Raw genomic sequence first — 116,832 nt, forward strand, 5'->3', positions numbered from 1 at the left:
TTTGAGGTTCCAAAAGCCCATGCCATTCCCAGTTAGCTTTCTTTGCCTCGCATATGTGGATAAGGACAGAAATGCTCAGCTACTGCTCCAGTGCCCTGCCTGCCTGCGGCCATGCTCCCTGCCATGATTATTATGGACCCATCCTCTGAAACCATAAGCCCCAATAAATTCTTTCTTCTAGAAGCTGCCTTGGTAATGGTGTCTTACCACAACAATAAAAAAGGAACTAAGACACCATCCGTGATGGTTTTGGATAAGAGAAAGGCAGCATGTTTACACAATGGATGACACTTGACATAAAAAGAGTGAAATCTTGCCATTTGCAACATGGATGAACCTGAAATTAAGGTTAGGTGCAGTAAGCTAGGCACTGAGTAACCAATATCACATGATCTCATTCAGATATAAATGCTGACAAGATTATCTCCTACCGGTCAAGAGCACACTAGCTATTCCAAGGAGTTGAATTGAGCTTAAGAAAGCTATTGTGCAGTACAGTGACACTAATTAATTCTATATTATATACTTGTAAATGCTCAGGGAGTAGTTTTTCCAGAAAATATGAGAATATATATTTCAAAAACACTTTGAACATGCTAAACGCATGAAATTTTACATGTCATTTACAAATACTTTAAAGAATATTTGAGGAAGCTTAAGTTACAGGGTCTGATTCTGAAGTTTGTATGTGGTTTTTGTCATACTTAAACAATGAGATAACGAGGGTAAAAATGGAAAAAAAAATGTATTTGTCCAAGGTCACAAAGGTTGATATTAGACAATGTCCAGTTATTTTCTGTTTTGATTATCTATAAAGTTTAATTGCACTGCCAAAAGTTCGACATGCCCCTTTAACTAGAGAAATTTTGCACAGTAGGTAGCCAGATATTAACATGATGTCCTAACTTTCTTTGTGTTTGGCTGTAGGTTCAACACTACTTTAGCTATAATGTCCATAGCTGCCTACTTCTACTGTCTGTAATTCTCTGTGTCTCGCTGAATTGGTACTGTAGAACAACTGACTGATTTTATATAAAAGCATGATAAAACAGCCAGTTGCAAGGTGTGATTTCAAGAAGCACACAAAAACCAATTGGTTCTTTCTGAACGCCCCATATACCTACTTTATTTTGATCCTTATTGCCATGCTGGAATGGAACTCAAACCCTCCGACATGCTATGAAATGCTTTAGCAGTAAGTTACCTGCCAGTTCTTGGTTATTTTGAGACAGGATCTCACTGTGGTACCCAGGTGCTGTCAAATACTTGGTCTCCTCTCTCGGTTTCCAGAATGCTTGGGATTACAGGCTTGTGCCAGCGCACCTAGCATTTAGCACCCGTTTTCTAACATTTTCACCCCTTGAGTATTTACACTAAAAAGAGCTGATAAAAATCCAAATGTTCTTTTTGAAGGATGACACAAAATACAGGTGGGAGACGTTTTCTGCTAGCAGCAGAAGGCTGGGGATGGAGGGCAGGAAGGGACCCAGTTGAGTGAAAGAAAGAGAAACCTAAGCAGATAGACAGCCCTCCTCCTAGAGTTAGAGGGCTATAAAGAAAGAGGGCATTGGCTCTTTTTCTGTTTCTTCACCAGAAGGATGCAAATGGCCTCCTCAAGAGCCAGAGTAGAAGACAATCGCCATCAAGGATGAAGTATGAAAGGGGGAAGGTAATGAAAACAGTGCAGTGTGGTCATTAGTCCGGTGCTGGGTTCCAGCTTGATCAGAAACTGCCTGTCTTTGGGCGGTCAGTCGCTTCACCTTCCTGGCTTCACTTTCCATCTCCTCAAGGAAGAGTCACCCAGAGGACAAGTTTCTGCCCTTACACATGGCATGTCCCCCGGCAGTGTCACTAGATCTAGATAAAAATATAACAGAAAAAAAAAATTCTAACTCCCAGTGTTTGGTTGGGGTTTATTAGAGATGCCATGTTAGTCCTTGGGTAACCACGTCCAGTGCTAACAAACCCAGAGTCTTTATCACTGAGGCTATTGTGGTGTCAGCCACCACAGGCCCTCAGAGCTCTTGTTGACCTAACGGCTCTGTTTCCAAAGAATATGATGGAAAAACCATCTTTGCTCTGATGCTTGGGGTAGCAGGTGGTTGTGGTTTCAAAACAGGCCTTCATCTGCAGCCTCTTCCTTGCTCGAGCTCCTGTTGAAGTCATATCAGTCTCTCAGATGATAAAAATCCTGAATCTTAGCGCTAGTGGTAAGCTTTGCCCCTTAACTCAATGCCAAAAATATCTCTAATCTTTCTGGTCCCAAGCTTCAAAGCTTACTCACCAAAGAGACTCAGCTGTACTCCCCTCATATGGAAGAAAAGGCTGTTATAACCCGTTTCCCTTTTCTTCACTCTGATACATAGTCAAAGGTTTCTCTAAATTCCCTTCAAATGCTAGTTAGTTGTTTGTTTGTTTCTTTCTTTCTTTCTTTTTTTTTTTTTTTGTTTTTGTTTTTGTTTTTGTTTCTGGTAAGCAGCAGGGAAATTTCTATCGGAAACTTTTTTTTTCATATGACAGTCCTAAGATGCCAAAACCATGAATTGGGCCTTTAGTGTATCATGTATCACAGGTTGCCTTGAGCTTAGGTTACAAGACCCCAAGGTGGAATGGTAATCTCTAGGTCTCTCATACGTGGAGCACCCTAATTCACTTACTAATTCCCAGCCTATTGTCCATTATCTCCATTGCCCAGGACTCCATTATCTCAGCCAAAACTGTGCCCCTGTAATTCTCTCAGACAAACATGAGCCAGCCAATCTCATCCCGAGAGCGTCACATACCCAAGGGTCCTCAGTTAGCATATACCACTTAGTAGAAGCCACAGGGATCTTCGTGCCAACCTGTAGTAACACTAATTACAATAGCCACCACTCTATGCAAGGACACAAGAGGACTCCTAGCTAATATGCTAATGTGTAGAAGATGCCAGATGGATCCAAATTGTACTAGCAAAATTTGTGACACCAGAATGGAAATGAGTATCTTCCAAACCCTCCCTTCTGGGAACCACGCATTTTAAATCAAATACAGTGGTAGGAACACAGGCTGTCTAGAACACTTTGGACCTGCTCTGACTACATTCCCAATAGCAAGCAGTGAGTCTCATCTGAGAATTAACCCACACAGAAACCCACAGCTAAACCAGAGTCTCCAGCCTTTGGGAAAGATGCCTGGATCAGAGCCATTCAGAAGAAGAGAAGTGTTCTATGAACAAAAGAAAGAGCAGGATGGATGGTGGACATCTGCTTTAAACTAACATTGTCCCCCTGAAGGCATTTAGGTGTTAGATTCAGCCACTGTCCTATTGAGTAGCTCACACTTCCTCCATGGATCTAGGAAAAGTGAACTATGGCATCTGCCTGGGAATTCAATCAAGTTGTCCCAGCTCTGCCAGCCTCTGTTCCTGAGTCTCACACAAGTCAAGTCCTTTCAGAAGACAATCTCGAAGTTACACCTTCCCCTCTCCTCCTCACTGCCAATGCTCTAAGCTCAGCGGTTTATCCTCTTCTTAGGGAGTGCGGACAGAAGCATCAGCTGCCAGGACAATGACTACAACCTCTTCGTCATGCTGGATGGAGACTTACTGGTCGGAGTGTGCTGTGCATCATAAAGTCTAGATTGCTGATAAAAGGACATGCCATCCTCTTGGCATGTATCCCGTAGGTCAAAACACCTTCTGCAGCCATGTTCAGCAATGTGAAATGAGGATGTGTATTCCATGTCTCTTTTATGAGAAACTCAAATATCCAATAATGGACTTCGTCTGAGGAGTCAGTCCCCAGGAAATCCCCAAGGAACACTGATGCAGAGAACGATGAAGAATTAAAAACAGAGGTCTGTTAATGAATTCTAAGTTGAGTATTAAAGCACCGATTGTTTATTATCAAGCAGCTTCTTTGGGTCTGGAATCCACCAGCACCTGAGCTGTTATTGGTTTCGGGTTTCTTATGAGTGTAAAGTCTGGCTGTCAGTCAGCGCTTCAGTCATCTGAAGTTCCATGGCCAGAAGGCGTGTTTGAAACATACTCCCACAGTCCTTGGCGGACTCGTCTTTTCTCCACGTGAGCTTCCAGAGTGCCCTTGCAACTTGGTAACTGGCTTCCCCCAGCATGAGCGATCAGAGAGGGAGAGAGAAAGAGAGGTCAAGAGAGAAGCCCAGAGTCTTAACACTTGACACCAAGAGTGACAAGCCATTGCCTCATTGACATTCTGATGATCATCACATGGATCAACCCTGGTCCACTGTGGGAAGGCACTGCATCAGGGTTCAAAACCCAGGAGGCAGGGACCCCTGGGGGCTTTCTCGAAGGGTGGCTATCATTAACTTTGATTATAAAATATCTTATCTGAATTTAGTCTTCTGTATTGGCTACTGTGCACCTTTCTTTGACCAAGTATCTGACAAGAGCATATTAGCGAACAAAGAGTTAACGGGGCCCACGTTTTGAGAGTTCTCCATCCTAGTGGGGAAGGCACAGGCATTGAGTTGTGGCATCGTATCCACAGTCAGAAGAGAGAGACGGAGGCGGCTGCTCAGCTCATTTTCTACTTTACCTTTTGTTACTCAATCCAAAACCTCAGCCCCTGCAATGATTTAGCCCACGTTTAGGGAAGTTCTTCCCTCCTCAGATCAACCTCCCTCTCCCTGGAAATGCCTTCACACGTGTGGCTAGAGCTGTATCTCCTGGGTGATTCCAAATGCAGACAAGCTGACAGATTAACTCTGCCACCTTCAGTGTGAGACCTGAATCACTCTAACACAGCACAACACCAGCTGCACACAACAATTTGTCAAATTCGGTTGTTTTCTATACCAAAACATTAACCATAAATAAAGGTAGTTTTTCACTTGTGGACATTTTTGCCTATCTGCCTTTCATTGCGTAATTCTTTGTTTTTGGTTTAAGACAGGGTTTCTCTGTATAGCCTTGGCTGTCATGGACTCAAACTCATAGAGAGCTGCCTGCCTCAGCCTCCCCAAGTGCTGGCATTAAAGGTGTGTGCTCCTTAGGGTCCTCCTTGTTGTTTAGCTTCTTTGGGTCTATAGATTTTAGGATGGTTATCCTATATTATATAGCTAATATCTGCTTATAAATGAGTATATACCTTGAGTGTCTTTCTGGTTCTGGGCTATCTCACTCAGGTTGATCTTTTCTAGTTCCATCCATTTGCTGGAAAGATTCAAAACGGGATAGGCACTGGAAGTGGTGGAGGAGAGGAAACAGGACAGGAACCTACTTCAGATATCCTCTGAAAGACTCCACACAACAGGGGATCGAAGCAGCCAAACCTTGGGCAGAGCCATGGGGTGTCTTATAGAAGACAGAGTGGATAGAAGGACCCAGAGGCGACAGGAGCTCCACAAGGAGACCAACAAAGCCAAGAATTCTGGGCTGAGGGGGATCAGCAGAGACTGATGCATCCACCAAGGCCCACGCGTGGAGAGGGCCTAGAGCCCCTGCTCAGATGTAGCCCATAGACAGCTCAGACTCCATATGGGTTCCTGAGTAAGGAGAGCAGGGGTTGTCTCTGACTGAGTTGCCTACTCTTTGATTACTTCCCCTTGGCAGGGTAACCTTGCCAGGCCACAGAGAAAGAAAATGCAGGCAGTCCTGATGAGACTTGATAGGTTAGGGTCAGCTGGTAGGGGAGGAATACTCCCCCTTTCAGTGGACTAGGGGAGGGAGATATAGCGCGAAGAGGCAGGGAGGGTGGGACTTGGAGGAGATGAGGGAAGGGGCTACAATTGGGATATAAAGTGAATAAATTGAGTTCATTCTCTGGTGCATTCCCAGAGAACTTGGGACATTTCTCAGCGAAAAGCCTCCTTCTCACAGCAAAGCATGCACTTTAGGTTCCACTGTAGTCCATCTCTCCTTAGACTCTGAAGTCTCCCGAGCCCAGGTTGATGTAATAGTGACTCAAAAACTGTGTGAAGGAAAATGTGGGAGAGCACGCAGGAGAAGTAAAGAGGGCAGATCTGAACAGGTTCCCAGTGCATTGCTCCCATCCCACCTGCTGGAGAAGGTCCCTCTGTGCTCCGGGTGGGTGGCAGATGCTGTAGAGCTGCTATCTTACTTAATGCTTACGACAGTCTGCTAAGTGAGCCCTATTTGGAAAGGATTTGTTTTTTGAGCTCAGAAACATTAAGTAATTTTCCTCCCAATTAGTAAAGCCAGATTCCACCCTTGACTCTTAAGTGCTACATTATCCGTGCGTGTGTGGTGTGTGCACGGGAGTATGTGTGTGTGTGTGTGTGTGTGTGTGTGTGTGTGTGTGTGTGAGAGAGAGAGAGAGAGAGAGAGAGAGAGAGAGAGAGAGAGAGAGAGAAAGAGAGAGAGAGAGCGAGAGAGAGTGTGTGTGTGTGCCAGTAGTTGGGTGGGAGTGTTTGAGGGGGGTGTTGTATCTCGTGGAGCTGAAGTTACAGGTGGTTGTGCATTTGCCTGGATTGCTTCTGGCATGTGAGTTCAGGGCCTCTGGAAGAACAGCAAATGCTCTTTCTTAGCCACTGAGCCACCTCTCAAGCCCCAAAGCTGTGATCTTTACATCAATCCCCCACTGTTTGGACCCAGTACCTATCAGAACTTGTTCTTTCATCGAGAATCTTGCTGTTCGTCATGAAAGCTGCTCCCCTGGGTACTCCTTGACTGAGTGTTTTCTTTTCCCTTGTGCCCTTTCAGGATTCTACAGCCAGCATGTAGGGGAAAGTTTGAAGCCTCCTGTCATCCAAGACAGTAAATCATGTCTGGAGAAACAGTCAAATTAAAACAGCGTGGAGAAACTCATAGCTCTGCAGGCACACGAAGCCCAGTGGCAAATCCACCTCCCACCTTCTATCACACACAGAAAAGAAGCAAGGACTGTCCGGGCTATCTCTCCAGATATCTGACACTGGAGCAAGGCAGAGAGCCCTGCAGGAGCTGACATTTAAAGGTCATGACTCCTAGGAAAAGTCAGGAGAACGAAAAGAGTGGGGCACATCAAAGTGTTATGGCTTCTTTGAGAGAAAAATGCCTAATAAATTCAAGATAGCATTAGCAGATTTTTGAAAACCGTTATTTATGTTAATTTATTTTTCAAATAGTTAATACATGTGTGTGCCTATTTAAAATATTAAAATATGTGATAATTAATTTAAAAATTAACAATTGAATCATGTAACCGATGCAGGAGGCGGACAGTGCAGTCCTTTCCTTCTTTTACGTTTTTCGACGGCCTCTCCATCTCCTATTCCTAAAATGCCAAAAAAAAAAAAAAAAAAAACGCGGCAGGCGGCCTTTGGTGCCTTTGTGTGTTCATTTATAACCTCAGGGTCTCTGTCTTAGAGAGTGCTCTCTGCTCCTGAATTATTCTTGGGTTTTGGTTGTATTGCCTCTAGCCCTTAGTGCACCTCTAATCCATCTGACATTTAATTTTGGATGTGCTGTAGAGAGACTCTAATTTCATCTCTCGTCAGATGAAGAGGCAGGTTGGGCCGACTCCATCTGTCTGACTGACCCTCCCTCGCCCCTTGCTTGGCCTTTGTGGAACTTGTTGCTTTACCTAATTAATATGCGGCGACAGTTATAATAAAAGATGTTACGCTTTTTTTTTTTAATGTCTTTTTCTCCTCCTCTTCCTCCTCCTTCTTATTTTCGAGATGAGGTCTCCCTCGTGTAGACCAAGCTGGCCTCAAAGCACTGCGCAACAGAGGATTGGTGTGAACTGCCCTTTTGCTGGCTCACCTCTCTAGCACCAGGGTTACGTGTGTGCATCAACACACTTAGCCCTTCCCTTCGTTTTAAACACGATTTTCTAGCTATTCTGGGACACTGTATGATCAAGGATTGTTTTAAACAATTCCCAAGGGTGAAAGCTTCTGATATCCTCTTTAAAGTTTAAGTTTTTACATTAAGTTTTTAGAAAATTTTACTTACAGTTCTAAGCCTATTTATACGTGAGAATAAAGTACAGGTTTATAAGTATTTTCTAATTGTTATTCCTAATAAGAACATGGTATCTTTTCTATTCTCATTTTAGGTATTTTTGTAACAAGAAGAAAAATAACTTTTAGCATATATTTATCTTTTTAGATGCACATAACTTTTTTTCGATTCTAGTATTTTTATTGGACGTTGCTTCTTTTTCATTGGTGAGTATTGAACTCTGGGACCTGTACATGCAAGGCTAACACTCCCTTCCTGATCTACATCCACAGCCTTTCGTTTTTGGACAGGGTCTTGTTATTCCATCCAGGCTGGTCTTGAACTCACTATGTAGCCTCACTGGTCTTGAACTCCTCTACTTCCTAAGTGCTGAAACTTCATGTGTACACACCCATCCTGACTACACGTTGCTTTTCTGTGTGTACAATTACAGACTTGGGAGAATAATTTACTTTATCTCTTTTGTTTTTTCCAAGCCCATACCGATAGCTTTTTGTTTTGCTTTGTTTTTAAGGTGTCATGACACTCGCTGGAATCTCAATGCAAATATTAAGTGGCTGTACAGGCAGTCCTAACTAGATAGACTTCCACAGGCGTGGCTTCGACCAGATTGCATAATCTGGGAAAGAATTCTGCCTCTGTCTAGCATCTCATTTCCCATACATTCTTTACATGCTAAGAACATCCTTGGGGATTTCTCAGGGAACGCTTTCCTAGAGTCTCAAGGGAGTGAGATGAGGAAGAGCAGAGGAGAGGCAGTGCCAGTAGAGATGCAAATGCTTCTCTCCTAGAGATGGGTGGTTCCTTGCAACAGGACCTGGGTGTGAGCCACAGTGAGAGAGCCCAGGCTAGGAACAGGATGGCACTTGGGTCATGTCAAAGTCCCCTTCTGCCACATACCCTCTAGCCTTTACGAGACTGTTTACTTCTTATTGTCCTCTTCATTTCATTCCCAGCTCAACTTCTCAGTTCTCAATCCTGAACATAAAATATTTTCCTTTTCCATCACCCTGAGGAATTTAAAGTCCCACCTCTCTCCCTATTGAAAGCCACCTCCACATACCTTTCTAGGTCTCATTGTTTACAACAGACTGTTGGCAAGTTCCTATGGCAGCAAACATGTTGCTACTAATACCTATACAATAATATTTTGCCACTTAGACATAGCTCTGTGAGATCATCAATCTTTGACTTAGTTTCTTGGCCTGTTGCTATGATGACATATGCTGACAGAAGCAATTAAAGGAAGGACAGATTTCCTTCAGCTCACAGTACAAGAATTAGCCATAACGAGGAAGTCAAGGCAGCAGGAAGTGGAAGCATCTGGCAAAATTATGTCCACGACCAGAATTAAGAGACCAGTGAATGCCTGTGCAGTTTTTTTTTTTTGTTTGTTTGTTTTTTTGTTGTTTTTTTTTTTTTTTTTCTTTAAGCATTCCAGGATCCCAGGCCAGGGAATAGTACCACCCACTGTGAGCATCTCTGTCCACATTAACCTATTCCTCACAGGCATGCCCAGAGGCCAACCTAATCTAGATGATTCCTTACAGATAGGCTCAGAGATTGATCCCTGTGTAATTCTGGATCTTGTCAAGTTAAAACTAGCCATTATATCCTTCATTACAGAATTACATCCTATCGAGACAGCATTCAATTTTTGCACTGCTATGACTGGAGGCTTGACCATCCTTCATTTCTACAGAAAACGGTTCTGTTCACTTTTGGATAGCTAATAGCACCCTTGGTTTCTATGCAGTGGACGTCAAGAGCTTCCTCTTTTCCAGCTGCAACAACCAAGCATGTCCACAAACTTGCTAAGCATTCCTCGTTTTTGTGGGAGGATAGAGGGACAGAATGACCACCACCCTAAACAATATTCTCCGACGCACAACATCTAGAATTCCCTATGTGTCAAGCAGCACATTTGAAAACCACGGCCTATATTCCAAAGCATCTGCCTCTGTCACTTTCAATTTGGAAATCTCTTTAAATTGCTGTATCTTTCCTTTGCTCAGGGACCTTGACATATGGCTTGTTCTTTCTTATTGACAGTTACCCATGTAACTGCTGAAGGATGATGGCTCAGAAATTCTGAAAGTTTATTTTATGTGTGCCACACCATGGCCAGTTCACACCAATGTTGCCTATTTTTAGCTGTAAAAGTGAGATCACTTTTTTTTTTTAGTTTGTTGGCACAGAGTGTCGTGTACTTTGGTTCCTATTGATGAGGAGGATAAAATATTTGCAGCTTTTAGAACTGCAGTCTTCAAGAGGAAATTAGTTTTCCCCTGGGCTGCCTGACCCTGTCGTTTGGCTGATGACATCATAGCAAACACCTTACAAATAAACTCCTAATTTTAGAAACAAATAGGAGCTATAGGTAAGCAATGATTTTCAAGTGGGTTGGTCAAGGGGAAAAACATTCTGCTTTTAAACCTTTTAAACGTCAGCAAGGAAATTCCCATTCTACCCAGTTCCTTGAAGCTGGGCCACTTGCCAAAATGGAAAGTCTGTGTCACTGTTAGTAACTGAGGGACAGAGTTTTGATGAATTTTTAGCCTGTTGAAAATGCCAAGCCATTTTTATATGACGCAAACACAGATTCAATTTAAAACACAAAACCTGAAGAAACACCCTTAAGACTAGAGAAACAAGGATATGTCAACCAGTGTCTTGAAAATACCAATCAGATGACGTGTAACCTAGCAACAGAGACACTGGTAAACGCCACATACTGAGAATGTGAAGTCTCCCTCTGGAGAGGTCTCCATGCGTGTGAGTGTCAAGGCCTGAAAGGGGTCGTATCACTGCTGTTGATTTTTTTGCTAAGAAAAATCAGAGAGGCTTAACCTGTTCTTAGAGGAAGGTCTTGCCAGGACACGTGACTAGGCTACAAGCAGCTGTGACTATGGGAAGTATTCACCCCAAAAGGCTCTTGAAGAGGCTGAGCCATGTAGTCCTTGGCCAGGGACTTATATCTTTCTTTCAGTAAGTATTCTGGGGCCACAGCCCATTGTTTCTGAAAGCTCATGTCTGGCCCACTGCCACTGGTATTGGTAACAAAGCTTGTGGAAAAGAGCAGCTAATAGAGAAAGTCTAGCCCTCAGGTCATGGTTGAGCTTTGCTCATTTAAGATGCCAATGACCTGAGCATAAAAGGCTTACGTGTAAGATGCGTGTGCGTTGTTCATCTGCGGGACCAGAAAACATTCTACTTTTTTAAGACCCAGGAAGGAAATACTTTCAACTTTGAAGGCCACGTGATCTCTTCCACAGCTATTGAACTCTGCCAGTGGGGCACCACTGCAGCTGAAGACAATGTATAAAAGAATAGGTGTGGATATTTCCAAATAAAATATTATTTACAAAATAAATGCTGGACCACATGCAGCTCAAAGCCTACAGTACACTGACTCCTGATCTATTTTTTTTTTTAATGTATCTATGTATTTTGCTCTCAGTTATGTCTGTGTACCACATGTATGAAGTATCTGAGGAGGTCAGAAGAGATCTCTGTAACTGGAGCTACAGACCGTTGTAAGCCCCTCTGTGGGTCCTGGGAGACAAACCCATAGCCTCTGGAAGAACAGTCAGGGTTCCTAACTGCTGAGCTGTTCTCTCCAACCCCTGCTTCTGATCTTGATGGATGACATCACACAGAAATAACCCCTCCTCATCTAAACAGGCTGCTCCTTGCAGCCCCTGGTCTCCTTGGTGGTACGAGTCCTGTTCGCTCCCCTCTTCATGCTGCTTCCTGACCAAGCTATCCCCTTCTCCACCAAGTTCTGCCCATTGCCCCTTCTTAGAATATACAGTTACACCACCAGTCCCCAGCTAGAGGCCTTTAATACATCCCAGTAGCTAAAAAATATAGACACTGAATACAGCTTTTAAATACCTCCACTTGCACTGCCTAGCCTTAGGTCATTATCCAAACCTCAGTCCTGTCCCTGTATCATGGATAGTCCAGCAGCTCCCCTATCAATTCTTCTTCAAAAGCAATCTATCTCCAATAGGGCTGAATTGGAGTTTTTACTTGTCTTTTTTCAAGCCTGGTCTATACCCATGCTTCCCTAACAGAGAGTCAGCAGAGAGGCTAGCGCCCTCATTCTCATGAAAATCCATGTCTTGATGACCATGGTCCGTGCTCCACAGCTGGGCGCTGCTTCTCCCTCAGGTAGTAGTATTGATGAGAATCACCAAGAAACTTCCCACACGTGGACCCACCCAGAGCAATAATCTAGGACCTGCAGCAACAGGCCCTGTGCCTGGCTGTGTTCTAACATCCCCAGGTGATCTTACCACACTGCCAGCATTACACAACCACTCCAACACCCACATGATCTGCACACTGCTCTCGGGATCCACATTCTAGAAGACGATGCCTCTCATCCTTTGTGCTCCCACGGGGGAGCTGGCGATGGGTGGCTGGGCCTTTGGCATTGCAGTAAAACAAGCTTTAGGGCTGGGCATGGGGATGTATGACTTTAACTCCAGGACTAAGAAGGCAGACACGGGAAGACCTTTGTGTGTTAAAGGCTGGGCTACTCTACCCCGAAGTTCCAGGCCAGCCAGAGCTATACAATGAGATCCTGTCTCAAAGAAAGAAAGAAAAGAGAAAGAGAGAGAGAAAGGAAGGAAGGAAGGAAGGAAGGAAGGAAGGAAGGAAGGAAGGAAGGAAGGAAGGAAGGGAAAGAAAAAGAAAAAGAAAAAGGAAAAGAAAAGAGAAAAGAAAAGAAAAGAAAAGAAAAGAAAAAAAAAGAAAAGAAAAGAAAAGAAAAGAAAAGAAAAGAAAAGAAAATTCACTGGCTGAGTTAGCTACTGGTACACCTGAATCAGACTTGAACACAGGACTGCAGGAACTACATCATTCTGAAACCAAAGGCATTGCCACTTTTTCAATGTTTTAATTTGTTCTGAAACCAAAGCCATTGCTACTTCCTCAATGTTTTAATTCATGCTACAGGAAAACTAGGTATCTGAACAGGAATGGGAATAAAAACTTTCTTTGTCCCAAGACAAGTCCATATGCACACTCTCATTGCAAGCGGCAGCTTCTCTGGACTCGTTTCCTACCCGTGGGAAGCGAAACAGAAAATAACATCGGTTTGCATTTCAGCAGACAGACTTTTTCCAATGGGAATAGTCAGACAAGAGAGAGAGAGGAAAAACCCTCCAGGCTGAGGTTTTCTGACTAAAGTTCATGAAACCCCCCAGGTTTTCCAGGGCTGGCTGCGGAACCTCTTACAATTATTTACACATGAGAATGAAGGCATCTTCATGGAGGGGCTGCAGAAAGAAACACCAGGAGAACCTTGCAGCCCTGTGCATCTGTGTGACTCAGATCTCATCTCCAGAACAGCGTGGGCTGATTTTTCAAGCAACGCTTCCATATGCCACAGGCAGGAACTCCCTGGTTCTGGTTTGAATCTCTCTTCTCTCCCGGACAGTAGCTTTGAGACCTAGGAAACATTATTTCACTTTCCTTACCCCTTTTACCTGTCAGATATCCTCTGTAACGTACGAACACAGGATTCCAGAAAGAGCTGTATTTTTCACAGTGCCTGGCACCTTCAGAACACCAAGTCTTGACAGTGGTATTTTATTGGGCCTCCCATATCCCTGAGCGATATGGCAATACTAGCTTTATTGTCACTTGCCAAAGGAACCTGAATTATAGCAATGGGATCAAAATCCTCGCTCCCTCCAGCCGCCTTTCGGGTCTAAGCTATGAGAAGAAGAGCAATTGGTGCTCACCAAGGAATGCTAAAATGATCACTCCGGGTGTGTCTTTGTGGAGGAAAGAGATCAGTCCTGAGGTCGAGCTGGTTTTCTCCAACTCTACGGAAAGGAAAGTTTTCTTTGTGGCAAGGGTTACTTCATTTTTGAGGTCAGGGAAGTATGAACTAAAGGCAAGTGAACCCTCTGGAGGAACTCGGGCTTCCGGTGGCATCTGCACTTGGCAGGCAACAAAAGCTGGGGAAGGGAAGTGTTCCATAGGTTTTAATATGGATGACAAGCTGCCTGCCTCCTCTAGAGAAAATGAGTGTGAAAAGCAAGGCATTCAACCCATGTGCAGGTAGTCCCTGAGCTAAGGGGAGCAGGGGAGGGCAGCTAGCTCTGAACCATGCTTCAGTATAGAACCCTACCCCTGCAGAGTCTGGCCTCTGGGAGCGCGTCTCTGACAAAGGCTGATAAAGACATTACAGTGCAGATAAACCTTGAAATTCCGGCGACGGCCCCAAAGCACGGCTTCCAGAGATGGCGAGTGGGTGGACTTCCAGAGACACAGATTCAGCATTCTAACTTTAGCCTGAACTTTCTGGTGCCTCTCAGCAGTACCAGGAAAAACATTTGGTGTGAAGAAGGCTAAGAATAGCAGCTCAAATCAGAATGTGGAATCAGAGGAGTTTCAATCGGTCTCACTGGGTCACGAGCAGTGGCAGGGCGGGAGCCAGGGCGGAACCACTTGAGGTTTACTCCAGAGCAAGGATGAGGAGAGCCTGCGAGAGTCCCAGGCCTCGGCGCTCACTCCATGCTAGAAATACCTCTGCGTTGTCATTAGGGATATCTGACTTAGAAATATGGAGAAACTGATGCAAGGTCCACCCACCGATCAAACAACAGACCTTGGAAAAGAGCAACAAAGTGCTAAAAAACGGAAACAAAAAATTACCCATCCGAGTCAAGGACTTTAATGGGGAGGGGAGCTTTAAACACAGGAGGGGCTAAGCATTGGGCAGCCGAGGGCTGCTGTCCATCTCAGGTACAAATGAATGAGACTTCTAGTCTTGCAGTGCAGAGGAAGGGATTAGAGCAGATATGAGCAAAGAAGAAAAATGTCCAGGTTTGGGAAAAAAAAACATAAAAACAAAACAAAACAACAAACAAACAAAAAACCCAGTGAGACATGAACTCTCATTATTGAGAGACAATGAGATCCCTGTTAATGCAAAGTGGAGGTAGGGACTGCTTTCAGAACACCTTCAGTTCTTAAAGGTATTAATAGGAATAATTGAACATAATCGGTGGGAGAGAACGTTGTGTGCTTAATGGTTGCTTAGCTTTACGGGATCTAAGAGCATTTGCTATTTTCAGGGTTGGGGCTCAAACCCAGAGCCATCGCGCATTCCCAGCAAGGAATCCATCCAACAGTTTTATCCCCAGCCCCTCTAAGAATGGTTATATAACATACACCATGACTCTCAAGTTGTAGTAGGTTGCGTTTCCTGACTCTATTTGACCAGACCCTATTTCCTCAAATAAACCTGGGTGGAAACTGGTGTTTTCCTGAGAGGAACTGTAGGAGGCTGGGATTGGTGTTCAAATGCAACACACCATTCACGCACTCATCATTGACACGGGTGTCACTTAGGAGCAGTGAGAAATGCCAAATCTCAGCTCAGCCCAACCTACACGTTTCGAACCCACCTCTGCTCAATAGATTCTGGGGATTCTGTGTAGATCAAATCTTTAGACACTTAGTTGTCCTTCAAGCCTTAGGATTCAGTTGCCCAGAGCTTAAAAGAACAACCACAACCCAGAATTAGCTACCTCCTGTCCAACAGACCGCCAAGTGCTCCCTATATCTTGAAACATGAATGTTCTGTTGCTTGCAATCTTTGCTAGTCTAGTTTGCTTGGCTGGGAAGGTCTTCTGCTTCAAGTGACACAGGCTGGGAGCAGTCATCAGGCTCCATTCTGGAGACAGACTGCTAACATTTCAATCATCTGCACCAGTGGATCTCAACCTTCCTGATGCTACAGCCTTTGAAACAGTTCCTCATGTTGTGGTGACCCCCACCATAAAATTATTTTCATTACTACTTCATGACTGTAATTCTACTACTGTTAGAAATTGTAATGTAAATATCTGGGTTCTTCCAATGGTCTTAGGTGACCCAAAGGGTGATGTGGTTATGAGTTGCTCTCTATTTTCCACTGGATGGCCTCGTGGGGTGGGGGAGGTATGACTGAGCAAGAATGGTAGAAAAGAACCTCAAAAAACTGAGGTTGGTGTCCCTAAGAGGATGCAAGTACGAAGGCCCCGAGGAAGATGCATGTTCTATCTACTCAAGGGACAGAAGTAAGGGCACTGTGCTTGGCACATCTTCCATAAAAAGGTAACAGAATGGAGCTGGAGAGCTGGTGAGGTACCCTCGGGGGGGCTTTTTGAGCCACGGTAAGAATATGGCAATACATCCTAAGTGGTGGGAAAGTGCCAGGCAGCTTAAGGCATGGCTTAATTTGCATTTACGTAAAAAGGCTAGCTGTGTGAGAAGCAGACCCAAGGGAGAGGAGAGTAGGACCAGGCAGCAACTTAACAAGCAGAAGCACCCGCTGGGTAGAGGAACATGGCAGCTTGGCCCACAGTGGGGTTCTGAGTTCTAAAGTGCCATGTGGCTACTTCTGTGTGCTCTTGCTGACACATGCCATCAGGAATCCCTGTCATTCCATATAATGAAATTCTCATCTTACTGCCCGACCCTCTCAGACGAGAGCATGGCATGACCTTGGATCTCTAGGGATTTTCTTTGTTGTTTTATTTGAAGTAAAATACATTTTTTTTTCACGAATATCCTTTCTTTTTAACCTAGAAATATGTGACTGTGTGGTATTTCATGTCCCTCCTCCATCTTCCAAGTTTCTGACTCGGAATTCAAACAGCTCAGAGTTAGTCTTCAAGTAGCCTGCCAGGCTTCTGAGACAAAAGAAGAAGGGACTGCTTTATGATTCCTTCCCTTCCCTGGAACTCCATGGGTGCTGGAGCTGTGGCCACAGCTGCTTGGGAGCTATGACTGAATGAAGTACCTGACTTTGTCCTTCTGAGATGTGCTAGTAAGTTACTCCCATGCTCAGCTTCTGGCTCAGCAAGCCACCAGCATATGCACGATTCCGGTTTACATTTCTTTTTCCAACAATGCATGTGTAACAAATTTCTTTTCTGTGCTTTTCTAGCTTCAGGTAAGTTTGGAAAGCAGGAGGCAAAACTTACTTGCCAAACCTATCTCCAACTTGTTTTCCCCAAAAAAACAGGATCATAGTCTCTGCCTCTGAGTTCAGTAAGCGCAACTTTGTATAGTTCTAATGCTTTCAAAATAAACACTGACCTAGTAGCTACTATAAGCTATGCCCATCCCAGATACCCTCAAAAATTCATAATTTTGTAGTGCATGCCTTTAATCTCCACACTGGGGAGACAGAAACAGATGAATTACTGTGAGCCCAAGGCCAGTCTGGTCTACAAAGTAAGCTCCGAGACCAGACAAGGCTACATGGTGTGACCATGTCTCAAACAAAACAAAACAAAACATTTTTTAAATTCATAATTGAATGCAGTTTTAAGTATTATGCACTAACCAATTAAGAGAATAATAAATGACATTTGGTGATTAAATGCTAATTGCTTTCTGTTCTATCGTTTCTATCCTTGTGACAAGTAGCTTGGCTAAACTATATGACAAGGAAAAAGGTCGGGAGAACAGAGCAGCCAGGAAATATAGCTGGTTTCTGTCTCCATTTTTTGAAGCTCTGGGGGTGAGGGTGAGGGTGAGAGGGGAGTAGGTAGTTGGAGCCTCCTCCCTAATGCCCACCGTTCATGTGCTAGAGGGAGAAAAGGAACTCAGTTTTCACCAGGGGCTCATCCATGAAGGAAAGAGATGGCTTTCCCCCATTTTGCTCCAGGGAGCTTAAAGTAACAGGTTTGTTTGTTTGTTTGTTTGTTTGTCTGTTTGTTTGTTTCTGACTGTGTATTAAGAAAGCTGTTCCTTGTGCACAAGGGAATTGGTTAACGGCTCCTGGACTTATAGATGAGGACAGGGAGAGAGAAAAGGAAAATGAGGGAGAAGGGAGAAGGTGAAAGAGGTAAAGACAAAAGAGAGGAAAGGGCCTGAAGGAAACACCAGCAGTCATCAGAGATGTTAAAAAAAAAAAAAAATGAAGAGATGCTGTTGGACTCAGAGTCCCAAACTGGAAATGCAAACTCATTTCTCCATTATTCTCTTAAGACTTGAAGAGACCTGGGACGAATGGAAAGTGGAAGAGGCAGGTCCTGAGTCTTTCCCCACCTTCGCCTTATGACACAGCGATTGTGATTTGAGAAGCCTGACTCGACCTGTAACCAGCTCTCACACAGCACCTCACAGTGTGTGGACTGCAGAAACAGTCCCTGGTACTCACCCCAGCACTGCGGGCCAGAGTGCTGGGCACAAAGTTGTTACAAAGGTTCTTTCAGGTCTCTGAGCAGATTCCAAGCAGCCAAAGTCAAGGACAAGGACAACAGCTTGGTCTGGAGCCCGGCCAAGATCTGCTGTTATTTTCACTGTGGAACTCCTCTTGGCTTCAGAGTTCTTTCTCTGTGGGATTTTCTTCCTAACAGCTGTTGTGTAGGATGCAGGTGGCTGTGGGAGGAGAGGGAGACTTCTAAAAACAAACAAAAGAATGGTTTACAGGCGCTCCGTGCTAATGGCATGGGTACCAATCTAACTAGCAGCAGCCAGCTGAGGAGCTGGGTGGAGGGGGAAGGTGGAGGCAAGAGAAGGAAAAGATAATGAAGAAAAGGGAGCCTTTATAGGAGTTCTGAGAAGAAACCAACAGCGGAGTCTGCAAAGCGCCTGGCATAGAAGTTTTAACCGTGTTTGTAAATCCCCACCTCCACCATCATCATCACCATCATCACCACCACCATCATCATCACCATCATCACCACCACCATCATCATCGTTGTCATCATCATCACCATCATCATCCTATCTCTCCCTCTCTATTTCTAGTCACAAAGGAGAGCTTTAAATATGCAAAATGAGATGAAACAAAAAGGGAAAATACTAAGACAAACGAAAATGAAACACACACACACACACAAAGATTCTGTCAATTATTCTATCGCCCATATGCCCGATTAAAGGAATCCTATTCAAACACTATGGCATACCTCTCTTTATAAACTGTTATTTCAGTATTCGAGAACTGATGGGGCTTAATCTGAAATATGCACCACACCTATGAAGTGGCAATTAGTATGGTAAGCCAAAGGCAAGGCAGAATGAAAGCCCTGCACACCTCCCAGGACAAAGAGAGTTGAGGTCTACAGGGCAGCTGATTGCACTTGGGAGACCTCAGAAGTCCTGACCTTAGTGGCAGAGAGAATGAGAAGTATAGAACAAGTTTAAGGTTGATCTAAGCTACATGAGACCCCAAGCCTCATGTCTGACTTAAAGAAATGGATTTTATCCAAAAGATAACAGCCGTTTGCTGTTCTTTTTAGACATTGCCTTCCCAAGACTGCATGCTATCATGTTCTTTCTAGTAATTTATCTCTTGTAATCACTTCCTTGAAGGACCAGGCCTGTTTTATCATGCGTCTTTCACATTGTGGCTCAGGTGATTTGCACACAGAGGTACCCAGGTCAGAGGACTTTCTGAAGAGAAAGGCTATGCCCATCAGCTTTCCAGGAAGCCACTCAGTGACCTTCACTCAAAGCATTCTTTACTTCAAATCCAGGTTAGCCTTCCCAAGGTAGCTAACAATCTTATCTGTCCTCAAAACAAGGTTCCTCCAGTGTTTACCATTTTATCAAGTCTAGTGCCACTGGCTAATACTCAGGCCCACCTGCATACCTATTGGGGTGATGTCTTTGTACACTGTGTAAAGATTTTCTCTATATTCTTGAAATGCTGATTTCTGTGCCAGTGCAGAGCTGATTCAGGTCAGATTTTGGGATAGCCAGGCCAGTATTAGAATAGCTGAGTATCTGCCCAACTTTAGTTCCTGAAGCTTTTAGTAAATATAAAGGTCTCTGTGTCATTATTTGGGATCTGGGGCAAAAAAAAAAAAAAAAACTAAACAACTTGTATTTCACAGAGGCCAGCCCTGTCACACTCCATTTGCCTATCATCAGCCTCCTCTTTCTACCCTGTTGATGAATATTTATTAGCTCTTGAAGGCTCTACTAACCTGAATAACCCCCCAATAATCAAGCCAGAGATCTATTAATTTATTTAAACAAGCCTTAGCAGAATAATTCAGCAGCTGTGATTTAAATGAATTTTCTAAGCTAGTCTGGCTACTTCTCAGCTTCATTCCCCGAGTTACTTGCCAATAAGTTGTTCAATAAGTCGTTCTTTTGGGGCTGGATCTGCTCCATCAGGCCACATCCCCTTTCTCCGTCTTCTTCCTCCTCTCTCCCTCTCACCTCTCCCAGCCTCATGGTCCCGACCTCAGATGCCCAGCCTGGGAACCAAAGTTCTCGCCACCTCTGTTCTGCCCAGTATTTGGCCGACAGCAACTTTATTTAATCAATCAGAGAATATTAGGGAGCAAAGTTTACACAGCATCATTCGGTGTACTTGAGAATGTACTCACCTGGATTGCAACCAGATCTTGGGGGCCAGCATTTAACATTTTAATACACAGCAGCACCAGACCATCTCCTAACACTACCCTCTACCCACACTGTCTTCTAATCCCCAGACTTGCCATGATCCTTTGGCTCTGTAATATTTTTTTCCTGCTTTTTCAAGTAAGAGCAATAAGAGCCCATCTCACAAGTGTGGACTTTTGGCGAGGAAAGCACCCTCAGTAATTCATTATCCGTATGCCCTACTATGTTAAAGTTTTTAACCACTGAGTCTTTGCTGTAGCTCTTTAAAATCTGGGATCCTAATATTCACCTCACAGACTCATAGGATGACTTAGGATGTTATAAAAGCAGAAAGTAAGGGAGGTGCCAGGAAGTGTTGGTCTCTCTTCTTCAATATTTTTCATTTGTGTACAAATGTAACTTCTGTTTTGCTTTAGGCAGAAGAGTCTTGTATGTCCTAAAATAGAAGGAGATATGGGAGAACACCTGTGCGACAGTGAGAGAGGGACACTCTCTGAGTCAGCTATGTCCACCAGGGAGGCAGATGGGCCCAAGTCCAACATGTCCTAGACAGAAACCTGGAAACTAGAGCATAGGGTCTTTATGGACCTTGTAACTACACCTCCTGTTTCATAGACAAGAAAGTGGGGGCTCTGAGAAGCTTAGACTGGACTCCTTTCTCTTTCTGTTTTTCTTCTTTACCATGACATGAAAACAAGCCCAGTACTCACTTTACCAACCGGAGAAACAGAAATGCTCCATGTCGAGATTTCTAGGCCAAAGAGCTTCTTCAAACATTCAGTCATTTGCCTTTTACCTGAAAGAGACATGCATTTTCTTCATGCAATACTTTCTGAGGCTCCTATGAAGTGTTGGGTTTTTACCTTATCCTTCCTTTAAGAGACAGGCTGCATACCTGTGCCCACTGGAGACCATCTTGATCAGTGTATGATCCATTTTTATGAATGGCAGCAAAGGTGTACCGGGGTTAGGAATATATTTTTTGGCCAAATGCCAGTTACTCACTATCTTCCTTAATTTATATCAATAATTCCCATGAGTTCATCATCACCTTTAATGAGGGGATTGTGGGTGGGACTAGATAAAAGAACAAAGGTCAAATACAGACAGTTTGATCCAGGAAAAAAAAAAAAGTCACACACAAGTAGGAATTGTCTTAAAAGAGAAATGAGTAAGTACCTTCCCAAAAGAAAGCATTTTTATATAGTGGGTCACTAGAGTGCCCTGCAAAGAAGACTTCAAGATGGAGTTAAGGGAGCAAGAGAAGCATTGTTAATGAGAAAAAGAAGAGAAAGTAGGGCTGGGTAAGGAACTCCTCCAGGCCCCAATAAAGGGATGATCCCTCTGAAAAGAAAAGGGAAAGGCAGGTGGCAGGCTGACAAGATGACCTAAAGAATAAAAGTGGTTGCTACCAAGCCTGAGGGCCTGAGTTCAAATCCCAGAACCTACAGAATGGAAGGAGGGAATCAAGTTCCCCAAGTTGTCCTCTGGCCTGCATGTGTGGACTCTCTCTCTCTCTCTCTCTCTCTCTCACACACACACACACACACAACTGTAATCAAAAGGAAGTGTATATGACTGAATAAGTTCAAGTACAGCAAACTGCTCTTTAAAAGAAATGATGGGCAGCTGCCATCAGCTAGAGCTAGATAGGCAGTACACGCCTTCTAGATGGCAGTGAATTGGTGGAAAGTTGTGACTTCAAGAGAGATCTAAGCAACACTACCCTAGAGCAAAAGAACTCTGAAAGAGGGAGATTTACCACGATGACAGACAGTAGAATTTTTGTAGCTGTGTATGAAGTAAAGACAGACTTTAGGACAGCAGAGTAACTGCAGCTTCTATGTTTAATTAATCACTCGTGCATTTGCCAGGAAGACTCTCAGTCACTGACTGTTATGGCTGGACTGGGTTGAGGGTGAATCTGTGGGTCTTGAGGTCTGAGATCCCTGTGAACCAAAATTTTTCACTGTCCACTCTCCCTGCAAGTCCACTTGACTGATCTGCAAGTGAAAAGCATATAACCCAAGCTTTTACAGAGAGTGACGGAGGGTCTGAGAGGGGGAGGAAGAGAATAAATGGGACCTGAGTGTGTGAGCGCAGAGACCCCAATAGTTTTTTCCCCCGACCCAGAAAATCAGCAGCTCTCTCTCTCTCTCTCTCCCTCTCTCTCTCTCTCTCTCTCTCTCTCTCTCTCTCACACACACACACACACACACACACACACACACACACAACTGTAATCAAAAGGAAGTGTATATGACTGGATAAGAATCAGAAAATCAGCAGCTGCTCTTAGTGTTGAAGGGACTAAAATCTGAGCTCAAAGTCTCTAGTGTCCCCAGCCTCAAGTCACCACCACCTGCTGCTACATGATGACATGAATGAGCACTCCACCCTCTGCCTCCATCGCCCACCACAAATAATAGACCCCTTCAGAAGGGCTGCCTCCGAAAAGTTAAATGCCCCCACAGACTAGCCAGGTAGCATGGTCCCTACCGAGCTTTCTCTTCTGAATGTTATCTTCATGTCCCAGGGTTTTCAGAGTTTAATCATCTCAGGAAAGGAAGCTACCGGGGAGTAGAGAAAACATAGCTTTTAGACTTCTAGCTTCTGCAAGACAGAACACATCCACCCTAAGTTGCACAGAATAAATAAAATGAGCCTTTCCACTACCTGCCCTGTGAGGGAACCTCAGAGAAGGCCTTCTCTATCAACTGCAAACTAAGATTTGTAAGTCTAATTTTAAGGCCGTGTTCTAACCTCAGTAGTGAAGAGATTTAAAATGACTTTTGTGGAGATAGTAAAAGAATAGGTTTGGGAGTTTGGTTATCTTCCATGATGGCATTGACTCCCTAGATAGTGTACCTCATTCCAAACACCATGAGGTTATTGAGGTGGCCCTTTAAACATGACTTTTGCGGAATTAGGTGGTTTTGCCACCCGTGTGTAGATCATACCACTAAAGTCACAAGTTCCATGTCTGACTTTGGGTGCTCCTGTGACTGTTGCTTCTCTGTATCTAGGGGAGCTCTGGGAGAGCCCTTACAGCATCGTTGACATTAGTCCATGAAGAGTTTGTTGAGCACCAACTGCAAGCCAAGCCAAGCCCTGTTCACATGTGCAGTAAGCATATGACACGATGGACAAAGAACTGTTTCTGTCTTAGTTTTTCCTTGATATCTCTCTTTCAGTTGATACCCTCCTCTGCCCCTGGATATAAGCCCTGATAGGTGTTGTGCATTTTATACTCACTCCTGAACAGCAGGAGAGTATTGGAGCTGTTTGAAATCAAGACATATTCTCACTCAGCCACAGTGACAGGTCATTGAGGGTGATAATCAAGAGACTGGCATGGACTGGATTCAGCAGGACGGTCTTAGGCTGAGCCCTAGTAGAAGAGGTGTTTGCCTTAGACACTTTTCACTCTTTGTACTCAGAGTCCTACCTAGAAGTCATGGTTTGGGCTCCTAAACCACGTGTCCTTCACTTTCAGGTTGAAAGGGTCTACGGTAGGAGGCAGAGATGGGGCAGGACAGAGCCTAAGTGAAGACTGCTGTCTTGGCCTTCACACATGCTCGATGCTGGTATAGAAGCGCAATTTCCCCCATGTTTTTTATTGCATGCAAAGGCATACAAAATAAAATTTACCATTTTAATAACTTCAAATATAAAGTTTAGTGATTTTAATTCTATTCATAGCAAATAAATTACACCAATATCCATCTCCAGGATTATTCTTACCTTATAAAACAGAAACTCTATATCCATCAAACAGCAACTCCCCACTCTTCTTCTCCCCAGCTACTGGTAGCCACCATTCCTCTTTTGTGGCAAACCACATGGGTCATCTGGTAGAGCCAACTCTCCTGTATTCCCCATTGGCCTGGAAAACACAACGCTCTTCTTGGCTTTATCCCTCGGTACTGGATAATACATCTCTGTACTTTTCTCTGCTCAGTCAAGGACCTTCTCCGTCCCAAGAAGCTCCATTGAATCTCTTTGTACAGTAAGTTCTGCAGATTTACTAACGTTCTTATCACCTGTCATTACACCTCCCCTTCACATCCTCTCCCACGCTCCTTAGGAGCTAAGAAGTATCTCTAGCTCTTTCTTGTTGGTAAATGTTTCCTAATCTTTCACATGCCTCCTTTAGGACTGTTTCTTCTATAAGGCACTGATCCCCCTGCAATGTTCATTACAATTAATTCTCTCCTAAGCACTCCACTGTGACACTTACATACATTTTCTGCTGTATTTTATGATATCATTTTTCCCCCACCCATGCTTCTTACCAACTAGTGTGAAAATTCTTCAAAGACATCACCCAGGTGTTGCTTAAGACATTCCTCTGGTCAAGGACCATCTCAGTTCATAGGAGGATGCCCAGTTCATTCACCATGTGCTCTATGATAGGCACTGAGGACCTTCTGATGAACAAAACATACAACGCTTTTGGTTTCTTGGCACAAGGAGAAGCAGACACACTTGGAGTGTCTCTGGCAAGTCACTGAGGTCCTCGTGTGTGCTGTGCCCTGCGTGAGTACAGCCCCTTAAACCACACAGCGAGACTCTCGGTTACTTAACATGGGGCCGTGAAACATCATCTATCCTTTCCATAGTCTCTAGCATGTTCCCACATAGCTGTTGTAGATGCTCCTGGAGAATAATGACCTGTTCCTTTCCTATGAACTCCTACATTCAGAGACACAATGTACTTAAAAGGAGGCCTCATGAAAGTCCTAAAATTCCAGTGGGGGGAGTATTTCTGGCTCTTAGAGGACATGGCACTCCCCAGAGGGGCCTTTCATCCTTTTAAGCCAACTGAGTATGCACCTAACCCTCAGCACCACCACAGGCTCTATGTATAGAGAAGGGCAAAGATACTGAACACTCATTTTCTCACCTTTCCTTATAGGCAGGAATGGCCCACTGAAACTATAGATTATGAGACTATGGTTTTGTTGCACTTCTGGATGAGAGGAAGGGGGGACAGTTAACAATGCCAACCACACCTAAGCGCTAGAGGCAAGCAATGGATGGGTATGGTCCTTCAAACTCATTGGTGGATAGTGGTCTCCTGCAAGAATGGGGGCCTCAGACACCAGCCCAGAAAGTCTTTCTATCCAAGAGACATTTCTTCTTATATTCTGCATCAAAAAGTGAGATGTTTTCACAGTGGAGTCCCTGCTGAGGTCAGCTGCAGAGACCTCAGAAGCTCTATGTTTAGAAGCTCCACATTTTGAAACTGTGAAGTGCAGCGGCCTAAGACGATCTGATAATGGCAGCTGCTATCAGCATCAGACCCTGGCCCCTGCACACTGCAATTCAGGTGAATCTGCAGCTTCAGCTGTATGGGCTCTAAGATCTGCTTCCTGTAGAAGCGATTTGTTAAACATGTGTGCTTGAGCTCAAGAAGTACAGGGCAGGGAAGAGCTCACAAGGTGAAGGTTTATGGGCCACTGTCTAGACCTCAGGGCGACACCGTGGAGAATCACTGTTCTTAGAGGGATGGGGTGAAGGAAAAGGAACTGAACCCTCAGAGAGTCTGGGTGTGGGTATGTCGGGAGTCCATATCAGATCCATACAGAGGCTGGGGAATGCTGGGAACAAAGGAGCAACCATGCTAGGCTCAGCATGGAGCACATAGAACAAAGTCACAGAACAAGCCTTTCTGTTAAAATCTTTAGTTTCCTGGAAACCTTCCTAAGGCTAAGGTTCAGGTGTCCTCGGTAAACTTTTCTGGTGAAGAGGGTGTCAGTACCACAAAGCTGAGCTGTGAATCAGCTGAGCTACCAACTTCCTGGAGGCTGTCACTCTGCCTAAAGTGGGCTCTGGTCTCACTGAACTAGCCTTTCCAGAGTCTGGACTTGGCCAGCACCCTCCAAAACTTCCTGAAAAACTGAGGCATCAGTTCCTCTTTTCCCTTCTCCCTTCTTTCCTTTATGGCACTGACAGTGGAATCTAGAAATAAACGTAAGATGTCCGGGGCTAAGCAGAGGTTGCCTGGCTTTATCACCAGAGACAGCAGGCAAGCTACTCCACCCATAACAAGGAGAGCATTGCAAAACGTTGGCCATGATGGTTGGAAACAGATCACCCTGCAAAGTAAAATCAGCCAAGCTGACAAACAAATATCTAGGGTTTTCTCTTACTTGAGGAATTCAAAAGGGGACTGAAAGTTAAGCAAGACTATTATGGAGAAAGAAGGAGGGGCGGGAATAAGAGAAGGCAATGGGCCGGGAATGAATATGACCAAAGGAGATTATATGCATGTTGTGACTAGGATCTAAAATGTCCCCCTTCTCCTGCCCAGTTTGGTGTTCTGAAAGAACAGTTTTTAGAAAGGCCTTGCCTTGCAGAAGTTGTTTTCTAGAGGATGACCCCTGACGGTTATACCCATCCCCAGTTCTACCCTAGACTCCTCGCTTCTTGTTCAGTGCCATGAGAAGACCTCCCGCCCCTACTGCCACAGACTAAGCCTCCCACTTTGCAGTCCCAGCTGCAATGGACTGTGACCCTCTCAAGCTGTGAGGCCAAATAAATCCTTCCTACTTTAAGTGGTTTCTGTCAAATATTTTGCCACACTGACCAGAAAAGTAACTAATAGAGAACGTACGTGAAAAAATCATGAGAGCCAGTAATCCGTACACTTAATGTGTACTAATAAAACCAGGCCAAGATGAGGCTGATTCCACAAACACAAATTCATGGCTTCAGCCTGGCTCTGTCCTGCAGGTCCTCCTCCCTTCTGGACTCACTGTTCCTAGTTCCTAGTTTCTATCCCTTCATACCCATCGACACATGCCATGGAGAGTCCCTAGATGGCATCTGGAATGTTCCTCACTTTTCCCTCTCTGTCTTGCGTCTTGTAAAATCCAATGTTGATTTCTAACTGTATTCCAGAAACCCTAACTATAATGTGTCATCTACATGGGTGGTTATAAAATGATTATAAATTTTTTTAATTTTATTTTATTAATTACACTTTATTCACTTTGTATTCCCCCATAAGCCCCTCCCTCTTCCCCTCCTGGTCCCACCCTCCCTCCCCCTTCTTCATACATGCCCCTCCCCAAGCCCACTGATAGGGGAGGTCCTCCTCTCCTTCCTTCTGATCTTAGTCTATCAGATCTCATCAGGAGTGGCTGCATTGTCATCTTCTGTGGCCTGGTAAGGCTGCTCCCCCCTCAGGGGGAGGTGATCAAAGAGCAGGCCAATCAGATTATGTCAGAGGCAGTCCCTCTTCCCATTACTATGTAACCCACTTGGACACTAAACTGCCATGGACTACATCTGTGCAGGGGTTCTAGGTTATCTCCACACCTGGTACTTGGTTTGGAGTATGATTATAAAATTAAAAAAAAAAAACCTCTCTGAGAAACCTACTTTTTAATTTGTTCCTCATCGCATGTTAACTATATAATATAATACTTTTACTATGGCATTATACATTCGTAAAGCATGTTTGGATCATATTCACTCCGTTATCACCCTCTCTTGCCCTCCTGATATCCTGAGGAACTTTGTCAAGTGTCTACCATCACCCTCTGAAGACTGCTGAACTTGAAATTTGGGGCATAAGTCTAGAAGCTCTGCCAGCTGCTGCTGCTGCTGCTGCTGCTGCTGCTTTGTGTTGTTCCCACAGACCTTCTTTTAAGAACCACTGGTCTCTAAAAAGAACTCCCTACCCGATGCATATTGTTGTGTTGTTTATCAGATTATTAGTTTGCTACCTGTGTTTTCCCCACTATTCTATCCTCATACCCCTCAGCAGAGAAAAGGCTTACATGCCTTCACACACACGGTCCCCTGAAGTATCAAGGACACAAAGAACACACAAGAAGTCATCGGTGCTATAGCACTATGTGTGAGAAGGAAGAGAATGGGTGGCAGGAACATATACAGTATTGATATTTTCTTTCTCTTGTTATGATTCTATGAGGAGCAAAGCCTGCATGTAGCTGTAAAGATGTAGTTTGTAAGGGGGGGTGAGTCGGGAAGGAGTAACCTCATGGTACAACCCATAGCCAGGAAGTACAAGGCCTTGTGTTCTGTGGAAACTCTCACGTGAAAGAAGGACTGTTGGGGGTTTGAAGACAGTAGACGCTTAGAAAAGGCAATGAGTAAATCCAAGCTATGGGATCATCGAAAAACCAGCAGAGTCTTTGCTAAGGAGGGTCATAGCTACCACGTTGGGTTGTTCACTGATGCGCAAAGCTGTTCCCCTGAGGGGCATGTCATCATTCCCACGTCAAAGGTGAGAAGAGCGAGTTCTAAAGACCCTGGATTCTTCATTCAAGGTCACAAATGACAGGGTCTGTAGCAGATGCGCTTAACCTCTCTGCTCCCTGAGATCTCTCTTTTCTTTGCCCTTCTCAAGAAGACAGCTTGTAGCACTGCTTTTTCATGTACGTAGCTCTCATCCAGACTAGCACTCCTATCCCTGTAGCTCATCGCAAGACTCTCATCTTTATGGCTTTCAATTAAAATTTGAGAGACTCCAATTAGCAAATGAATAATTTGAGTCAAGCTGTTCATTCAGGATCCACTCAACAATAACCAGGGGACGGGATGTCTCCCAGAACCCTGGTTGCTACATGCAGACCGACAGTGTGTCCATTATACCATGACCTAGCTTACAACCCATGAAGCCAAACTCTGCAGTGGGTAATGTCAGCCCGCTGCTTCCTTCACATGTAGATCCAGGCTAATAACAGCACACCCCCGCATTTCTATTTTGGGTTTTAAAGGAGATAATTTATGTCAAATGCATAGATCAGAGTCTGACACCGGAACTTCTGTGAATGGTGTTAGGATTCTTATGCAAGTTGTACTACAGATCACTTTTCTCCGTCTTACCAGTCTGCTATGCCCTTGGCTCTCAATTGGCTTTGTGGCACTGACCGATCAGAAAGGTGTGCCTTGACATCCGACAAATAATTCTGGAAATGAAACCCTGGGCAGCACAGCTTGCTGCCTTCATTAGACAGGTGGATTCATGAACGTAGTCTGAACTGTTCTGAGCTCTTCCAAAACAGCCCAAAGCAAGACTGATTTTTGCCCTTAGGACATAAATCATTAAAACTAAACCTTATGGAAAGAAATTGTGCTCACAGAAAGGAGGAGCAAGAAGGCCCCGTAAGTCACCCCGCCCCTTGAGCCTCATGTTTTCATAGAGCAAGGAGACACTTCATTAATGACCACAAATAAACCAAACAGGCTGTGCATTTGCATGCTGCTCCTAAGTAATACCACCAAACCAATTTCCACATTTCAAGAAGGTTGTGATGAATCTGAGCATGATTCTTCTAGAATCTACTCAAGCAACGCCTTGTTCAAAATAGGCATTCGAGCTTATGGATTTAATAAAGAATAAATAAGGCTTAAAGAGAGTCAGCACTGCCGGAACCACTGTTCACACAAACAAGGGATTTCTCAGACACTGCACTATGCCATTGTAATAACAACCACTGGACGAGATGGCTTATGCTATGCGAGCCTAATGACCTGAGTTCAGGTTTTCAAAATTCACATGAAGAGATAGATGTGGTGACATACTGTCTTCAGTCCCAGCGCTCCCACTGTGAGATAAGAGGAAGAGACAGGAGAATTTCCCTGGGAGTCAGAGATCGGAGAATTGGTCAGAAGCTCCTAAGGCAGCTAGCATAGAGTGCACAGTGAAGTGGAAGAAACAACGAGACCCCGCCTCAAGCAAGGTGGATGGTGACACCCAACTCCTGAAAATTATCTTTTGACGCAGTAGACACCAACTTGCTATTTCTCACTACAGGCAAACAGGATGTAATACTAAAACCCAGGTCATCTAACTCTTAGGCCCCTTGGTTGCCCCCCTACCTCGGGTCTCCACATAGTGTGTGAAAGAACCAGCAAACAGCAAAAGAAACTGTTTGGGAAACAATTGGTTCTTTCCAAGTATGCTTCTAAGTAAGCTTGGAAGCTGGGCTTCACCGCGTCCTTTATCTTCACTTACGAGGCACATTAGCTTGTCAGAGGCTCTGAGCAAGCCTACGACAAAGAAACCGATGTAATGTAGTCCTCAAAACTTACTTAACCACAAATTCCTAACCTCTTGGACCCCGCCTTTAGGAGGAGGCAGCTGGTGTACACAAATAAAAATTAAAACCATTAAATTAATTAATTAATTAAAAATTAATTTGACCATGATCATTTGGGTCAGTGGTCTTTCTCCTCACGTTTTTGGGATCATCAACAGCAGAGCAGTTTTCCCAGGAGAGGACAGTCCTAGAGCTTACAGACAACTTGTCCCCAGGGTATAGGACTGATCTAGAAACAGAGAAGGTCCAAGTTCTTGAGCAATTATCTCCACACAGGGACCATGTTATACTATAAAGAGTCTCATGAGTAGAAGTGAAGTAATGCTCTCCCTAGGGCCAGAAAGGAGGCAACAACTTTTCCAACTGTCCTGCTCTCCCTAGCCCACATTTCCAAAGAGACTCGTCATTCCTATTTCCCCCAAGGGAAGACCACCGGCTGTCCCGGGGATGAGTGTCGGAGGGAAAAGAGCTCACTCTACTGTTTGGGTCAGCTTTGACCATTTCTCTGGGAAGCCACTGCTGGCTCCTTTATCTCCATCTTGCTCAGAGAAAGAGCAAGCGTGACTTTCTCCACGTGACAGAGTGGAGCCACTCCTTCTTAAGGATTTTAACTTCCAGGGCAGAAGAAAAAAAAAAAAGGCAGCCTTGTGCTCTTGTTTGAACAAGGTAGGATAGATTGCCAACACTAGGCAGAATGTAGCGAGACCTGTTGTCTCACATTCTTCTGTGCCCCTGTGTCTTCAGAGATAAAGGCGCCCCTTTCCTCTGGGATCCAGAGTTGGAAACCAGAGTTGGGGGGAGGGGGAGCTCCTCTGTATTGGGAGTGTGCTTTTGAAGGCTTTGAGGGAGAAAGACAAAGAGAGAACAAGACTGCCTTACTTGCTCAGAAAACCAGAAGATTCATGATGGTCATATTATTCAATAAATCATTCTTTAAGTGGGGCAATTGCAAAATTTAATAACTAATAGTAAAACCTCCTTTTGTTGCTCTGTTCCTGGCTGTAACCCTAAATTTAAACCAGACCCTAAATGTTGCTTACTCTCAAAGGAGGTAGACTTATAAGTAAAGTTTTCAAGTGTTCTTTGCCAGGCCCTACGATCTGATGGATCATCTTTCATGGGTCAATGGAGGTCTCCCAAAGAACTAGGACTACACTGGGTCTAATTAAATGTTCAAAGAAGTCATTTGGGTACAGAAAGCACTTTGTGGTCTAGCTCACTGCCTAACAGTGTAGCTAGACCAAACTTGTAAACAGACAGTGTATAAAGCTCAAAGGAAAAGAGCAAGAAGTAATTTTAATTATGGTTACTCATATTATTTAAGAATTTTTGACTCCTTCAATCCCCACTATCCTCTGCAGTATTATTAACTCCACCCTACAACATAGACCAAAACAGGCTTTCGTGATCAGTGGATGGACACCATTGTCTCTCAGGCAGTGATTTCATCCCAGCCCTTTGTTTTTCATCTCTTCTTATCCTACTTTACAGGAGAAATCAGGGTGGGAGGCAAGGAGTGGAAAGTTGCCCCTTATCTTCCAATGCCTGTCTTTGCACTCTTCCTCAGACAGAGGAAGTGGCAAGTGGCAAGTCTCTTGTCAGTACACACAGAGCAGGAAGAGGATACAAAGGCCAACTGGTTTCCAAATGTGGACCAAAGACCACAGGCATCAGTATCACCTGGGGAGCTGGCAAAAATGCATATTACTAGACTGAAATATAGCTCGTTGATACAGCACTTACCTAGCATGAAGCCCTAAGTTCAAGGCCTAGCACAAGGGTGTGTGTGCAGGGGAGCATCCCATTCCCATTCCTAAAGACTTAAGTCAGCTCGTGGCATGCCTGTACTCCATAGTAGGTAAGTCATTACTCTTCAGTCCAAACATCGAAAAGCAGAATGCATGTAACTTATCTCCCATAGACCTTAAAAACCGCTCAGGATGTGGTCAGGCTGGTCTCCAGAAGCCCAGCCTAGAGGGTGGACTTTTCCCAACCTGCTCCACCCCACCATCTTTCTGGCACAGATAAGGTAGAGAGATGAAACCAGCTTGGGGAAACTGTTTTGCTTTCTGCCATCTGTTTACCATTTCCAAACCATCTGTTTCTTCCCATGAAATATTTGGCCTATTAAGGCCCCATAGGGTGGTGATTAAACGTGTGTTCTAGACCCAGAACACCAGGCATTAAATTCTGATTTCCTACCCTATAACCTGATTAAAACACTTAACTCTTTCTGCACCCCAGTTTTATGTGATATGAATATCCAATGAGACACAGGACATAGCACCCGCAACATGGCTAAAAGCTGTCAGAAACAACACAGTACCCCAAGCACGTTTGTTTGTTTGTTTGTTTGTTTGTTTGTTTGTTTGTTTTGGCTACTTGATTACTTGAAGGTGGTTGTTTTGAGAAACTGCAGACATGGGTGAACCTGAGACATTATCTTAGTGTATGAGACAGTCGCAACTCTGAAGGAAGCCACATTAGAAAGGATTTTTTTCTGCATGCTCCAAGAAGAGAAGCAAACGCCGAATCTCTAGAGATGCAGTAAGAGAAGAAGGCTCCGGTTCTCATCCTACCTGCACAAGTCGCCCCTGCCCTCCTGGCCACCTCCCTTCATCAACCATCTGCCTTTGCCCCACAGGGCGCTCAAGTCTGAAGTGTCCTTGGTATGCTCTCTAAAGACTGACTCATTTCTCTGGATTTTCTTCCAAACACTAGTGATGTATGCATGACAGGGAAATGTCTGTGTATGTTTCTCTTTTTAATCTGTCTTTCCTTACAGAGAATTCCTTTAAAAAGAAGAGAAAGTTATTTTCCCCTCCTACATATTTATTATTATTGCCTTGAAGATTACAAAAATTAATATAAAATATGGCATTTTTGACCAAGGCAGATTAAGAATTCAATAGTAACGTATAGTCAGGATTTGAAGCAAAGGTTGATGTTTAGTAAGTGTTAACTATCTTCTTTTTATTTTTGTTTTATCTACTATAATCTTTTATTTATTTATTTATTATTACAATTTATTCACTTTATATCCAACTGTAGCCCCCTTCCTCATCTCCTCCTAGTCCCACCCTCCTTCCCTCTTATCCCCCTATGCCTCTCCTCTAGTCCACTGACAAGAGAGGTCCTTCTCCCCTTCTATCTGACCCTACCCTATCAGTTCTCATCAGGATGACTGCATCTTCTTTCTCTGTGGCCTGGGAAGGCTGCTCCCCCACCAGAGGGAGGTGATCGAAGAGCCAGACACTGAGTTCATATCAGAGACAGCCCCTGCTCCCCTTACTAGGAACCCACTTGGAAACTGAGTTGCCATGGGCTACATCTGAGCAGGGGGTCTAGGTCCTCTCCATGTATGGTCCTTGACTGGAGTATCTGTCTATAACCACTTCTTAAGATAGAATGAGTGGTGAGCTATTTATTCACCTGACTATCATAGGTGAGACACTGGAGGCAATTAACACAGTCACAGTCCTGGGCCTATTACTCTATTAACTGGTCATGTCAGTCAAGAACGCTCACCACCCTTGAAGTTCTGCCTATGTGAAGGTCATGGAAGACTGAGACTGGCTGGTACATGACTATGTGAGGTGAGGATGTATATGGGGCCAGCCATTCCTTTGTGACTATGAAATATTTCATCCTAAGGAGCTTACTCTCGATTAGTATAGGGAATGAAGGGAACAAATGAAGGTTTTTCTGGGACAAACTGGCAAAGATGAAACAAGAGGAAAGGCATGTGAATCTATTAGCATGCAAAGGGGAGAACAGCAATGGAAAATCACGGTAGTGAAATGACAAACTGGCCCAGGGCCATTCAGAAACTTTGTGCCTCTTTTTCCAGAAAGAGCAGTAAGGGTAGGAAATGTAGACAGGAAGTGTAGGTGATTTTCAGGAAACATTTATGGCTTTGAGAGGTTTAGTTTTTTTGTTGTTGTTTTTGTGTTTTGTTTTGTTTTTTGCTTGAGTGTTTGGTTTGAGCTGCGATTGAACCTAGCACCTTATACATGCTTAAGCACATACTCTACCACTGAACAACATACACTTTCAACCCTCTTTGGGTTCTGACCATATGATATCTGGAAGCTATCTGTTTGGCCAGCAGAGAACAGAACAGTTCGTAAGTAATTATCTGTGGGATTGAATTGAAAGCAACAGCAGGCCACAAAAGTCTGTCTGGGTGTGTGGACAGGAAGCTTCAGTCTTTATTTCTGTGGCAGAAGATTGAGTGACAAATGTTCTCCAAAGGCTTGTAGAAAGCCTCTGCCTGCTCTGATTAAAATAAGGGAAGGTAGGAGAGATATACAATTTGGGACAGGAGCTGCTATCTCTCGGTGTGGAAACTCACTGGTCTTGGGGTGAAGACTCCTGAGTCCCAACTTTAGCATCCAGCAGAATAGAAGGAATGTTTTAATGCTGTTTCCCCAGACAAAAATCAGAGAGTCATCTATTAAACAGGGGCACAGGCCTCACAGAGAAGAAAAAGTTGAGACATCCTCCCCAAACTGATTTAATCTTAGGTACTCTACCCCCAACCTTGCCTCTCAGATTCCCAGTTGAGTGTTTTTGTTGTTTTTGGTAGGAACACCAAGTTAGGTGGGCATGGGAAGGGAGTGACTCTGGGATGAGGCAGGGGAGGAGACGGATGTGATCAGAATACAATGTGAAAACTTTGGGAAGAATTAATAGAAATATATATTTTTTTTAAGAAACAGTATCTACCCACCCCAAAATCTGTTATCTCAATAAAATGCAAGCAGCACTCACCACAAAACTAAGTGTGGTAAAGCATGCCCTAGAAATGAGATTTGCTTTAGATGATTACCTCCTTGCTGTTGAGAAACCCGTGAGGCTTACTATGAGCCCTAGGTGAGAACATCGTTAAAACTGCTGAAGCATGTCATACTGTGCTGTACCTTGAGCACGAACCATTAGACTACCTGGAGGCAATACAGCTCGGTTCTCATCATGGGTCTCCAAGAAGCTGTCTACTTATTAAAAGACAAACATTCAAGCTATGATGCCCTGGGCACTAGAAGCCATGGGGGGGGGGTCTAAGACTGATCTGCTGGCCACTTGGTACCTGCATGAGTTGGAATAAATAATGCAATTCCCTTTGCGGCTGAGTTGCTCATCTGGGACTTGGGGAACAAGATACAGAACTGACCTATCTAGGTTCCAACTTTCCAGAAAAGTCATGACTCAAGAGCTGTATCATGGGAATGCGCAGCTCACAAAGCAGGAAATGCTCAGACATGGCTACATTTGTGCCAAGCAGCCAGCCTACCTCGGCTTTGCTAGGGTCTCGCCTCCTCTCTCTGTGTCTTTCATAACCATCGCAGTTCCTTGTAAACATCAGGTCTCCAAAAGTTAGAGAGAGGGAAGCCTCTTACTCATCAAGACAACCTTCCTCTCCTTCTGGCCCCCATACAGTCATTCTTCCTTTCATCTCTCTCTGACCAGGAGAACCTATGTCACTTGATCACTCTGAACCAGTCCGTGGAAACAGATGACATTATGGACATAAAAGACTATTCCACCCTTACTCTTGATTAAGGACAGGATCACCTGTGCTGAGGACAGGGTGATGAGAGAGAACAACAGTCTCCTTTAAAAAAAAAAAATCAAGACTCTTTACAAGGTGGAATCTGTGCTGGCTGGTATGTAAGCAGTCAGACATGTCTATATCACTAGCTATAATTCTTGCGGTGAACAAATAGGTGAAAATGGCCTATATCACATTGCCTGCACTTGAGAATAAGAGCAGCTTGTATTTTGAGGAGCCATAATATATCAGATACTTTGTATAAATTACATGATTTAATTAATGCTCTATATGGAAGGCACCATTATTATAGCCACTTCACACTTAAGGGCACTGCTCTGGGTCCCAAGTGGGATAAGACACTTGTCTGGGTAGAATCTACAATCAAACTCAGTCTCCCTTAGTTCAAAGCCTTACTCTCGTGTATTTGTTCCCTCAGATTTACTGGGCTGAAATGCAGGTCAGCTGTCTTGTTCCTTCACTAACAACAGGAAATACATACACTTGGGTCTTCAGATGATTAACCCATACAAGAAATAGGAGAATGGCAGGGGGAAACGGGTGGTGACGCCCTTGGTGGCAGGCTGGAAGAAAGAACCCAAGAGATGGGGAAACCTTTTTGCACTGCTCTTTTTGGTCAGCGAGGAAACTTTTCTGTACTTCCAGTCCCCACTCAGCCACTCTTCTAGTCATCTCTTTCTGACCAGAACTGACTGATGGGTTGAGCAAGGAGAAAATGGAATGCTTGCCCCTGGGTGACATGATCTGGGCCTTGTATAGCAGAAACTGGGGAGGAGCTACAACAGTCCATCCCACTACTGAAGTAGCTTATAGTTTCCATATGTCTTGGACACACAAAAGGAAACAACTATGAGCCCTGCCACATGGAGAAAGGACCTCTTCCTTGTTCACCTTTGAGCCTTCAAACGCTGCCTCCTCCAGGAACTCACAGGTCTCTGCTCTGCATCTCAGTGGACCTCACGAGTCAGGTGACCATTGCACCAGAGAAGGCCAATCCCATTTGAAAACCTGGTTGCTTCCCCAGTATCTCCCTCTGTCTCTGACCACTGAACCCCTGTCTACAATGCTATGAACTCCCAAGAGTTTAACCTTCCTGATTGGTTTATCTTGAGTGGAGAATGCTGGTGTTCACACTCAAAGGACTGGGTGCCGATCCTCGGTTTTCACATCCCATCAAAGTTTATGCCCCGCATACAGGTCAGGTTCCTGAAAAAGGCTTCCTAGTCGCAGAACCCTAGCCGACCCTGATGGTCTTTCCCAGGGGAATGTGGCTTGGAAAAGAGGGTCCCTCTTTTATGTTGGGCCTCTTTCAGCAACACCTGCTTCAGCAGGGTGGAAGCATTTTCCAGGACGCACTCTGGGCAGGTTTGAGCAGGGGTACTTTAAACAGAATGGATTCGTCCCCAGCCCGTGCAGGATCTTGACAGGTAACAGGGTCTGCATCTTGTTCGCCATCATTTACTTTGTCTAGACTGGAAATTTCTTCTTAGAGCTCTCTGCCGTCTGTTATTAGGAAGGTTAATGAAACAGAGCCACGCTAGGGAACTATGGGGTGGCCCCGGGGCTGTGATCGCTGCAAGCTCCTCTGAAGCCAGGGCTGAACCTCTGCAGAAAGGTCCACGCGGAAGAGTGCTTGATGCTCACAGAAGTTTAAAACAAAGCAGAAAAGAGTCAGAAAGGCATCTTGCTCGTTGTCTGCACATAGCCGCTGTTCTGAATGCGAATTGGTACGGCTCCTTTGCCCTTCCTCCACTATAGAAAATGAAAAGGAGTAAAAATAAAGTCAAAGCACACCGACTCTCTGTCTGTGGTTTTCATGGTGTCTGACTGTGCCACCAGTTTCTGTGTGACAGTGGCAAGCGTTGTGCCTTCTCTGGATCCTATTTCTCGTCTACACAACTTTAAAGGATCTAGCAGTGGTTGTCAACCTTCCTAATGCTGCGACCCTTTGACACAGTTCCACAGGTTGTGGTGACCCCCAGCCTTAAAGTTATCTTCATTACTACTTCATAACTGCGATTTTGCTACAGTTAGGAACTGTAACGTAAAGATCCAGTATGTGATCCCATGAAAGGGTCGTCAACCCTCAAAGGGGTCTCGGCCCACAGGTTGAGGACCATTAGTGTAGAATCATTTTAGGAGACCAATACCTGGACCCATCTATGAAGGAATCTATAGACTGGGTTAATTGATGTGAAAAGACCCATCGTTACCTGCACTGGGATCTTTGACTAAGAAAATAAGCTGAGGACCAGCATTCATCTCTCTCTCTCTGCTTCCTGACAGTGAATAAGATGTGGCCAGCTGCCTGCAGTTCCTGCCTCCTTCACTCTCCTGCCATAGCGAACTGAAAGAAAAATAACACCCCCCCCCCAAGTTACTTTGGTAAGATATTTTGCTACTGTGATGAGAAAAGAATATACAGGGCTCATTATTTCCAAAACCATTTATTTATTTATTAAAATTGTATTTAAACACTACTTACTGTCTGTATTCCCCAAGCCCTGAGTCATGGGACTTCCCCAAATCCATCCATCTCATTCAGGCTTGGAGCCATCTCCCTCAACAAGGTGCGGCCCATTCTTCCCTTTCAACTTTATCTGCAAGATCCTGCCTGCTTCAGATGGGTTGTGCAACGGCCGCTCTCTGCAAAGAACAAGTACCTACTGACCGCTCCGGAAAGAGGCACAGTGAGGACCCAGAAATAACGATCTACAAATGACCCAGCAGCCAGACTCAGCCAGAGAGCCAAAGGCTCAGTCAGAGGGATGGAGAGAGCAAGTCACTGGAACAGAATATAGGGTCACGTGGTCCTGACGTTTGTAAAGCGTGGTCCTACAAGGTTGGAAAGTTCCTCAGAGGCTCTGGCAGCAGAGCGGGTGGGGAGACATAAATAAATGGGCCAGCTCTGCTCCACCAGAACAGGTTCTCCTCTGACTCATACATGCCCAGGTTTCTACGGGACGTGTCTACTGCCTAGAAATAAACGTTTTTAAAAGTCACCAGTGTTTTCTGTCCCTCCTCAGAAGAAATCCTGCACACTTCCAGTAAATTAGCATAAGAAAATCGTTCTATGTCGATGAAAGCTTCAAGAGCATCATTGCGCTGTGCTTTACAACAGGGAAGGAAAAAGGAATCATATAGGCAAGAAAAGAGAAGTGACCTGGAACACTGGGAAGTCCCAGAGAGTGTGGAAGAAAGGCACTTACTTGGGAAAATGTTGACAATAGATTGCTAAGTGGAACACACACACACACACACACACATTTGTTCCGTCTCCATCTGTGTCATTGAAGGGCATCCTGAGAGTGTCTAACTGGGGCACCATCATGTCTGCAATGGTCAGCAGTTGGCCTTTGGTGTTGGCCTGGTCCTTCTCTCGTCTGCCAGCTCTCTGTCTGTCTCTGTCTGTCTGTCTGTCTGTCTGTCTGTCTGTCTCTCTCTCTCTCTCTCTCCTGCATGACATTTCACGCTGCTGCTGCATGAATAAATATCCTCATGCTATAATGATGCCTTCCTGCTTCCATTTCTGGTCACCAGAACTGCAGAATTCTTGACAAGAAATCTGGTGATTCTGGGCCATCCTCTTTTGTTCTTTTCCTGACCTGCTTGGGAATGTACCCTGAATCTCATCTCCTTCTTTGAATGGTTTCTTCCATTTCTGGCCATCAACATCTGTCTAAAAAGCATCAAATCTAGCTTTTCAGTAAGAAGAAAACTTCTTCTGCTCTGCTTTTGTTTTCCTCTTCTCCCCACCCACCCAAAACCCCTTGTCATCCTTCACTTTGCAACACTAAGCACTTGTCTGAGTAGAAATACCTCTATTTGGTATTGAAAACCAATAAAGGGATGTATTAGGGTTGGAAAGATATGGTAGACAGATAACAAGTCTCTAAAAATGAGATATGATGGGATATATGACCACAGAGTAGAGATGGGATTCTGCTCACAGAGTTGGAAGAAAGACTCATAACCACAAGACAGCTTCCTTCAATCATTCTAAGGAATACCAGCAGCCAAAAGAGTCAAACAATTTGATGCTGTCCCACAGACACTGGTAGGGAGCACCATGGCTGTCTTGATACTTGCTCCCTGGTAAACATTTCAACTTTCAAACTCTGGACCAGCAAAGCAACACATTTGTACTGTTTTTAAGTCATGCGATTTGGGGTACCTTGTTTATCATACATGGGAAACTCATACAAAAGATAAGATGTTGTTTATTCTGGGAACCACCAACCTGTCCCATCTTTAATGACTTGGGTAGCAGTAATAATGACTTTTCCTCGATTATATTCTCTGTCTTTATTCAAATGAACACCCAGTGGCTTTTGTAATAAAACTGAGACGTTTTCAAAAAGATAGTCCAAATGAAGCATTATATAAAAGTCCTGGAAGGGTGATGGGTTGGAATCACAACTGTGGCTTAGTGAGGATGGGACTGAGTCAAAGGAGACAGGCATGGAGTCTAAAATACTACCATTTTCATTCAGGGCCTTGTCCGGAGATTCTGAAGAGACAGCTAGAACAACCCTCAGGAACATCAGCATTCCCAAAAATCAAACTGAGAGAAGGAACCTAGGAGTGAGCTAGCACAGAAAGAGATTTTTAAAAACATTCTGAAAAGAAGTCAAGATTGGTGCCTTTAAGACCAACATTTGGGAGGGGAGGCAGGAAGATGAAAGGTTCAAGGTCATCCTCAATTTTCTGGCAAGTTCAAGGTCATCCTGGACTACATGAGACTGACACATGCACACACAGAGACACATGTACATACACAAATACACACACGGACACATGTACGTGAGCACACATGCACAAACATGCATACAGTGAAGGGGATTTAGGGTGTGCTGAGGAGGAAAATTCAAGCTGTGACATGAGAGTGAAGGCGAATCTCAGTCACTAGCGACAAACAGCAGTTCTTCTCAGGTCAGCGGGAAGGAAGTCACAACAAAGTCAAGGTCAATGAACTTGCCTACCCTGAGGAAACCACACCGAAGGGGATTTTACAGTCCCTGTTGCAAAGACCATGCAGAGTTACCTACCAGAACATTCCATCCAGGCCCTTCCTGGAAATAACCCTTTCTTGGGACTTTTTCTCACCCTTTTTTCATCAACTGTCATAAACACTTCATTCTCTCACGGTCATGGAGGATAAGCAGGGAGGATCATTCTAGAAATAGCCATACTCAAAATAGATGCAGTTTTAATTCTTAGTCTTCTGGTGGTTCTATTAAAAATAAGTGAAGTGAAATGAATTTCAACAGCATTATCTTATTTAATCAAATCACACTCAAACTATTTCAACATGTAGTGAAAGTTTAAACTATATTAAGATGGCTACCGTTTATTATTTTGTGCTGAAATCTTCCAGATTTGATGTACATATTGTATTTAATTTTGTATTGCATATATTTATATTTTATATTTATATCTACTAAACCAGCCATATCTTAAGTGTTCAATAGTCCTTTATAGTTTGTAGCAACTAGACTAGACTACAGTTCTAACTAAAAGAAAGAAGGCTGAATTAGTCTGGAAGCTATTACTATAACAAAATACCTGAATCTGGTTACTCTGTAAAGAAAAGAGTTTATGTGTCCATGACTGCATTGCTCTTAGTCTATGATAGCTCTGACACCATTGCTCCTGAGCCCCAGTAGGCTGCTTGTGTTCCACACAGCTACAAACATGGCCCACTTCGGGTCCCTTAGCAGAACCACAGGAAAAGTGTAATTAGGAGAATCTGCTATTAAGACCTAAAAATAGCTGCAAAAGTATGAAATGCCAATCATTTTAGAAAAAAAAAATTAAGGATATTCTTCTCTCATCCTCAGCGCTCCAAAGATTAAAATGAAGACAAAGCAGAAACATGCTGTGTGGGCTGAAAGGCTCTATTAGCGAAAGCCCCAGGCAGCCTAGATCACAGCTGCGCTCGGAACACTATTTGAACTGTATTGAATTTTGTTGTTGTTGTTGTTGCTTATATTGCTGTTATTAGAGAAGTCAAGGAGGAAATGCAGATTTGTTTTTTTGTTCTAAGACACAAATCTCAAAATATTTTTTTACCCACTAACAAAAAAAAAAAAAGAAAAAGAAAAAGAAAAGTGCCATGTAAATGGAGAAATAGCATTCTGTCTCAGAAACCCTGTACTCTTGGGTTCCGGTTTTTATTTTTTAGATGGTGGACTTGTGATGATGAGGTTACACTGGTCCCCCTCTCCTCCTTCTGTGTTCTATGCTATGAAGCCTCTTACGTCCCAAAGTTTTTCATTCTATGCTATGTCTATGGACCTTGTTTATTTTCTTAAGTTCTTTTGATGCTAAAAATTTGTCATAGCATGCACATTTATGTATGTACACACTCACCAACTCATGTGAGCACACACATACTCTCTCTCTCTCTCTCTCTCTCTCTCTCTCACACACACACACACACACACACACACACACACACACACACCTGAACAAACCCACGTGTAGGAACATCATACCTAAATCTAAGATGTCCTCAGATAATCCTCAGAAAAGTCATGAGCCACGTAGTCACCCCAAGCCTCTTGACTCTGTGACATTTGGTTCAATTTCTTGGTAAAAAGAAAGATAACGTTGTGTTTTTAAAAGTCTGCAGGATAATTTCAAGGATGTGGAGTTTATGGTATTGTTTTGACTTCCTAGGATGCTCACTAGTTGAATATTCTTTCAGAATGCTGCCTGGTCCGCTTCGCTAAACTTGCCTGTACTTGGCAATGTTTTAAAATGAATCCTTCAAGGTGCTTTTCTTCATAGCAGGTCACTATTTGCTCCAGGAATCATGTGCTTGGGCTTAATAAACTTTTGTTCCATACATATGTGTTTAAATGTAGTAATTGTCTCTTCATACCTGTGGACTCCCTAGTCCCCCAAATGTTAAATGTGGATGAATATCACCCATCTAGCTGAAGAGTGTGGAGCACAGTGGAAACTTAGCTGGATGGTGAGCAATACTACTGACTGAGCCCAGCTAAGAAGCCCAAGCCTCAGAGGTGAGGGATTGCCCCCATCTGCTAAGGAAGAATAGAAGGAAGGGGAAAAAGGGGAGGAAGAAGGGAAAGAGGAGGAGAAGAAATAATGAAGCAACAACCTGAATATAAAATGTTTAGATTAAAAAGCTGAATAAACCATAAGACTCAAGTCTGATGGCCCTTGACTCCCGCCTAGTTAGGTCCTGACCCTTTTGTAACTAGTGTGAGTGGTCCGGCTTGGGCATCTCCCAAGAATGGAAAGAGAAAGGCCTGGGACTTGCTACCTCCTCCAGAAATTTGCCACAGTCTTGACCAGTGTTCTTATACATTACCTTCTAGGACAAACAAGATACAAAACTCAGAAGATTGCTTACCTTCATATTCAAAGTTTTTTTTTTTTATGAGTATTTTCAGTATATTTTTCTGAGCCCCTGATTTAAAATGACAGCTTTAAGGTCAACGATAAAATTTCTGTTCCGGGTCCAGCTGAACACTTTCTTCCCTCGCTAGAAGACCAGACAGAAAACTAAACGGGAAGCACTACAGAAATTGTGTCTCAGATTTGGTAAGTGTGGGAAATTTCCACAAGCCAACATTTAAAAAGTAATCTGACTTCCTGCCTCTTTATTAAGGAGACAAAATAGCTAAAGATATAGGCAACAATGTGAAAATCCAGCTGGAAGCTGTGGACCGGTTATGAAGATCAGTCAGGCTCCTCAGATCCCGGCTAGAAACCAGGAAACAGAGCGAGTGAAGCAAGGCGGCTGCTCTCCCACCTGTGACGTAATCTCTACAGGTAAAACGAGACGCTCTCTTGTTCAGAGGGCCAAGCTGGATTTTAAAGTCATGATGCAAGGCAGAACCTGTCAATGACTCACCCTGAAGGGCACTTATCGCTGAGGCTGCAGAAGGATTCCTGCGCGTATTGAACAGGGATGAGAAGTCTGTGTATAAGCTACCCCACAGTGTACCCAAATCTCAGGGAAGATGAGGAATTCTCCCATCCTCAGACACGGAAGCCTGGAACTTCCCCGATACAGTCAGTCTCCAGCTGCAAGGGTCCAGTTACTGTGTTTACAGAGAATGCTCATGATCACAAATTCCACCACCGCTACCACCACCACCACCACCTCCGAAAACCAGTTTTTGGTTCATGGGGTTCAGACAACCTCAGGATGCCAACAATGGCCCCATTACACTTAGGCTAGGATTCATTTCTTAAGGTCATCACGAGAACTAACATGACCTTCCTGTGTCCTTCACATGCAAACTGACTGAGATCTGGGTTACACCTCCTTAAGAACAAGGCGGGGTGGGGGTACTGTTGGCAGTCTTTTCCCTGGGGCAGTTCATTCATAAAATATTTCTCCATTCACTATGTCCCTGTAACCACAGCCATGTTCCTCAGGCCACCCAAGACCAGAATACTGGCAGAGAACAGGAGTCCCCTCCTCCTTTTCCAGATGAGCTCTCTGCTCAACAGCTAGTGCTGGCCATCTTTAAATGATTGGTGTGACCTGTCAATCAAAATGTAGTTCTTCCTGGATTCTTTCTCTCTGCAAATGAGCAACTTTGCTTTAGTGCAAAGTGAACTTCGGAATCCCAGGACCTGAAAAGGCTTTTGTTTTAGATACTCCTTTGACATGTTTTTTTCTTTTTCTTTTTCCCCCCCACTCCGTTCCTGCTCATGTTACCCAACAATCGCTTACTGTTCAGAGTGAGCTACCTCTGCCAGAGACATCAGGACCACAAAATCTGATTCTCTAGTCACTCTTGACTTTCAGAAACCTGTCCCAGGCCTGAGACAGTTACCCTTTGACTAAAGCTAACAGTATTCAAAATTGAGATGGTTGTTCATTTCAGGCAGTTCAAACTACCTCCAAGACACTACAAAGATGAGTCTTAGCTAAAGACGTAATTTTTCACCAGAGGAAGAAGTAACTGTGAGATACAGCTAACTCATTTCCTGGGACCTTCATGAGCACAGCTAGAAAATAGGCGCATCTCTTGCTGCCCGCACAGTCTTCTCTCTACTGTCCCATCTGTTTATAACCAACCCAGGCAGTATATCTACATGATTTTCACTTTGTAGAGGCTGTTGTTCAAAGAAAGATTTAGAGTGTGCTGGCATATATGGCTGAGGGGCCAGGTATCCACACCAGACAGAAAATAAAAGTGAAAAACGAGACACAAATACCCGAAAAGGGGAAACAAGCATCAAGGCGCAGCGGGAAAGAACAGCAAGGAAGAGAAGAAGTCTCTATGACTTTTGAGTCTCGGTGGCTGCAGGCCTCCCCTCTTCTGAGTGCCAGATCTGAGTCAGAAGCTGCAGCAGAATGTGCAGAGGAGCAAGGAGGAGGATGCTGAGCTCCATAAATTTAAGCCATGTGGGAAAGAACGGTAAGAAAAGAAAATTCTAAGTGAGTATTAAGTTTTAATTGAAACTGAGCCAGGCCCAAGTATCTGAAATTCTGTTAGCACCTCAGAAAAAATATTCATAACTGTTCAAATTCGATTTTGAGGCCCAGACCACAAGTCTAGTAATAGCTTGGTTGCAGAATGAATCATGTACATACATATGCTCCTCTCTCTCTCCCTCTCTTTCTCTCTCTCTTTCCCATGTGTTCGCATGGGTGGGTGGGGGTGGGGTGCTCACTCACACACACCCAAGTGCTCAAATCCTGTTACCAAAACAGTGTAAAAAGTTTTAACTTCTTGGGTTGTTATTAAAGAGACCCAATATCCAAAGGCTAATGCCCAAGTCACTTCATCTAAGAATTTCCCATTTTCCCTGTTGGACTAGACTGAGGCCTTCGAGAAAAGAACCATGGGGAAGAGATGGCAGCATAAATATATTTGAAAACGGTGAGAGACAAAGACGGAGACAGAGAAACAGAGTGTGCACAGCACCTGCCTTGTGAGAACTGATACATTAAACTAGCATGACCCCAAGCAACCCGTCAACAGCACCGAGAACACTTCTACTTTCACTTTTCAAATTACATGAAAGTGAAAACCTGGTGGCCAGGCCAACAGAAGTCTTCTTAGGGATGCCTGGAACTTGAGACAGAGCAAGGAACTGCTTGTAAATGAACCAAAATTCTGACCTCCAGGATGCTGGGGAGGGGGAATCTTCCAGTTTATAAGATGCTTAAGAGGTTAGCAGTTTGCTAGAACCATCAGCCATCTCTTTAGACCTGGTTAATTGTGCATTTTCCTCACGCAGTACTTTGTACTGACTAATGACCTACAAGCTCCAATGCTTTGGATACAGAATCTAAGCTGTCATGAATGGATGTCATAGCAAAGGGCAAAGGAGTAGTTAGCTTGTGTCCCAGATTTGCTTCTCACAAGCTGTGTTCACACGAGTGACCCCACCCCTCTGAGTCTTCAGCTCCTCCTCTCCAAAGCAGGGATCGTGACAACGGAAAATCAGCACGGTGTTTTGTGAGGATGAATGAGGCCATAGGCACGCTTTCTTCAGAACAGGGTCTGATTCGCAGGAGTCACTCCCTCATGAGGGAGCTAGAGAAACAGAAAACAACAAGATACAAAGAAATATTTTAAACAAATGACTAATAAGTAAATATTTGTTTTTAAATATTCTGTCTGTCACAGCACCAGACCTTGCTAATCAGCGTGCAGCCAGGCTTTGTGGTTTATTTGCTTGGTTGGTTTTGCCTCCTATTAATTCAGCCTGATGGTGTAACTGACTTTCCTCGAGACCCAGAGATGCCATGTCCTTTTTGCTTGGCCGTCTGGATATGACACCCCCAAGTGTGACATGAAACAACAAGGACATATGTGTGATCCGGGACAAGCACTTGTAATTGCTATGCCAGCAGCTAGCCGTGGGGTGGGTATGGCTCTTTGGGCCCCTTTAAATGAGAGTCTAATGTTTAACGACCTTTGGAGCCTCTAATTTGCTTGGATTGTAATGGAGGCTCTTCATTTACCTGTTGAGTCAGGGTCTCACTGGGTATCCCAAGCTGGCCTCAAGCTCATTATACTCCTGCCTCAGTTTCTTAAGTGTTTGGGTCTTTTTTTTTTTAAACACATTTTAATTTTTAAAGAGCAGGCTACAGTTTCAAAGCACAGTTGTGTTGAATGTGATTCTTTCCTCTCTGCGTGTGGACCGTATTCCCCTCCAGAATGTGATACGTGGCGCCTGATGAACCTAGGCCATGATTACCCATGCCATGAGTCACAAAAGCGCTCTATAGTTTGAATGACTATACAATGTATAGTGCTTACAGATTCCACAGTGTCTTCCAAAATATATTCGCTGTCCTAAAAAGTCTATGCTACAGCCCAACTTTTTAAAGAAAATACAAGGCAGTTTTGTGGGTACAGGCCCGGTCATCCCAGCATCTGGGAGATGATGGCAGGAAGATGAAGAGTTCAAGGTTTATATTCAAGGGCAGCTTTGGCTCAAGAGACCCTACCTCAGGAAAATAAAAACATTTAAAAAAAAAAGTGTGGTATTTAAACTCCCCTCTTGCCCCACAGCTCACTAACTACCCTACCACTTCTACTTTCTGTTAGTCCAAAAGAACAGGAAGGTGTCTCCTCTCTAAATTCACCCATGACAACTCTTCTGAGGCCAGGTGAAAGTACTCACTCTTCCATGAAGGAGCCTGTCTAACTGCCAGGTGCTCTTGAGAGGCAGGTCCAGGGCTCGGGATCCACAGCCATCACAGCATCCATGAAAAGTGTCCCAGTTTTACCAGACGAGATGCATGTTTAGGCTTAGGATAGATAACTTGGTGAGTAAACCATTTGCTTCCCAAACATGAGGACCTGAGCTCAAATTTCCAGACCCCTTAGGAAGATGGTAGCATCTGTCTCCAGTCTCAGCCCCTCTCTGCCAAGATGAGCTAGAGAGAAGTGGATCCCTGGAAGATCAGGACCCAGCTAGCTCAGTCTACAGAACAGTGCTCACAGCAGTGAGCAACCAAGAGACCCTGTCTCAAATAAGGTGGGAAGGATGGACAGCCAAGGCTTTCCTCTGACCTCACACAAGCAGGACTCCTCTACTCACACACAAGAGCACACACATCACAGATGCATACACACACACACACATACATGCACGCAGAAGCATAGGGATATTTAATAAGAAATAAATAATAGAGAACAATCTGGATTGTATTCACCTTTGTACCAATGTAGTTATAAAACGTGCTTTTGAATTTTTATGGAAAAAAGAAAATAAGAATGCTGAGTTTAGAGGGGCTTTAGGGGATGGTCTTAAGACACACGAACTGCACAGGGGACAATTTCCTGAACAGAACACCAACAGTTCAGACTCTAAGATTAATAATTAATAAATGGGACCTCGTGAAACTGAAAAGCTTCTGTAAAGTAAATGACACTGTCTTTAGAACAAAACGTCAATCTTCAGACTGGGAAAGGATCTTCACCAACCCTATATCTGACAGAGGGCTAATACCCAGAAAATATAAAGGATTCAAGAAGTTAAACAGCAAGAAATTAAGTAATCCAATTAAAAAATGAGGTACAGAGCTAAAAAGAGAATTCTCAACAGAGGAATATCAAATGGTGAAGAAGCACTTAAAGAAATGCTCAACATCCTCAGACATCCAGGAAATGCAAATCAAAACAACCCTGAGATTCTATCTTATACCAATCAGAATGGCTAAGATCAAAAACTCAAGTGACAACACATGCTGGAGAGGCTGTGGAGAAAGGTGTACCCTCCTCCATTGCTGATGGGAATGCAAACGTGTAAAACCGCTTTGGAAATTAATCTGACACTTTCACTGAAAACTGGGAATAGTGCTACCTCAAGATCCAAGTATACTACTCCTGGGCATATACCAGAAAGATGCTCCACCATTCAACAAGGACATTTGCTCAACTTTGTTCATAGCAGCTTTATTTGTAATAACCAGAATCTGGAAACAACCTAGATGTCTCTCAACAGAAGAATGGATACAGAAATTGTGGTACATTTACACAATGGAATGCTACTAAAAACAAGGAAGTCATGAAATTTGCAGGCAAATGGATGAAACTAGAAAAGATCATCCTGAGTGAGGTAACCCAGAAAGACTCACAGGGTATATACTCATTCATAAGTGGATATAGCCATATAATATAGGATAACCATACTAAAATCTACAGACCTAAAGAAGGTAAACAACAGGGAGGACCCTAGGAAGGATGCTTAAATCTCATTCAGAATGGTAAACAGGATAGACACCAGAAGTGGTAGAAGAGAGGAAACAGGATGGGAGCCTACCATAGAGGTCCTCTGCAAGGCTCCACCCAACAGGAGATTGAAGCAGATGCTGAGACTCACAGCCAAACTTTGGGCAGAGCACAGGAAGTCTTATGGAAGAAGGGAAGGATAGGAGGACCTAAGGGGACAGGAACTCCACAAGGAGACCAACAAAGCTAAAAATCTGAGCCCAGCAGGCCCTGCAGAAACTGATGCACCAACCAAGGACCATGCATGGAGAGGATTTAGACCCCCCCCCACTCAGATGTAGCCCATAGGCAGTTCAGTCTTCATGTGAGTGCCCAAATAAGGGGAGAAGGGCCTGTCTCAGGAACTCAGTTGCCTGCTCATTGATCACTTCCCCCTGGCAATGTGGCCTTGCCAGGTCACAGAGGAAGAGGATCCAGGCAGTACTGATGAGACTTGATAAGCTATGGGCAGATGGCAGGGAAGGAGAACTCCCCATTTCAGTGGACTAGGAGAAAAGGATAGGGGAGATTAGGGAGGGAGCTATAATCGGGATATAAAATGAATAAATTGTAAAAAATGGTTGTTTTAAATAAAAAGACACACAAATTGGCAGTGATGTCATCTGCTTTGCTTCTGCTCTTCCATTTCCTTTCTCTTGCTATTACCAGGCAAAAATCTCAGCAACATTAAAGTCTTAAAAAAACAAAATTAAACCCCCACCAGCATCGATTACCCAGAACTTGTTTGTTTCATGTGCCTATCAAAAGCGTCTTCCAGATTTTTCACACCCACATCCCAGATACAAACTAACAATGTCACAGCAACTAACAGCACAGTGGGGTCGCACCTGCGTGGGCCAAATTAAGATCTGTCTCCGGCTTACTCTCCTCTGAGAGTAGATCTCACTTCAGAGGCTCCTGTGGATCACACATAGCAGCACCGATCACACTTCTCACGGCAGATGGCCGTGGTTTTCACTGATTAACAAGCAAGATCGATGACTGAACACTTAGTTGACACCTGGTCGAGGGCTGAGCTCCTTCCACACTGGGAAGCTGTAATGAGGACTGCTCTCACACTTTCCGTCAAATGCAATATGGAGGAGGAAAAAAATTGAAAGAAACCAAATAAACAAACAAAAAAAAAGTGATAGTGTTTTTCCATTACACTGAATTTTTCCTGATACTGAGACGTTATTGCCACCAAGATGTTGGAGCCAGTTGCAAACTTGTCCGTCATGCAAACTACTCTTGACCTGCCCTTGCAATAAACTTCAGCTAGCATTCAGCATTCTGTCCCTCTAAACAACACAGTTCCAATTTGCACTGACTCTATTATTTATAAAGCATTTGCCGTGCACAGAGAATACATTCACCCACCCCATGATCACGGCCCCCCTCAGTCTCACTTGGAGTTTGCTCTCTACTTCTAAAGCCAGAGGGCACGAAGGAAGCAGACACAGAAAACTGATCACTCAAACCCCAAGCTGCAGTTTCGTGGGAACGTCCTTCGGAATGCCACCCTCCGTTCTCATGGCAGCGAATCAAACTGAATTAAAAGAAAAAGAAGAAGAAAAAGAAAAAGGAAAAGAAAAAGAAAAAGAAAAAGAAAAAGTTTTCCACCTATGCAGAACAGGTACACTTCGGCACAGGAACAGGGGAATTGGCTATTAGAATTGTCAAAATCAAAATGTCAAAATCAAGCAGTAAAATCATTTGTGTTTGTGTGTGAAATTGACTCCTTCAGGTTTCATTAAATGAGAGAAAGAAGGAGAGGCGTGTGGAAATGGCTCTGTGAGTAAGGGGTTCCTGCCCAAGCATTACAACCTGAGTTTTGATCCCCACCACGCCAGTAAAACTGGGCACAGGCACGCATGTACCTGTATCCCCAGTGCTGAAGGGTGGACATTGGAGGATATAGGACCTCTCTGGCCGGCCAGCCTGGCCGAACAAGAGGCATCAGGATCAAGGAGAGACTCTGGCCTGAGGTAGTAAGCAGAGAGTGATACAAGATACCTGACATCCTCTCATCCTCTTCTGGTCATCACACATGAGCAAATGTGAGCACATAGGCACACACACACATATGCATATAGGACACACACACACACACACACACACACACAGGGGGGGTGCTTCCCTTTAAAAGGAAATGTTTCCTTACAGAGCTTAAGGGTGCATCTACAGATGATCCCAGTCTGAGAACTCTCTCCCCACTTAATATGCCATGTTTTTCTCTGCTGTCCACTAGCAAGTTGGTCTACAAACTCTTGGGAGTTTCTGTTCCAATAGCGTGTTTATCACAGTACTTTTTTGAATGCGCATTAAACTGAGCAGTTTTGGGGTTTTTTAGCTTTGTTTTGCTTTGCTTTGCTTTGCTTTTACCCAGAAAACCGCAAGCTTTGGCTGGTCCTGGCCATTTGAACCTTTCTGTAAACTGCTCTTTTCCAGCTTTTGTCCATGTTCCTTTGTAGGTGTTACTTGGTTAAGCAGAATGAGTTCAGGGGGATAAACAATATGAGCTTTAAAAATAGTGTTTGTGTGACCACACTGGTTTTAACTTTGGAACCATTGCTGTTAGACTGTACTGTCAGCCTCTGGGAAGGGACCCAGTGTTGAATTTTAATCACTTCATCCCTCTTTTCAGTCCCACTTGTCCCAGGCACCCAGTGGCAAACCTGAGGGGGTGCGCTGATTGAATCACATCCAAAGGGGAGAGAGGGTGAAGAAGCTGGAGGAGACTCTTCAAGAGCAGATCCTCCCAGCCTCAGCCGAGGCAGTTAAGAAACAGACGGATAGACAAACGGGGTGGGAGGGGGAGGGTGTGTCCCCAGTATCGTGATTCCACACCAGCTCTCCCTAACCACTGTCCTTTTCTTCCGTGTCCCCTCTTTGTTCTCCTCTCCCTTCTGGTTCAGCAACTGTTCACCTGACCCTTTGTATCACCAGCCTGGACCTCACTTCCTCTGAGAAACAGACCCTTTGTCAACCGACAAGTCGAGTGGGTGCTTCATGGGTGTGACCACAGCTTCATGGGTGTGAACACAGCTCCGCCAGTGTGAACCCAGGGCGAGCACCCACCCCGAGAATAGAGGAGGCAGCCAAAGCATTAACAGTACCACATCTGGTGCCATTGAGGTAGCCATTGAGCCCATTTTTAAGACGTCTTGGGCTGAGAGTCAAATTCAGTCTGAGTCTAAACTCATACTTTTAGCCACTGAATCCATTCTGTCGACCGAACATAGGTAAGAAAAATTGATCCTGTTTGCTACACTTGAATAAAGTGGATTTTCCAGGTCAGTATCATGAGAGGCCCTTCTCCCAGATCTTCTCACCCAGACCTGTACAGGGTTATGTGTGCCTGCTAAAGCAGCAGTTGGGTCCCAGCCTTCCTCTGCTCTTTTCCTCCAGGAAGTTCTCTTGCTCCAGGAATAAACATCATGAGACCCTCTCTATGGTATTGTATGGACGGTGTGGTGTGGCATGGCGTGGTATATTATGATATGGTATGATATGATATGATATGATACTATATTTATTATATCATATCAAAAATAGTATTTTATCTTCCTGTTGTAGTAGTATAGCTTATTGAATTATCACTATTTGTTTATCCTCTTAGCATCCTGAAAGCTACAGAAGTCAAACTGATCCGATTTAGAGACATTGTTTCTGCCTATGCTCTCTGTAAGGTAAATAAAAACAATTCTTCCAGGCTTTGGTAAAGAAATTCACAGAATCAGACAGCAATCTGCAAAGCAGCTGAAAACAAGAATGGGTTCCCACGTGTAGAATCTGTACTTAGAGTGGTCTAACATACTTCTTAAAATCCCCTTTGAAGACTTGGGGATAGATCAGCTGGCAGAATGACTGTCCAGCTTCTATGAGCCTTTGATAAACCAGCACTACAACAATCAGGTGTATTGGTAGGTCCCTGTAATGCCAGCACTCTGGAGGTGGAGGCAGGAGGATCAGAGGTTCAAAGTTCAAGACCATCCTCAGCTACATAGTAAATTTGAAGCCAGTTTGAGCTACATGAGATCTACTTAAATACAAACAAACAAAACAAAACAACTTCTGTGCAGAATACAACTAAGAGCACGGGAGCACCCCGAGGCCTCCACCAAACAGAGACTCCCTGAGAGGCCCCCCATGTGCACAATGACAGAGTCCAACTCTAACCCTAGGTCGGAAAAGACAAAAGCAAAGGGGCATGTCTCACAGTGACACGGCCCCCTGGCCTTGAGCCTAGGTGCCACAGCAGAGAATGTGCCATACTTACGAACCTATGGGTCTGCAAGTGACAATGTGCAGAGAGTGAGACACTTTGGAGCATTTAGCCCTGAATTCAGTGTTGTTGCTGCTGGTGGCGGTGGTGGTTTTGTTGTTGTTTTTAATAAAAATCTTCCTTTCAGGACTCAGGGACGTATGCGAAGGAAGAAGTGGAAAGACTGTAAGAACCAGAGGTACTGGTGTCTCCAAAAAAACAGGATCTTTCAGGGACACACACACTTGTCTGGTGCATATATGAATTTACAGAGACTGTGACAGCACACACAGACCAGCACAAGTTCACACTAGACAAGATCCCAGGACAAAGAAGGGAAAGTGGATACAAAGACCCACCCCCTAGCCAAAGAGCGAGCTATTTGCAATTAATACTGTCCCTTAAGAAAGGGAAAACCAGTCTTTGCCAGTGGAGGATACAGGGTATACTGGCCACATTCCAGGACAGGTACTATGCTCACGAGTAGATGATGAACACAGAATAGAATCCGTGATTTTTTATGTTTCTTTGATTTTGGTTGTTTTGTGTGTGTGTGTGTGTGTGTGTGTGTGTGTGTGTGTGTGTGCATGTGTGGTTTTGTTTGTTTGTTCATGCCCTTTTGGTTTGTTTTGATTTTTTTTAATAGAGAGGAAAACATTAAGTTGGGCTGGCAGGATATGGTAGGATCTAGAATGAGTTAGGGGAGGGGAAAGAATCTGATCAAAATATATTGTACCAAAAAAAAACAAAAGAAGCCAACAAATAAAATTAAAATTCATGGGTCAGGGGCTGGACCAATGGCACAGTGTTTAGAGCACTTACTGCTCTTGCAAAGGACATGGGTTTGGTTCCCGTCGCGTATGAGTTATAAGTGGCTCACAACCACTTATAACTCAACTCCAGTTGCAGGGAATCCAACACCCTCCTCTGACCTCCAAGGTCACCAGGCATGCACATGCCACCTAAACACATGCACGCAAACAAACAAATGAACAAACTGGAGTTTGCTCAACGCAACAACCAGCCACAATCGCACAAAGAGTGAGGCCAAGTACCCCTGCCTTAGGGACAGAACCATGGTCAGCAACCATTCCACTCTCCATCTATCCATGCTCGTCTGGAGCTAAAGCCCTCTGTACTCTATCCTTGTCTTACAGGCCCCTTGTCTCCTGGCTGGGACACAGAACCATGTGGGAGCCTCATCTGGGACACGTCAGTGTGTCTCCATGAGGGTAGAGGGGTCCTAGTACTGAAGTGTCCATCCCTGGACAGGAGAGGGTTAAAGTCACAGCATATTTATATTCATTGATTTGCTGACTTGGTCCATGCCCTAGACACGTGAGCTCACAAACACAAGGGCCTTGCCTGTCTTGTTCTCTCCCAGACTCTCAGTAACAAGAACAGCATACGACACGAGGGAGGTATCCCGTAATTACATCTTCAAAGGGTGATTAATTCTTGGGCAATGCCATGCAGATTCCCCAAGCATGGCTAGTCACCAGGCCACACATCAGGAGGTGTGTATACCCTGTACCCATGTCTGCCCTCTAGGGTGACCTGGTATTCTAGATAGGCTGGACATTGCTTCACCTCTGTGTGTTTTGCCGAGCAGGGAGAGACGGGAGGCAGAAGCAAGCACATTAGCAAATGCACTGTTCAGAAGGGCACAGTGAGGAGCAATTATCAGGAGTGATCAGAGCGCAACCTAAGCAGCCAGGTACCTGGCAGGCTATGGCTGGAGGCCAACCAGACAGGAGGGTCCAGCCACGATGGTGCACAAGGTTATGATGGCAAACTATTATTTTCTGGGCAATGAGGAATTTCTAAAGCTTGGGAGTAGAGAGATAACATGGTAATGTTACCGTGGGAAGGACATGAAAGAAAAAAAATCAGAGAAAGGAGATGTCAAAATTGGGAAGCTCAGTTACAAGTCTACCACACATGTCCAGGTGAGGAATGATGGGAACACACTAGTTTGTGGGTTGGGGACGGGGGAGACAGAGAAAGAATGACAATGAAAGAGGGTCATGGAGGGAAAAGTGACTCTATTAGATGCCACTGTATTAGATGAGTGCAGATACTCAACAGAATCCTGTGGGTCTAGTTGAAACCATGGGGGGAGGAGGGATGGAAACACCTCACTCAGGTGTGCATCATATAGAAAAGCCAGTGAAAGTAAAACCGTTTCCCCCAGGAAAGACAAAAAATGTGACTTCCATGGCGAAGGAGTCACATCCCGTGTCCCTTGTCTGAGCAAAAGCTCCATGGACCTTCATTAAGAACCCCCGATTCTTAATGAAGAAGAGGAAGAAAGACTGGATGGATCCTGACTGCCGCAGAGACAGTCCGACCCAGATCAGAAAGGCGGCAGAAAAAGGACAAGGTGGGGGTATAAAAAAGGAGACCTTTGCTCTCCAGTTGGAGGTGCTTCGTGTGCCCAGGAGACCATGCATGAGGCAGGATACAGAGAGGGAAATGGAGCTGGCATGATTTTTAGGAGTTTAGGGAAGGCGGGTGGCTCAGGTAGGAGTGGACAGGAGCTCACGGGACGCCTCACGAATGCTTTCTTGAGCCGTCACAGATATTCCATCTGAGAAAGGTGATAAAGTGAGGCTCTGGCTTCATCAAGGACCGCAGCCTGCGTGCTGCTTTCATCCTGCCTGACCCTGATGCAGCAGCCATCACCTCATGCTCAAAAGCGTCTTCAGGCGAAACTTCTTCCCAGTCTCTGTGACAAGAACTGCAGATCTTTTAAACATTTCCATTTTCTTTCTTTCTTTCTTTCTTTCTTTCTTTCTTTCTTTCTTTCTTTCTTTCTTTCTTTTTCTTTTTTCTTTCTTTTTTCTTTCCTTCTTCTTCTTCTTCCTCCTCCTCCTCCTCCTCCTCCTCCTCCTCCTCCTCCTCCTTCTTCTTCTCTCTCTCTCTCTCTCTCTCTCTCTCCCCCCTGTCTTTGATACGTAAGAAAACGACTTGTAGAGCCGGTCTCCCTCTCAGACTTGACTGCTTGACTGACCTGCTAGAAGCGAGTGTACATCGGATCCTGTTTTCCAAATGTGTTAGTGTGCATTAGCACATAGTTTTAGACTCGTGTTCATGTCTGACCCCATTTTATCGGCCTTATTTTGTGTCGTTGTTTGTTTCCCATACTTACTTTCTGTGGGTTGCATATTCTTGGAAGCGGCCCTGAATTCCTTTCTAGGACAACACAGCGCACAAACATTAGGGACTTCGTGAGATATATCGCAGAAGGAGATCCTGAAGTCCAGAACGTCGTGACTGGGACGATCATGGGACGTGACAGCGACAACGAGGGTGTTATTAGGCCAGTTCAGCGGGGACTTAGAGGCGCCGGGCAGATGTCAGCCTGGGCCAGCTCGCCTCTCTGTTTACTGGCTTGGAGACCTGGTGTTCTCTAACGCTTCAGCAGTGACCGGTTTTTTGTTTGTTTTTTTTTTTTTTTTTTTTTGCATTTGGAGGGGTGGCTTAAAGAGTCGTTAACGTGTGGGAAACACCTATGTCAGCGCTACATCAGCTGCTGTGACCAGAGCTGTGTCTCAGGCAAGTGGCAGGTAGGTCTGGCGGCCAGGTCCCCTGGCACGCTGACTTGGCGAGAGAGCCCCTCCCCCAGCCGTCCACTCCAAGTTGGCACCTCTGGTCTCCCACACCCACAGGCTCCAGGCAGCTGTTCCCCTGGCCAACACGGATCACACCTCCGGAGCTCGCCTCCACACCCACCGCCTCCCCCTCAGGGGTGCAGGGCACAGGTCCGTGTCCTCTTTTGTCAAAATGTGCCCAAGAGAACTGAGTGCGCGGGAGTAACCCCCCCCCTCGCCCCCCAGATATACAAGACAGTCCTGCCAACCGGGAAGGGTCTCAGCAGAGCCCCGGTGGCCTCGGGTGGAGGCAACTCTCCTGCAAGGCTCTAGCTGGGTCCATTTCAGGACAGCCCCCCACCCCACCCCCGCTGCACCCCTCGATCTAACCCTGGGGTTGGCAGGCCGGGGGGGGGGGGGAGGGAAGGGAGAAGCGAGGGCGGGCGTAGGCCCTCGGGGCGCTACCGAGTAATGGGGGCAGGATTCGAAGAAGAGCTGGAGGCGCCCCACGTTTCCTCCAGCCCGATGATAACATCAGCGCCTGTCAGGTGGTTGGTGAGAGAGCGGGTGCGCGCGCACGCGCTCGGGAGCGAGCGCGGGGAGCGCGCTGGCACAAACTTTGCGCCTGCGGGTGCTCCCGGGTCGCCTCGCCGGGGCTCCGAGAGTGGCCGGAGCCGCCGGGGTGCGAAGGCCGGCCACGGCCGAGGGATGCGCCGCACCCCGCGGAGCCGGTCCCGCCGCTCCAGGTGAGACGGCTCCCGGAGCGCAGCGAGCCGCGGCCATGGGCACCCTGGGCAAGGCAAGAGAGGCTCCGCGGTGAGTAGCTGCGGCTCCTCGGGGGTGGGGGGGGAGGACGCCGCACTTTCCTGGGGAGGACAGCTAGCCGAGCGGGATCCCCCCGCTATCCTCTCCCAGGGGATAAGACGCGGGATCGGACGACCAGGACACCTCCCTCGGAGGAGAGTTCCTTTCAGGGGTGGGCCGTGACCGGGGACCCGGCAGCCGGGTCAAGACTGACGTCGGGGGAGAAAGGGCGTGAAGGAGACACCCTCCCCGGAATCCAGGGCATCGGGCTAGAAGGGAGGACCGCGTCGGGGCTGCTGGGGTGGGGAGGTCACGGGTCGCCTGGCGAGATCTGGAGGAGCCTGAGCCCTAGCCTGTCTCCTGCCCAGAGTCCCACAGGCGTCGACCTCCCTGGGTGCCCTTTGTCGGGGCACCCCCAGGAACTCCCACCCGGATACTTTCCGCGCCCCTGGCACCTGCTGCGGGCGCGGGTCTCGGGCAGCGCCACCTGGCGGTCTCTCCAGGCCTTTCAGAGCCACGGCTGCAAGCCGAGGTGGCAGTGTTTGGCTGCCCTTTGAGAGAAAAAAAAAAAAAAAAAACAGAAAAAGTTTTCAAATCAGTGGTCTGTGGGCCTCCGCTCCTCCCCTCCCCCCCATATTTTAGAGAGATGTTTGGGAGAATCTTGGATGGCCCAAGGTGAAGGAAGAATTTCTATAAACACTCGGGCTCTTAGCAGCCGTAAGGGGCCTTAGTGGGTCAAGAAATTTAGCGTTTGTCCTCAAAACCAGAACCCGGCGACTGCCTGGACAGCGCTTCGCCTTGGTTAGGACGCAGCCGGTTGTACCCTTCACAACGCCGGTTCACGTGGACTCAGATATGACCGCACCGTGCCCGATCCGAGTGACTATGCCCACTCCAATTCCCTGCAGGGCCATGCCATCCCCTGCGCGTCCTCCACGTTACTTTATGCCACACTGCTGTGCATCAGCCCACTGAATTAACTGTGTACTGTGGGCGGCGTGGGGCAGGACCGGGAGGTGCGCTCAGTAACTGCCTTTCCTTCTAAGCAGACTATGAGATGTCCTGTCTCTCCTTTCTTTCCTCTTTGCCTTGGGGATACCTGGAGACTAAGTCCCCCTCCCCCACAAACCAGGTCACTCTTCTTTGAAACTTCCCTTCGCAGGCTCTTGGGGAGGGGGAGAGGGAAGGCAGAAGCTAACCACTGTAGGGCCGAGAAAACATCTTGAAGTTAATGTGTTTCCTTCGAGATTTTGTTGTTGTTTTGTTTTATTTGATTCACACTTTAAACTGGAAACGTGCGGCTACTGCCCTTTAAAATATGACTTTGTAGAAGTGGTGGCTGTTTATTCTTCGGATGGTTAAGGCGCTCTCAAAACTTCCTATAATAAAGCACTGTATAAATCTTTATCTGCAACCATCCCAGCAGGAGGTGGGGGAGAGGGAGGAGGAGGGGACAGGGATCAGTGAAGGTACTTGCCTGGCATGTGCCAAACCTGGATTTGGTCCCCAGTATCATAAAAGACAAAATTAAGATATTTCTTTTAGATGCATCCTGGTGAGGTGGTAGGCCTGTTCTTTTTTTAGCCTGGTATGATGAGGCATGCTTGCAACCCCGGCACCCAGAAGGCTGATGGAGAGTTTGGGGCCACTCTGGGCTACATAGTCAGTCCCTGTGGCCAGACCTACCTCTGTGGCGTCTCTGTAGATGTTTGGGAAGAGACTGCCAAGAGACTAGCCATCTCTTGGGTCCCGAGGACCATTCCAGGGATCTTCTGAACAAGTAAGAGCTGAGATGCTGTCTCTACATCACCATCTTTCTGAAGTGCCTGCACCTGACTTTTGTTGTACATTGAATAAACCCTTTCAGTCTCTTGACAATCTACTCACCAATTCTGGTGTGGTGATAAATACACAGTTTCACGGTTTAAAATTAAAAAAAAAAAAAGAAAGAAAAAAAAGAAAGCCTATTAGATGCTTAGAGCCAGAAGGGCTGAACAGCTTCTCAGCATCTTTAGGATTCAGTTTCTGTATCACACGGTAGCATCTTTCTGGACTGAAGCCTGACACAATGCAGATCCCAGCACAGTGTCTTTGGAGCATGGAACCTCACCTTAGCGAGGGTTGTTGCTGCTTTCAAGTTGTCGTTTTGTTCTCAGACACTGCTCTGACTCTCTTGGTGCCTGCCTGGATAAAAAATGATGGCCGAGAGTTTGATGGAGTTCTGCAGCACCAACCTGATCCCTTGGGAGTTACTGGCTTGGGTTAGCAGGCTCGCAGTCAGCAGGGTGACGGGGCTCCATTGGTCCCACCTCAGTTTGGGACAGAGCCCCATAGGCTGATGCTTTGAGGTTGTAACAGAGCAGGAAGGGCCAGGGTGTCCCCCCTGGAGTCTGGCTGTGTGGTGCGGTCCATGTTCAGAGTAGAGCTTTGCGTGGGCTGACTTCTCCACACCTAGGTGGACCAGGGTGGTTGTTTGGTTTGTTTTTTGTTTTGTTTTGTTTTGTTTTGTTTGTTTTAACTAAGGATACGGTTGGCCCCTTCTGAGTGAGATTTTCACCTTGTCGAGAAAGCTTGTCCACCCAGTTTCCTTCCGCTAAGAACATCATGCCTCTCGCCCTTGACTCTCGCGACAGTCACCTAGAAGCTATGTGGTTACACTCATTGTCTTGGTCAGACTCTCCTGCTAGAGCTTTTGGTACTAAGGAGCTCCCAGGTGTGTTTATGCAAGAAGAACTAACATGCAACGCTCATATTGTATCGCTTACAAAGTATGTTGCAAGGCTATCTCACATGCTCTCCCCAGCCTACTGCGATGTCTTTCTCGTGGAATAAGTACGTGGTGAATTGATGCTGGTTTATGCTTAATGTGTTATCATTCTAGGGTGTTTCAAACTTTTCTTCTTTGACAGTTAAGCTAGAAATTAGTAAAAGGTTCAACAGGAAGAGAACTAAGTAAATGCCAAAAAATATAAAAAGGTTATCAGCAAAAGCGCCTATCATGCCTATCATGCCCATCATTATTGAACCTTCAAAGAGTATAGATGTGGGTCTCTGTTTTTCAGTAAATAGAAAAATAAAACATAGCATATACAACACTTTGCATAGTGACTTGTGTCAACTAGGCTATGCCCAATAAAGCTAAAGATGAGTAGCTGAAGATCTACCAGATTCTGAAGCCATTTTTTACATCCAAGCAGTTATTTTACGCTCAGCTGTAGAACAGGCAGCTCAGCACCGATTCAACCCCTCCCCCAGTTTCTCTTCATTAAGGATCCCTGTAAAGACCCGATGGAATAATGTTTACTGCTCTAAGTGGTGCGTAGTGGTTACTGGCGTTATCAAAAATGAAACTGTTTATTTAAACCAACCAAGATTTGTAAGAAAGGAAGAGATGGCTGAAAAGTCTAAATACCACCCCCACTCTCTCCCCAGCCTCAAGGTTTTGAGTTGCTCAAGGTTCTTAAAACTGTTTCAGAGGGCCCCTGCCCTTGGGTACCTTAGGCATTGCTTAAATGAATGAAACTAGCCAAAAATGAGACCAACTGAAACCAGTCCTTCAGACCCCAAGTCAGCTAGAAGCTAAGGGCCACCAAGATACAGACTTCCCTCTGCCTCTCCCCTTCTGGAAGAGAGCAGGCAGCATAGAGCAGTTCTGACACCAGTGGGGAGAAGGCGATTGCTGCCCTGGAATCTCACCTTGCCATTTGCTGAGGAGATGTCTCTTTAACAGCCAACCAGTCCGTTCAGTGCTTTTGCCAAGTGGGAGGGGTATGCCTTCTACCAGCCCAGCTTCAGGGACTCACTGTCCTATCTCCTCTTCCCTCTGTCTTCAGAGCCTGGAGCTGCCAGCGAGACCCCCAGCTTCTCTGCCTATCCTTACTTGAGTCTCTCTCTCTCCCTCAGGAAACCTTGCCATGGCTCCAGAGCTGGCCCCAAAGCAAGACTAGAGGCCAAATCAACCAACAACCCTCTCCCCACCCAGCCCAGCTTGGCCCAGATTACCCAGTTCCGAATGATGGTGTCCCTGGGACATTTGGCCAAAGGAGCCAGCCTGGACGATCTTATTGACAGCTGCATTCAATCTTTTGGTGAGTCGGGTAACTGCCCCCATACATAGAGATTGCTTCGTTATTGTTTTGTTCTTTGCCTTAAAAAGTGTCTTATACAAGAGCAACCTAGATTGTGTTTTGGCTTTAAAAATAGCTTTTAAGCCTTTGAAATGTCGAAGACAGTCTGCAGCGCTTATGGCACATGACTACGTGGGTGGAGTAGGTCGTGATGAGAGGTGCAATTTGAAGCGAGAGAAGTTACTGAGCGGAGTTGGCATTTTTCTTTGGCATGGAGGTTTTTCTCATGGTGGGAGATACCATAAAATGGTATTGGGCTGGTAATAAATTTTCTGTTCTTTAGTTCTTGGGGTACAAAAAAAATAAGTCTGTCTCGCACTGCCAAGAAGAGTTTGAAAACATTTAGGTCATTTGAACAAATAAGGTCTCGGTAATTCCCCTTTACTATGTGGAGCTTTGCTTTGTGTTTGTGACTAGGAGGTCATGTGTTGCAGGTCGGTGGGGGAGGGGAGCTGTCAAGGAGCTAGGAACTGAGCGTGTGGGCACCTAGAGCATGGCCCAGGTGCTGCCCTCTCTCAGAGCACGTAGAGCTGCGCTGTCAAACATGCAATGCCCTGAAAAGATTTCTTTTCAATTAAGCATTTTCTTCTGATGACCGCTTGTGAAAGTACTAAATATTGGGTTGGCTTCAAGAAGGGCAGAATTAAAACTGATGGATCTCAGTGCAAACTATTAAACTCGGAGATCTTCAGCACTCCTTTCCCTCTGTCCCTCTTTCTATGTTCCTGCATCTCCCGCTGGGAAGGAGATGAGCTCTGAAGCAGCAGCCCACCCCAGCCTGGGCCTCCTGGAGAGCAGAGGAGAGGTGTGCTCTCCTCGCAGAGGTGGGGACGGTTAGTGTTTAGGGCTTGTTCATCTGGACCTTCTTTAGAGACTTGGGGAAGACTTTGGGGAGATTCATTCCATTTCATGCAACTGTCTCAATTTGGGTTTAAAGCAGTGCTCCTTAAATATTCTTGCACAAACACTCATGTGTAGATTTTTTTTTCCAGTAATGCAGATGGCTGGGTCCCACCCCCAGAGTTTCTGCTTGAGTAGGTCTGGCCAGGGTGGGGTCCAAGTAATTTGCATTTCTAACAAGGTTGCAGGTGAGGCCAAGGCAGCTGCTCCCAGAACCCCCTCGCTTTGAGAATCACTACTTTAAAGTACTTTAAAGACTTGAAAGTTCTAAAGCAACATAGACTTGAAAGTACTGTAGTCTTACATTTGTTTGAAACAGGAGAACGGGTGTGGGAGTCAAGACAAGGCCTTGAGGACAATCTCCCCCCCCAGACAAAGAAAAGGCCATTCATCCTGGTCCCCAATTTATCCTCACCTGAAAGATGGATCCCATACACATATTCTCCAGCTAAGCTACATCTTCAGCCCCAGACTGAAAAACTTTGTGATTCAAAATCATCTTAATACACTCGGAGCGGCAGCTCAAAGCTGGTGGGCATCAGTGGCAACGGGGTGGCAATTAGTTCTGTTAGATAAGCTACAAATGTCCCTCTCCTTGGCTGTTAGCTGTGTTTATTAGACCTTCAGGGAGCACAATATGACTTTTGCATGAACAAGGACCTTCATTCTCTGCTTCACCATGAAGAACACTGGGACCGTAAATGTCTCTATCATGTGATCTTTTTTTTTTTTTTTTTTTTTTACCACTCAACGACCTGATGAGTTCAAGGCTGGTTTCTTAGCCTTTGAATAGTTGAGGCTTCAACCTCAAAAATTCACAGCCGATTCTGTTATACTTTCCAAAAACATCCACTCCATACCCCACTCCCCTAACCCGTCCCACAAAGGCAAGGGTACATTGTTTTCTGGAATATGTTAAGGCGAAAAGTAGTACTTTAAAATGCAATAGATGAGTAAGTCCCACCGAGGCTAAAATCCCTTGGGCCGTTACCAAGAAGGATTTACTAAGTTCCTAATTATACCCGACCCCACAGTAGGTGGCACCTAAGAAAAATGACAGTGACCAAGTACCTGTTTCATTAGCACTATAGCACCTGTGAAATACCCTGTTAAGGAACACACACACACACACACACACACACATAAATGAAGGTGTTCAAGAACAAGTTCCTTATACTATGTCCTGGGTAGAATTTGAACAAGCTCTTACTGATAAGGACCAGACACCACCTCACAGCCCCTGGGCCCTGGGCATCCTGTGGACAAAAACCCAGGCTTTCAGTATTATATATTACAGAATTTCCTATCTCAGAGTTTACTCAAAAGACACAAGACAGCAAAAGCCCATGTCCGCAGGAGAGAATGAGAGGGCGTGCCTTTGTGAGTCTTCCTTCTCTTGGCTATCTGCTGTGGGAGGAGCTTCCCACTGAACTGTGAGAAACTGCTTTGGAGATAAGGACAACTACTCATTCCTTTCTTTACTTTCTCCTTCCTCCTCACCTCACCTTTGTGCTGAGGCCCTGTGTCTCTTCTCCCAGGCTGTATATGGCTGTCCAGGGCAGCAGCCCCTAAACAATGGGGCTATTGTCGTATACATTTTAATTAGTTAAAATGAAATCAAGTATGAACTTTACTTCTGATGCCTCACTGGCCAGCCTTCCAGGGCCCGGTGGCCTCAGGTGGTGACTGCTACTGGACAGAGTAAACAGACAATGTCCACGGTCACAGAAAGTCTGACTAACGGTGCGGCAGAGGGAAGATGGCTGACCTGCTGGATTTTTCTGGAAACGGGGGTTGCGTTCATGTCTCAGTATACCCAAAGGATGATCTAAATACTGTTTAAAAGCTCCTGGGCATTGCACACTGAGAGCTGTCTCCTGAGCATTATTAAGTAACAGTTGTCTATCCCTTCCTGCAACTGTTCTTGGAGGCAGGCTGGGTTACAGTGCTTTTAAGGATGCACAGGCAAATGATGGTACTTGGAAGGCTGGCAGCACCCTTCCCGGTGTCAGAAGGTTACAGATAGGTGATCAGAAACACCAACTGTCCAGTAAGTTCCTTTGCTCTAACCCTGCATCAGCCCACCTCGGAGGGCATGCTGCAGATCCCGTGCTCGACTGCTAGTTAATCCCTTCCCATACTGGGCATAAGGCGGTCATCATCACAGCCAGGTACCTTTATGTGAGATGGATGTGAACCACGCCCTCGGATACAGAGGTTAAAGGCCCATGAGGTCACCTAAGCTTTTCATTTCTTTTTCACTTTGCAATAGGGCTGCCAGCATTGGGGCCAAGTGGAAAAATCAAATACCGCAGTTCACAAAGTTCTTTCCTGTCTCCTTTCTATGCAGGACATCTTCTGGTAGCATCAGGGAACAGTTGCACACGTACCCCAGAAAGAACCCTAGCAAGCATCTCCCCCCCATATCCAGATCAGGCTGTCAGGGCCAAGGACGGTACATCAGAGGGGCCTATGTTATATAGGGTGTTATTTTTTTTGTTATTTTTTTTTCTTACTGTTCCATATATTTTGATTTTCCTTTTCTATTCAAAACAACCCCAAAATAGGTCAGGTATTATTATCTCCATTGGATGAACAGGAAAAAAAAGTGGGGCATGTGAGATCTGAAACAACACACCTTGTACCCACAATCTAAATAGAAAACATGATGCCTTTCCCTTATGCATCTGCTCCCAGCAGCCATTTGTACCCTGAGCTGGGACAGGGCCCGGTCTCTTTCTAAGACAGGCCTCCTCATATTCTCAGGAGAGACTTGGCGATGCCCAGGGTAGGCCTGCCTCCTGTTCTTGCCAGGCTGCAGGCCTGGCCTCCCCCAGTGAGAGGCCACATTCCACTCAGGGCAAGAAATAGTTACAGACGCCATCTATATGTCATCAGGTGTCCAACCGAAATTAATTCCTGAGTCGAACTTATATTCGTAAATGACCACGTGTGTGCACTGTATTAATGTTCCCCAATCTGGGAAGACCCTGGGACTACTAAGTACATTTCCTGTCCTGCGGGCTGGTTGAGCATTTAGTACTTGTCACAGCTAAAACACTACACCTGCCTTTAGAACCGGAGCCGAGTGAAGGCAAACACGCACATTTTAGAACCGCAGTCCCCTCCACAGCAAAGGGAAGGCTAGCTGCTCCTTGTCATTCCCCAATATTAACTCAGCACCAAAGTCAAAGTGTATAGGAGACAGGTACCACACCACTCCGTGACACAGAGAGAGGTACTTGGAACTATCAAAGGCAAACCACGTATATAAAGTCATATATATACATATACCTACTGCTGATAACAGGGCCCGTGTGAAGGCCACAGATGTCCCTGAAGCCTCCCGAGTAGAATTCCTCAGATATACAAGGTTTCTCATGGGGGGGAAAGAGAGTCCCTAGGGTGCCCTGACCTAAACACCAGGGGGTGACAGGAGTGCCCAACAAGGATGTTTCTAGCTCTCTGGAGAGAACTGGCATCCTTTGGTCAGTGTGTCACTTACGCTAAAGAGCCCTTCACTGTGTCTCTGCTGGACTGCAGTCAGCCGGGGTTCCTGGGACATCAGCCCTCTCGTGAGTGTGAGTTCAGGTGACTCTAGGGCTGGGGAAGGAGATGGTTAAACCCTCTTCACCCCGCACTTCGCAGTGTGACATTATGTGTGGAGGGCAAAATCAGTCTTTAAAACAATGATGGATAAGAGCCACGGATTCTCAGGAATCCTAGGTACTTTTCTTCAGTAGATGGACCCTGAGAAATGAATCTTACTGCTGACTGAAAGGTGGAGGGATACAGAGTACCTGAGAACTTGTGGATCGTGGGCTCAGTGGGGAACAAGCCTTTACCTGAACTGACCCTGCTGGGCTTCCTTTCCCCAAAGCACTGTGGGTTATTAATTTGCTCTCTTAGCTGATGAGAAACTGGAATTCAGAAGAGGGAAAGGACACATGGAATGTGGTCGGGCTCATTGCTGGGTCAGCTGCTGAGACCAAAGCTCAGATCTGCCCTCTGTGTTCTCTCTGCTGTAAGAGAGTCTCCTCATGAGGGGTTATGTCAGACATTCAGGTTCATGACAGACAAACCCAGAGGGCTTGTCCAGCCGCTGCTTACTATGGTTATTGAGGGAAGCCCCTCATGAACGAATACGGAGCACCACTGCCCTGCAACCTAGCTCCTTGGACATCCCAGGACATGTTCTTACGCTTTCTAGGAAAACATGAGCAACAAACACCTCTGAGAAGCAATGAAACAAGTAGGTTTTTCAATTTACAAACCGATAAAGCTCTCAGGGAAGTCAGCCCTGTGGGAGCAGGAAGGCAATCCAGCCAGGTTTAATTAGAGATTCGCTGTGCCTGGGAACATGTTGGAAATCCCAGAACCACTGCTGTATGATTTTGCTGCACTTCTCTCTCTTCTCGTCTGCAGCGAGCTATCTACAAAATTTATGACCTGTTGATCTTTCACTCAGGGAAACAAATGAAATAGATGTGGTACCCACAGCTTTGTTCCTTCCTCTCAGAAACATTTTTTTGAGGCTTACATTTGCAGTTTTTGTGATGTCCTGACCCATTTCCTATGCTGCACTAAGGAGTCCGTTCTTGTCTCCATTCAGCCTGCAGGACTCAGGGGCCTTCAAGAAGTATCTGGGAGGAACTGGAGAAGTACCTTCCCCTGAACAACCAACCAAATAAACCCACTTCCCAATAGATGCTTTAACGCTTTCATTGGGAAATAGCATGAATCCAAAAGCAGTCTGTTCTGTTGACAGAAAAGTGACTGGACCTCTGAGAGCCTTGGAGAAGGGCATCTCAGGAACAAACTTCCCCCTAGCCTTCCAGTTGCTGCCTCATGCCTGAAGCACTTGTGGAAGCCAGGTACTGGAGTTTGGGCTACAACCAGGCTGGGCGGAAAAGCCAGAGAAATAGTAAAACTGTGTAGGCATGGCCAACTTTCTTCCATACAACTTCACTGCCACCACGGTCTTGAAATCCTTAATAATTGTTAAAGGGGACACCTTTTCATACCTATTGATCTTAAAAATCACATAGCCTGTCATGGGCATGAGAATTATAAGAATGGATGGCAATGGGCATATTGCCGAGTGATGAAAACGTGGAGGGTGAAATGGCATATAACTTATTTTCTTTTTTATGGATATGGAAGTATGAGGGTGGAGGGAGAGCGTAATAGCCTTATCTGCTAGCAGTGCTTATTGGACGACCCAGCACACAAGATCGAAACTGTTCTATTTTCTCTCATTTTTCAAGCCAGTGATTAAACAGCTATCGTTAACGATTAAGTTATACACGTGTGTGGCGCATAATTCCATAAAAGACAAGCATTCCAAAGTGATCATTTTCTAATGTGTGGTCATGTTTGCTACTCTGTGTGCTTTTGACGTTGTATCCATGATAGTTTGTGTGGGGAACTGCTACAGGTGCTTTTGTTGCAGTGCCTCCATCGTTTCATGTACAGCAAGGCAGTGCTGGCAGCTTGGTTTTCTTGTGTATTCACACCTTGGCGACAAGGCAGCAAGGCGGGGCCGGGAGCTTAGATTTGCTGGTGTATTCACACCATGTGAACAAGGCTGCAAGGCAGGGCTGGGAGCTTAGCTTAGCTTTGTTGCTATACTTACACCTTGTGAACAAGGCTGCAAGGCAGGGCTGGAAACTTATTTTGGCTTTGCTGGTGTATTCACACCTTGGGACCGAGGCTGCAAAGCAGGGCTGGTGATCTTGGATTTGCTGATCTATTCACACAACCCTACTGCCAGCACATTCTCCTCAACTCCAGCCCTCGAGAGCCCATGATTAAACTCTTACCAACATGATGCCGTCTTTAGGACCAGACCAAGGGTACGTACAAAGCAGTGCTTAGAGGGAAAGGACTCTCAAACCTGGCAATCCCATCCTGCACCACCTAGTTAGGAATCCGGCTGAAATGGTTTTGGGTTCTTTCAAACCTTAAGAAACAAACTCTCCATGTGGTCAAGACAAGATACACTAAAAAGATGTAAAAAAAAAAAAAAAAAAAAAAAAAAAAAAAAATCAAACATCCCACAAAGCTGGGATTTTCTTAAAGAAATTATTATGGAACAAAGACTAAATTCAAGAGATTTTCATTTAGAACTGAACAGGTGTGTGTGTATGTGTGTGTGCGTGTGTGTGCGTGTGTGTGTGTGTGTGTGTGTGTGTGTGTGTGTGTGTTTCTTAGCTCACCTCTAAACATTCTCCAGGACTAAACCTTTCTTTATTTTTTTTTTAATTTTGTGTACTTTTGACCTTCACATGTTATATGTCATCTCTGTTTGTTTGGGGTCCACTTCGGTTGCTCATTTTCCTTTATTCTCACTGCATGTTTGACAGCATCACTGGTGCAAACACGCAAGTCTTGGCTGAATGGGCTTTTTTTTTTTTAAATGAGTTTGTGTGTAGCTGTGTGCCTGATCATGAATGGTCACTTCACGCCCCTTGCCTGTTTGTTACCTGCTGTTTAATGCTCTCTGTTGCTAAAGGTTTTGACCTGTTAACTTCTGGGATAGCATTTGCTCATGGCCTTTCCCACATTCTTATTTTCTTTTTTCATTCTTCCTTTCTTTCTTTCTTTCTTTCTTTCTTTCTTCCTTTCCTTCTTTCTCTCAAGCAGCAACACATTATAACTTTAATGTAGACTACAGCAACAGGCAGGAAAACACAAACTTTTGTCATGTATCAGTTTCCAAGAACTACATTTTTAAGATTTTGTTCACTTTACATCCCAATGATATCAATCTCCCTCCCCTCCTCCCGGTCCCACCCTCCCTCTCTCTTCCCTCTATTCCCCTTCCCCTACTCCTCAGAAAAGGGCAGTCCCCATCAAACCACCCAAACCTCAATAAAAATAGGATTTGCTCAGTCCTGACATTCTCATTTTCATCCCACCATTAATTTTACTATTACAGTATATAGAAATCATGTGCTTTTATGTAGCTAAGTTTGTCTTAGCTTTTTAATCCTCGATTAGTTCTAAACTTAAAATCTGTATTCCAACCACTTGTGGAATTTTAATATGTCATTTTAATAAAAATCAAAATCATTTTAATACATTCATTATATAATATGTATCATACACTCTTGGAAATGACCACTAAGGTTTGCAAGTTTTTCCTGGAGGAGAGAAAGCCTTTGGCTTTATTTTTAGGATTAGCTTAAGGCTAGTCTGGTTTTGGCTGCAAACCAAAATTCTGGGCACAGGTCACTTTGTCACTAAGAGCCCTGATTTCCCTGATACTGTCAAAGACTGTTAAAATCAGTTCTGGAACCAACCAATGTCTGGAAGAAGAAATAATGTGACTTCAAATGTGATGTTTAATGTGAACTTGAAGGAAACCCTTCAAAATTGATATATAAAGTGCTTTTGTAATAAAGTGCTTTTAACTCTTTATAGAGCCAAACACCTTAGAAGGCTAAAAAAAACAACCACATTTAAATCTCATTTTTTTAAATTGTCATTATAGACTATGTTGTTTTTAAATAGGCCTTTTTGCAATGAGATATGCAAAACATTAACATTGCTTATCCAGTCTTTTGAAATATTCAAAGTATTATTTCACTAATAACCAGCTTTTAAGTGAACAGTACAATGTTTATGCTAATATTATATATATTTATTTAATTCACATTCTTATGTTCTTATACTCACAAAGATTTAACTAAAACAGAATTAATGTTTTTAATTCTTAAAATAACTTTAGAAAAGCATTTGCTTTACTCTGGGAAACTTCAGAAATATAGAATTAAAAAAGGAAAAAAAATTTACCCTTCCCCCACAAAGAATATTAACCTATGAACACCCTTGGGTGTGTCTCCTATGGACATTCACAGATACTGTGAACCTATTACGTGTTTAATAATAGATGCTCCATACCTCTGTGTCCAACATTCACATCTTAACCAATTATGATAAACATTAGTGTTTACTAAGAGACAGACTAGCATACAAGGTTTATATTCTATCTTAAAATTGATCTTAAAAAACATAATTCTGTCATAATTCCATCAAATACGGAATTTAGAGTTGAGAGTTGCTTGGCAACTAAAATGATGCTGAGGAAGAATTGAAGGCGTTTCCAGAAAAGAAGAGTACTTATTTTTCCAATGCTAAATGCTAATTATAATAGCCCAGGGCTGATTACAGATGAAAGAAATGAAGGGAGGAGAATGTTTCTACTCACTGAAAATGCGAGATGTGAGCTTTCTTTTTTGTCACGTGTGGTGAGATTGAGTTGAAGGTTTAATGTCAGAAGCAAAGAATAAAATCTCTTGCCTTCATTATAACTTCTGGCACTAGTTAAGGAGCAGTGGGGTAGGGTTTATAGCAAGGCCTAGAGGAGGCCTCTGATCCCATCCATCTTCTGCAGTGAGGACAAGGAGGTAGGCAATGGCTGAAAAGGTTGTGCTTTTTACTTTGTTTTTATTACAGAACAGGTCAAGGGTCCTGGGATGATTACTAAGTATTTTGCTAAAGGGTTTTATTGTTTGGCAGAAACAGCTGCCAGCCAGGACAGAGCCTGAACCGGGGGCACACCAATGATTGACTGAAATGGACAAAAGGCTATAGGGACTGAGGAGAAAGATGGGGCAGAGACTTCTATCTTAATACAGAAGGAGAACGTGGAATCACGGGAGCAAGATGGCCACTGAGGATGAAGTCATCTGAAGATTCAGGAATGGGATAACTTTAGAGGCAGAAAGTGAGAATTCCCAAGTGGACGAGCAGACAGTCCCTCTGTCTCCTTCCTTGGTCTGTCTGAGGTCTAGGGCATGTTTGAATAGCCTCTTGAAGAGCACCATTTTAAAGAGGAACTGAAGCACTCAGGAAGCATCGGTTCCCCCCCTAATTATCATATGTGAAAGTAACTTGTTAGCGTGTAGTCACACCCCAAAGGGCACCCTTAAATCTGCTGAGCAGTTGGCTAACTCTGCACTCGCTTGCTTCACGCATGAGCATAGGGACTTTTCCATACTTCCTTCCCTTCTCTCGCACTTTGGATTCCAACTTGACTTCATCCGAGCCTGCCTTGTCATTAATCTCCAGTCCTGGACCACTCAGGCTACACAGTAAAGCATTCAGCATCTAATACAATACTTTCTAGAGGTCAGCCACAAGAACCACAGTACTGGCTCTCCAGCTGTCTTCAGCTGCTAAGGATGAGTGCCCAGCCTCTGTGGTGACTTGTGATTTGGCTCTGCTCTGCAAAGGCATCTCCTCAGTTACTCTTCCTGTAGTCGCCAGCACTGTGTCTGTGCTCAGTGGCTTAGAGTCCGAGTACCTTGTCAGCAAGCACAGGTGTCAGCCAGAGACAGAAGCAGATTCAGCTCAGTGGGGAACCGTACCTTCATAGTGCCACAGGGAAAATACGGAGAAAGAGACTCTAGGTCAAAAGAGATCAGTCCTGATGTATGTTTGTATATGTATGCAGACAGGCTCACATTGCATAATTACATATATTGAAATTTGAATAGTTAGTTTGAGATTAAGAAATCACAATTGTTTCGTTCCTGTACTTTTAATCTTTTGTTTTTAATTTTTACTAACATGAATGATTACGTATTAGTGGGATTAGAATATTTCCATACATACATGCATACATATACTATACATTGATTAAATCAATCCTCTTTGTATCTGCCTTCACATCCACCCTTTACAATTTTTATGTATCATTATTCCGAATTCGGCATTAAAGAAAAAGGGGAGACGTGTGTAGGGGTGCCCACCTTTAGTTTCGGCACCTGAGAAGCAGAGGTAGGCAGATGTTGCTGAGCTGCAGGCCAGCCTGATCTACATAGTGAGTTCCAGGCCAGGCAGGGCTACAGAGTGAGGCCTGTCTCAAAAAGAAGGAAGAAGAGGAGGAGGAGGAGGAGGAGGAAGAGGAGGAGGAGGAGGAAGAGGAGGAAAAGAAGGAAGGAAGGAAGGAAGGAAGGAAGGAAGGAAGGAAGGAAGGAAGGAAGGGAGGAAGGAAGCAAGGAAGGAAAGAAGGAAGGAAGGAAGAAAGGGAGGGAAAGAAAATAGGAGAGGACAAGAAAAGGAACTCTAAGGATGAATATGACCATAGCACATTCTATACATGTTTTATGCATTACGGCATGAAATTTCCAAAAGGAAACTATTATATTATACAATTAGTGAGCATTAATAATTTTTAGCATAAAGAGGGGAAAGACTGACAAGGAGATACTTTGGTTACACACCATAAAAAGAACTGATCTGTGTCCTGTACTGGGTATCCCATGTCATATCTGGCTCTTTTCCTGTCCACACTCAGATGATGAATTCCTGGATATTAAAAAAGAAAAGAAACTATAGGCTTTAATATTTAGTTGTTAGAAGCTCTATTTTCTGGTTTTGTTTTTTTAAGGAAGTGAAAGAATGCAGCTCTTCCCTACCCCCCTCAGTCTGGGTGATGGAAATGCCATGGCCTTGGCACAGCAGGCTCCCAGCTAGGCAGAGAACAGATCACAGCAGGAGGCCATGGGAGGCCACATGGTTCTGTGGGTTTGGGACGCTAATCCTGCTTCTGCTATTTACCAAATGTTGCCCTTGACAAAGTGTTTTACCATCCGCAAAATGGTTAAAAGTGATGAAAAGTTTTAAAGGTCGTTTCAGGTTAGATGAGTGTAAGTTTACCTTGGTTTGAGCTGCGCTTTAGAAGGTAGGCCTGGCCAACCTTGTGGTGTAGGCAGGATAGGCTGCTCATCACACTGACGTGAGCTTCGACTCTGGAAGCCAAGGGAGAAGATGCCTTCAGAGAGAAATGGATCATGAACCACGCCTTCCCCCAGTCAGTACTTACAGGATGCTTCTATTAAATTTAGGTTATTAAATTTAAATTTAAGTATTAAATTTCCAACATACCCGTCCAGTCCTGCACACAAGTGAAGGTGGGAAAGAGCCAGAGAAAATTGTCAGGTAGAAGGTGGATATGTGCACACTGTGACGGTAAAGCCTGGGGGTGGGCAGGTACCCGGCTGTAGACTCTGTTAAAAAGTCAAAAGGCTGACTGATGCCTGGTGAGTGTGAGTGGGGAGATGTGAACTGTATGACAACCCAGATGGACTCAGAGCTGGCGGACGGCAGTGCTTAATGCATGTAATGTAGTCCTAAGTGTGGACAGATGTGACTCTGTATGCTTCCATAAGACTTCCACAACGCGTGCTAAATGCATGGTGGGTTAGTAGGCTTTTCCTCAGAAAGTAAAAAGACACTGGGTGTTCGTCAGCAGAAAACTTCCTGCGTTGAGGGAGTGTTTGTCCTAATTGTCTGGGACAAAGGACCCTGACTGAGGTCCAATGTCAGTGTTGAACTATAGTGTTTTTGTGTCCTTCATCTCTTCTTGTGTATGTCTGGTGTGTGTGTGTGTGTGTGCATGCGCGCACGCATGTGTGTGTGCGTGTGTGCCTGCCTGCGTGCCTGCCTGCCTGCTTGCTTACTGAGGCTACAAGAGGGTGTCCATCTTCTGAAACTGGAGTTAGAGGTAGCAGTGAGCTGCTATGTGGGTGCTGGGAACTGAACCCAGATCCTCTATGAGATCAGCCAGTGCCCTTAACCACTGAGACATTGCTCCAGTTCCTCCCCTTAGTGAGTTCCTAATGTTTCTGAGACTTCCTATAAGTCGAAAGTTAATACAGAAGCTGTGCGAGTCAAGGAGACCTAATGGCTGCTCAGAGAATACTGGCCTGAGAGGGAAGAGGCTGCATTTTGGGCGCACAAGTGGGGGGGGGAGGGGCAAGGAGAGTGTTGAGTTGGGCTAGTCTTCACTCACTCTCACAAAACCTAAGTCAGAGCCTTGACAAGATCAGGTCTAGGCTCCAATGAACTGAAAACCACTATTAAAGAGCACAGGCCCGATTCTTCTGACCACACTGTTAGATATGCAATTCGAAACTGTAAGACATTATATAGCATGCAGCCAGGTGTGCTGGCTCGTGATTATAGTCCTAGAACTGGAGAAGCTGCGATAGAAGGATTGCCATAAGTTTGAGGCAGACAGACAGATACAAAGAGGGAGAGGGGAAAGAAGCGAGGGAGGGAGAGAGAAAGACACTGGTTGTTTGTTTGTTTTAATTTAAATAAATAAATAAAGCAGAAAAGTGTGACTGGTAACCATAAGAATAAAAGTGAACTCAGAGATGGACTGGTGTTGCAATTAGCAGACAGAGAATTTTAAACAGCTCTTACTTAAGAGAATGTTGGGGAACTCAAAGATGAACAGATGAGGGACTTCAATGGAGATAGAAACAAAAGGAGCGTCTTGAGCTAAAAAATCAAAAGTATCAAAAAGAAAGTTTCACTAGGTGGATTTAATTCTCCGTTGAATGCTGAGAAAGGATCCATCAGTTAAGGCAAAGGCAGGTAGGTCATGATTTCAAAGGAAAAAGACTGGGCAAAAATCAACTCGAATTTCAGATGATGTAACCAGGGCTCACAGAGACATGAAAGGATCCCAGATAGCTGGGGATAAAGTTGAGAAATGTTTTACTATCTGTTCTCAGGACATATTGTGAAGCTGCAGTTTAATTAAGATGAACAGGCACAAGAAAAAAAAAAGTAGATCAGAGGACAGAATAGCAGGCTCTGGGATAAACACACTCTCTGTCAATTGCTTTTCCACAAGGGCACCAAAGCAGGTCAGTGAGAATGGTTGTCCTTTCCACATATGCTGATGGAACAAGTGATACAAACACACAGACACACACACACACAAGTATGTACATAAATTATGCCATACATGAAAAATAACTTGAGATGATTCAACATATCTGATTATAATAAGGCTCCTAGGAGGAAACAGAGGTGACTATTCATGCAAGATTTAAGGAGGTATTTCTAGACAAGACATGAAGTAACCCTAAATAATATATTTAACAAATTGGACTTGACAGAAATCAAATAGTTCTACTCAATGGGTATTGTTGAGAAAATGCATACACAAACTTCACAATAGAATGTTTCTGGTAATATACACCTTTTTTTGTTTGTTTTGTTTTACTTTGTTTTTTAGTACTGGGGATCCAGCCTAACGCCTGGCACATGCTGGGCAAATACTTCACCATGAAACTCAAACTGTCCATTTTTTACGGAATACTAGGTCAGAGGTTGCTGCTTGCTTAGGACCATCTGATTTTTAGCTTTCAAGAACAAGATCAGAGTAAGGTCCTCATCTCAGTCTAGGATGTGAGGTCCCCAACGCCACAACCCTGGTCTTTCTTCCTACCTATGACTCCCTTCATAGCAAAACTTGTAATCCCACCAGCTTGGGCTTCCTTTACCAAACATCTGTGTCAGCTGCAAACCTAGAGTTCATTTCTTCCCCGGTACACTTACTTCCATCTTACTCTGTCAAAACCTGACCCGTCCTTTAAGGCCAAGCTCCAATGTCATTTGTCAAGCTCTCTTTTGAAGGTCAAGTCTGGCTTTCCCTTCCTCTGAGCTTCCTTAGCGTTCTGTTTGTAGTTCCCTGCAGGCCTCCATTGTCTCCTACATTGTATCATTGCCAGTAGCTCCCGATGCTCAGCTTTCTGGGGCAGCAGGATCTTTATTATCCCTTCAGCCCCACAGCACCTCTCACAGTACTTCTTGAACAAAGAGCTCTTGACTCATTCCAAGCATGGAACTCCATCTCGGTTACTTGGCGGTGGGCTATTGCTACTTGTGGGTTGTTATTTAACCAGAGGTGATACTCAAAACACATAGTAACTGGGACAGCACAGGTCCTTCTCAACCTGAACAACTGCCTTTTGGAGCATCCTGGGTACCAGTCCTGATTCTGTGCTTTTTCTACATGAAAATGCTTCCTACCCACCTCACAAGGATGTGCTGGTCAAATGAGGTAATGCATGTGAATTTTCTTGTGGAACAGAAAGTGGTTTGCAGATGCCGGAGCTGCGGGCAGTCCTCCAGTTCCCAGTGGAACTGTCTCCTTGACCGTCAGCATCACCCTGACTATTGCTCCATTTCACTCAAAGCTGCCTCCCAGGAGCAAACCAAGGAGCTTTTGAGCAACTGACCTGGACACCCCAAAGCTTGAGAAATCTTGAAATCAACCCGTTTGATCTCCTGCCTCTCTTAATATTATCTTCTTCAAGCCAGACCTCTTACCTTTTTAGGCTAAAGTGTCGATATTTTCAGACTTTTGAGAAATCTCATCGAAAATTTAAAAACTGAGAAGACTTTTTTGAACATTACAATAAACTGACTCGCTTAAGGATACCGTTTGCTACTGCACGTTGACCTTAAAATCCGGCATCCTTAATGATTTCTAGACATCTTGGGACGCTGGACTGCCCTTCCTAGGTCTGTGAGTGGATTGACATCAATTAACAGAAACTAAGGTTTTCTCTTAGTTCCTTTGTCTTTACAGTTTCCTGTCTCCTTGTCTAATGTGTTCTTTCTTAAGAATTGTGTTTGAACCCTTCACTATCTCATTTCCTCCCCGTACCCCCTCCCATCCCTAAACCATGGGAATACAAATCATTAGCTATTTCCTTCTCTCAAAGACATTAACTTTTTCCCACTAAGCATTGATTGTGCATTTATTGGTCATTTCCAGTCAACATATTTTCTTGTACCTTTGAACTTCAGTGAAAGAAATGGTTTCGGTGATGTGTATCCGGCAAGGTACTGGATATCGTTGGGAATTGACAGGGAAGTACACATGACCCTTTCCTTACCCTTGAGGAAGTCCCATCAGAAAGGCAATGCAGAATTATAGTAAATACGGACAAGTTAAAATCCCAGACTTATAATGATTATTATTATTTATGACAATATTGTGCAGCCACCTTGTAGCTGTGGGACCATTGGTAGGTTGTTTGCACCCCCCTTGAGGGTGTTCCTTCGTGGAAGCATGCAGTGTGAGTGCAGTAGCTGAGAATCTCTGGGGTGCACACAGCTCACAAAAAGCCACAGTAGCCATCATCTATCACGTTATAAGCTCCTTTATGGGCCGGCCTCAGAAACCCTCAAGTGCTCAGTCAAAGGATGCTCACAACCCTGACCATGAGTTCAAGTCCCCAGCTGTCACACACTACTCCTCTCATTTCAGACAGGTCACATTCATCACCTCCATTCCTCACCTATAGTGAATACAGTGAAAATAATGCCATCCACCCAGTGGCTTTGTGAGGCTGGAAGGAGACAGCACAAAAAGACAAGATGGCTATTCGCTCTAGCCAAGGCAGACTGATCAAGCTTTGACAGCTCAGTGAGGGTTTCATGTGATTACATGACAACTGTCAAGCCACTCACATGCTTGAGACCCACAGATCACAGATACATCAGATGGTTTGAACTCTGTCCACCACCTTGAGTGCACCCTCGAAATGTCCACCTTCTCTCCCGGTTACATCTCTGATGAGAGGAGAGTGAGCAGCGTCAAGCTGTGCACATGAGCAAACCGGGGTTCACAAATGGCCAGCATCCTCTCAGGGACAGTGAGGGACAGAATCCTGTGTCTACTGCTGACAACCCCTATAAACTGGAGCAGGTGACACAGTCCCCAAATGTCAGTCCCTTCAGCAGATGCCATTAACAACATTTATTGATGCCTTTTAGGGCTAATATGAAAAGGCTGTGTTGGCACAGCACTGGGAACACAGGAAGAAATCCAGGAATGTCAACAACAACAAAGCACAGTAAGCAAGAGAGAAAAGCAGCCGAATTTCTTCCAGCAATGCCCAGTGTTTCCCCCGCTCTGTACCTGTGCGGCTAGGGAAAGCTTTGGGATGTTCAGTTTTATGTTTTAGCAGTTTCCATAATGCAGTCACCTGACATCGGTTCCTTACTCAGAACGTTGTGAACCACAGTCTCTCTGGGTTCTTAGTTAACTGAATAGCGGCCAACATCTTCCTTTCTATGGAAGAGATCGTCACCCACCCATGCAGTTCCCCCGTTCAGATCAGCTGCCCACATCCTCATACAGCCTTCGTCCCAACACGTCTTTTAAGTTCTGAGGCGCTCAGGGGAAGGTGGAGATAGAACCTAGCACTAGGGAGACTCCTGGGAGGAACTAACTGCTAGGAAGACCAGGTCTGAGGGCCAAGTACACTCTCAGGGGCCCAGATGGTGTGACCAGACCACGGTGGACAGTCACTCTTGAGATTCTTAAGTATTCTCTGGAGATTAGTGTCCTGGTCCAGAATAGTCAAGGATCAATAAAAGCGGGTAAAGAAAACAAAATAATGTTCTAAATCTCTCCAGAGAAATAGTGACCCCTCAGCACTCATGACAGTATTTCACAGTTTATGAGGCTTCTGTAAATATTCGAAGAAATGTAGCCTAATCCTAATGGTGGGCAAAGAAGGGAGAGGGCCTTTCAGAGTTGTCTCTGACTGTGGGTAGACTGAGCGCGGTGACTTTTACCTTGCATGGTGTGATGATGGGTTTTTCTACAGAACTAGTGGTAAGATGGCATTTGGTACCTCGCTCGTTTAAATCAAGGTACCTTGTTGTTGCAAGGCTGCCCTGAAGTACATTGGTTATCTATCATCTAGGCTTGACAGTCTGATAGATTTGAGTTACATCTGCAGAAAAAATTCTGAAGAAGGATGAGGTCATGGCAAGCTAGTAATTCACGGATGGGCCTTGTATTATTTCACTGTATGGGTATGTAGGAAGTTCCCCCTTTTAGTACCTGATGACCCGCTACTTTCTCCCCAAGGTCTGGAGTTTTTTGTTTGTTTGTTTAATTAAGGAAAAGCCATGATTATACATTTTTTCCAATATTATTTTTTCTTTCCTATAATGTTTTCTGATCATATCATTTCCCTTCCCTCAACTCCTCCCAGAGCTTCCCCACCTCCCTACTTGTTCTCCCAAACTTTATGTCCTCTCTATAGATCAAAAAAAAGCAAAAAGCAAAACAAAACAACCCTGTGAGGCAAAGAATACCAAAACAAAACAAAAACCGCACACACGTAAGAAATATGAAATCTGTTTTGTATTAGAAACACCTAGCGTTTAATAGACAAGAAAGAAGTGAGAGGCATCAATTTCAACGAGCAAGGTAAAAAGGAGCACTGACCCACGTTCCCCATCCAGTCTGTAGCTCTGTATTCTTCAAGTACCTTGACTTTTGCCAAGCCTCCCACCTGCCACTCTCTGGCAGTTCTCGAGGCTTCCTGTGGAAACCTGGAACCTGTCCTATTGCTCCATTTTCTTGGCTTAGGTGCATCTCTAGGACTACAGTGGGGTGGGTCATGCCCTGTTTGCCAACAAGGCTGTGTCAAAGGCAGCTTCCTTTAAATCCAATAAAACTGCAGTATACAGGTAATTCCACTGTTGGGTGGGTGCTGGGAATAGAAGGAGGCACAGCCTTCCAACAGTGACTATTAGAGTTCGAAGTCACTGCATTAGACCAGAGGTCTAACTAGGTCTACTCTCCTGTCCCACTTCCACCCTGACACAGTTAGAGTTCCTTGCACTCCTCCCACTCACTCTCAGAAATATGTCCGCTTTGCAGAACTGCTAAGGACAACTTCCCCCGGGACTTCTCGGGTCCCCTGGTTCTACAGATGTGGCAGATCCAGACTCCGGCAGACAGCCCCCTAGGAAAACCAGCTGTTTTGTTCAGCAGAGGCAACGCAGTTATAAAGCCCTTTCTCACTGTAAGCAATTCATGAACTTGGTTAGACATTTATAGATCGCAATCGCTCATCTAAAAAAATCTAGGTCATTCTTTTCGTTGAGTTTTATGCCTCAGACGCAAAGCGTGCTCAGAGAGAGAGAGAGAGAGAGAGAGAGAGAGAGAGAGATGTATCTGTTGGTACCTGGTCTGCTGTTGAAACAGAGAGCACTTCTTTTAGACGTGTTTGGTATTGATGGCTTGTAAAAGCCACCATTTTTATCCAGTGGCCATTGGCTCGTAGGCTCTCAGCATTCTAGATGGCCCAGGCAAATGGTACCAGTAGTAACTACCTTGTGTGGGCATAAACAAGGGTGGTTAGATCCAAGGTGAGGATTGCTGGAGAAAATTTTAGAGCATCTTTTGCGCAAAGAAGGGGAGAGTCTATACAGGTGTATCAGTTCTTGGCAGAGCTGGGGTTGAGGAGAAAGGAGGGAGTGCTAGTGGAAATATTCTTATAGCATGAGTGCTAAATGTTCAGGCTTGTCCTGAGGCTTTGCTACCCCAAGTATACATGCCAAGGAAAGGGCCAGTGCTGGGGGCCATGGACCCTTCCTGCTAGATATTCAGTTCAGCAGCCCTATGACCATGACCAAGGCATGTTGCCCCGGTCTCTTATCCTTAATATCAAATCCGTGGTCATCGTAGGGAACATGAGTCAATCAAGATAGGGAGACTAGAAGAGGACCCTAGTATTAGCCCTTTTATCTCAGAAGTCTGCTAATAAGATTCGCGTGGATTGCCTATCCTTGGCTCTGTCAACACTTCTTCCCAGCAGTGGCCTTACATTGCTTCCCAGAGGCAGACCATAATGAGAATAGTTACTCCATAGAAACACACAAATGCTACAGACCCGGGGACCCCTCACCAGCACTGTGGAGAGCGACCACACTGACTGGCGAGCTTGTCTGGGTACTGATCACCCAGCATATCGCTTGGTTTCTCCACACCGTTCTTTTCCTCTCTAGTCTTGCAGGGCTGAGGATTTAAAAATAGTTGAGGTGACACGGATTATGTGTTTTAAGCTGGTAAGGCAGTTCGAGCTATGAACGTTGAAATCATATGTAACCACATTCCCTTCTCAGTTGCCACCGTGAGCATTAAAAATCCCCGAACCCAACACAGAACGCAGAGAGCTTTGGGTGTGCTCTCCAGAGTTTAGGGAACGTTATTTTGTCTTGCTGTCAAGTAGGTCTTACTTCTCTGAAGCATTTGCTCGATTGTTCTCTGTTCAGACTTCTCAGAGTACAGACTTCTGTTGGGTTCTGCCTGGATCCAGTCTGCCTTCATTTCTGGGATACTGATCTCCTCTGACAGGTTCAGCCTTGCCCATGAATTTCTGATGCCAGCTTCTTGGATCTCTGGATGGAGCACACATGTTACTTCCTGTTATGCAAGCCACCCCCACCTCCATGAGTCTTCATTCTCCATATACCAGTTTCTGACATTCTGCCTTTGATACCCTCAAACTCTTTCACACGTCAAGACATTTCCATGGAAACCAAAACAAATGGGACAAAAAAGCTGTGTATTACGGTTTCTCTCTGGTGTCGGTCATGTGCCTTTGTGCTTCACATCAGCTTTGCAGGGCGGCATTCTCGTCTTATCCCTCGGACAAGCCTCCCCTGGAAAGCAACCCCTTCCCCTTATCAGCAAAGTGGGGAATATGGAATGCAGCCTTTGCTGGTTTTTCTCTCTCTCTCTCTCTCTCTCTCTCTCTCTCTCTCTCTCTCTCTCTCTCAGGATTCAGACCAGTTCATCTGTGTGAAGCTAGAAGCTTATTTAACTCTAAGGCAAAACTAAAAAGCAAGAGTGTCTGAGATGGCTTAGACACAGCTGGACCTTTATGCTCCAAGTCACCTTGCCAGAGACCTCATGAGGTCCTCTGTCAGCCAGCATGGATGAGGGGTCTCTCCCTTCTCCTAACCCTCCCTGTGGTGTTGCCCCCTAATTTTAGCCTTTCCACCATTCAACATGGACCCTATGATGTCTCTTCTTAAAGTTTGGTGCCTAAAACTGTTAGGTCTGCTGACTGTGGCTCATTCGGAACTCTTCGGTGGCGGCATTCCCTTGGCTCGTCAGACATCTTCTGGTACCAAGGATATTGCTTCTCACAGAATAGTTTCTTGACTAATATTGGTCAATAATGTAAATGAATGTTTTCTGCAGTGCTGGGCATTGAATCCAGAGCCTTGTACATGTTAAGAGGGTGCCCTCTCATGGATCAACACCATGGGCATCCCGTCAACTCTTTAAAACTGAAAGAGAAAAGTTGATATATAGAGCAGTTGACATATAGAACATGTGTCTTTATTTGGTACAAGTAGATGCTAGATGCCCACCCACTGACCTGCAGTGCTTTTAGAAGGAAAAGGTTCATTCGATAGAAATGGAGATAGCAAAGCATTGAGAATCTGTGATTCTTTCAAGTAGAGCTCTTGTCTGTACCAGGACTATTGGTTGAAAGTGGATTGTTGGCTCATACACACAGATGACCCCAGAACTCACTCATCTTTTTGTTCACTCTGCCAAGCAAATGGTCCACAGGTAGATGTGTTTCATTAGGGCATTTCCCAAGAAGTATATGTCCATCCTTCCCTGAGTCAGGTCGCAGAGAAGGTAAGAGTGACACCCTGCACTCCACTGAAGTTTCAACCCTTTCAAGAATAAGCAGCAGCAGATGGTAGTGAAAAATTATGCACATTTTATTATGCATTGCACATTTTGCCTATTAGAATTTTTCATATGACACCCTGCATTTTTAAAAACCTAAAGATGAAAACAAAAAAGAATTATTCATTGAAATATTTAAAGCAGCCTGCAGCAATTATAACAAAATGTCAAAATAAAATTCAGCACCCTGGAAGGTAGATAGATCCCCCTTGACCAGCATCTTGAAGAAGTGTGCTTGTTCTGTGGAATGAGAGCAGGAAGGGAACTCTGGTCATCTGGTCATCAATGGTCATGCAGGGAAGAGACGGTGATAGGGTGAGGGCAAGAGATTGCACTAAGCCAATCTCACTGAAAAGGGGGAACCAGTAAAGGGAGAAAACTCGGAGCCTTGTCTAGGCGTAGAGATAAAGTGCTTCTCTCTGCTCTCTGCCTCGCTTCATCTCTGCCTCCCTTTACTGAGTGAGTCATCCTCTCCTGGACTTAACATTTGCCAGCACTCACCCCCACAGAGAGCTTGTGGGATTCACAAGCCACAGTGTGGGCGTGTCACTGAGACTGTAGAAGAAGAGGTATGGGGGTAAAGCAGAGTGTGAAGATGCTTGTGAATCTTGGGCAGGACTCCCTGGCATCTTAAAGACAACATTCAAGATCAGGATGGAGCAGCCATGACATGTAAGAGACTTCTAGAAATCATCAGTGGATTGCCTCCAACTAGGCTTTCTAACAGCATTTTCTAGAACCTAGAGCCAGAGCGGCTGGACACGTTGTTCTTAAAGCTCACTTGAGTCAGCTTCGCCTGACAAATTGCCACACAGCACACAGCCAGGTGGGTGAGAAAGTGAAAGGGTTCTGGAATCAAGCAGATCCTTCCCTCTATGCCCCATTGTCTTTTTGACCTAGAACATATTACACAACCTTTCTACCCTTGAATTTCCTTCCCTGTAAACTGTTAACTATGAGAACATTGCTGGCTTGTTCTGAGAATTAGAAATCATGTTACCATGCTTAGCACAGCCTCGGTCTGCCGAGGGCTTTAGTACATGGGAGTCGCTATGCCAGTATACTCATTGGGTACCATCTCCAAACCCTAGTCTTCCCCATGGTAAACCTTCTTAGACCCTGTTTGGTCTCACTGAGGATACTTTGGGGACACTTTCCTTCCTATGTGAGCATCCCTGCTAATAAGGGGGTTGGGGACAGCAAGTCATGGGGGGATTCCATCTTGAATAAGTTTGTGTGAAGACATGAGCGTGTGCACCTCACAAGTACAGCTCATAGCTTCTCCTGTCTTTCGCCACTGTGTTGAGGGATGAAAGGCAGGCTGTAGGATCATATTGTCAACTGTTGCATTGAGAAAGGTTACTCCCTGTGGCTCTCAATGCTTTTGTTGCATTGTTGTCCTCATTTTTCCCCTCTAATGCTTCTCAGATTACTTGAAGTTCCTGTCCTTCAACTTTAAGACTCAAAAGCATGACATGCTGTAACTGACAGAATGAGACACAGGTGGCAGCAGGCCACTTCCAAGCATAGGTTTAAGAGGCCGCGGATATTTCCATGTGGCTCTCAGTGTCCTGTCATCATGAGGAGAACCTACTCACACTAGCTTACTGGTCCAAGGAAGTTGGGAGACTTTTAAAGCCTGGCCCCCCAGCAAAAGTATCTGTATCAGCCAGCACACAGCCAAAGTTCCGAGCACATGAGCAAAGCCAGTGGTAAATGTTTTTAAAATCATCTGTTATATAGCATATTTGTGCCAAGGGACAATTTTTACCAAAATTTATGTGGGCCATAAAACACACATACAGAAAGCAGTTCTAATCCGATCTCACCAGAATATAAGCTCCAAAGAATTTATGGGTGGGATATTTACAAAACTATGATCAAGTTAAGTGAACATTTCATAGAAATCATTTTACCAAACCGTAACCTTAAGGTTATTAAAAAAAAAAGGCTAAGAAGAAGAAAATAAGTACGTGTACTATATCAAGTGAGTGAAATGGCTAATGGCAAAAGCAAAGCGAATTACAAAAGAGACGCAAAAAGTCATGGGGATTCCTATTTGACACAGTTCATGTTGGTGTTCAGCCCGCGTTCACTGAGCACCCACCGTGTGTCAGCACTAGACTGGACTCTGAAAATAGACTGTGGAGGGAAATGCAGAAGCCTCCGGTCCCAGAAAATTTGTATTCTATTAAAAATTTAGAAAGCTAAACATTTTAAAAAGACCATTGGGACAACCAGCTCATAGGTGCTATGAAGAAGTTCAAGCAGAGTAATGGTTTACATTAGATAGTCGGAGGATGACCTCCTGTGGGAATGAGACTTATGTGCTAGGAAAGACCCAATGGAAGAAAGATGACGTAGAAGGTCATAGCAAATGAAAAGGCCAGGATCTATCCACAGGCTCAGAGTATCTGTGGAAACAGAGGAGCAGAGAAGGGGGAAACGTTTCAAAATGAAGCGGGGCCGTGTTCAAAGAAGCCAGGGCATGTGGAGTTCTGCTGGCCACACTAAAAACAATGCAACTTGGGGTGTCCTAAGAATGTGACCTGATTTTCCGGGCTTTGGGAGCTGTGTGGGGAAGAGACTGTGGGTAGAGAAGAGTGGAAGGAGGTGGACCAGTTAGTTGTTTGCATCATGGTGGCAAATCGAGGGAGACAGTCAAGGTAGAGAGAAGCGGGCAGGTTACAGGTGTATTTGAGAAACACAGTCAGGCCTGACTGATAGATCAGGTGCCAGGGAAAGTGAAGAACCGCATGTGATTTCTAGGGTTTTAGCTGGGGTAACTCTGAGGGTGGTTGATGGGGGCACTTCTAGAGATGAAGAAGAGTGGAGGAGAAAGGAACCAGAGGAGAAGTCAAGAGTTCTGTCTGGATGTGTTCATCTGGACTCAGGCCTCTAAGGAGACTAAGCTGCTGGACATACTAAGCCTGTGGTCACTGCTGTAAATAGAAGCTGGTAGATATCAGCATAGGGAAGGTATTTTAGTCAGAGCCTAGATTAATCCATCCAGGGAAAGAGCTCCCTTTTTAATTTAAAATTTAAGAAGTTTTAAATTAAAAAAAAAAAATGTTAGCAGAAAGAAGTGGGAGGACTAAAGCGTAGCACAAGCTGACATTTAAGAGCTCAGCAGAGGGAGAGGAGACAGAAGAGGAGCCTGAGAAAGATGTGACAGAGTGCAGAGTGAGAAAGCCAAGAGAAGAAAGCCTTCCGGGAGGAGCCTCGTCAGCTTGGCTTCGGATGGACTGTAGATTAACTGAGTCATAAAGTAAGATGAGGACAGAGGACTTATTGGAAGTATGGAGCTGATCGATAACCTTGAAAATTAAATATTTGGGCTAATCACCGTGGCTCATGCTTAGGATCTCAGCAGCTGGGAGGCTGAGGCAAGAGCTCTCCAGTTCAAGGCCAACCTAGGCTAGAGATTCTGTAGGACAAACTATCCAACAAACAGACTCGTGGAGACAGAAATTGAAACAGAATGGTTGAAAAGTGACTGGAATGAGGGAAGAGGGCGGACCTAAGATCCTGAGGAAGAGGGAAACGGATCTGCAGAGATACGGGATTGATTTACTTCTGGTTTAAGTAGGAGATGCAGAAGCACAATTAAATGTCAATGTGCGTAAACCAACACAGAAAATGTTGATATTGCAGGCTGACCAGGGTGAATAAGCTTAGCAGCCCTTGTAAAGACAAGATGGGAACAGAGAGGCCATGTGGGCTTCCACAAGACCTGCCATGGTAGAGAGGGAGCAGGTAGTGATGGCTGCAGAGAGCCAGTGAACAGCTCAAGTTTTCCAATGACCTCAGTATTTGAGGGTCCAGGAACCCTGAGACTACATCCTTCATTTGCAACTCACCAAACCTGAAACAGCATGAAAGTGATCACCCCCTTTACAATGTATTTTAGAAGGCATAATAGATAGCGGATAGTTCGGATAGACAGAGAGAGATATAAATGAGATGGATGGGTAGATAGATAAATAGATAGATAGATAGATAGATAGAGAGACAGACAGACAGACAGACAGACAGACAGGTTGGACTCCTTATGGAGATGAGAGCAGAACTGAGAGATGTTACACCACAACTACCCAACTACCAACAGTCATTCCCATCCTCAGGTCCAATAAATCAGGAGACAACATTGAGGTCTTAGGGAGCACCAAAAGACCAACCACCATGAAAATTCATCCCAGGGTAGGAAACAGGTCAAAGCAGAGAGCGATGAGAAAGAAAAACCTGACTTTTTTGTTGTCTCATTGCTGATTGTTTCAAAAGACTAAACCCACTGGAATCCAGCTGGCAAGCTATCTTAACAAACATGATTTTCGGTGAAGGTCAGAGAATAGATAAGGTAGGGGCAAGTACCTCAGCCTCTGACATTTCATACACTAGAAACCAAAACTGTGCTGGAAACCACTCGGAGGGACATCTTTATACCCAGTGGGATTTTGGAATATGCAGCTAAAGGTGCTTTTTGCAAATCTGCAAATCGAGACAGCTTGTGCTTTAGGGCCCTCACTCGTAGAACCTTCTGAAGACGGTCCTAGAAACGCATCCAACCAGCCACGTGCCTTTGTAAAACCTTGAACCCTGTGACCTCCCACTCTGACCCTGGAGAAGTCCCTCCCGACGTCCAATTGTTCCAGAAATCCTACCGCTGCCTTTGCTTTCCACCTACGTGTAGACTTCATCCCTTTGACAAGACCCTATCCCCTCTGAGGGGACTTGGTTAACGGACACTTAGGGCTAGGAGAGGGTTGCAGGAGGACGGCAGCATCTGGGAGGAAGGATGCATAGCGGCTGGAAGAGAGCTGTGTTTGAACTGACTTAGGCTGGCCCCTGGAGTTTCCAAAGAGGGAGGGTCACGGTTCCCACCACTTCTCTCCGAGGGTCTCACATGCCGCTCTTTGCACTTCCAGATGCGGATGGAAACCTGTGTCGCAGTAACCAGCTCTTGCAAGTCGTGCTGACCATGCATCGGATCATCATCTCCTCGGCCGAGCTGCTGCAGAAACTCATGAATCTATATCCTTGGCTGTGGGGAAGTGTGCCGAAGCTGCCAGTGTGCTCTTGTTATAGCTGGTTTGGAATAAACGGGAGCAGTAAATGGCTCCACCTGTCCGTTTAAGGGTACGGTTGTCTGTGCACCTGTGTGTATGTGTGCCTGTGTGTGTGTGTGTGTGCAAACCTGTCTTTGCGCACCTCTGTGGGTATAGCTCCTTTTAGGTAGAACACTATTAGTTATGCAGATTTCTCTGTGTAATATGTGGTCAAAGAAATCAACATCCAAACACAGGCTACATTAATATCTCTTATGAGTAAAAAAAACCAAAATGTTTCCTTATACATTAGTCACAGATGTATTCATCCTACACAGACTGAGAAGGGCAATTGTAATTCTTGAATGATGTGTTTCTTAATGGACTTCGTGTGAGTTCTTCAGCCCTCCCTGGGCTCTGAAGAAAGGCTCAGCTGCATATTCTGGACAGCCTTCTTGCTCTAGGCTGTGGCACTGACTGTGGGCCAGTTAGACCTTGCTGGATGTAAGCAGGGTACGGAAGTTGTCTGCTTTCTCATTCAGAACGCCGGCCATCCTGTGAGCTGTGGTATCCAAGAGAAAAGTGCTGTCAGGGACTGAGACAAGTTAGCACGTGAGGCCCAGGTCTCTGGGGCTGAATCAGGTCTGTTACTGTGCAAATCCTTTTTCCAAAAAAAAAAAAGAAAGAAAGAAACACTGCAACCTGGGAGAGAAAAAGGAAACACAGCAACCAGATTCCCTTCTCTAACCTCCGGGAAGCTGTATCTTCCATCTCAGAGGCCAGTTTGCCAGGGTTGAGCCTGGGGAGAGGGCCACCTGATGAGAGGTACCTGTGGTGAGTGGGTGTCTCCTCTGCAGAGAATTCCAAGCCACTTTAATCTGCTTTGTGTGACCCCATGCTCCAGAGGCTGTGAACAGTGCCGGCCATGAAGCACTCCTTCCTCAAAATGTGCTGGCATCAGGACTGTGTGTACTTGAGCGGCCTCCTTCAGGGCGCCCGCTGGGTGCTGTTCCGGCAGCAACCCCTACACTGCAGCCCTGTCACATCCTATGCGCTCCACCCCTGCTCCCCAGTGCTCTCTCTCTCTCTCTCTCTCTCTCTCTCTCTCTCTCTCACACACACACACACACACAGTGGCACCTGCTCCCCAGCCATGACACATTCAAATGTCCCTCATCTAAAAATAAACTCCTAACCCCGTTTCCCCTTTATTAGACTGTTAGGATTAGAAATTTGATGTGAAACCTTCTTAAACCGTCTGCCATCACAATCTCCAATCCCCACTCCCACGCCCTCCTACGCACAACTGCGGTTCCCACCGAAGGACTCAGACTTCCCTCTGTTGTCACTGTGGCCTCCCAGCTGCCAGGCCCAGCGGGCTTGGCTCCATCGTTACTTATTTCTCCCAGAAGCAACGGACATCACAACAGCCCATACCTCTGAGGCCTTTCCCCCAAGACTTCTGTACCCTCCCACATGATCTCTCCCCTGAGCACACTTTCACACAGGGTCCATCTGCTGTCTTCTCACTCAGTAAGGTTTTGTGGGTGGTTTCGCACAATGGTGCTTATGGCCCAGGATGTCCGTGGGCCCAGGATGACTTTTCAGATTTCTCCATCATAACCTTGTTTTCTTGAAGGTCTGGACTAGTTCGCCCTGGTAACATTTTAATGTCTTCAAATCTATTTGTTAGCTTCCCTCCTGTGCTTTTGTCTGCCCTTAACGCCAAGCAGCACACCAGCTTCTCTTTAACTCTGCAATGGCACTGTAGTTTTACTTGCCTAAACTAGAAGCAGCAACCCCAGTCTTGTGGTGTCTTTGCCAGGGCCCAGCAGCTGAGGACCGGGGACTTCCTCCTTTTGAAGGGCTGCCAAGGGATCCCCAGAACACAGTTCCCGTGCAGGAAGCATGGCAGGATGGGAGGAGCCTTTACTGCAAAACAAACCAGGTCCTTTGATTTGACATTTAAATCTTAGCTCTTTTGAGACCTATGTCGTGTGTGTGTGTGTGTGTGTGTGTGTGTGTGTGTGTGTGTGTGTGTGTTTATGTGGGAGCATATGCATCTCTGTCTTTCCTTTTTACTGAGAAAGAATAAATATTTCAACAAGTTGAAAAAAATTGATAAACACCTAGAGCCTCAAAAGTATTTGTCAAGTATGTGCCTTGTGCTATTTATGATGTTGTGATACATTTTCTTATTGTAACAAAGAAATGTGTGCTCGTTCTATGTTCTCAGCCTCTGAATTTTTTCCCTTCATCCATTTGCCACCAGTAGCCTCAACATGCTTTGATTTTGATTGTGTCACTGATGCGGATGTGTGAGGTTTTGTGTGGATTTGTAGTGATTTATATTTGTGTGTAAATGTGTGCGCGTGCACAAGCGTGGCGAGCTCTAACTTCCAGAACAGATTTAACAAGAAACAAAATATTCATATTTGATTTTTCAAATTAGTCTTATATTTATTAAAATTACATATTTCACCATAATCCTTTTGTGTTTTCAAGATTAGTTTGCTCATCATTTAGATTTACATTTTAGGGTTTTTTTTTCATGTTATAATTTATCACTCTAATGGGTTAACATTTATCTTAGGTGTTCTAAAGCTGAGCATAAAGTAAGATTTGAAATTAAAAACCACACATCTGCCACACTTAATAAAGTATTCCACACTCATGCTTCAAACCTGTGGGTCCAAGGTGCTCAAAATCACTCAGGTATACATGATTTCAAAATGCACACAGGCCTTCCTCATAAACACAGAACTGTGGTTCTGGTAACCCCTGGCTTTTCTGTATTTAACTCAAAGCTCTCCACTGGTGGATATAGTCACACCTACTGAGAGAAGACTGACTCCATTGCAGTTATGTGATCTTGGCTGCTTGTTGCTGGACCACTCTCACCAGCCCAGCTGTAATTCACGGACCCCTATATTGCAGTTATCATGTCCCAAAATTGGTAAAAGAGAAAGAGGCCATGACCTTGGCGGGGGGGAAGTAGACAGCCAAGTACCTTGCCCGTCTGTCCACAGAAGAAAGATGGTGGGGGCCGTCCCCATTCACTGCTGGACTAGGGCTCACATATGATTCTTGAATAAACAAATACCCTTTTCTCTATCTCAAAAGACATGTAAACACGGGGGTGTCCTTTCGTTCCTTCAAAATATTCAGCATCAGGAACACTAATGAGGTTCTCTTTGGTTATATTTTTGGGGTTATTCCATGGCTTTTTCTGTCTTGCCATGGCGGTACAGAGGTTCCTCAACTATTGCCTATCATAAGTATATGTATGTATATGTGTATATACATTGTTCATGTTACTGTTTTTTAATTTTCAATGCATCTGAAAAATATGTGGATATATATTTCCTTCAAATCATTGCCCAAATAGTTACTGCGTGTATCAATTACTAGAAAAAAAATTTTAAAGATGAAGTAGATCTTTTTCTAACTTATTGATTCAGTTGGACTCCTAGTCACTTAGGCAGAGGCAAGAGGTAATTTGCCCACATTTCAAGAGTTGATTTGGTAAATACTTCCAAAGTTAGACGTTTTATGGCTTCCGAAAATACGGCTTCCGTTTCCCTTAACCGCTACCTTACATATAAGGACGCCTTGGAAAAGAATTCTCCAGGAATTTGTCTGAAGATCTGCTACTTTGTCAGGTAAGGTCTCCATGACTTGGAGACTGTGTGGAGTGGTGTGAAATGAAAAGCTGCTGCCTGGACTTCTGTGCTTTCTTGTTCTCCCTACCTCTCCCTTATAGCCTTTCGTGGGCTGCCTCTGACACTGTCAACGGCCTCTGATACTTTAGGCTCCCTCTGACACTCTAGGCTGCCTCTGACACTGTAGGCTTTCTCTGACACTCTAGGCTTTCTCTGACTCTGTAGGCTTTCTCTAACTCTGTAGGCTTTCTCTGACACTCTAGGCTTTCTCTAACTCTGTAGGCTTTCTCTGACACTCTAGGCTTTCTCTGACTCTGTAGGCTTTCTCTGATTCTGTAGGCTGCTTCTGACACTGTTGGTTGCCTCTGGACACTGATGGGTGCCCTTGGACAGACCCAAAGGACAAAAGCCTTACTACTGGAAACTCAACTAAACCCAGTGCAGCTTCGGTGTCCTCTGGTATACCTGTGCTTAAGATTTTCATTCTTTTTTTTTTCTTTTGGTTTTATGAGAGTTTGCATTGAATGGCACAAGAGAAGGATACAAAGACAATCAAGGGTCTCTATTTTCTTCTTTATATTTATTCTTAATTATTGTGGTACTATAACTCACTGAACATTTTGAGAATTCTGGAAATAGTATAATAAACACTCATAACCAGCTATTTTCTATTAATTCTTCATGAAGTTTTTTCCCCTTGTTTTGTTGTTTGTTTGTTTGTTTGTTTTTGTTTTTTAGTAACTTTTACTAATTTTTTTAAAGTAACATGCAATTGATGGGTCCCATTATGACATTTTCAAACATAAATGTCAGTATGCTTTTGCCGTACTTGGCCCTGATTCCCCACCAGTAACAGTGACCACCCATATCACAATTGTGGATCCGGGGAGGGGGAGCAAGGTGGAAATAGCCAGGGGATGGAGACCTCAGGCGGTGATGAGTATCTGAGAAACAGACTTCCCGTGAGACAGCTTGTTTAATTGGAAAGAACAAAGGCTATTTAAACCTTTTGAGGAGTAGCTAGAGGCTCTTTGGGGTGAGGGTACATTATTGGCCAGGACCAAGGTACTGGGAATGCCTTATTTGCATGAAGAGGAATTCCAGGTGCTTGCCGGACATGACTTTACAAAGAGAGGAAGTTTAACCTGTCATCTGGCCACCAGGCTACGCGACCACCTCAGGTGGCAGAGGTGGAGGAAGTGAGGCTATGTGCACCGGGACATGCAGGCCCAGAACAGGGAGGAAACAGTCCTTCTCCTGCCAGTCTCAAGACGAGATTTTCAGGGTTTGGACACGCCTTGACTTCACTCTTGCTCCAGGCCAGCTCCCCTGGTCGAGTGGCTCCCTGGCCCCACATACTTTGTTCCTTTTAATTTTCTTCACTTATTCCTATCCCTCTAGCCCCTTGCTTTTGCATGCCTTTAATCCCAGCACTTGGGAGGCAGAGGCAGGCAGATCTCTGAGGTTGAGGCCAGCTTGGTCTACAGAGCAAGTGCCAGGACAGCAAGAGCTATACAGAGAAACCTTGTCTCAAACAACAACAGCAAAAGATATATGTTTGTGTGTGTGTGTGTGTGTGTGTGTGTGTGTGTATACACATATATATGTTTTATACTGTATAGCTTTTGCTTGGCTTTCTGTTGTAAAAAAAATCCTCTCTAGTCTTTACAGGTTTCTGATAAGCATTATTTTTCATGGTTATATTAACGAGTAATAAAAAAAAACATACTTTACACATACAGGCCCCATTTTGGGATATTTGCTCACTCACATGGCCATGTCTATATCCTGTCTGGGTTCTTTGATATGATATGCCTCGTCCTATCAAAGTATTTTGTGTGTGGAGACCCTGAAGCCCGATAAATTGTTTTCTTCCCTCCCTGGAACCCTCCACCCCCAGATCTTTTACTGCAGGATAAATCTCACTTTGTCTTCTGAATGCTTTTTTAGTCTCAAATTCCTCTGGGAATCTGCCTAACTGTGAAGCCTGGGGCTCAGTGTTCTTTCTAACTCCCTCCTTGTAGGTATTGGATAACAGAATTCTGGATCATGTTCAAAATGGATGCCAGCCTGACCAGCACCATGGAAGAGTTTCAGGACCTGGTGAAAGCCAATGGTGAGGAGTCACATTGCCGCCTCATCGACACATCGCAAATGTGAGTGTCAGGGTTCTGGTGGGTCCTCTGAAACCACCTGCCACCAGGAACCCAAGCTGTGATGCTGGGTCTCTCACCCCCTCCACCTCCAGGAAGCTCAGACAGGTTCCGAGAGCCCCACCAAAGAGGACTTGACCTTGACTAGAAAAGCACAGAGGCCCCCCAGTGAGGACGAGGTAGCAGGCAGGAACAAAGAGCAGAGGGTAGCCAGCCCTTACTAGAAGGCATCCAACCCGTAAGAAACCAAAAGCCCAATGTCTGAACCAGGGCCTCTTTGGCAGTTGGTGCAACAGGCACCCTTGAGTTTATATGAGCTAGGAACTATTGCGAAATGTCCCAAGCAGAGATTTAGAACATACATAGATATCTGTGAAAGACCATTAGCCTCCCAGAGCTGAGACGGAACTCAGGCATATTTCACATCGTTCTTTGAGTTCCTTATTCACACAGTTGGCTCACTCTGGAAAATGAGCCCTTCTTAATTTGGGGAAGGAGGGCACACATATTACATGGTGGGGTTTTTACGTGTGGTTATTTGTTTTGCAATAATGCAAATTCCCAAAATACAGAGTTCTAGAACTGCAGCATATGGGAGATATCAATTCACCCAAAACCCTGTTTTTGCCTGACTGGCCTGGGGTCTGTGACTACAAAGCCTGGGGTCTGTGACTGGCCTCTATCCTTCAGCTTGTCCATCACTGCCATCTATTCTGACACAGCTCAGGGCCAGTGGCTCTCATCTGTGCTCCAAGCCCTGCCTGTAATACCCACACACAAAAAGATGACTTCAAAGTCACATCCCACAATCCCAAATAAATCTGTTCATCTGTTTGGTCCTCTGTACTTCTCCTCTTATAATTACACAACTTGATAGATAAAAGAGGTTTTTTTTTTTGTTTGTTTGTTTGTTTTTCCCAAGCTAACAACCTTTTCCCTTTAAAGATGAAAACCCTAGAGCCCCAGGGCCACTTGAAATCCTTACTTCTGTCCTAATATTTTCTAGCTGAATTTCCTCTCCCAATGTTTTTCACTGTTCATTATTAAGAATTGTTAATTCAGGATATTTCCTGACTCGATATATTTAAGGGTATTTCTTTGGCATGCATGGGCGGGGGCGGGTGGAGGGAAGCCTGCAGAATTTGTAGCCTTTCCCAAACTTAAAATTAAGGAATCCTTGTGTCAAGAGTCAAGGCTCTCAGAAATGCCACTTTAGAAACCCAAGCATGCATCCTGCTGCCTTTCAGCACTGTCCACTTTTCTTTGCATAGTGTGAAACTGAAACTCTGGGAGACTCTGGGGTGGGCTGTGAGGACACGGAGGAATAACTGGGTCATTCTAGGGTCAGAGTTCATATGGTCATTTTTGTAACTGGGGACTTTGGAGGAAAATGACTTGGTTTGGCCCATTGTGGCCACATGTGCTGATCAGTGGTTCCTTGAGACATGGTGTGCTCTCTCTCTATTTTTCTCTGAGCTCTCCTGGCCTGAAAATTAGCCCCCTCTTATGATTTCTACCAACAAATCCATGACCCTAACAGGAAGAGAGGAACACACAGACACTTGGGAAGAGTAGACATATTAAGGTCAGAGGAAGAGCCAGGACCATCGGCTGAAAGTGGCCCCTTCCCACTGCCCTCCTGTCTCTCTGGCTGCATCCAGAAGGTTCTTTTTTCTTTTTATTTTTTAATTTGTATCGCAGAAAAAAAAATCGACTGGGGGAAACTCAGTGAATGCATCACTTTTGCCAAGTGGAGCTAGCTAATTGTGCTCTGGGAATTCTGTGGGTAACACCAGTGGGCTTACCTTTGAAAAGCAGCTGTGATTTATGCTTCTTGTCTTCTCCCTTTCTCGTTTACCCACCAAAGTAATTCTCGAGACTGGTCCAGGAAACTGACTCAACGAATAAAATCAAATACCAGCAAGAAGCGGAAAGTCTCTCTGCTGTTCGACCATCTGGAGCCTGAAGAACTGTCTGAGCACCTCACCTACCTTGAGTTCAAGTCCTTCCGAAGGATATCTGTACGTAGCTGAGGGACAAGGGGAAAGCTACCCAGGGAAATGTATGAACAGGAGCAGAGCCAGCAGCCAGGTTCCCGCCTGACCCAGCATAACCCTCTCCTTGCCATAGTGCCAGGAGACTTCCTTAGCAGGCATCGGAGGGTCTGGAGATCCAGAATTCTTTGGCTGCCCATGCTCTGCTTCCCCATGCCACACCCTCTGTGTCCACCTACCACTCCAGCAATCACTCAGCCTCTAGAGCTGTGGCACTGGGGTACACATGATATCCTGCATTCATGCTTGTATGAGGGCACACATGCCCTTCACCCCCGATAATCACTAGAATATTAGAAAACTGTTTTATAATCTTTCTCAAAAAAAAAAAAAACAGATAAAAAATAAAAAGGGCATAGGTTCCCTAAGAGTTGGAATTCCAGGCTAGGTTTTGAATGGCTCTAAAAGGTCCTAAAATTAAAGTAGAGGTGACCAATCTATTCCTAAACATACCTAAATCCCTGAAAGAGTGACAACATGGCCAGCAGTACCATCCTTCTAGAAGCAAACTGTGCTAATTCACGTCGTTGATATAGCCAAGAGGCCAAGCAGGGCAAAGAGAAAGAGAGATGAAGGGTGAAGGGAAAGATAGTCGGATTAACCATCAGCAAAAGGAAGAGTTCACAGCACATCCTGTCCCCACTATAGTCCTCACAGCTGACTCTACAGGGTACCCGAGAGCACTATTTCATACAAGAGAGCTTGTCACCCACCCAAGAGAAATTGCCGCCACGTTAGATGCAACATGCTGTCATTGGCCAATGTGACTTCTGGAATCATGATACATTTATTCCACTCAGGCTCCCCTCCCACACGCAGGAACCATCTTCAGTTTTGCTCTGACACCAGACAGTACTGTACTGCCTGCCTTAGAACGACCTGTATTTCCCTGCTGGAGGATGGAGAGCCAGAGGGCTGACTAGCAAAGTCTGCACGCCTTAACAGATTTGGGGTTCACATGTCCCAGTCACTCAGCACCAACTTATTGAGCCTTGCTCTGTGTGGTTTGAGAAGAGCAAACCCAATCACAGTGATTATGCCATACCTTCTCCCTTAACACGGATATTCTGTTATCACCCAACCGGGAGTCCAGGAGCTTCCACGTGGAGCTGGTTCCAAACACTCCCCTGTGCTAACTACCCAGTTTCCTCATGGGCATCCCTTGGATAGCGTGCTAGGCCCCCATTGTGAGGCTCCAGCTGGGGATTTTCCATTTAACCCACCTCCCCTGTCCCAAGACTAGACAGAGCTGAAAGCCTGTGAAAAAAAAAAGACCATTATTCCACTGGAAATCAGAGCTGTGCTGGAGAAGCCAACAGAGCAGTCCCGGGCCTGTGTGATGCCAGTGCTTGGCAGAAGCAGAAGTGACGTCAATACAGGACAATGAATCAGAGCCAGCACCTCTGGGTCAGACAGTGTTCTGTTTACAAATAAAAGCTCCTATCTTTTGAGTGATATGGCCCCTTCACAGAAGGCTATTTCAGTGGGCTCTTCTTTGCTTTTGCTCTCTTCCTAAACAGTTTCCTCAGGTAATTTTCCCTCCAGCATGAAGCTGCAGGGAAATGTATCTCTACTGTGTTTCTTTAACACTTTATGGGAGGATTATATTATACGGATACTTCTCCCTTTGAAAAGAAAAGCGAGGCAGATAGATTGTACACATTCCCAGTGAAAAGGACTGGAGTGTATGCATCCACTGGAATGAGGGTGACAGCTTCCTCTTAGGACAGGGAAGACCTGTGCCTCCCGTGGCAGTCTCACAGTTCTTCTAAGAACGCCTCCATCCCACCCAGATGTATCCGCCTACCAGAGGTCGCAGCATCATGGGTGGAGATTGGTTAATGGGTATGTTTTACTAACACGTGTTTTATCTACATTCTCATTCATTCTCTCTCTCTCTCTCTCTCTCTCTCTCTCTCTCTCTCTCTCTGTACCCTTAACAAAGCTGAAGTTTATTTTCCACCTCACTTGAAGTCTAGCAGGTGTCGGGTCTAGGCTAGTTGAATGTCTAGTCTTCCTCTGGTTGAGAATTCCCACCATCTCTTGAGCAGTAGAAAGACAGAGTGACAAAGCATGCCCTGGCACTTAGATCAGTCCTGATGCTTCGCTCACCACCTCTGAGCCGTTTCACCTTGGCTTTCAAAGTGCAGAGTTGAGCCCAGCACCGGAGCCTCCCATAGGAGTTTCCCTGAAAGTAACTTCTTTACCGTTGAAGCTGAGAGGTTCTTATTAGCAGGGACATGGCAGCTATAACCATCCCTTAGACCAGGCCATCCAGGATATTTCTGCTTCACAAATGCAGTCCCATTGTCATCCACAGTTAGGAAAACTTAGCTGCTTGGTGCTTAGTTAGCTGCATTTCAGGTGTCCTTCTCGCCTGGCTTCTGCTCAAGTTTCTGACTACGAGGTAGTTCAGACAGGCTAGTGTTAGCATGGTAACTTTCCTATTAGCACTACCTCACATGTGTGTATCTCCATGAAGGATGGAAGGGCGTCCATACCATGCGTTATCTTGACGCTTGTGCCCTAAATAGGGAGGCTTTACGATCACAGATTTTTAGACAGCAGGTAGAGAGAGAAAGGTTCCAGGAGAATTGTCTTCTTGAAGAGAGGATTCAGAGCTGGAACCAATAAACATTTTCTACTATGGTGCGCTCTACTCGGAAGAGAAAGAACACTAGATCTACTCAAGCACGCTATTTGGGTTAATTGATGTGTACTCATCTTTGTATGCCTAATGGACTTGATGTGGAGAGGCCCCTATGAGACTCCCCCACACCCCATCATGCAGCCACAGGCTTGTTTGCCCATACCAGTTCCCAACCACCACTGAGCTGAGCTGATGGGCCTCCTCAGAACTCCAGGCATACCAGTACTCCATCCTGATGGTTGTCTTTTTTCCCTCCAGTTCTCTGATTATCAAAATTACCTTGTAAATAGCTGCGTGAAGGAGAACCCCACTATGGAGCGCTCCATTGCCCTGTGCAACGGCATCTCCCAGTGGGTACAACTGATGGTTCTCAGCCGTCCCACCCCACAGCTCCGGGCAGAGGTCTTCATCAAGTTCATCCATGTGGCCCAGGTGAGTGGCGGGATTGAGACATTCATCCTAGGCCATGAGGTAAACGGCTTAGCACTTTCACCCAGAGCCTGGTCTGAGTCCTGTCCCTTCTCACCCGCAGTGGGGTTTGTGCTCTTCTGCCGTCTCCTGGTAAGGCTTCTGCTCTCTCGCCCAGCAGCAAGGCGGAAGGAAGGCCACATGGGCCTTCTCACAATCAGGACTCAGCTCCCTAAGGCTTGTCTGGAGCTGCTTGATTTTCGCCTAACTAGCAGCGTGGCAAACAGACTGGCATTTCTCAATTTCACTGATGCCGGACCAGCCTGAGTTTCTTGGGTCCTTGGGCTGAGGCTCTGCTGGATTGAATATTCAATGCCTGAGGGACAGCGATTTGAATGTCTCTTCCCCGGCTGTTATCCTTTCCCGCCACAAGCATGCACAGGGGGAAAATGTCTTAATAATAAGCTTGGCAATAATGTAAAGGCAAGAAGATTGTGCTTATTGTATTTTTCAACCCTTGGTAGTCTACACCAATGTTTCTCTAAGTTTACAAATGGTCCATCTGCTCTGATAGCCATTAAAGACAGTTCAAACATACTCTCTAAGCCTAGTTTAGTCTAGGGAACCAGAATTCACGGGAAGTGAATCCAGAAGTCTTTGTTAAGTGCGTACTCAATGACTCTTGGAAGCCAACAATTTAGACCACAGATCAGACTCAGCAAAGAGGAACATGTGACCTCCGTGCTGATCTGGGATCTGGTCTGGAGGTCAATAAGAAGAGAGGAAACTGCAGCCGCTGGCTGTTAGTCTTACTATAAGGAAAACATGCAGCACAGAGATGTCAGTTTCCAAGCACCGTGTAACGGCATGTACAGTGACGCTGCTGTCATTTGTCTTTGTCGTCTGTGTCACAGAAGCTCCACCAGCTACAGAACTTCAACACGCTGATGGCCGTGATAGGGGGACTGTGTCACAGCTCCATCTCCAGGCTCAAGGAGACAAGTTCACATGTCCCACATGAGATCAATAAGGTCAGTGAGCTGTCCTCTCCGGGACCCTTAGGACTGCACATCCCTTGTCAACCAGGTTGTGGGGGAGGGGCAGGGAGACAAACCCTGAGGAAATCAGGATGGGTGAGTCACAGACCTGAGATTGTGTGTGAGAGTCCACCTGGCCTCAGTGTCACTGTGCTCCTTCCTTGGGTCTACAAGGTGTCCAATGTTCAGTCACCATCCTTGTCATGACGCCCTTGCCAGGTCTCCTCACCTTAGAATGTTCTCCTAAAACAAATAGAAGTTCAGCTGCTCATAGCGTGTGTCAAGCGCATTTACACAGTGACAGCCTGGAATAGTAGCTTACCGGAACGCTGGCAGACTTCCTGGACACTTGAATTTCAGAGTCGGACATGCACTCTTTAGACCCGGTGTTGTTGGGATGAGCCTGGCCACTGAGCTACGTCCCTAGCCGTCTGCTGCACTTTTCTACCGTGTTTCACTCAGGATGGTGACAGTATCTCGTGCACTGTCCTACATCCTTAGTTAGATGTCACAGGAGATGCTTTAACCTCCTAGGGCAGAGGGCTGTGTTAAGTACCACCTACCATGATGTCGTGAGCTGGGCCTAACGATGGCTGTTTGAGCATTGTCATACCATGTCCGAGGACTTTCCTATCTACAGACCACAGACAGCTTAAACTGGAAGAGGGTCTCGTGTCCCTATCCATTCATCCCATGTAGTCATCCTTTCAAGGAGTCCCTTTTAGCTATCCTTTCCATCACCGTGCTGGATCCGTGAGAAGCCTCTTCCCTATGGCTGGGTGAATGCGGCCATCTTTAGTTTCCTTTTCATTCCCTAACAGCTCTGCTGAGACGACACTGAAGAGATAGATCTCTTACATATCAGAAGCCACAGAAAGAGTGGCAAAACTTAATACGCCCTCTGTCCCGCCATTCAGCTCACCTTGTGAGTTCGTGTCGCTCACACTCACCTCCAGTACTGGACAAAGGAGTGAGGAGGGACTCCTGCTGTCTCAGAGTGACTGAGTGGGCACAGTCTGCGTCTCTGCTTCCTCGCCATATAGAGACGGTTCTTGTTAGACACGGTTTTATTAACAGAATTTGCCATAGTGTCTAATACGGTTATTTCATGTGAAAACATGATTGGCAGGGTCACTCCACATCTTCAGTTCTGAAAAGCTGGGCATCCTCACACTTGGGAAGTGGGGTTCGGTAACTGGCAGGAAGCCGGTGGGTTTAAAAAGAGTATTATCTGGCTGCTCCCTTTAGACATAGCCCCATTTTGAGAACCCTGAGCCACAGACTAGTGACCTGTACTATACTGCTATAGCTCCACAAACAAAACACGTCCCTTCCCAGGCCAGCAGCAAAGGTACCGCCTGCTGACCTCATGAGCCAGACCTTAGTTACCCAACTCAATGCTTCTGGGAGCTTTCAAGGACACCAGGGAAGACAACCCATGGTTTGGGGTTAGGAAGACACTTATTATCTACTGTATACATCTTTAATTAGTCTGTCAAGTTCTCACATTACTTCTAAAAAGTAAATCCGTTTAATATAAACTAATAAAATCCTGTTTTAAATTAAACTCTATAGTGATATCAAGGGACATATGCTTTGTTTACAACTATACTCTTGATGTCTGATGTAGCTGGAGTTTTCACTTGGGAGTTGCTGTAGCTACAAATCAGATGCATCACCCACTGTCCAACAAACTAAGGGTGGGGTGAAATCACGGTTGGCGTGACAGTAAGCGAGGCGGCTGCCTTGGGAAGCATGCTAGGCCCCGCCTGTACCTGTGACCGGTCTGTTCTGCTTTGTAGGTTCTGGGGGAGATGACTGAACTACTGTCGTCCTGCAGAAACTATGACAACTACAGGCGAGCCTATGGGGAGTGCACCCACTTCAAAATCCCCATCCTGGGGGTGCACCTCAAGGACCTCATCTCCCTGTACGAAGCCATGCCTGACTACCTGGAGGACGGAAAGGTGAACGTCCAAAAGCTCCTGGCCCTTTACAATCATATCAATGAACTGGTCCAGCTGCAGGAGGTGGCCCCGCCACTGGAGGCCAACAAGGACTTGGTGCACCTGCTGACGGTGAGCTTTCTATGGGAGAGTAACTGTCACGTGCTAGCTATGAACCAGGGGAGTGAGGGATCCTAGCTCTCCTCATATACTAGCTACAGAGCAGAACTGTCATCTCCCTTTATTGCTGGGATACAGAGGCGGAAAGATCAGCTTCCCAGAGCAGCTGACATCATTAAGTAATAGCGCCTCAGCTTAGACTCTGGCTGGGGAAGGGGACCCAGGAGGCTTTCTTTTAAGCAATGTGCCTTGCAGACTTCTACAGGCGTGTTCCTATCCCTGAAAAAGCTGTCCCTAAGCTCTCAGGGTGGTGCTGATAGAAAATCAAGACGCAAGCCGTTGGCTATAAGTAGAGACAGGGTACTCTCATAAGGAAGGGGTAAAAACCAGCCAAACAAAACAGGGAGAAAATGAGTTGCTCTTTGGGTCCTGCCACTTCCAGCCCAAGCACAGGTGTGGGGAGTGGAGCTCGGGTCTGCAGTGAGATCAGCTGTGCTCTTTTCCAAAGCTGGGATGCCCCGGCGTGCCGGCTGCATGGATGTGGGCCTGCGCTCTCCACGTCTGCGCCCTCCTCTGTGAACTCTGGGCAGCCAGTCTGGAGGGTGATTCAAACCTCTCCTCCTGTTCTGAAGTCACACATAGTCGAAACCTGCTTCTCTGTGCAGAGCGGAAGGAAAGATGACCGTGGTCTCTCCCGACCTCAAAGAGGATTCTGGTGGAGCCACGGGTTTCAGTCACAGCTCGGGCCCAGTTCTGGAGTTCTGGCCCTTTTCCTTTTATCAAGTGACTTTGGCAAGTCTCCGGCCTCAGACACCAACATCAACTTTATACAGAAGCATAGACAGTAACTATCAGTTTTGAGAGAACATCTCGGAGCTTTGTCAATATTTAAGAGTATCCCAACAAAAAAAGAATTAATGTTTTCCCCATTGAAATAGTAGGTCTTATACCAGGCAAAATTTATGAATCTTAATTTTTAATTTTCATTATTTTATTTTTATTTATGTGTGTGTGTGTGTGTGTGTGTGCACTGTGGTGCAGGTATGGATATTAGAAGACTACTTTGTGGCATCATTTCTCTTCTTCCAGCTTTCTGTGGGTTCCAGGAATTGACCTCAGGCCCCCAGGTTCCCACAGCTGGTGACTTTACTTGCTAAGACATTTCCCCACTTAGTGGATTTTAGAAACAAACTCCTTGTCGGGTCTGCAGAGGTGGCTTGTGTTTAAGGACCCCTGTTGCTCTTACAGAGGCCTGGGGTTCAATTCCCTTCATCCACATGGTGATTCACAAACATTAGTGCTGCCAGGTCGGAGGAATCTGATGCCCTCTTTTGACCTCTGCAGGCACCATGCTTGTATATGGTACACAAACACACATGCAGACAGAACACTCACACATAAAATAAAACGGATAAACCTGAAAACAAACAAATGAGAACCCTGTTAAGCACCAAGAAGATGAACCACTGGAAAAATTGAACCAAGAAAGAAACGTCAGTTCTGGGAAAGGCAGAGTGTCCTGTCCCAGCAATTAACTGTGTTCTGCTTCAACCTGCAGTTGTCCCTGGATCTATACTACACGGAAGATGAAATCTATGAGCTTTCCTATGCCCGTGAACCAAGGAACCACAAAGCCCCAGTGAGTTTCCCATCCTAAGACTCTCCGGCGTGGCGGAGCTTTAAAAGCTCATCAAATTCCTTCTCCTCGGCTGGCCTTCAGTTGCTTGCTAAGCGTATTGTTCCTGCTGTGTGCTTGGCTTTGTGCAAAGCGTGGAGAAGAGTTCCCAAAATGTGTGACATGTTGGGATGTAGTTCTTATCCACAAACAGCTTGTGATTTAGAGGAAGGAACTGCTACACGAACAATAAAAGACCGAATGCCTAAAGAGGGTCTGAGTGGTAGAATCTGCCAGGTACTTATAAGTGAAAGAAGGCAGTAGTGTGAGGCACAGGGCTGTCTGCCTCCCAATAAAGTGTCCCCGCATCTCTTTTCTAAGACTGGGTAATGGCTGCTGCAGCTGAGGTTCATGTAGGAACACTTTAGGAACCCGTGCCAGCCAAGCTAATTCGTACAGATTTTGAGTATGTGTGCTTTCTTCTACTACTGCAGCATGCAGTCAGGTATCAGAAAAGGAAGGAGCAATGTTACTCTGATTAGTCACAGAGTCTCCCTATTCCATTTTAGCCGCTAACACCTTCGAAGCCACCAGTTGTAGTAGACTGGGCCTCTGGAGTGTCTCCCAAACCTGACCCAAAGACCATCAGCAAACACGTCCAGAGGATGGTGGATGTAAGTACCTGTTTCAGCCAGCAAAATCATGCTGTGGATGATTTTATGCTTTTTTGGGGGGTGGGGGTGTTGATAGCCAGGGTGGTAGAGACACAAAGGTGAGAATTCTGGGATTCATTCCCCTGGGAGCACAGAGCTGTTTCATTCTACACGTTGTGGCTATAGAATGCTTCAGAGGAAATAATGTTACATTGGTCTCCAGTAGGGTGGATTCGCCTTGCTTAAAGGCCCTTGCAAGGGGAGCATATGTTTAAAAGTTATTAGTAGCTGAGGGGGCTGTAGAGATGGCTCAGTGGTTAAGAGCACTATCTGCTCTTCCAGAGGTCCTGAGTTCAACTCCTGGCAACCACATGGTGGCTCATAACCATCTAGAATGTGATCTGATGCCCTCTTCTGGCCTGCAGGTGTACCTGCAAATAGAGTACCTACACATAAAATAAGTAAATCTTTTAGAAAAAGTTATTAGTTGACATGGGGCAAATGTTAGCATACAATAATGCTAAAAGGATGGGAAACTTGCACTGCTTGGTTCTGCTAACTCCTTATAGTCTTTATGCTCGACTCCCATGTGCAGAGTCACAAGACTCGAGGAAGAGGACATTTCCAATTAGGGTAGGCTGTGAGCTTTCCAGGAAGGGGAACGGAGCCCCGTAGGGGAGGCGGAGTGCAGGGAGAACTCACCCATCCTCTACACACTGCAGCAGTTGTGTGCAGTAGCCAGTGGGTGGCACGGTTGGCAGTCACAGGGCGAGAGGACCTGGGCACCCTGTAGTGGCTGGGCTGTGCCCTGGTGCGCCTGTGCCACAGCTTGGGAGTGTTGCCTCAGTGTTGCTCTTACTCAGGTTGCTGCCAAGCTTTTGTGGATCTGCCCTCTTGCCATTCGGCTCAAGGGAGATATGACTGGACACACAATTCTTGCTCTCTCAGTAAATGGAAGAAACTCTTTTTTTTTTTTTTTTTTTTTCAGTCTGTCTTCAAGAACTATGATCTCGACCAGGATGGCTACATCTCTCAGGAGGAGTTTGAAAAGATTGCTGCAAGCTTTCCGTTTTCCTTCTGCGTGATGGACAAAGACAGGTGAGCAATGGTGGGTGAGATTGCACAAGCGGTCACTGGAGAATTTGCAGACACGTGTGCTGCCATGCTTCCCTGACGCATGTTGGGAAGGAAGAGCCACCGTCAAGTGAGGGCCTCACTCCTTTATCCTGGACTGCAGCGGACTGTGGAGTCCATGTGGTTTCTGAACAGTTCATGCTCGAAGACTCCCCGTGCCACCAGCTTAGGGGGAAACAATTAGCCTTCCTTCTTGCTTTGGTGTTACAAATCATGGGATCAACTCATAGTTGTTGAACCATGTTCAACACTCTCTGAACTTTTCTCATGGCCACAAAAGTTTTACCTTAGTTATCTACAGAAAACCAAAATGCCTGGCCAATAAATAGGTTCTATACATGTCCTTCCTGTCTCAAGCCAGACACTGTAGCATAGGCCTTTGCTTCCCTATACTCACATTTCATATCACTCCCCTTTCACATCTTGAACTGACCCATATGGCCCTTTGCCAGCAGTGAAGAGCACTCGGCTGCCTCGCTTTCTCACTGTATGCTATCCTGTGCCTTTACTATGAGGAGGACTCAAGGAATCAGCTGTGGGGAGGACAAAAGGAATGGTTAGTTTCGAGGCTAGAAGCCACCCTTCCCCGACTCACCCCCTTCCTTGCCTGTCACTGCTGCAGGGAAGGCCTCATCAGCAGGGATGAGATCACAGCCTACTTCATGAGGGCCAGCTCCATCTATTCCAAGCTGGGTCTGGGCTTTCCGCACAACTTCCAAGAGACTACCTACCTGAAGCCCACTTTCTGTGACAACTGTGCTGGCTTTGTAAGTTCTTCTCAGAGTGTGTCAGAGCTGAACTTGGTGTGGGTGTGCGGTGTGGGTGTGTGTACGAGATAGTTTAAGTGAGTAAGGCAGGCATGGCCTCAAATCCTCACATACTTACTCCAGCCCAAGAGAACACCCAGACAACAGAGTCCTCTATTGTATGGGTTTAGCCTGTATCTAATTTCTTCCACCTTTTTTTCTTCCCTGGTGCATTAAAATTCAGGGATAAATGGTACAGAAACGTGGGATTTGGATATACCTATTAAAAGTGTTGCATGATGTTTCAAATGTTAGAGAGTAAGAAATAGGAGGTGCCTTTCTTCCCCTTTCAACAGAAATTAAGTTCCCCCTATTCCAGTGGGTCTCACCACACCAGTGCCCTCAAGGCAGTCCTAGTTAAATTCAGTATGTCACAGACAAAAACTAAAAAGATACAGCAGTGAAAGGGGCACTTATGGAGAGGAGTTGGGTTTGGTAGAAATGGGAGAAGAATAAAAGAGGATGAAATGGAGGAGTGGGTGTGACTAGAATGTATTATATACATGAGGGAAATCATCTGAAAATAATTTTTTAATTGTATCTCAAAGATTACCTGAGGACTGTTTGCCCTAACCCAATTTAAACTTTCCCCCAAGCCCAGGTTTCTACCCTAAGGCTACATACTCAGTCCTAAGGAGCCTCCTGGCCTGGGTTCATCCACATCAGGTCTATAGAGTACTGGGTCATCCAGAGCTCTTGCATAGGTAGCAGCTTTCTTTGATCAGCAGCTTCTTGTCAGAGGAAAAGGCCATGAGAGAGCCGCCACAGTCTTCCCACTCGATAGACAGTAGAATGAAGACAAAGAGTGACTGGCAAGGCTCGGCCTCACACCAGACAGATGAGTGACATGTGGCATGTTGTGTTCTTTGCCTCATAGCTCTGGGGAGTGATCAAGCAAGGATATCGCTGTAAAGGTAAGTCTCAGCTTTGGGGAATGTGGTCATTTATTTTTTCCCTTGTCTGAAGAGCTTACCTCAATAACATTCTTGTGTAGAGTAGTTGTCCAATCAGTCCAAATTTTCTTGGCCGAGTTCAGAACCTTGTGTCCAAACTAGCCTCTGAAGAGCACCTTAAGATTTTTGCCAGCCAACAAAGGGATGTCTGTAAGACCACCAGCTAGTTTCTTTCCCTCTACAAGACCCTCTCTTTGCCTCTGTTGCTCCAGAAATATGGATGGCTGTGGAGTTTGTAGAGGCGCGGAAGGATAGGTCCTCAGGGAAAGGGGATCACTTTTGGGTAAGGTTACTACGGGCCCGGGTCAGTTTTTCCTTTCAGCAGCAGCTGCCTCAGGACCTAACTTGCCAAGTGGTCACCTCTTCTTTCCAAGAGGAGGGGATACTGCTTGATTCTGAGACCCACTGATACAGTGACAACAAGCTCTGGGGCTTACCCAGGGATTGAGAATCATGAGGTGATCTTTCCTAGATCCATTAAGACTTTCAGGTGTCCTAACTCTAGGGGCTAGACCAGCCAGGGCTGACAAGAGAGAGTTTAGCTGTGAGGGAGCTGCTCCAGAAGTGAGTGAAAGCTTTCTGAGCAGAGTGTCTCGTCTGCAGACTGTGGGATGAACTGCCACAAACAGTGCAAAGACCTGGTGGTGTTCGAGTGCAAGAGGCGAACCAAGAGCCCAGCAGGCTCCACAGAGAACATCAGCTCATTGGTGCCGATGTCCAACCTTTGCCCACTGGGAACCAAAGATCTGCTCCACGGTGAGTAGGCACTGGGGATGTTTCCTATGAATGTACAGGCAAAGGTCAAGTTTGGAGGGTAAGGAAGATCACTTCATGATTCTCATTGACCCCAGTTGCTATGCCAGGGCTGACTTGTCATGATTTTTAACTCTGAATGCTGTGACAGAGTGGAAGTTGGACATGAAAGCCATCACGTGCTATTGGGCAACTGCACCATAATGGCATCTCATGTTAACTATATTCCTCTATCCCTGAACTCAAACCAAAGATGAGAAGGGGGAGAGAGATAGAATGAATGAGTGTATAACATACAGAACACGCAGCATGAAAGTAACGTATTATTTAAAAGGGATAGCTGTGTTCAGCAGCAAAGACTAACACCTCCACAGCTCAAAAATGTCCTGAGAACATACTGTGAGTAGAACCTGAAACTATAGGCCTTCTTGAATGTTTCCAGAAGGCAGACTCAGCTGAGAATTTAATGTCTGCAGTGTAACGGAGACCACTGTGTATGCCAACTGACCAGAACCAGACTCATTGCTAACAGCTGAGGAAGGAGACTCAAATAATAAGGTGACTGGCACTTAGGGTTGGCAGCAGGAAACAGGTGCATGGGATTGGGGTGGGGGCACATGTTTTTAATCCCAGCACTTGGGAGGCAGAGGCAGGAGGATCTGTGAATTTGAGACCAGCCTGGTCTACAGAGTGAGTTCCAGGAAAACCACAGCTACCCAAAAAGACATCCTGTCTCAAAAAAACCAACCAACCAACAAAAACTCAAGAGGAATAGAATCCTCAAGATTTGCTTTATGGATTTCTATATGTCTGGGATTCCATCTCAACAGTAGAGCGGTCATTATTTGGGACCTTTCGTTGGTTTAAAGTGCGAGTGCATTAAAGGCGGGAAAATGAGGGGGGGGGATTTCAAGATGGCTGAACAGAAGTGCCTGACACTCCTCTGCTTCTCAGTGGGTGAGGTGATGCTTGCTGTGCAAGCCTAGTGACCTATAGTTGATCCCTGGAACCACATAAAGATGGAAGGACAGAACTGAATCCAGAGTTGTCTTCTCAAAGCAACAGAGATATAAACATAATTTTTAGATTGAAACGGGAAAACAGCAGCAGACTAAGGGAAATGTAAGACTTAGAGACCCAGAGTGGATGTTGTATGAGAAAGAAGCACCTTGACACAGGATGCCCCAGCTCCACAGCCCTGGGAAACAGTTTCCTGTCTTGCAGCATGGAATCAAAAGAGCGTCCTGGCAGACTTGCCAGTGGGAAGCTGGTAAACCCGGCTAGTGGGGAGGCACCCGACCCTCATAGGCTTTTTACCTAACTACTAACTTGAGATCTGCCCAGGAGCCATCTTTGGAAGAGAATTCCTGTCATCTTCTGTGCCATGTGCAGAAGCAGTCTGGAGAAAGGACCTGTTGTCTGACTTTGGTCGGCATGACAGGTCAGAACCCTGCTTATTCCCATCTGTGGGATTTGAAAGACATTCCACTGAGATGCTTAGCGGGAAATGGACCTGTGAACCAAGTGTGGGTTCTCTGGAGTGACTCAGCGACTTTAAGTCAAACTTGCTGAAGTTTGAAGGTCCTGCATTGTGCAGGATGGATGTTGTGACATGAAAGGGGAAGGGTAAAGAATATGAAGAAGAGGTGGAAAGTAAAAGAGGACACCCAATGCCTAGACTTCAGACATGAACACAGGCACATGCCTCCACACACAGACACAAAAGAATCCTTTGATAAATTCGGCAATTAAAAAAAAAGTATCACTTAAATATAAAAGTATGCTCAAAACAAAACAAAAAAATATATAAAAACCTATCTTACATAAAAGTCGCTTCATTCCCTAGGCCAGTGTTCCTCAAAGTCTGGGTTATGACCCTTTTGGGGGGGTCAAATGACCCTTTCACAGGGAACACATACCAAATATCCTACACATCACATGTTTACATTATGATGCACAGCAGTTGCAAAATTATAGTCATGAAGTAGAAATGAAAATAGTTTTATGGTTGGGGAACACCATGACAAAAGGAACCATATTAAAGGGTCACAGCATTAGGAAGGTTGGAAAACACTGCCCTAAGCTCTGGAAAGCAGGATATTTTTCATCTCCATTTAATGAAATAAACAAAATCCAAAATGACTGTATAGACCCAAATGGCTTTGCATAGAGCTCAAAATTAGCGCTGAGTCCCTGCAAGAGGTAATCTGGGAAGACTGCCAGTTTATCTTCCGACACATCTCAAACGCATCACCGTCCCTCTACCTTCTCTGGAAATTACTCCTTATGGTTAGTATTTCCAGCGCGAGTCTTGGGAGGGGATACTGGCTGAAAGAAAACCGGATGGCTGGTTTGTCTTACCCCTGCAGCGTCAGACAAGGGCGATGCACTGGAGAATACACTTCCACAGAACTAGTCCTGACACGTCACCGATAGTCCCCGTTAATCACACAAGCGAGTGCGCAGAGAGCTCCTGCTGCCTAACTGCTCTAGCAGCACTCCCCATACCTGGATCAAACCGTAATGAGAGCTCTGGAGCCCGTGAGCCCCACAGAAAGCTTTCGCAGAGCATTCCATCTACACTTATCCTGCTCTCCACAAGTGCTTAGGAAGCCTTGCTACCTGGAGGCAGGGGTTCTAACTCACAAGGACGATAACTGCCTGGGTAACTTTGGTGCACACAGAAAATGATGCTTTGGGGCCAGGAGAGATGGCGCAGAGGTTGAGAGCATGCATTGCTCTTGCGGAGGCCCTGATTCGGTCCCCAGCATCCGCCTGGTGGCTCACATCCATCTGTAACTCCAGTTCCAGGGGATCCGAAATCCTCTTCTGACCTCCGAGGGGTCATGCATCCACGTAGGGGCAAAACATGCATGCATATTTTTTAAATCTTTTTTTGTTTGTTTGTGTGTTTGTTTTTTAAAGGTGAAAAAGAGATGTCCTTTCTTTGGTGTGGATGAATCTGCTTGGACTGTAGATCTCCCGAGACAAAGGTCTCTCTAAAACAAACGTTGAGACTCTTGAGCTGTCTTTGTCCGAGAGCCCTAACAAATGTATCTCTCCGCAGCACCTGAAGAAGGATCTTTCATCTTCCAAAACGGGGAGGCTGCGGACCACAGCGAGGAGAGCAAGGACCGGACCATCATGCTCCTGGGGGTGTCCTCGCAGAAGATTTCGGTTCGGCTGAAGAGGACTGTTGCCCACAAGGCCACCCAGACGGAGCCGTTCCCTTGGGCTGGCGGCGAGACGGCCCCCGGCCACTTCGTGCTATCTTCCCCGAGGAAGTCGGCCCAGGGCGCTCTCTACGTGCACGGCCCCGCATCGCCATGCCCCAGCCCGGCCCTGGTCCGAAAGCGAGCCTTCGTCAAGTGGGAGAACAAAGAGTCCCTCATAAAGCCAAAACAGGAGCTTCATCTCAGGCTCCGCACCTACCAAGAACTGGAACAGGTGCCTTCCTAGTCACCACCCGCCCGCCCCCCCTCCTCTTAGCTCTCCCGCTGAAGTAAAATCCGGTAGGGGAAAACAATCCAGTTGATTACTGGCAGGTTGAGTCAGCAGATTAAAAAAAAAAAAAAAAAAAAAAAATTATAAAGTTGCCAAATATAAGCAATCTAAGCTATTTCAGTGTGAAGGAGGAAAGGAGACGTTAGCTTTAAATGTTTAATTGAAAATGTTTTCCTGCCCTTTCCCCTCAGACATCTTGGTTTGTATCGTGTCTGGAGGCCTGAGTACATAATCTACCATCTATCTAGCTTAATGTGCACATCTGCGTACTATACAGTGAAGCCGCCCACAAGGCTCGAACAGGCACCACTGTTACGGGCAACGCTCCTCCCTGTCAGGCCCCCGGGAGGCCCGTTGTTAAAGACTGCAGCCTGGTTGGTCCTCAGTAAGACGATCAGACCACGCTAAAGGCAGCAGTGTCGTTGTGAAAAGTGCTCTGAGAAATGGGTGACAGAGTAATCTGCTCCTGGCCGCCAGGCCCACACGTAGCTGCTTCTCTTTTCTTTTACCTGCATCACAGAAACCTGAGAACCACAATTCTCCAGGGGCATTTTAGAGAAATAATCATGTGCCCTTCTTTTTTTTTTTTCCATTAGGGCCCTGCAATGACTGATCTTTAGTCCAAAACTTCTAGCCAAAAGGAACAAACCCAATTAAACTAGTATTTCACATAACACACAACAAGGGCAGATGATTGCACGTTATTTTAGTTCATGTACTAACTCTGAATCAGTATGGAACCAAATATAAATGCTGACACATAGTTTTAGAGCCAAGACAATATCGACCCAAAGTCTTTCTTTCTTTCTTTTTAAGTATGCCCCCAACACCTATTTTCAGGGTGTGGGTGACGATTAAACAAACCTATTATCAGAAGGTATTTTATGATCACATAGCAGTGTCAGGCTCGCAGCAAAAAGCTCCATCTCATAGAAGCGCATAAAGAGCACTCCACCGGCTACTCTGAGAACTGAGAGTGTTCCCAACTAACCAGACTTGCACCTGTATTTTCTGATGCCCTTGTAAATCAGTCTGGCTAAGGACACTTTCCTCAAGACCAAAAGCCCGGAAAATAACCAATGGCTATATAGTTAGAGAAATGCCAACGAAACACTAACTCCTGGTTTGGGAGTGAGACAAAATCCTTCCATCCAAAAGGCATATTAGTTATCAGGAAAGGGGGGTGTGTACCAAGGCTAAATTAATTAGAACATCTCATGTCACAGAGGTTTGAAGCTTTCATAGTTCAGAGCAGACCAGACCAGAGACTACTTTCTGCCAGTTCACGCTGCCTGCTATACACTATCCAAAGGTTGTCTTCCTACGCCCAGTTCCCAAGAATGGATCGTTCTGTCTGCTAGCCACTCACATCTGTGATCTCATAACAAAGAGTAATTGCTATTTGCACATGGCCACGATAATTAATGTGTTATTTTATACTCATGGCTAAATAACTACTTTGAAGATAGTTTGTAATTCGTAACCACGGTGAATAGGAGATGCCAGTCAAATACAATACTCTTGATACAGTAACTGATTTGCTATTCAGTGCTGCTCTATTAACATGCCTTATTCTCATTTCCCTTTAGGAAATAAATACCCTGAAAGCAGATAATGATGCCCTGAAGATGCAACTCAAGTATGCACAGAAGAAAATAGAATCCCTTCAGCTTGAGAAAAGCAATCATGTCTTAGCACAGATGGATCACAGTGCTTGTTCTTAATCCAGAAATTCAAGGAACAGAGTCACAGAGGGTGGACTGGGATCTCACTTCAAAACTGACTGCAGAGGTTGAGGCAACTTTGGATCAACTGTCTTTAAAAGGGGAAAGCCAGACACTGTTGTCGGCGTATTGTTTTGTTTTGTTTTTTACCTAAAATATTTTTTTAAGTGAGTCATTGGTTTTCAGTCGGTTGACCCAAAGGAAAGAAAAGCTCGAGTATGTAAAGCTTTGAGCATTCATATTCAAACCGTTTTCTTTCTTTACTGGAACCAATACCAAATGTGTGCTAAAATAAGACTACAGTTTCCTGATAGTGTCTAACGCAGGCAGCCTGCTTTACTGATCCATACTTAGATAAAAAGTCCCTGAAGAACCAACTTGCTGCCTTCCCCGGGGTTTCTGCAAACGAAGAGATTTCCTTTGTTCTACCCAAAGCCTGCTCCTAAGGTAAACAATGCCCTCAAAGTGGTGACTTTGCCATGCCTGCATTGTTTGTCAAACTTATCCCTACCTCACTACCTCAGAGCTCATCAAGAGCCTCTTTCCTCCCATCCTTCGCCTCCTTCCTCATTGATACATATCTACCCAGAAGTGAACTGCTAGACACGTAGCCCGGCTTTACATCCAGAGCTTTTGAAGTGAAATGGACACCCATTGCAGGTCAGCTTACAGCTCTAGGTCTTAGTCATCAAGAACTACAACATAAAACTCGCTACCCCCAAACAGCAATCACCATGCCACACATGCAGCTAATCAGCCAAACAACAAAAAACGTGTTTGTCCAGATAGTCTTTCTACAGAATTGAGAACCTGTGGCTTTTTAAAAGAAATAGTCTGTGGACACTGTTTAACTCCTCCTGCTCTAGTCTCTCTCTCTGCTTTTAAGGTAAACTATCTTAAGGTTCTCCTTTGAACTGAATTTGCGCTTAAACTGTCTTCACTTTTACTATCTAGAAATAAGCTAATGGATGTGATGGCTTTAAGAGCTGAGAGCATGTACATATGTGTAGAATATGTATATACAATATCAGGCATGCATAGAGCTTGGACCTTTTCCTTTAGAAAACTTTGCAGACGTGAACCAAACACCTTTTAGTCACTTACACAAATTCACAAACATAGAGTTCTGTTCGTTCTAAGACAAAAGGTTAACAATGTAAATTATACAAAACCATGAGTAACCGTCTCTGAGTACTCTTCCATCCTGCAGGTTGAAAATCAATGGTTTTGTCTTGTTGCCTAGGAAGCAATCCACACACTCTCTTGTCAGCTTCCTTTTAGTCTTTCAAAAACCATTTCATCTGATTGTGTCCTTTTGCGGAGACCTCACTTCTGTGCTTGGAAGTTCTGCCACCACACTAACTCGTAATCTATACCAGGGTAAGCAACTTCCAAGAGTATCATCTTAGCAAAATAAGTTCCAAACCTTGCTGGGCTGTGGTGGCGCACGCCTGTGATCCCAGGGCAAGGGAGGCAGAGACAGCTGGATCTCTGTGAGTCGGAGGCCAGCCTGGTCTACAGAGTGAGTTCCAGGTCAGCCAGGGCTACACAGGCTATTTCCAAACCTACAGCCAACAGCACCCACTCTTCTCCGGAGCACTGCACACTGCTAAAACGGTGGACAGTGCTGCCCCCTGAGGTATTCAGATCACTTTAAGAGGTTCTCTGATGAAAGGCCATTGTCCATTTGCATACGTGCTTGCAGAGTTTTGGTGACAAAGGACTGACTTATGGTGAATGTTTCACTAAACTCTAATGAACCCTTTACACACAAATGTATCCTTAGTCTATATCCGAGCTCAGACCATTCTCAAAGCATATCTACCACCTGGTATGTGCACCTCTGGCAGGTGTACGTATTCTATGGAACAATTACATGGGACCACATGACTAACGACAGACCTCAAAATTTATATTTTTTCACTATGGGTATTTTTCTCTGCTAGGCACCAATACAGGTGTTAAGCTCGATTTTTTTTAAACAGTCTTTTTTTTATTTCTCATCCCCAATAAAGATCTCCCAACGAGTTTTGATGTAAATAATCTGTAACATAGGAATTCAGAGGGCTTCAGTCACTTATCATAGCTAGATGACATGACAGACAGCGGGCAGGACAGGACAGGAAAGCCAGCAGGAGGCAGTGGTTTCATCATAGATTCTTCTAGTACAGGACAAGAGAAGTTTGGAGTCTGAGTTAGTACTGTTCCCGCCCAGCTGTAGGCGCAGGTGGGATCTACCGATGCAATCTGGAACAAAGTTTGGCTTATTGTACTGACTTGAAATGTTTGGGTGTCTGCTAAAACAAGGACCAACCCTGTCAATGAAGAGCAATGTCACCTCTCATCTTCTCAGTTGACTGACTCACCCCTCTACTGACCACTTGTGAAATTCTGTCTAAAGGTGTATAATGTAAAAGCTGCGAGAAAAATATGTACAGAGTGTAAAATTTTTTGATACCTATTGTAAGTTTTCTGTGTCTGATATTTATATGATAAAAGATATTTGGATCCCTGTAACTTCGAGGTCTCCTGTTTCTTAAATTCATGCCCAGGTAGGCATTTCACTTAAATTTACTGTAATTTAAACCAAAACTACTCTTCCATCCTATTAAAAAGTTTTCCTGGGGGAAAAGAAGGAAACATCCTACATTATTTGGTTTAAAATGTTCTGCTCTTTTCACAGAGTGAGGAACAGTGCAGCTATTCCCCACCTTATAATGAGCTCTCCAAACATGAAGTCTATAAAATGCTTAACATTGATTACAGGGGCAAAGCTGTCACCTCCCCGCGGTTTTTATTTTAATTCCACAGTTCTAGCTAAGCAAACCAGTAAGGAAAAAAGACAAAGGTGGTGAAAGGTGGCTCAGCCTTGTGTCCAGACCCACTCACAGAAATTCATCCGTAGCCATTTGGAGTGACAAGAGGCACAACAACTTTTTTTTTTTCTCCCCAACCAATACCTTTGTTGACGGGACCAATGCACAGGAAGAAGGCCAGCCTCCTCAGGCATTCTACGTTGTGGTACATTTGGTTGGGGTTGTGTGCTTTCTTTCCACAATTCATAGTATTTCATATGAAATACTGAAGTCACTCTGACAAGCTGACGTTGAAGGAAAGGTGAAAGTGTTTCTCAATCACCCATTCCCAATCTGCAGGTCTCACCGCAGCCCTGTCCTCCTTACATGGTAAATAAACCAAATGCCACTTGAGGATACTTCCTGGCTACAAATCTATTTGACATTTTGCTCACTGTTTGCCATAAGAACTGGTAAATGCTTTTGAATTTGATGTTATGTATCTTCTCTTTAGTGAAACAAGCTCTTTCAAATCAACAGCATAAAAAGAAACAGGTAAACATCCACTTCTTATGGTGGGACAGCACTGATCTCAGTCCAGAGAAAGGCTCAGTG

At 45.1% G+C, this 116,832-nt stretch overlaps 1 protein-coding gene across 1 annotated transcript; it reads left to right on the plus strand.

Moving 5' to 3' along the window:
- Positions 1-57,609: 57,609 nt before the first annotated feature.
- Rasgrp1 (RAS guanyl releasing protein 1) lies at positions 57,610-115,939 on the plus strand. The gene is made up of 17 exons (XM_021662668.2): positions 57,610-57,855; positions 61,747-61,931; positions 88,131-88,236; positions 91,850-91,912; positions 93,937-94,068; positions 95,933-96,086; positions 99,028-99,201; positions 100,092-100,208; positions 102,017-102,292; positions 103,839-103,919; positions 104,465-104,569; positions 105,537-105,646; positions 106,305-106,449; positions 107,366-107,402; positions 108,045-108,197; positions 111,262-111,641; positions 113,288-115,939. Exons 1-17 carry the CDS (start codon positions 57,821-57,823, stop codon positions 113,420-113,422), a joined length of 2,388 nt encoding a protein of 795 aa, XP_021518343.1. The 5' UTR covers positions 57,610-57,820; the 3' UTR covers positions 113,423-115,939.
- The last annotated feature ends 893 nt before the right edge of the window (positions 115,940-116,832 follow it).

This window comes from Meriones unguiculatus, chromosome 18 (genome assembly GCF_030254825.1).
Source record: "Meriones unguiculatus strain TT.TT164.6M chromosome 18, Bangor_MerUng_6.1, whole genome shotgun sequence".
Classification (NCBI taxonomy): Eukaryota; Metazoa; Chordata; class Mammalia; order Rodentia; family Muridae; genus Meriones; species Meriones unguiculatus.

What these genes read in the sequence shown, in the direction of transcription:
- Rasgrp1 (XM_021662668.2), top strand. Translation starts at nt 57,821, where the DNA reads ATGGGCACCCTGGGCAAGGCAAGAGAGGCTCCGCG. An exon ending in TGCGTGATGGACAAAGACAG is followed by an intron (nt 105,647 to 106,304) that starts GTGAGCAATGGT and finishes TCACTGCTGCAG; the next exon opens with GGAAGGCCTCATCAGCAGGG. An exon ending in AACCAAAGATCTGCTCCACG is followed by an intron (nt 108,198 to 111,261) that starts GTGAGTAGGCAC and finishes ATCTCTCCGCAG; the next exon opens with CACCTGAAGAAGGATCTTTC.